Source organism: Plecotus auritus (assembly GCF_963455305.1).
Source record: "Plecotus auritus genome assembly, chromosome: 4".
Taxonomy (NCBI): domain Eukaryota; kingdom Metazoa; phylum Chordata; class Mammalia; order Chiroptera; family Vespertilionidae; genus Plecotus; species Plecotus auritus.
The window spans coordinates 86,544,095-86,665,990 of NC_137775.1; the positions used below are offsets into that span (position 1 = coordinate 86,544,095).

The 121,896-nt window shown below is 39.6% G+C and overlaps 2 protein-coding genes across 3 annotated transcripts; one reads left to right on the plus strand and one right to left on the minus strand.

The window, feature by feature from the left end:
- Positions 1-59,889: 59,889 nt before the first annotated feature.
- MMUT (methylmalonyl-CoA mutase) lies at positions 59,890-101,553 on the minus strand. The gene is made up of 13 exons (XM_080666390.1): positions 101,363-101,553; positions 94,320-94,744; positions 92,936-93,303; positions 88,808-88,965; positions 85,045-85,216; positions 83,444-83,692; positions 81,955-82,066; positions 80,752-80,867; positions 76,203-76,318; positions 71,297-71,428; positions 69,994-70,141; positions 64,913-65,080; positions 59,890-60,151 (listed from the first exon to the last, which is right to left on the minus strand). Exons 2-13 carry the CDS (start codon positions 94,702-94,704, stop codon positions 60,023-60,025), a joined length of 2,253 nt encoding a protein of 750 aa, XP_080522516.1. The 5' UTR covers positions 94,705-94,744; positions 101,363-101,553; the 3' UTR covers positions 59,890-60,022.
- A 33-nt stretch (positions 101,554-101,586) lies between these two features.
- Positions 101,587-120,101, plus strand: CENPQ (centromere protein Q). Of its 2 annotated transcripts, XM_080664664.1 has the most exons (10): positions 101,598-101,684; positions 102,182-102,269; positions 105,564-105,708; positions 106,492-106,546; positions 107,567-107,687; positions 108,199-108,267; positions 109,770-109,899; positions 116,937-117,056; positions 117,191-117,268; positions 118,490-120,101. In XM_080664664.1, the coding sequence occupies exons 3-10, from the start codon at positions 105,607-105,609 to the stop codon at positions 118,619-118,621; spliced, it is 807 nt and encodes a 268-aa protein (XP_080520790.1). In that variant the 5' UTR covers positions 101,598-101,684; positions 102,182-102,269; positions 105,564-105,606; the 3' UTR covers positions 118,622-120,101. The 2 variants fall into 2 exon arrangements, with proteins under 2 accessions (XP_080520791.1, XP_080520790.1); XM_080664665.1 differs by lacking the exon at positions 102,182-102,269 and having other exon boundaries at positions 101,587-101,684; positions 118,490-119,359.
- The last annotated feature ends 1,795 nt before the right edge of the window (positions 120,102-121,896 follow it).

Consider the following 121,896-nt stretch of genomic DNA (forward strand, 5'->3'; position numbering starts at 1 on the left):
AAGGAGTCGCCTAACACACAGAGAAACTTGGGTGGGGGTCTCCCTTTTTTTCTTTGTTCTCTCACCCAGCCCCGGGCCATCCCACTGCAGTGCTAGAAGCAAGAGCACCACTGGCACAGCCAGGGCCCAGAGGGGCCTCCACTGTGAGAAGAGGGAACTTTCTCTTCAGTCAGGGCAGAGATGATCAGAAGAGGGTAGGGCTAGCGAGCCTCCTTTCTCTCTCCTCCATCACTTGACCCCAGACACAGGCACGGCCACGGGAAGAGGTCAGCAGAGCAGGATATGGGAAACCCCAGCTCCAGGTCAAAAGACTGAAAAGACAAGTACCAGAGAACCTCTTAGGGAACTAAGGAATGAAGGGAACTTCCTTAACGTGAGAAAAGGAATCTATGTTTAGAAAAGGGTAGTTACAGTCAACATCACAGAAAACTGTGAATGGTAAAAGCATGACATTTAAGTTTAAAAAGTCAAGTATGTAGCTATTGGCACTTGCCTTTTTTACACTTAATAGTAGGTACATTGGTATTTGTTTTATTATTATTGCTATATAAAATGTATATTGTATTTTAGCCCTAGCCGGTTTTGCTCAGCAGATAGAGCATCTGCCTGTAGACTGAAGGGTACCAGGTTCGATTCCGGTCAAGGGCACATGCCTGGGTTTTGGGCTTAATCCCCAGTAAGGGGCGTGCAGGAGGCAGCCAATCAATGATTCTCTCTCACATTGATGTTTCTATCTCTCTTCCTCTCCCTTCCTCTCTGAAATCAATAAAAATTTATTTAAAAAAAAATAATAATAACAGATTTGTAAAAAATAAAAAAAAATGTATATCGTGTTTAGACACTTTTATGCCTATATTTTAGGGGGGGAAAGTATGAAAAATTATAAAACAAAAAAGAATGTCTTCATTGCTATACATATAAAGTCCATGTTGTACCTCAGGAATGCGCTGCACAGGAAATTTGAAATCAAAATGTCTAGCCTCCACTGTCACTCACTGTCTGCATGACTTGTACTAACTAATCACTGAACACTTCAGAGCCTCAATTTATTTTCTGATAAATTAACTGAGTTGGACTCAATATCTTTAATATGTAGTCACACATTCTATAATTCTTTTCAATTAACTGATGGCCAGGCTCTGGGTTTTCATTGCTGTATTTGCATACTTTCGTGTATTTGGAGTACAGTTTTGCATTCTTGACAAAGAATGACTAAACAAAATTACATAAAATTCAAATGTCAATGTCCACAAATAAAGTTTTATGGGAACACAGCCATGCTCATTATTTATGCAAAGTCTATGGCTGCCAGTGTGTTTTAACAGCAATGCCGAGTGTGTGCAACAGAGACCATATGTGGTACTCATTAGTTGCACTGCTGCTCAGCGCACAAGTCACAGTAATAGAGTTATAATTTGGCAACTCTTCAAATGCCATACGTGTCACCATGTGGGACTTTATATTTTCAATTACCACTGCATACCCACCATGCAAAAACAAGAAAAGAAAAGTGGACTTGGTGCTTCTAAGGCACAGTGAAGGGCTTTGTTATTGGATTAGGTCACGAAGCATTGTATTTATCATGCAAACACTATAGATGTTCTCAAAGATTACAATATGTGTTGATGTTACCAGATCAAGCACTGATTATAATATTGACTGCAGCAGAAGAAATGCATCAAGAGAAAACAAACTTGTTTACAAGTAGGAGGCATTGGGAAAAAATTTAAATCGGGTTATTCGTTTTAGTGGCAGCATCTTCCTCCAAGTCCAAGACAGCCACTCAGAATTCTTCAAGGAAGGTGCTGTCCTCCTCAACAATGTAGCCCTTGTTATTTATGTAAAATGGAAAGTCTCCTGGGCCTTTTCTTCCTAAACATTTGAATTCCTTCCTCTTCTTTGCTATAGGAATTTCTGGCATCTCAAACTTCTTCCAGTATAGGCTCCCCTTAGTCTAGTTCCAGTTAACAAACCACACTTACCTCAGCTGCTCAAGCTACAGCAGAGCCACTTCTTAGAGCCTCTTCTAAAACCATGCTCCCCTCTCCTGGGTCTAGTGCTCTCAGACTCTGTTGGTACATAACTTTTTAAAGTCTTACAAATCTTTCCATGGGTAAACCTTTCTTCTAAGGTTTGAATTTACAATCAGCCTGTTCACCATAGGGCACTGTTGGAGGAGGTCATTGAGAGGACACTGGAACCAGTTGACAGCCCCGTCCCCAGCTGGACCCAGGCAATGGGAGGTTACCCACCTCCTCCTCGGTGCTTGCAGTGTATATTCTGCCCACCTTTCCCACAGCTGAGCCATTTTCAAAGATGCAGACTTGAAGGAGCAATGTGTACTGAAACCATCTGGATGGTATACATGACTGAACCCAGTTAAGGCCTCTGTATAAACTTTCAAGATTCTGGTGGGCAGGTGAGGAGGTCTACTCGTTTTGCTGCCACCAAGACAAGCCTCATATGAAAGTTCTCTTGCTTATTAAAACTGCCACCTACCAGCCTGGAATGCCCTGCCTCTCTCTTCCACCTCTCCTTGCTCTCTGGGGCAGTTTGCTAACAAAAAGGCATTCTGACTCTAGTTATAGGAGAAGGCAATGAGAATTGGCATCTACCTGCCACATAACAAGCTCATGCGAGTTTAATTAAGGGTCTTCAAGCAATGTAGACCAGGTCCTCAGACAAACGTAAGAGGACAGCCTCTCCTGATGTGAAAAGTTCTGTGAAATTTTGGACTTGAAATATATATATATCTCCTCCAAAGTACTCCTTCCATATCTCCATGTCCCACCCTTCCAATAAATCCTAACTTCCACAAAAGATATGTTGAGACAATAAAATTAATATATGTTTAAATTTAAGAAATGACAAAATCATATTCTGCACCTGGAAATTACTTACAGAAACCTCATGGCTATCCTATATAATAAAACCCTAATATGCAAATTGACCTACAGTGGAATGACTGGTCGCTATGAAGTGCACTGACCACCAGGGGGCAGATGCACAACGCAGGAGCTGCCCCCTGGTGGTCAGGGCGCTCCACAGGGGGAGCACCACTCAGCCAGAAGCCAGGCTCACAGCTGGCGAGCACAGCGGCGGTGGCAGGAGCCTCTCCTGCCTCCGCTGCAGGCGGGTGGGAAGGAGTGAGGGGTCCCAGACTGCGAGAGCCCCAGACTGCGAGAGGGATGTCTGACTGCCAGGTTAGGCCCAATCAGGCAGACATCTCCTGAGGAGTCCCAGACTGCGAGAGGGTGCAGGCCAGGCTAAGAGACACCCCTGCCCCCGAGTGCATGAATTTTATGCACCAGGCCTCTAGTAAGAAATAAAAATGTTTAGTGTCTTCATAGAAAGCCTTTGGTTCTCTTTTTTAATTAAATTTATTGGGGTACATTGGTTAATAAAATTATATAGGTCTCAAGTGTACAATTCTATAATATATCATGTCTATATTGTATTGTGTGTTTACAACCCAAAGTCAAATCTCCTTCCATCACATATAGCCTTGAGTGTAGAATTTAAAGCCCTGATTCATTTTCTCTATAGCAGAGTCTGCAGAAACTATCTCACTCCATAGTCCTTGGATAACTCATACCCATCATAATATGCCATGACAACCACCACTTGGTCTGTCCTTGATATTTTAAAGAAATTGATGTCACTCTAATAGTATCCTGCTCTTCACTGCCTTCAAATCCAACCAGGTCACATAATAAATTCCTAATTACCAACCTTGAAGTCTGTTGCCTATAATGTTCTCTGGTACCTGATTCTAACAGAAAATACTCTGGGCATTTTAAACAGCAAGAAGTTTAATACGAGGAATTGGGTGTTTGTATAATTTTTGTGAGGTTTAGAAAAATTCTCTGTGGTCCATTTTCAAAAATTCCTTCCAGGAAAATACCACAGAACCAGCCCCGTGAGGAGTCTCCTTTTCTGCCACAATCAGGCAGCCTCTGTTCCAGCTTCTGGCTTCCAGGTTCCAACCTTGCTACAATGGAGGTCAGAAAGCTCCCACAACCAGGGAATATTTATTCAGTGAATATTTATCAAGTGTCTACAGAGGAAAGAGGTTTCTGTGGGGGTGCTGAGTAGTCAGAAGGCAGAAGATACGCAATTATGGAGTTATGGACCTAAAAAGAATTTGGGATTGTTATTTAGGCAGTAAATGAATGAGGGAAGCACTGATCACAAACTTTATAAAATATTCAGTTTTGTGAAGAAAAATTCTTATTCTAAGTATCTGTTTCACATGGTAGAAAATTGAGCAATAAACCATTAGGTGGGACTGTTTATACCTCTTAAATGAAAATAATCACAGCAATTTATTTCATTGTGTCATTTTACTTCTTCATAGATATTGCTAGATATTCTTATATTTGATTAAAAAACAACAACACAGAGAATAATGAAGATTATTTCACCTTGTTTGGAATCTTCATAGGCATTTACCCAAGCTCTCAATTTTTTTCACAGAGTAGAAAATATATAAACAAATACCACACTTAAAAACTGGGACTCTAACACCAAAACAAAAAAATTAACATAACTATGTAATTCCAGTAAAAAATAATAATAATAATAATAAGCAGGGCAGTCAGAAAGAAGTTTAAAAACTCACAATAGTTTTTTTCTATAAAAGTCAAGTAATTGAAATCAAACAGGATAATATGCTTTCAGTGGAGAAGACCCTGTGACCAGAATTGGAGGGTAAGTAGTTTATCTGGGAGGTGATCTGAAGAAGCACCAGTGGGAAGAGGGAACGGGAAACCACAAGTGAAGGAATCTAATCAAAGGGCTTCGATTCACTGGGAAAAGGTGTAAACTCACCTCAGGATTATCCCACCCGGGGAAGCCAGGGTGTTTGTCCTCCAACTCCCATCATCACTGATGGAAGCTGCTTCTTAAGGCATCACTGCCAGAAGCACCCAGCCTGGGCCTGCTGAGCAACAGGAGAGAAAACTCCTGCTCCAAATAGTTACAGGTGCTCTCAGTAGGAGGCCATGAACTTGCCCAGTGTCTGTTACTGTGTGTGTGTGTGTGTGTGTGTGTGTGTGTGTGTGTGTGTGTGTGTGAATTATCCCAACAGCTATTTCAATCTCTTATTTTCTTTTGTGTAGGTATTTTCTTTTGCTGCAAATACAAATATAGAAGCAAATATATACCAAATCAATATACCAGCTAGCAAAGGGTATTAATAAATGCAGAATAAATAACAGCTTTATACTTTTTTCTTTTTTAAAACAATTTCCAACTACAAAAATGTAGGTATTCAAAATGGATTTTCATATACCTATATATATAACTCTGCTGCAAACAATGAATCAAAAAGCAAAAATGTCCTCAGCATGTACCTCCAATTTAAAGTCTTAATTGACAAGTTACTTTGATGTCCTTAAGTAAAAACCACAAATGTTAAATAGCTATTGAAGGAGAGAGTAGCTAAGTGGTTAATTTTATGTAATTCTCTGTTCCCTTTTATTTTCTAAGTCATTACTTTTGGAAAAATTTTCCAGTGTAAAAAAAGGCTATCCCCAAGTATCCGTCTTTCCACTCCGTTAAATACACTGCTATTCAATATTGAGAAATGACTGTGGGGGAAAAAGCTGTGAATTTAGATTGCTTATTAAGCACAAAGTAAATCAAACTTCACCTAAGATGTCTTTTTCCTTCTGCCTTTCTTTATCTCCTGCTGCATTTTATGTCTACTACTCCTCTGTACTTTTAAATACAACTTTACTTAACAACAGCAAAACACCAACAATTCTCATGACTTACTTTAAAAATGACTCTCAACATTGTAATCTTCTACTGCTAAAATGTCCATCAGGACACATACAAAACGTTTCCACTTAATTGATAATAACAAACCAATTTTAAATTATTTCAGTTGCACAATCTTTTGCCCCTAGATTTTTAAATTTTTGGTAAATAAGAAATTGGATTTGAAATGGCATGAAAAAAGCTCCCAATTGACTTTTTGTTACATTTCCATCTGTGACAGGAGGAGCTGATGATAACAGCAAATGTATATTGAACTTCTTTTCAAGTTGTCTTCTTTCCAGAATAATCTTTTTTAATGAAATTGATCAATCTGAGAAGTTTGTCCTTCAGAGCTTTTCTCCAGGAAGAGCATGCCAGTGAAATTCAGCAAGGAATTAAGTCACACAAAAAATGCAAGTCATTCTATTGCTATTGAAGCCAAAGATATCACTTTTGTGATTGAACTATAAGGGAATTAAAATTGCCCTTACCAATCTGAATATTATGCGGTACAAAAAATACATTTCATCTATTTTTTAAAATAGACATATATGGCAAAAAATGATTTCTCTGGCCCAAGAAATTTTTTCATTTACAAGGCATTGATCAAAAGGTGAGTTTTCAAAGTTAGTTAACTAGGAATCATGCTAAATACAATAATATTTTAGTAGTGAAATATTATTACACATTTGGAAGTACTATTAAAGGACATAATTTGGCAACCTTGTCACTAAACTTGGCTCCTCTCATAAAAATGAATACCCAGAGAGATTTTTATAATTTCATTTAAATGCAAAGAATTACCCTAGAGAAATATAGTGCTTACTTTTTAGTGTTTAAGTAGACAATGGTATACATCAACAAAATCTAGCAATGGTAGGCATAGTTTGGGGAAGAAAGGTAAAACAGCAGTGGAAACCCATTTTGTTAGAACCACTGTTCGCCTACCTATTATCCATTCTCCCCTTTCTTTGTACTCACAGACTTTGTATATATGGGCAATCTGACAACTAAAATCAGCATTTTTCAGCCTCCCTTGTAGCAATGATGGCCATGTGACACATTTCTGGTCAATGAGATATAAGCCATATTTTCCTAGGGGTTTCTAGAAATGCTTTGTATTACTGGAATAAGCAATTTTCTTATTTCCTGTTCCTTTCTTTTTTTATGCCTGAAACGTGATCTAGAACTGAAGCTGCAATCATTAACCCATAAGTATTAGAGCCACATGCCAAGGATGATGGGGCATAAAGCTCTAGGAAGACAGACTTTAAATACAACTTAGCAACAGCAAAACAACAACTCTAATGACTTTCTTTTAAAATGACTATCAACATTGTAATCATCTACTGCTAAACTGTCCATCAAAGTTCTCATGGAGCTGCTACCTCAGACTAAGACTACTTGAGTCAATAATCCTTCTATTATGCAAAAAAAAAAAAAATCCTTTTTGGCTAAACCAGTGGTCGGCAAACTCATTAGTCAACAGAATCAAATATCAATAGTACAACGATTGAAATTTCTTTTGAGAGCCAAATTTTTTAAACTTAAACTTCTTCTAATGCCACTTCAAATTAGACTCACCCAGGCCGTGGTATTTTGTGGAAGAACCACACTCAAGGGGCCAAAGAGCCTCATGTGGCTAGCGAGCCACAGTTTGCCAACCACGGGGCTAAACCATTGTCGTTAGGTTTCTGTTACATCATGCCAAGCAACCCCTATTGATAACTACCCTCAGTGTAACTACTAAAAAAAAGTGTGCAGAGAACTTCTTGAATGTGGACAGCTATTCCTATGGGTGTTTATCATGTGTCTTTAGTCATATTGGTGGAAGAACACTCTCTACATAAGAAAATCATGACCTTCTGAAATGGGCTTCTCCTCTGATTTTTGTGCAGAATGTTGTAGAATCAATTATCCAATAAATAAAGTAGGATAAGTTCCTGTGAAATGGAAATGCCTCCCAGCCTAAGGTGCATTTGTTGCAGAGCCAAAGAAAAGAACCGACATTCTGATGGAGCATCTTAAATGGTCATGGCTTAGACTCCCTTCCATCTTTCTCCTTAAAATTCTTCTTCAACTAAATATGTTATTTTTTTTTTCATACACATGTGACTACCATCAGGATCTCAGAAGCTCTGGGTCTGTCCTAACATTCATAATACAAATGTTTCTCAGAAGTCCTGGGCATGTTGCTCATAGGCAATGATAGCTAAAGGGCAAGAAGCTTGAATTTCAGATGGGTTTGTTATTATCTCTATTTCTCAGGCAGTTTGCAATCAATGATTCATATTGCATTTGCAATAACTTCCTTTAAGTGTTGTTTAAAACTTCACTTTTTTATTTTGCCAACTTTGCAAAATGGATGTTTACAAACTGTTAAAATTCATAAGGGTAAAGCTAATCATTTATAGACAGGCACATTTCTTTTGAACCATTAGATCAGACTTGCCCAATTTCTGAGGCTCATATCCATAATCCATCAAATTACCAAATATACTTGCTATTTATTAACTTGAATGAAATAATTAATACAAATAATGAACCTCTTAGGAAATATTTAACAGTCATTTTAGTTGTGGGATCTTTGCTTTGATAATTCTAAAGGAAGAAACTGCTATACAGTTTAAGCAGAGGCCTCAGCCAATTCCACAGGGAAGTCTGTATTTGGAGACCTTCAAAGTTTCCCTAAATTGAAGTAAAGGGTGAGGCTTTACCACTACATCTACTAGTCACCGGATGGAGGCTGCCCCTGAAGAGGGGAACTGTCCTTGGCTGAGTCAGTTCCCATGAACTAGGGTCATGCTAAAAGAAGGAAGCAGCTGGGATCCATCAGCAGCCAATGCTCCCAGTAGGTGGAGGAATGAGTGTCTTGACCTGAAGGAGACCCTTCTCATCACCATCTATATGAGACATAGATCTGATCACGCTCTGTGCCCACACTATATCTCTGACCCAAACATCCTTGTTGTCAATTTTCTAAACTTCTTTCCATGTCCTTGACCAATGACCAACCTATTAATGTCTGCCCTTGAATCACTGTAGTTTGTACCTCAGGTTCTCTTCTGAAATAAATGACCAAAGGCACAACCCAAAGTGTTACCTATTTAAAGGATTTCTTTCGCTACTTTCAGGACTAACTGTGCTCTCAGACTATGCAGATACATACGAACACTAGTTGCTACTTGTCCACAGATATAGGTGGAGGGAGCAATGACAGAGCTGTAGAGAGTACTACAATGTGAGTCTGAATCACCTGCTTTTACTTCTCTACCTTCTGGATTTGCTGAGATCCAACCCCATTACAACATTTCCATTTTATACTGGAGTACTGCTGTGCATATTGAGCAGCATGTGCCTGTCAAACAGATAAGCTCAGTTCAATGTGGACATAATCACCTGACTATGCACGAAGTCAGGAGCTGCTTTTTAATTGGTTGGAGAGGATAAGAAAGAAAGAGAGGTTAAGAGTTACTCGAAACTTGTGGGGGATGATGGTAATGATTGGTATCAAACAATATGAAGAGTGAAAGAAGACATTGGTTAAATGAGGCAAATATTGAATTGCAAGTATGGGGGATGAGGTGACTTTGAATGCAGTCTTCATGTATCTTTAACAGAAGTTCAGTTCTTTATGAGGTGTCCATACTTTCAAAAGGCTATACAGGAAATGGAGAAGGAGTGAGGGGCAGCTGTTTGGGGAGTCAGAACAACCACCCAACTGTGATTACCCAAAGAGCAGAGACAACAGGAAGAAAAGGGTTTTTTTTTTATTGCTTTTCTATGTCACTAGAGGCCTGGTGCATGAAATTCGTACACGGGAGGGGGGTTTTCCCTCAGTCAAGCCTGCACCCTCTCCAATCTGGGACGCCATGAGGAATGTCCGACTAAACGGGCAGTCGGACATCCCTCTCACAATCCAGGACTGCAGGCTCCCAACTGCTCGCCTACCTGCCTTCCTGATTGCCCCAACCACTTCTGCCTGCCAGCCTGATAACCCCCTAACCACTCCCCTGCCAGCCTGATTGATGCCTAACTGCTCCCGTGCCAGCCTGTTTGCCCCTAACTGCCTTCCCCTGCAGGCCTGGTCACCCCTAACTGCCCTCCCCTGCAGGCCTGGTCCCTCCCAACTGCCCTCCCCTGCTGGCCATCTTGTGGTGGCCATCTTTTGTCCACATGGGGGCAGGATCTTTGACCACATGGGAGTAGCCATCTTGTGTGTTGGAGTGATGGTCAATCTGCATATTACTCTTTTATTAGATAGGATAGAGGCCTGATGTATGGGTGGGGGCCAGCTGGTTTGCCCTGAAGGGTGTCCCGGATCAGGATGGGGGTTCCCTTGGGGTGTGGGGCGGCCTGGGCGAGGGGCCTGTGATGGTTTGCAGGCCAGCCACGCCCCCCAGCGACCCAAGCAGAGGCCCTGGTATCTGGGATTTATTTATCTTCTACAATTGAAACTTTGTAGCCTGGAGTGGAGCCAAGCCTTCTGCTCGCTCCATGGTGGCAGCCATTTCTGTTGGGATTTGTGTATCTTCTATAATTGAAACTTTGTAGCCTTAAGCAGAGGCAAAAGCAGGCCAGGGCTGCAGAAGCTTGGCTTCCTCCAATGCCATGGGCAACCCTAGCCTCCTGCTCTCTCCAGCTCCGTGGCTGCCGCCATTTCTGTTGGGATTTATCTTCTATAATTGAAACTTTGTAGCATTGAGTGGAGGCCTGGGCCAGCAAGGGCAGGCGGGAAGCTTGGCTTCCTCCATTGCCAGGGAAACCCAAGCCTACCTTCTGCTCTCTGTGGCTGCAGCCATCTTGGTTGGGTTTATTTGCATATTCCCTCCTGATTGGCTAGTGGGCGTGGCTTGTGGGTGTAGCAGAGGTATGGTCAATTTTCATATCATTCTTTTATTAGATAGGATAGTATTTACTGAGTTATGTGCTGGCTCAATGTTGGGTCCCTACACACTCTCTATCCCCTCTAATGCAAAAAACAAACCAGTTTTAATTAATTGTCCAGCAATCACTGGCAAATGCCTGAGATGAACTTGAAACACAGACCTACTAGCTCTGAAGGCCACACTGCTCCACCAGGTAGCTCTCTTTCAATTTTTCTGATTTCACAACTTCATCTGGGTGAAAATGCATTTCAATCATGAAAGACACTCTGTGTAAAAATTATTGTCATTATGCAGTTATCTAGGCAAACATGGAATGTTTTCATTCTAAGAGAGGCCTGGAGAGCTCATTAAAGTAGATATATGCTTAGTTAGAGAAAATTAAATTTATTCCTTGCTTCCTCTAGCTAAGGGAATTTTCAAGGCTTCTTGACAAGAAAAGCATTGGGTTACAATGTTCTTCACACTCACGGCCTTCAGGTATGTTAACATATGACAACTATATATAGTTTGGATTAGATTTGGGAACAGCAGAGAGGAACTCTTCCAGGCTGAGAAAACATTTGTGAATTGAAAATATTTTCTTCCTAATTGATCTTCAAAAACTGTTCTAATTTTTAGTGCTATGATTTCAATCAATTCATAAGGTAAGGCATTGTCATTTGAGACTTATCAAATTACATTTCTGCAAAAACAAAAAAAAAGATTAGAATTCTTTTTTTTAATTCATAATTTTTGGAGAGTTTTAATGAAATGATAATTAATTCCTTTTCATAGTTAATGTGTTGGATCTTATACAGAGCACATAGTAAGTGTTATCAAAGAATTTGTTTCATTGTTGTGTGTGAAACTTAATGAAAATATAAGAAATTCCTTGACATATATTCTAATTTTCTTCTATTATATTGGCAGACTCTAATGCATAGCTGGTTTTTGGGAGCATGAAAAAATTCACCATATCATAAGGTGTCAGAGAGTGAAATCTCACCATCTCAATTTTTAACAAGGGATTTTCATATTTGTGAGTCTAGCAATGTATTCAGAGACCAGACCTACCTTCTGGATATGAGGTATTAGATAGCCAGCCAATTGGAATGATTTGGAGAACCAAGAACACTGGGGATAAATATCTTCTTGCTGGAGATCTTTTACATTGGTGAGCTCAGACTGGTGGGCTCCAGCTCAGATCTGTTTTATTTGGCTATCAGAGTGTTTTGATTTGAATGCCTTTATGCTGGCCACACCTTCTCCATTTTGACACAATACCTACCACTTCTTAATGTCTTATATCCTGATCCAAACATTGATAGTACCTACTGGACTCAGAGCAATTAATTTGGGGCAGAAGATACTTCATATTTTAGGAATGCTGTGTCCAGTCCTTACAGATTAATGATACCTAGTTTTGGCAAGTGTGCAGAAAAAGTCATCTTTCTACATTTTAGATAAGGGAAAGCCTTTTTGAGAAGAAATGCAGGTTGGTTATTAATAACTATCAGCATTTTTAAAGTTTGTACCATGGATTTTATAATTCCAAATCCAATAATTTATTTTTCTAAATACTTACAAAAACTTTTATATACAAGAATGTGTTTAGCTGTGTTTTTCAAAGTAGAAAAATCTTAAAAGCAATCTAGATGTGCATTTATAGAAGAGCAGTTATAGAAATTATGCTATAGCCCTGGATGGTTTGGCTCAGTGGATAGAGCATTGACCTGCAGACTGAAGAGTCCTGGGTTTGATTCTGATCAAGGGCACATGCCCAGGTTGTGGGCTCGATCCCCACAGGGGGTGTGCAGGAGGCAGCTGATCAGTGATTCTCATCATTGATGTTCCTATTGCTCTCTCCCTCTCCCTTCCTCTCTGAAATCAATAAAAATATATTTTTAAAAAAGATAATAAAATTTATAGCCCCTCTGGCTTGAAATGAGAAATAAGAGAGACAGCACAACTTATCAATATTACTAACAAAACAGGAAACACTAATATATATATATGTGTGTATATATATATATATATATATATATATATATATATATATTACAGTATATATCCTAGAAAGCTAAAAATAACAAGGAATTATTATTTAAAATGTATGCCAAATTTAACAAATTACCAGTAACATTTATTTATTAAAAGACCCAAATTAACTAAATTTATACAAGAAAAAATAGAAAAATTCTAGCAATCCTATATCAGTTAAAGAAATTGAATATGTAAATAAAAACTTTTCCACAGAAATACTTCCAGTCCAGATGCTTTCACTGGTGAATTCTATCAAACATTTAGGAAAAAAATAATTTCAATCTTAAGTGCTTGCAGAAAATAGGGGAGAGCCTGGCTGGCGTAGCTCAGTGTTTGAGCATCAACCTATGAACCAGGAGTTTGAGGTTCAATTCCCAGTCAGGGCACATGCCCAGGTTGCCGGCTGGATCCCCAGTGTGGGGCGTGCAGAAGGCAGCCAATCAATGATGTCTCTATCTCATAATTGATGTTTCTATCTCTCTCTCCCTCTCTCTTCCTCTCTGAAATCAATAAAATATATATTTTTAAAAAGAAAATAGGGAGAAAAAAATGTTTCCAAACTTATTTTGTGAACCAGAATAATCCTGATAACACTTAAAATGGGTATTACAAAAAAAAAAAAAAAAAGGAAATGAACAGCTATACTCCTCATAAGAAAATATTAGTAGCAAATTCCAGCAATATTTATTTCAATAATGACTAAATAGGGCCAATCCCAAGATGGGAAAATTGGTTTTAACATTTGAAATCAATCTATGTATTTCACCATATTAATAGTACCAAGGATAAGAACACTACCTCTGTCTTAATAGATGTGAAAAAAAGGCTTTTGATTGTATTCAAAGTCCATTCATGATTTTAAAAAATTTCAAATAACTAGAAACAGGGGATTCCTCAGTCTGACAAAAAAAAAATCATCAAAAAAACCTAATGCCATACTAAATGTAAAAATATTGAAATAATTCTCCCTAGAATCAGAGATAAGACAAGGATGTCTATTTTCATCAGTTTTATTCAACAAGGTATTAGAGATCAAACTTATTTGTGGTTCAGACTTTTGGTGTTTGGAATCATTCCTTAATGTATGGCCACAACTTTTTTGTGTGGGCTTTCTTCTACAAGTTTGCTAGTTTGGAATTTTACATTTAGGTCTATGATCTATTTGGGGTAAGAAGTTTTTATATAGTGTGAGATATGGATTGAGTTTTCATTTTTGTTTGTTCAAATCTTAAAAGCAATCTAGATATGCATTTATAAAAGAATAGTTATAGAAATAATGCTATAGTTTTGTTTTGTTTTGGGGGTTTTGTTTTTACATATGGATATCCAATTGTTCCAGCACCATTTGTGTAAAGGATTATTCTTTCTCCATTGAATTGCCTTGCCACTTCTGTCAACAGTTAATTGAGCCTCTATGTATAGGCCTATTCCTGGATTCTCCATCCTGTTTTATTACTGTATGGACAAGATAGATGATTTTGGTAATACCATTGATTTATAAAATTGTTTTGCTAAAACCACACTCTATTGAATACTATAACATTATATTAAATCTTGAAATGCAGAAATATGAGTCCTTCAAGAGTTTTTCTCCCCAAAATTGTTTTGAATATTCTATGTCCTGTGCTACTTATAATAATTTTTACAATCAACTTGAAGATTTCTAGTAAAAATCCTCCTGGGATTTTAATTTCCAGTTATATGCATTTAATATATCTCTCTCTCCTCTCTCTCTCTCTTTCTCTCTCTGTCTCTCTCTCTCTCCCTCTCACCTTACTGAATTAAGACCTCCAACACAGTACTGAATAAAAGTGGTAGAAGTAGACATCCTTATCTTATTCCTGACCCTAGGAAGAATTATTTCAATATTTCTACATAGAGTATAACATTAGCTGTAGGCTATTTGTAGACTTTTTTATCAGACTGAGAAATTTCCTTCTTCTTTAATTAAAGCTATGGTAAATGTCAAGCATAATGCCCCAGAGGTATTACTAACGGCATGACTTTTAATTATTAAAAAAATTCCATGAGACCTGTGGGCTGCGTTTGCATCCATGGTGTTTGTTGATGCAGTGCAACAAGGGCCTCTCTAGTGATTCATTAGTTACTTCATGCTGCTGAATCTCCTCTTACTGCTGTTTCATTCACGTGCCACTGGGGTGCATGACTGCCAGAAAAAAAAAGAGGATGTCAAAGGAAAGAAGCAAGGCTCTGTCCCTAAAAGTCATCTTCATTGAAAAATCAGGAGACTGGTCCTAATGAAATGGTGTAGGGCAGTGGTCGGCAAACTCATTAGTCAACAGAGCCAAATATCAACAGTACAATGAATGAAATTTCTTTTGAGAGCCCAATTTTTTAAACTTAAACTTCTTCTAACGCCACTTCTTCAAAATAGACTCGCCCAGGCCGTGGTATTTTGTGGAAGAGCCACACTCAAGGGGCCAAAGAGCCGCATGTGGCTCGCGAGCCACAGTTTGCCGACCACTGGTGTAGAAGAACCAAATTGGAGAGCATCTATATCACCTAAGAGCATCTCCCCCAAGACAGAAATCTCTCCTACAACTTTCTCAAGTGCTAATTACTCAGCTCTCACCTGGATACATCAGCGAGGGAGAACATACTTGCTCATGATTTGCATGTTTCCTATACATATTTTAAACAGTTGCTTATTGTATATCTTATACTCTATCCATTTGCTTCACCTGTATGGGAATCAAAGAGACTTCAGTAACTTTCCTTGTTTTCTATTTCTGGTCTTCAAAGGCCTTTAGAGTTGTGTACTATACAACAGAATATTCTCTTTAACATTGAAAACTTCAGTCTGTCAATCCACTTTTTCAACCAAAATATGTTAAACCACAGCCCCCCACATCCCAAGTACAAAGCAGTCAGAGAAACAAACGAAAGAAAAAATATCAAAGGATCAGACTCTGGCTTTCAAAGAGGCTCCTAATCCAAATGTAGACAGGCCTGGAAGGTCCTTCATTACTAATGGAAGCAAAGAGAATCCTGGAAGAAGAGAGATGGAGACAAAGAAGGGAAGATCCTCTTTCATCTCCCCCTGCTAGACAGACAGAAAGAACAGTTGCATTTGCCAATAAAAGTGACCTGACAATAAGGTTACTTAAGGAAAGAGAGACAATTTGAAACAACAGTTTGTCAATTACTTGAACAGTTCTGTAAAATAATCTATATATATATATAAAAGGCTAAGCGACCATCTGACTGTCCAACCAGTAGCTATGACGTGCACTGACCACCAGGGGACAGATGCTCAACGCAGGAGCTGCTGAACTGTGATGACTTGGCAGCAGCGGTTCTCAGGTGACAGAACCAGAGAGGAGGGAGCCTGATTCTGGGGTGCGTCACCCGAGAACTGCTCTCTCACAATCCAGGACCCCTTGGAGGATGTTGGAGAGCTGGATTCAGCTTGATCCCTGCAGGCCAGGCCGAGGGACCCCCTCCTGCCAGAGGGACCCTGCTCACTCCACAGACGCCCTTTGAGCTGCGGTGCCATCCCAGGTGCGGCTGGCCAGGGAGGGACCTTGGGAGGTTTGTTCCAGGGCACATACGATCCATCTCACCCAGTCCTACCCCGCTGGCCACCTTCTAATTAATTTCCTTTCAATGTGCATGAATCCATGCACCAGGGCACTAGTTGGAAAAATAAAAGATTAGAAAACAAGCTTCTCAAATTTAGTGTCTGAAATATCCCTGTTAATCAAAGCCAGAAAGTCCCTAAATCCCACTTTCCCCCTTCTTTCCTTCTTTTCTTTCTTCTTTCCCTCCTTCCTTCCTTCTTTTCATCCTTCCTTCCTTCCTTCCTTCCTTCCTTCTTCCATCCTTTCTACCTTCCTTCTTTTTTTCATTGTAGTAAGAACACTTAATATGAAATCTCCCACCCAACAAATACAGTACTATTGACTGCAGGCACTACATAGTTTAGAAGATCACTAGAATTTATTCATCTTGCATAACTGAACCTTTTTTGATCCATTCTGAGTCTTATAAATGAACATAGCATCTCAGATCTTGCTAGTATGTCATGTTTAGCAGAATGTAAGCTGAACAGCAAGGAGAGAAGAGCCCTAAAGCAAAGGAGAACCTAATCCCTTGTTCCCATGGAATCCGTCTGCTTTGACCTTCAAAGAGAAGCCATCCCTGAAGCATCTAGAAAAGCAGCGTTGGGAACATGCCCGCTCCATCAAAGCCCTTTGCACTGCACACCCTCTCTCCAGCTCCTCCAAATGGGAATCAGAGTGGATGTATTGAAAGTACACACATAAGGTGAGAGACTGGAGTGCCCAAAATATATGTATATAAATGATGTTTGCAACTAAATACTGTACCCAAAAGACAGGAAAATAATTTTCTTTACAAGAATCTAAACTATCACTCCCTGGGCATGTTTATGTTATTAATTTTCTCTGTAAAAACCCTTTTTGTGGCCCTGACTGGTTTGGCTCAGTGGATAGAGCGTCAGCCTGCGGACTGAAAGGTCCCAGGTTTGATTCCAGTCCAGGGCATGTACCTTGGTTGCGGGTATATCCCCAGTAGGGGGTGTGCAAGAGGCAGCTGATGGATGTTTCCCTCTCATCAGTGTTTCTAACTCTCTATCCCTCTCCCTTTCTCTCTGTAAAAAAATCAATAAAATATATTTTTTAAAAAAAACAACACTTTTTGTGGACTATGAAAAAGAAAACTTCAGGCCTGTTTCTGTCTAAATTAGTTTAGAATATAACCCAGTGAAATCAGTAAATGAGACTTTTTTAAAAGGTAGATCAAAGAGGTCACATATTCTTTTCACTGTGTTCTAAGTGCTTTAGTGTTAAAGAGAGTTGGGGAGTAGGAGAATAAAGAACAACTGTGGTCCTATATTTAGTTATTTTCCAGCAAGTGACACAGCAGAAGTTACAAGTAACATTTAGAGTTCTGGGAACCAAACCGGATGGTACGCTGCTGCCACAATGCTCCACAGCCAAATCCTGGCAAGCATTACCTCTGCAGAGAGAACAGTGAATTTCCCCTGGATGTCTTGAAAAAGAAAACAGAAACACGTTGGGGATGAAAATATCCAAAATGCAGGGTGTTTAAACACCCAAAAAACTGTGGCTCTGGAAAGCACGTCATGGTCCATTGTGAAGGAAAAGAGCAGGTTACAAAATGCAGGATTTAATGTGAGCCCCTTTACTTATAAATATTTGATATATAGGCACAGATATGATATACATATGCAATATATGTATATAAGAAAAATATCTGGGAGTAAATCCCACAAGATGCCAACAGAGCTTAGCGTGGAGTGTGCTTTTCTCTTGCCTCTTTTTGATGATTAAGGATGGTCTGATGATCCTCTACATGTACATAGAGGTTTGCTCTGTGTATAGCACACTTACCATTATACTAGTCAATGCCTATCATCTTGCTTCTTCAGTAAACAGAGCAACGTGAGGTCAGGAACAGGATCTTGTATTTCTGGATACCCAATACGAAAGAAAGAGAGAGAGAGAGAGAGAGAGAGAGAGAGAGAGAGAGAGAGAGAGAGAGAGAGAGAGAGAAAGAAAGAAAGAAAGAAAGAAAGAAAGAAAGAAAGAAAGAAAGAAAGAAAGAAAGAAAGAAAGAAAGAAAGAAAGAAAGGGAAAGGAGGGAAGGAAGGAAGGAGGGAAGGAAGGAAGGAAGGAAGGAAGGAAGGAAGGAAGGAAGGAAGGAAGGAAGGAAGGAAGAAAAGATATATCATTAATGTGTTTGTACTTACCAAACTTAATTATTATAACAGCTCTGTAGTCATTATCGTCCCCAATTTTACGGATGAGAAACTGAAGCTTAGACATATTAAGTAACAGGTAACACAGCCAATGACCTTCAGTTAAGAAGTGCTAGTGCTAACATTCAGGGGCACATGTCTCACAACTAATGTTGGTGTTAAAACTTGAAGTCAAATGGAAGAGAGGAAGGAAAAGAGCAAGCCATGTAGACTTGGGAAAAGTTTAAAGCTATAGTGTACATCAAATGAATAGAATATAAAATGAAATCTATAATGAGCAATTACTTTTAAAATGTTTAGAAAATATGCATGCCACAGCAAATAGGTTCTCCCTCTCTGATGTATCTAGGTGAGAGCTGAGTAACTAGTGTTTGAGAAAGATGTAAGAGATATTTCTGTCCTGGGGGAGATGTTGATAGGTGATATCCAGGCCCATCCAACTGTGTTTCCTATAATATTTTATTAGGGCCTGTCTCCAAATTTTCTAATGAAGGCCCAGGTGATTTTTAGGGACAGAGCCTTGCTTCTTTCCTTTGACATCCTCTTTTTTCTGGCAGCCATGCACCCCAGTGGCATGTGAATGAAACAGCAGTGAGAGGAGATTCCGCAGCGTGAAAGAACTGGTGAATCACTAGAGAGGCCCTTGTTGCACTGCATCAGCAAACACCATGGATGCAAACGCAGCCCACAGGTCTCATGGAATTTTTTTAATAATTAAAAGTCATGCCATTAGTAATACCTCTGGGGCATTATGCTTGACATTTATGACAGCTTTAATTAAAGAAGATATACCCATAGGTAAACGCTGGGTATACTAAGAAAGGCTCAGGTTATCCAAAATGTAGATGAAGAAGTTGATTTCTCCTCTGGGACTTGTATTTAGAATAAGTTGGTTAAAACCAGCTACCAAGTAATTGGTGAATGTGAATATGAATTAGAGCGATCTAACAAATAATGCAATTTAGAGCTACCTATTGTCTAAGTCGGCGATTTTCAGCCTTTTTCATCTCATGGCACACATAAACTAATGACCAAAATTCTATGGTACACCAAAAAATATACCTTTTGCTGGTCTGACAAAAAAAATAGGTATAATTTTGATTTATATACATTCCATGGCTATTGTGCTGGCTGGTGTCATTTTATTTGACATTCTAAGGGAAAATAGGTCAGTGCCTTTGGCTAAATAGTCAGATACTGCATGTTTTAAAAATTCAGGTGGCTCACTGGTTGAAAATGGCTGGTCTAAGTATACAGTCGTCTTTGCCCCAACTTTGAATTAAGTCCTAAGGTATGAAGGTTGGAATGAGAAGTGAGAGGATCCAGCTTTTCATTCTTTGAATATTTGAATATTTCTCAGGCATGTAGCTAAAGAAAACTGTTTCATTCAAAGAATGGAACTTGGTCCTAGCCAGTTTGGCTCAGTGGATAAAGCATCGGCCTGTGGACCGAAGGGTCCCAGGTTTGATTCTGGTCAAGGGCATGTACCTCGGTTGCAGGCTCCTCCTGAACAGGGCCCTGGTCAGGGTGCATGCAGGAGGCAACCAATTGATGTGTTTTTCTCACATTGATATTACTCTCTGTCTTTCTCTTTCTCTTCCACTCTCTCTAAAAATCAACGGAAAAATATCCTCGGGTAAGCATAAAAGAAAAGAATGGAACTTGATCTTTTTCCTGTATCATGAGTCACATGGGCATTAATATTAGTAATACTACCTACAGTATTTAATAAAGAGAAATATCATTATTTGATGACTGTTAGTATGTTTCAGCATTTCAGAGTAAAAACAAATATCTTGGATTTTCATAATATAAATCTATAAAGATAGTAATTCTTTTCACCTATTTTATTTTTAACCTACTCTCTCATTTCTTATCTAGATCCTTAAAGCCTTTAACCCTACAACTAGCACACACAAAAATAAATATTTCTGACAGAATTTAACAGTTATCAAATTCAAAAAGTTCTGCCAAAATGAGATAGAGGCACTTGTCTCCTGAGAAATCTTTTGGGAGACAGTAAAAAAGGATTAAATTGACATTCCAATCACTCTGTACACACACACAAAAATGAATAAATAGCTCTGATCACATGGAACTTATCATTTATGGAGAAGATAGACCCATAAGTAAATAAGTTTTATACCCACAAATAGGTATACTGAAGGAGACACCCACAGGTGTCATAGGTGCACTGGGAAGTGACCCCTAACTCAGGCCATTGTGGAAATGGAAGGGCTTCCTGGATAGCCACTTGAGCTGAGATCAAGATATGTAGGTGTTAACCAGGCAAAAGGGTGGGGGCTGCTCAAAGCAGAGTAGGGAAGGACATGCCAGGCAGAAGTGGTAACATGAAGAAGGGCGAAACAAAAAAGTACAGTGGGGAACTCTGAAGCAGTGTCATGGGTTGTGGTGTGAATGGGGGGTGAGGAAGAACTGGTGATAGAGGGTGAATAAGATTTGGAAAAGTCTGTGTAAGAAGGGAAGAACTATTGGGTGACGACAATGTTAGCAAACGCAGGGACACAGGCCAAGTGAAACAAGCCAAAGGAGAGGGAAAGGTTGACGATATAGAAAAGAGAAGAGATGTCTTCAAAGGTAATGCCCCAGGGGAGATGTGAGAAGATGAGATCTTAAAAGATAGAAGAGATGACACAAATGAAAGGACTGATCTGATGCCAAAGACAACTCTGGCTTGTCTCTGTATTGTTTATCTTTTTGTTGTTGTTGTTCATTCTTTATAGAACAAAATACTAGGCTGGCGCAAAAAAAAAAAAAGTTGTTAACAATTCTAAAGAGCATTGACTTCTTACCACTATCATAACATACCTTTATCTGGAAGGTCTGAATGTGTACCTTCTCTAGGGAATGTACTCACCAAATTGAATACAAATACCTGCCCTGCATGACTGGATCTTTGAGAACGTGCAGAACACCTGTGTAGTCATCGCCTGAATTAAGTCTTGACACCCTGTCAGTACATCTTGTGACAAAGAGGAATGAATGTCAGGTTTTCCTTCCTCAAGAGTACTGTTAGGAGGAATAGTCTGTTCTTGTTTAATTAGCATTGATTTTATTCAAACTGGCTATTACTCTCGGGTCATAATATTTGTAATTGCTTGAGATGAAACAAACATTTCATTTGGTGAGTTTTGTAAAAGGATCACTCTTTGTAATACCTTCTGTTAATTGATGATTTTACTACTTGTTTATATCTCATTCATTTTATATTTAGATCTGAATATTTTTCTCATTAACAGAAAACGTTGATGAGGGATATCCAATTCATAATAGGGATGAAAGGATAGTGTTGTTGTTAAAATCTGAAATCTCTCAAACTGCTGGATCCATATATCATGTTACAACCTGGGCATGTTCCCTGACCAGGAATCAAATGCATGACCTTCAACCAACTGAGCCACACTGACCAGTGCATATAATGTTACTCTTGATATGATGTGATAAAAATGGTACTTTACTTCTGTAGTGTTCCTCTCAAGAACATAGAACCCCAGTGCAATCCTGAGAAAAACACTGGACAAACCCCAAATGAGGGACATTCTTCAAAATACCTGAAGTGTAAGCTTCAAAAGTGTCAAGCATATGAAAAAATAGGGAAAGCCTAAGAAACTGTCACAGTCAAGAGGAACCTAAGGAGCCCTGATAACGAATGTGATGCGGTATCCTGGATGGGATCCCAGAAAAGAAACAAGGCATTCAGTAAAAACTAATGAAATATGAATCAAATATGGATTTTACTTAATAATTGTGTACCCATTTTGGTTCATCAATGGTAGCAAATGTACCATAGAAGGTAAGGTGTTAATAATAGCAGAAATGTGGGAAAGCTTTGTATTTATCATCTCAATGTGTCTATAAATCTAAAACTGTTCTAAAGTTTAAAATTTTTACTTAAAAGATACATTTAAATAAAACACCTGCAATTTTGAAACAGATGTTAAGCAATTTCTCTGAAATAACCATTCTCTATCTGTCTCTTTATTCCTTCTTCCTTTCTCTCTCTCCCTCCAAATTTACTTGCTGGGATTATTGCCCCTTAGAAGCCATAAGGCTAGGATGAGAGTTTCCTGAGGTCCATTGAGAAGGATCCATGAAGGAAGGGCATGCCAAGTTCACACACAAGAAGAAGCATGGTATCCAATTCCTGGCAAAGCTGTAAACAGCTATCATACAGGGTGCTGGGTACTGTGTTAGGTACCACTTACATCATCTTTTCATATCTGTTCTCATAGTAGCTATATTGATATAGATACTCATCTCTATTTGCAGATGAGGCTTAGTTGATACAGAATCCTACAGCTCACAGGAACCAGAGTTAAGTTCCACCCCCTAGTTGGAACCACTGCACATACTCCCAAGGCCATGGTCAGATGATCAACTTGACTTTCAGGATCTCCCACTTCCATTTTTGTGTACTACCTTCTCTCTAGGAGTCCAGCAACATTTAGTGCCCACTAAGCCATTTTGTACCTCTTCCTTTCTCCAGAAATAAAAATGAGAGCAAGGGAGTATGGAAGGGTGTGAGGAAAATGAGAAGGGAGAAACAGAGCTAAGATTAGTTGAGCAGCTGTTATCCACCAAGACACTTGGTAGATACTTTACCCACTTTAATAACATAAGCCTGCATGAAATCCTCATAAGAGCATAATTTCCATTTTTAGGCTCATGGTCACTCAGTGCTTTTACTTCAGCTGCTTTAAAAGGCAAAGTTCTTCCTTTTCTGTTATCACTCCCCACAATATTCCTTTATGTACTGTTCACCCCATTCATACTTGCCTCCCCGGTGTCCTCCCTGTCCTTGCTGGCCCCCTACTTCATCTTGTTCTAATCTCCTTGATTTTTCTGTTCCACTGGCCAGCTTTCAAGTTTTCCAATGTGAGTTTTGCTTGGCTCTATATATTTCTCCTCTACTCTAAGCTTTAACAAGTACTGTCACCTCTGTCTTCTGGTCTTCATACAGCTAACTCCTCCTCAATATTGGATTTTCATTTACATGTCAGTTGACCGAGGTCTGTCCCAACATCCCAGACTAAATAAGGCCACCCTATTACCCTATTAATAGCTGTCCGTTTTCTTTAGCTGGGGTTGACACATGCATTGTAACTGTGTATGCAGCGATGGTCTTATGCATTTACTTTCTGTCCCCGATCTGGACTGTCAGCTCCATGAAGAAATAGACTATACCTATTTTTTTCATATATGCATAGCACAGTGCCTGGCATATAATATGGCTCAATAAATATTTATTAAATGTAGTTTTAAAATTAATAGATATAATAAAGAATTTTTTCCTTTTCAAGGAATGTGTCACTGTGTGCCTTATATTAAAGTTATTTATGCACATGATTTCTTTTCTTAGCTAGACTTAAAGCTCTAAAGTGATTTTCCTATGTAGCCTCTATTCTCTCTCTCTCTCTCTCTCTCTCTCTCTCTCTCTCTCTCTCTCTCTCTCACACACACACACACACACACACACACATACACACACACACCAAGAAAATCCTATGTGGTAGAAAACCAACCATATAAGTACTTTGAAAGAGCAATACCGACAAGCTATGTCTGAAACCCACTAAATGGCTCTGGATGGCGTATTAGAATCATTACTGATAAACTAATGGGGCTTCACGGAGTTCAGAAACCATCTTTCTTTTTTTTTCAAATCCCTTCCATAAATACGCTCCTCCTGTCCTCAAAGTCAACGGGCTCTGTTTGCAAAAAAACTGTCAATGATCCTTAAAGGGTTTTCACAGTCTCCCTCCTCCCTCTTCTTCACTTCAGAATGCAATGATGCCCATAAATCCCCCCACCCACCCACCCACCCCCGTTTGTCCCCAGAGGGTAAGTGTCTTGATCAACATCTCTCAGCTGCCCGAGCAGCTTCCTGGCTCAGTCATGACCCCCTGTCCTCTGTTCCATCTTGATGATGAAATCCTTGTCTGATGTCCCTCCAGCAAGGCTCAGAAGCATTTCCTCTGTCACATAAACAATTATCTGATCATTTTAAGTTCATTTCCAAGGGGGGCGGGGAATGCAAGATTTCATTTAAAATGAAGAGCATGTTTATCTCGAATGCCTCCGTCATCAGAGAATGAGCTCATTCACTCTGAATAGCACTCGAGGAGATGGGCTGGATGGTAAACAGCATCATGCTGTCACCAAAAGATTAATGTGTCCAATTATCAGTGATGCCTTGCCCTCGGTTGAGTTAAACTGAAGGGTAACAGAGGAGAGCTCTTCAGCACCGGGGCTGGTGGATTTGTGACCTAAACTCAAAAGCAAATCCTGGTCAGCACAGTGTGAACATCCTGCTCTTTTCCTAGTGTTCGGGGAGCTTGGAGCTGAAGATAATCGTGGAGCTTACCATAAACAACTCACAAGCATTCATTAAGCAACTCAGTGGGGGGTTTCTCGCTGTGCTCAGGCTTGGCGCTTCCCCTCTCTGACTCATCCTCCAGGCCATGCCGGCTGGTGAGTGTGCACACTTGCTTTGCCAGCACACTCGGGTATGTGTGTTGAGAGTGGAAGGATGCTGTGAAGAGGAAGAATTAATACGGAACCATGGGAACTGAGTGGGGATATAGGAGGACCACTGACACTCTTGAGTGTTACTATGTTCACCCAGAAGCCAGCAATGGTTTTGAGAATTAAAGTAGAGAGAAGGGCTCTTTAGTACTCGAAATATATTCATTTTACCAAAAATCACCCCACATGCTGCCATTGGCATCTGCACTTTAGGTAGTAAACCTCTCCCCATGCCGACATCGTGAGCCCAGAGGCACCAAAGAGGCTACAAATCAAAGTGAAAATGCAAAGCAGGATCTGATTCACTCACCTTACGATATAAAATAAACCTGCCCTTTCATGGTGTTAGACTGCATGTTTATAACTATGAATACAAATATATAACACAAAATAATGACTTCCAAAATGTGGATATTTGTATGGAATGTTATAATGAACACTGCCATTTTTAATATCTAGTATGCAACCATTTTTCTCTTTGAGGGATTAGCTAGAAGGGTTCAGGAATCTGGAGAAGGCTCCGCGTGTAAATTAATAAGGAGACTAGAAATATAATATAAATTTGTAATCCATGGGGGAGCCAGAGGAGGGCTTAGCTTCAGTAACCAAGTTCTCTGAATCTCTGGACCCCTCGTTCTTTATTAACACAAATTGTCCTAAAGCAAAGCAGATACACATATCAAAGGTTAAGGTTTAGTATACAGTAGGCATTGTCAGTTTTGGGGGAACTGCCTTCCAGTGTTCAGGTGTTTGGCCAGCGGGAGGCAATAACATGTAGATTAAAATGCCCTCAGCTGTCTGGCAGCAAGCAATCATTTATGTAAATTCAAGTTTGGGGAAATGCTTTTCGGCCATTCCAGTAGGCAATAATATGTATTCAGCCCTGCTGAATATAGAACCTTTTGAGGACTTCTTGCATTTATTATGACATGCTGGAATTAGCCTCCAGCAAGGGATATCTTAAAGTACAAGTGGGGTTCCATCTCTTAAAATATAAAGAAAAAAAGATTGTCTTCCGAAGACTTCTGGCAGCTGGGCATGGCTGTCACATATGGTATCAGCCAATTGATATCCCAATTGAGAATTTGACCCTTTGAACCTTGAAAGACTAATACCAAAGAATTAAAGAAAAAATTAAGACATCAATAAAATACTAGCAAACAGAATCCACAAAATATAAAAAGAATTGTAAACCATGACCAAGTACACTAGCATCTGAAAATCAATGTAATATACTATAGCAATAGAATAAAGACCCAAAACCACAAAATCCAATAGAATAGAAGGAAACTTTCTCAAGCTGATCAATGGCATATATAAAAAAACTAAACTAATATCGTACTTCATGGTGCAAGACTTAACACTTTTCCCCTAAGCTCAGGAAAAAGATGAATATGTCCACTCTTGTCACTTCTATTTAACATTGTATTAGAGGTTCCAGTAAGGGCAATTAGGCAAGAAAATGGAATAGAAATAAACCAGATTGGAAAAGAACAAGTAAAACTTTCTCCATTTTCAGATAACAAGATCTTGCATATAGAAAATCTAATAAATGCATTCAGCAGAATTGCAAGGTACAAAAGATTAATATACAAAACCGACTACATTTCCATACACTAGCAATGAACAATGAAATTAAGAAAACAAAGCATTTACAATAGCGTCATAAAAATAAAATACTTAAGAATAAATTTAACGTAAGTGTAAAATGTAACCTTTAAAATCTATAAAACACCATTGAAAGAAATTAAAGGATTAGTATTTTCTCAGAGCAGCTATAGTAAAGTTGAGAGCTAGGCAATAACAGATGACTAAGGATGAAGATGCTGCTGAGAATAGGGACTGATGCTTCCAATAAGGAAGGAGCAAGAGACATCACCAGCACACTCTTTGTAGGACGGAATTTTGGCCGTGGCATAGCTCTAAATGTTGGTCCACTCACTGAGTCTATTTCCTCAGCCCTCCCTTAAGCCCAGATCTATGTATTGTCCTATTAATAATTTTCATTTAGTCAGAGTTGGTTTCTATTTCTTGTAGCCAAGAACCCTGACTGAGGCAGGTATTATTACTTAGTTTCCCTTCCAATTCTATTGATTTTGGTTTAAAAAGAAAAATTCCTTTTAATTCCTATTACACATTGTTTTAGAACTTTCTAAGTGTCATTGCTTTCCCAGTGTTTAATTCATTTCCTCGGTAGCCTTATAACTTAATAATAATAACCTTATGAAGTATATATTGTTAATCTTATTTTTACATGTGAGAAAACTAAAATTGAAGGAGGTGGCACAATTGCCTAGGATAGAATGGATTACAGATGGAAATCCAGATAAGCTTGGTACAGACTCTAGGCAGCTTCGGCTACACTAAGCTACTTCCTTGATTTTCTGTCCTCAAAACACAGAGTACAGGTGAGCTTGCCTACGGAGGAGGGGCTTGAGGTCAAGTAGACACCACTCTAAACAGTATAAAACCTCAAATTACTCATGAATTGCTCATATCCAGTCAGTGAAACAGGAACAGTTATTAACAGTTCTGTTTTCCAAACATATTTAATGACATAACTAAATGCACAATATTAGTTGGAAATTTTAGGATAAACATGGTCAGAAACAAATCCAATCATGTTATGTGCATACCTGTATATGTATGTGTCTGTGTATGAGACAGACACACACAAATTTATGTAAATTGATAACCATTAATAACAAAAAGGGAGCATCCCAATACGTTGAGATTTTGCTTCCTGGCAATTGTCAACAGTTTGGCCCTAATAAACACACACACACACACACACACACACACACACACACACACACACACACACACACACGGAAGGAAAATAGTTTAAATTTTAAGGAGAAATAGGGGTATAGGAGATAGGCAGTGATAGAGAAAATATGTCGCTCTATTCTTGGCCATTAAGGAAAAGTCAGGGCCCATGGAAATCCTACCAAATTATACTCACCAAAATCCTATTTCAGTCCCTAGTCCTTAAAATAAAACCACCTTTCCTTTCTGTGTCAGAGATTCCTATCGCTTTTTTTTTTTTTTTTTTTTAGTTTAGTTTAGTTTATTGGGTTGACATTGGTTTGCAAAAGCATGCAGGCTTCAAGTATACAACTCAACAAAACATTCTCTGTACACTGCATCATATGCCCATCACCCAGAGCAGTCTTTTCCATCCCCATTCATGCCTTTTTTGCCCACTTCCACCTGCTCCCACCCTAGTTCCCAAATATCCAAGGAATACTGCCATATCTTCTGGAATGCTGCTCTCTCCTGGCCACTTCTGGTATTACAACTCTTCCAACTGGAGCACACTTAGCACTAAGGTGGCTATCAACCTGTTCTCTTCACTGTTTACTGTTCCAAGATGAACTGAAATGACCACAGGTGCCTAAGAGGCTAACACCGCTTGGGACTCACTGCCAACAATCCTGAATCCCATTTATGTCAGTCTGGCCACTATCGAAATCCAAGTTCACAATGGTGGGCACTCTTAAAGCTCCTCCCCACCCAACCCTGGGCACTGGCAATTTCTTTTTTGATTAAGGCAGTTTTTGCAGGCTGGGTTTCCGTCACGAATTTGAATGTTATCAGCGGTGATCCCTGGTTTCATACCCATCTACTCACATCTGTGTCTTTCTTCTGCCTAATTGACGGTATGACTCACTTTAATAATTTTGAGTCTCCACACTAGATGATAAAACTGCTGAATTTGGTGGCATTATTAATATGGGAGAAGGAAAGCTGGGCCCTTGGACATCTGAAATTCCATCTGTCATTTTGGGGAACTTTCAATGTTAGAGGCTCTGTACTAATATCTGAAAGGAGGACCCAGAGGTCTCCTGCTATGGTTGAAAACAGAGCCTTCACTTGGGGTAGCTCCTGTGGACAATCACTACACTACGTAGCAATTTCATCGGTCATAAAATTGTTGTAGCCACAAATGACCAGCTAGGTCTCCTGCCAGCAATGCAACAAGCCCAGTACTATCACCGATAAAGGCATTTGTCAATCATTGAAACAACATTATCTCTTCATGCTGAGAGTTGATTGCTGGCTAGGATAGAATCAGAAAGTAAAGTTTTAACAATGAAGCTTATTCAACCAGTAAAATGTATTTGCTGCAATTTATATTATAGTTGTAGCCTGATAAAAAATTATAGATGGATTCTTTTAGGCCAAAGGCTTTTGATAATATACTCTATTTTGAGTGTTTCTGAGCATGTGTGTAGTAAGTCTTTCTGAATTTAAATTATTATGTAGCCCATTAAATTACATAAATTTGATACACTGACCCCAGGAATGAGAAAGCGGAGAAGAAAGAAGTAGAGAAGAATCGAACAGTTAACACAATGAAGCTACTGTGGGGGGCATTCAAGCAAGAGGCTATCATTAAATCTTTGTATTTTTTCTACAGCATGTCTGCTTTCAAGTTAAGTCTAGTTTCTCCTTGTTTTCCTTGGGTGCAATTTCTTTGCTTTTTCAAGGAGTCTAGGAACATGTGTACCCATTTAAAAAAATATGTGATGGGAGGAGGAACCAAGATGGCGGCATAAGTAAACACCTGAACTTGCTGCCTCACACAACCACATCAAAACTACAACTAAAAGACAAAACGGATATCATCCAGAACCACGGGAAGGCTGGCTGAGTGGAATTTATACAACTAGAAGGGAAGAGAAAAGCACACTGAGACTGGGAGGAGGTGCGGAAGTGAAGTGCGGAGGTACGGAGGCGCATACGGAAAAGGGCTGGCAACTGGGTACGCTGTTGTCTTTTTCAATCGGGAAGGAGATACAAGCTCCCAACTGCTCCGAACTCCAGTTCCGCGCGAGATTCTGGGGACCCAGACTCATACGGGGAGAAACTGAACTCTCTGGCATTGGGCTGGAACGTGAGGGCAGCTTTCTCTCAGCGGTGCTTACAGTGATCATTGTTCCTACATGGTGCTATGGGACACAGAGACCAGGGACCTCTTTGGGGCAGGGCTGATGGTCAGCCATTGTTGTTTGCTCCACCCTGGTAATTCCCTGAGACCCCGCCCCTCCCAATTTACAACCCCACCCAAGCTGTGTGCAGAGGCTTTTGCATATGAATGGCCTGGCCTTTTGCAATCTAACACCTAACAAACTGCATCTGGGTCAGAGAGCCCCAGAACTTCCAAAAGAAGGCCCAAGCCTGGACAGCAGCTTGCATTGCTTCACAGCTGGGCCTCATCTGGGCACCTCCAAACCCCAAACAAAGAGGAGGAATCTGCAGATCTCTCTGTAGCTCCTGCTGGGTGGCCTCAGGAAGTGGCTGACTTTGCACCTCCTTGGAGATCCAAGAGCCAGTATACCCAGTGGTCAGAGTTGGGACCATCCAGCTTACAACTCTTCACATCCATAAGAGACACACTCAGGGGGCAGACTCAGTGAGTGCCAAAGCCCCACTGAAGTAAGTCCTGCCCCATAAGGGTGTCTCCAGCACAGAAGTTCTCCCATTGTAGACACAACTGATCTTCACAGCCAGTTGGCCTGGAGGTCAATTCCTCCCACTGATATCAACAGCAATTAAGGCTTAACTACAACAGACTGTTCACACAGCCCACAAAGGGGTGCACCAAGATTGTCTACCTCAGGTAATTAGGGAGGCTGAGCCACTGGGCCCTATAGGACACCTAGCACACAAAGTCACTCTATAAACACAGGGAAACAGCAAAAATCTGGAGACAAAGAAACAGAGCACAAATGTAAAAAATGGAGGAAAGCATACTACTGGATATAGAGTTCAAAACCATGGTTACAAGGTTACTCAATAATCTTCTAGAAACCTCCAAGAAATTTAGTGAGACCCTCAAGGATATGAAAAAGGACCAACTAAAAATTAAGCATACACTGACTGAAATAAAGAATAAAATACAGAGATCCAACAGCAGACTAGAGGATCCCAAGAATCAAGTCAAAGATTTGAAATACAAAGAAGCAAAAAACACACAACCGGAAAAGCAAAAAGAAAAAAGAATCCAAAAATATGAAGATAGTGTAAGGAGCCTCTAGGACAACTTCAAGTGTACCAACATCTGAATTATGGGAATGCCAGAAGAAGAGAGAGAGCACGATACTGAAAACCTATTTGAAAAAATAATGACAGAACACTTGCCCTACCTGGCGAAAAAAATAGACTTACAAGTCCGGGAAGTGCAGAGAACCCCAAACAAAAGGAATCCAAAGAGGACCACACCAAGACACATCATAATTAAAATGCCAAGGGCAGAGCACAGAGGACAAAAAAAATGGCAGCGGAATAGACAGATGTGTCCCCAGCCTTGTCCTGGAGCAGATAGAAAGAACAGCTGAGGTTCGCACAGGGACTGTTTGTTGGTGAGTTGAGGGATAGATATACTCCAGGAGACAGTGGGGGACTGCTGGAAGGGGCTCCCCTGATCGGGCAGCCCCCACTGCTGCTGGGTTCCCTCCTGGAGTGACCAGCTCAGGTGCGGAGAACACGCCATCTTGAAGGGGAAAGTGAATGTTATCAGAAGCCTGAAAATCTACAACTACGGCACCCACCGAACAGCTGCGAACCCCAGAACACCGGTCCCCAATTGGCACAAACACACGGATTCAGAGGAGCTCTGCACTCCACCAGGGAAAGGTCATATTTCGCCTGGGATAAGGTGAGGTCTCTGGTCCCGGCAGGAGAGAGAAACACGTGCACTGTGGGAGCTGGAGGACCGGGGGAAGTCTGCGCCTAGAAAAATCCGTGGCTGTTGGGGCTGGCGTGATCCGTGAATGGGGAAGGGGGTCCTCAGAGCTGCTAACAAGAAGGGATCTCTAAAAAGCAACCCATTTTGGTCTGACGCAAAAGGACAGCCTAAAAATTTTAAAAGTGTGCCGGCTGCTTAGACCCAAGGGGGAAAAAAGACTGCACAGACTTGAGCGCAGCCCTGGAGTTCACACACTTACTCTGGCTCTTTTTTTTTTTTTTTCCTTTTTTCCTTTTCCTCTTTATATCCTTGCTTCTGATTACTAATCCCAATACACACGATCACCCATTTGGGGACACCCTAAGAGACTGCAGGAGAAAGTTGTTTTTCTGGAACCTGGGGATCAGAGCGGGGAATAACCATCAGAGAACCAGCTCTGTGGCAACCCACTCCCACAAACCAGTATTGAGTGCCACAGGGAAAGCAGGATCTAAGCACTGGCTAGAGAGGAACTATAGACCCGGAAGTCAATCCAGAAACACTGCCACCCAGTGGTTGAATCACAAATTGACTCTTGTGTAATCACAAATAAAGGAATACAAGAGATTAAGACACATTGCCTGCTTAAAAATCAGGACTGGCTTACAACACTGAGGAGCAGTGGAATGCAGGGAACTGCAATACTGTCCTGACTAGGAAACAGGTGTGCCAAACAGAACAGTAGAGGAAGTGAATGACCTTCACTACGGAACATTTTTATTTTTATTTTTTTTCTCATCTTTTACTTAAGAATCTAATTTTTTTTCCTCACTTGATTTTACCTTTTTAATTATTACATTTTTATTTTCAATCAGTATTATTACTACTACTATTTTACCTTTTTTATAAAAAAGTGTCATTTTATTTTCTCTTTATTTTACTCTGGGATTAGTGTTCTACATTCTATTTTCATCTTTCCTTTAGCATCATTTTACTCTACCTCAACTTTACCTTTATGCCATTACTCTTTTCTGAACTTTTCCCCATTCATTGTCCTGTTTCTCTTACCCTTTTCCTGCATTAGATTTTCCCTATTCTTTCTTTTTTACCTCTGTTAAATTTTCACCCTACTTATATATCTAATTTCCAATCCCCTGCTCCAAGTCCATACACACCTCTCTCTTCTCTGTCTTTACTATCCAAAAAATTGTTTTTCTCTCTGTCCTTTTGTTATTTGCTTGAATGTTGATTATATCGATTTTTTATGCTTGTTTGTGAAATTGTTTTGCTTATTCTTTTTTTGTTTTTTTGTCTGTTTTGTTTTTGTTTGTTTTTTGCTTCTGTTTTCCCTCACCTCACTTGATATTAGTTGTTGTTTGTAGTTTGTAGTCATCTCCAGGTACTTGTTGCTGGCATTTGTTGGGAATAGTGGCTGTTCTATTGGAGTTTTCTCCCCATATATATAGTTTGTCCCCTCTTCTTTTTTATTCTCTTTCGTTTCTCTCTTACATATTTTTTCCCTTTTCCCAATGTCATTGTTGCACTCCATTTTTTTTTCTCTCTCTCTTCTTCTTTCTCTCCTATCCTCTAATTTGCCTTTCTCTGGTGGTCACCTTTATTTGGGGTTGTTAATATTGTGAATACATTTCTGTTCAGTGCCTTGTGCATTGTATCTGGTTGTGTTGTATTTTGTGCCTTTAAATCAACGCAAGAGAGAGAACTACATAACCAGACACCTAGAGAAGAGAGACCATGGGGAGACAAAGAAACAGCCCACATATGAAAAAAAAGCAGGCATCACCAGAAAAGGAAGTAAACGAAATGGAAGCAAGCAATCTGTCAGAGAAAGAATTCAGAGAAATTATCATAAGGTGGCTGAAAAGAATAGAAGACAAATTTGACAATATGAGTAAGAACCAAGAGGAAATGAAGAAGAACCAAGAAGAAATGAAAAATGACATCACTGCTGTAAAGAACTCAATAGAAAGCATCAAGAGTAGACTAGAAGAAGCAGAGGACTGCATCAGTGAGCTAGAAGACAAGGTAGGAAAAAATACCCTATTTTTTTTTTAGAAAAAAAAATTAAAAAGCAGGAGGAGAGCCTAAGGGAACTTTGGGACAACACGAAACAAAACAACATCCGCATAATAGGGGTTCCAGAAGGAAAGGAAGCTGAGCAAGGAATAGAAAACCTGTTTGAAGAAATAATGACAGAAAACTTCCCTGATATAGGGAAGAAAAAACACACAAAACTTTAATAAGATCACAGAGTCCCAAGCAAAATGAACCCCAAAAGACCGACGCCAAGGCACAGTATAATTAAATTGGCAAACACCAACGACAAAGTAAGAATCTTAAAAGCAGCCTGAGAGAGACAGAAAGTTACCTACAAAGGAACCCCTGTCAGACTAGCGACTGATTTCTCAACAGAAACTCATCAGGCCAGAAGGAAATGGAATGAAATATACAAAGTCATGCAAAGGAAGGGTCTGAATCCAAGAATACTGTACCCAGCAAGGCTGTCAATCAAAATTGAAGGTGAAATCAGGAGCTTCACAGACAAAAAAGGACTAAGGGAATTTATTACCACCAAACCAGCAATGCAAGAAATGCTGAAGGGTCTGCTGTAAAAAAAAAAAAAAGAAAGAAATAGGAAGTGAAGAAGGAACACAGAGGTAAAAAATAAAAATGGTGACAAATAAGTACCTATCAATAATAACTTCAAATGTAAATGCATTAAATGCCCCAATCAAAAGACACAGGGTAACGGATTGGATAAGAAAACACGACCCATATATCTGCTGTCTACAAGAAACCCACCTCAGAAAAAAAGACACACCCACACTGAAGATGAAGGGATGGAAAAAGGTTTTTCAGGCAAATGGAAATGGAAAAAAAAGCTGGGGTAGAAAAAAAGCTGACAAATTAGATATCAAAGTGAAGGACATAACAAGAGATAAGGAAGGCCACTTCATAATACTAAAGGGAGCAATCCAACAAGAAGAAATAACTCTGGTAAACATATACGCACCCAATACAGGAGCACCCCAATACATTAAAAAAAATCCTGGAGGATATCAAGGGAGAGATTGACAGCAATACAATCATAGTAGAAGACTTTAATACCCCACTATCACCACTGGACAAATCCTCTAAACAAAAAATCAGCAAAGAAACATCAATCCTAAATGACTCACTAGACCAGATGGAATTAATTGACATCTTCAGAACATTTCACCCCAAAGCCACAGAATATACATTCTTCTCAAGTGCACATGGGTCATTTTCAAAGATAGACCATATGTTGGGTCATAGGCAAAGTCTCTTCAAATTCAAGAAGATAGAAATCATATCATGCATCTTCTCAGATAACAGTGGCATAAAACTGGAAATCAAATACAATAAAAACAATCCAAAAAAATCAAACACATGGAACTAAACAGTATGCTATTAAACAATGACTGGGTTATGAGAGAGATCAAGGAAGAAATAAAAAACATTATGGCAACAAATGACAATGAAAACACAACAATCCAAAATCTATGGGACACAGCGAAAGCAGTCTTGACAGGGAAGTTCATAGCTCTACAAGTCTATTGCAAAAAACAAGAAACAAGGGTAATAAATTACCTATCCTTACAACTCAAAGAATTAGAAAGAGAGCAACAAGAAAAGCCCAGTGTAAGCAGAAGGAAGAAAATAATGAAGATCAGAGCAGAGATAAACAACATTGAGACCAAAAAAAAAAAAACAATACAAAAGATCAACGAAATCAAGAGCTGGTTCTTTGAAAGAATAAACAAGATGAACTTCTAGCCAGGCTCATCAAGAAGCAAAGAGAGAGGACCCAAATAAACAAAATCAGAAATGAAAGAGGTGAAATAACAGAAATACAAAGAGTTGTTAGAAAATACTATGAACAACTCTATTCCAACAAACTGGACATCCTGGAGAAAATGGACATATTCCTAGAAAAATATAACCTTCCAAAACTCAATCAGGAAGAATCTAAACATCTCAATAGGCCAATAACTATGGAAGAAATTGAAGCAGTCATCAAAAAGCTTCCAGCAAACAAAAGCCTGGGGCCAGATGGCTTCACAGGGGAGTTTTACCAAAAATTCAAGAGGAAGGAACACTTCCAAGCTCCTTCTATGAAGCCAGCATCACCCTAATACCAAAACCAGATAAAGACAACACAATGAAAGAGAATTACAGGCAAATATCCCTCATGAACATAGATGCCAAAATCCTCAACAAAATTCTAGCAAATCAGATCCAGCAGTACATCAGAAAGATCATATACCATGACCAAGTAGGATTTATCCCAGGTATGCAAGGATGGTACAATATCTGCAAATCAATAAACGAGATACATCACATAAACAAATTGAGAGATAAAAATCACATAGTCATATCAATTGATGCAGAAAAAGCATTTGACAAAATCCAACACCCTTTCTTGATAAAAACTCTCAACAAGGTGGGAATAGAAGGATCATACCTCAACATAATAAAAGCCATATATGATAAACCCACAGCTAAGATCATACTCAATGGGCAAAAACTAAAACCATTTCCCCTAAGAACAGGAACAAGACAGGGATGCCCACTCTCACCACTCCTGTTCGACATAGTACTGGAAGTATTAGCCATTGCAATTAGACAAGAAGAAGAAATAAAAGGCATCCAAATTGGAAAAGAAGAAGTAAATCTGTCCTTATTTGCAGATGACATGATATTGTAAAAATCAATAAAACAATAAAAAACCCGAAAGACTCCATCAAAAAACTATTAGACTTAATAAATGAATTCGGCAATGTAGGAGAATACAAAATTAACGCCAAGAAATCTATGGCATTTCTATACACCAATAGTGAACTTACAGAAAGAGAGACTAAAAAAGCAATCCCATTTACCATCGCACCAAAAAATTAAGTTACCTAGGAATAAACTTAACTAAGGAGGTAAAAGACCTATACGCGGAAAACTACAGGACACTGAAAAAAGAGATAGAGGAAGATGTAAACAGATGGAAGAACATATCATGTTCATGGATTGGGAGAATCAACATCATTAAAATGTCCATACTACCCAAAGCAATCTATAGATTCAATGCACTCCCCATAAAAATACCAACGGCATATTTCACAGACCTAGAAAGAACTCTCCAAAAATTAATCTGGAATAAAAAAAGACCCCAAATAGCCACAGCAATCCTGAGAAAGAAGAACAAAAGTAGGTGGGATCTCAATACCAGATTTCAAGCTGTATTACAAAGCCACTGTCCTCAAAACTGCCTGGTACTGGCACAAGAACAGACATATAGACCAATGGAATAGAATAGAGAATCCAGATATCGACCCAAACCACTATGCTCAATTAATATTTGACAAAGGAGGCATGAACATACAATGGAGTCAAGACAGTCTCTTCAATAAATGGTGTTGGGAAAATTGGACAGATACATGCAAAAAAATGAAACTAGACCACCAACTTACACCATACACAAAAATAAACTCAAAATGGATCAAGGACTTAAACATAAGACGGGAAACCATAAAAATACCAGAGGAATCCACAGGCAGAGAAATCTCAGACATATGCTGAAGCAGTTTCTTCACTGATACTGCTCCTAGGGCAATGGAAGCCAAAGAGAAAATAAACAAATGGGACTACATCAAAATAAAAAGCTTTTGCTCAGCAAAAGAAACCATCAACAAAACAACAAGAAAGCCCACTGCATGGGAGAACATATTTGCAAATGTTATCACTGATAAAGCTTTAATTTCCAACATCTACAGGGAACTTATACAACTTAATAAAAGGAAGATAAATGATCCAATAAAGAAATGGGCAACAGACCTAAATAGAATCTTTTCAAAAGAAGACAGAAGGAAGGCCAAGAGACACATGAAAACATGCTCAAAGTCACTAATTACCCGAGAGATGCAAATCAAAACGACAATGTGATACCATCTCACACCTGTCAGAATGGCTATCATCAACAAATCAACCAACGACAAGTGTTGGCGAGGATGTGGAGAAAAAGGAACCCTCGTGCAGTGCTGGTGAGAATGCAGACTGGTGCAGCCACTGTGGAGAACAGTATGGAGTTTCCTCAAAAAACTAAAAATGGAGCTCCCATTTGACCCAGTAATCCCACCTCTAGGAATATATCCCAAGAAACTAGAAACACCAATCAGAAAGGATATATGAACCCCTATGTTCATAGTAGCACAATTCACCATAGCTAAGGTTGGAAACAACCTAAATGCCATCAGCAGATGAGTGGATTAGGAAACTATGGTATATCTACACAATGGAATACTATGCTGCTATAAAAAAGAAGGAATTCTTGCCATTTGCAGCAGCATGGATGGACCTGGAGAGCATTATGTTAAGTGAAATAAGCCAGGCAATGAAAGAAAAATACCACATGATCTCACTCATTTATGGAAAATAAAGAACATTATAACCTGATGAATAAAAAGATAGATACAGAGGCAGTAAAGCACCCAACAGACTGTCAAATTACAGCGGGAAGGCTGGGAAGTGTTGGGGAGGGAGGGAAATAGATCAACCAAAGGACTTGTATGCATGCATATAAGCACACCATTGGACACAGACACTGGGGGTTGGGATGAGGGCATGCGACAGGGGGTAGGGAGGCTGGGGGAAGGTCAATGGGGGGAAAAAAAGGAGATATATGTACTAATATATGTAATACTTTAAACAATAAAAAAAATAAAAAATAAAAATAAATGACAAAATGTTGGCACTGAAAAAAAATAAAAAATAAAATAAAATGCCAAGGGCAAAAGACAAAGAGAGAATATTAAAAGCAGCAAGAGAAAAACGGTTAGTTACCTACAAGGGAGTACCCATATGATTGTCAGCTGATTTCTCAGCAGAAACTATGCAGGCCAGAAGGGAGTGGCAAGAAATATTCAAAGTGATGAATAGTAAGAACCTGCAACCAAGATTACTCTACCCAGCAAAGCTATCATTTACAATTGAAGGTCAGGTAAAGAGCTTTACAGATAAGAAAATGCTAAAGGAGTTCATCACTGCCAAACCAGTATTATATGAAATGCTGAAGGGTATTCTTTAAGAGGAGGAAGAAGAAGAAAAAGGTAAAGATAAAAATTATGAACAACAAATACATATCTATCAACAATTGAATCTAAAAATCAAGTGAATAAAAAATCTGATGAACAGAATAAACTGGTGAATATAATAGAATCAGGGGCATAGAAAGGGAGTGGACTGACAATTCTCATGGGGAAGGGGTTTGGGGGGTGCGGGAAGAGACTGGACAAAAATCGTACGCCTATGGATGAGGACAGTGGGTGGGGGTGGGGGTTAAGGGCAGAGGGTGGGGTGGAAACTGGGTGGAGGGAAGCTATGGGGGGAAAAAAAAGGAACAACTGTAATAATCTAAACAATAAAGATTTATTTAAAAAATAAAAATAAAAAATAAATAAAATAATATGTGATGAAGTTAAATATAACTGTAATCAAACAAAGTATTTTAAGAACCTAAACTTGGTTTTGACACTGTGAAAGATACAATAGGAGTATATGCAGGGTGGGGCAAATGTTGGTTTTCAGTTATTTGTATGGAAAATAATACCAGAATCCTATCTAATAAAAGAGTAATATGCAAATTGACCACTCCAACACACAAGATGGCTGCCACCATGTGGTCAAAGATGGCTGCCCCCATGTGGACACAAGATGGCTGCAACAAGATGGACAGCAGGGGAGGGCACTTGGGAGGGACCGGGCCTCCAAGGGAGGGAGGTTGTGGGGGGACCAGACCAGCAGGGGAGAGCAGTTAGGGGTGATGAGACTGGCAGGGGAGGGCAGTTAGGGGTGACCAGGTTGGCATGGGAGGGCAGTTGGGGGGGACTAGGTCAGCAGGAGAGGGCAGTTAGGGGCAATCAGGCTGTCAGGGGAGCAGTTAGGCATCAATCAGGCTGGCAGGGGAGCAGTTAGGCATCCATCAGGCTGGCAGGGGAGTAGTTAGAGGGTAATCAGGCTGGCAGGCAGAAGCAGTTAGGGGCAATCAGGAAGGCAGGCAGGTGAGCAGTTGGGAGCCAGCAGTCCTGGATTGCGAGAGGGATGTCTGACTGCCCGTTTAGGGCCGATCCTAGCGGGATCGCGCCTAAACGGGCTTTTGGATATCCCTCGAGGGGTCCCAGATTGAAGAGTGTGCAGGCTGGGCTAACGGACACACATCCCCATGCACAAATTTCATGCACCGGGCCTCTAGTTAATAAATAATAGTACAAGAATAAACTCTGTGTTTCACATACTCACAACTGTAAACCTACTTTTGCCCCACCCTGTATTAGTTAGAATTCATTGGGTGCAAGGAACATATCATATGCAGCTAAAACTGGTTTAATTGGCAAGAACATTTGTTTTCCCCCATAACAAAAGCTCTAGAGGTGAGGCAGTTACATGATTTCTGTAGTCATGCAGCAATAGAATCAGAGATCCATGTTCCATACATGGACCCGTGTTTCCACTCTGCCACCTTAGATTACTGGCTCTCATTTTTGGCTTTTCTCCTTTGGGTGGCAAGATTGCCATCAGAGCTCCCAGCAACCACCACAAGGCACAAAACAGGAGATTTTATTTTATTTTCAGGCATTTTTTAAATCAGGAAGTTAAATATTTCCCAGAAACAATAGCGCCTGCTTCCTTTCATTCAAGTCTCCTTGGCCAGAAATGGGCTCACTACCCAAGTCCTAGCTGCCAGAGATATGGCAGTGTTTTTAGGCACTTGAGGCCAAGAAAGCACGAAGGAGTTTGTAGGGTGCAGATAGCTGGTATGTGAGCAAACAACATAATCTGTTGCATAAAGGTAAATTCACAAAGAGCTTTTTTTATTAAAATGTATTTTATTGATTTTTTACAGAGAGGAAGGGAGAAGGATAGAGAGTTAGAAACATTGATGAGAGAGAAACATCGATCAGCTGCCTCCTAAACACCCTCTACTGGGGATGTGCCCACAACCAAGGTACATGCCCTTGACCAGAATCAAACCTGGGACTCCCCAGTCCACAGGCTGGTGCTCTATTCACTGAGCCAAACCAGTCAAGGCTCACAAATAGCTTTTGTGACTATTAATTGACTATTAATAATATCATTTTGTATGGCAACTGACAGTTCACAAAGTACTTTCTAATGAATTACTTCACTTAACCTTCATATTACCTTGCAGAATAGATTAAATCATTCCATATTTTTAATAAGAAAAGCAAACCTCAGTATGGAAAAAGACTAGTAATGTTGTACCTATTAAGCCTTCTTCAACTTCGTAAGTCTAGTAGTATACAAACCTAGAAATCATAGACATCAGTTATAACTGGCATGGAGACTTTAAGACCAGAAACAGTCAGGGGAACCAGGCACTACATAGCCAGATCACTACCAAAATTTAACTCATGGCCTAGGAAAAGAGGAAATTAGCAAACAATAAAAAATGAGCAGCCAATAAATGGGTAAATTCTAAGATAGGGGCCATGAATGCAAAATCAACTGAGAATTTTAATTCCACACTACTTATTGGGCACCTACTAATTCTTTGTTTAGACTGTAGAGGAAATCAATGTGAATTAGACTTAGTCTTTACCTTCTAAGAGGAGTCATATAATACCAATTAGTAAATGCTCTAATAGAATATAAAACTCAATAGTCCATAAATACATAGGGAAAGATCAAGCAAATAGACAGATTTTAGAGAGGAGGCAGCATCTTCACTTAACCTTAAAGAAAAAATAGTGATCAAGAAAATGTGTGCCACAGGTGGAGATTTATATATATATAATATATAATATTAGCAGAGATATAATAATAGAAACCGGAGTGTATGGAAGAATAGAATGGGGGAGCTAACAGAACAGGGAGAGTGTTTGGCTAGGTAGGAATTGATGGAGGAGAGAGGATGGAGAATGGCATCTTCTGTGTGTCATCATAATCATCAGTTAATAGTGTTCTTGAAATTAAGTGACCTTTGGCCAGAGAGCAATTCCATGTAACAAGACATACAAAAGGGGCAGCCAAACAGGAATGGGGCAGCTAAGTATGCCTGACGCTGTGGCCCCTGAGAGCTGGCACCAGGGAGTTGGACCCTACAGTATTGTCGTCAATCTACTGAAACCGTGAGCCCCTCCCCTTGCATTTACCCTCTGAATGATGCCTCTGATTTTAGAGCTCTGATCTTTCTTAAGAAATATAAACTCCAGGACAAGCTCCAAATATCATGAGTAAGTCATCTTTGTGTTTGGGAAATTCTTGACCAAATGTCAGGGAAACTAGACTCTCTTATTTTTGTCAATCTTGACGCTTTACTGATTTTCTCAATGAGGCAGGAAGTGCAAGTGGCAGAACTCCAAAAGGCAAATAGCCAACCAAAATGCATTTCCAAAATAATCTCGTTTTGTTTCCAACTCAAGGTAACATTAAGGAATAATCATGTTTTACTTGCACTGGTTTGGGGGGCCTCCCTAAGTGAGATTTCTCTTGTACTTCAAAGTTCTGGGCAGTAGACATTCCACCCATCTTCGGAGAGGTGGACACAGATGAAGCCACCTGCGGGAAAGCTCCAAGAATACCACCTGGTTACTGCTCACCTGGAGCAGGCCTCCTCACTCACTCTTTTATGACTGAGGTGAGTGACCATGCTGGCGTAGCATCACATTTTAGTGCTGAGAGGAGGCTTCTGTTATTTAATAGAACAATGAGTATTAATGCTAAAAAGCATTGGACTAAAAATTCCAATCCTGGGAGCCCATTTGAAATAAACAAGAAGATAGGTGCACACACTGAAGCAACCCACATATTCATCATTAGAAGGGTTGTCCTATAGCCATAGTTCTGAAATGCCATGGAGAATAAAAAAGAATAGGATACATCCATACATACTGACACAACACATTAAATGTTTATAAAAGGCAATTGGAAGAATTGTCCCATTCATATAAAAACATACAGAATTCTCCATTTATATAAAAACATACAGAATTGCCCCATTTATATAAAAGCAATGTAAAAACATATGTAAATTATACACATATTTTATAGTGAATGTATCTGGAGGCTGGGGTGAAGAAGGGTTTTTCACATTTTTAATAAACATTTCCATATTGTTATGTGTATATGCATTTTATATGATGTGTCTGTCACCTGTGTGACTTGAAAGGTTTTGTATCTGTACAGAGTTGTGACATGGCAGGACTGACCCAGAAGAGCCATGCCCAGGAGCCGCTGATCTGAAAACAGGTAGGACAGCCAGAACTGGAAGCCTAGGGGGAGATGGAAGAGAAATAACAGAGAATATCCCAGGATAAACAAAAGATGCAGGTGAGTTCTGACCCCAGAGCAGAGCAGACGCCCGACTATTTGTCCTGCTCCACAGTGTCAGCTTAATACAGGCAGCTGAGGGCTTAATCGCTGCTCACCACAACTTGCCTGTGCAGCTTTCAGGAAGTTACTTTTAAGTGTCTGTTTCCTCATCTGTTAGAAAAGGAGAGGGAAGAGGGTCAACTATGGGAAATGTCGCCTACCTTGGTAAAGCTGGACGTGAGGGAGCTGTGCTTGTCCATTTCAGCTCCTCAGCTCCATCTGTCGCTGTAGCATCCAGTCCACAGCTCCCTGAATAAGCAACTAGATTTTCCTGTATTCTAAGGTTACTCAGAGTATCCCGGGCCTTCTTCACTGTGTTCCAGTCAATTCCTGGTATCTCCTGGACTATCCCCCTGTTGGAGGGGGTCATCGAGAAGACGTGACCACCAGTTGACCCTGGAACCAGACCCAGGCAATGGGAGGCTCTCCTCCTGTCCTTGGAAAGCATGTTCTGCCCAATGTTCCGCAGCTGGAACTGTTTCAAGGGCTCAGCCTTCAGGGAGTAAGACGTTGTTGAGACCACCGAATGGGATAGTGACTGAGCCCAGTTAAACTATATACAAGTTTAAGATTCTAGTGGGCAGGTGTGAAGATGTGACTGTCCTATGGCTGCCCAAGAAAAGCAAGTTTCCTTGCTTATTACAACTGCCACCTACCAATTTGGACTGGCTCGCCTCTTCCATCTCTCCCTGCCCTCTGTGCACGGGGATAATTACAGATTTCACCTGTGAAGCTCCCGAGGCAATTCCAGATTTCACCTGCGAAATTCCCGAGGTAGTTTTCAAACCAACATTGTCTGACCTTCAGGTAAACAGAGCAAATCCAGATTTATGGTCACGGCATTTCAGCAAATATTTCAAGGAACTGTCCTCCAGGTGTCCTTTAGTATCTCATGCAACACTGAGAGCCTGTTGCATATAAAGGTGGTCACTGTTGCTGTAATGTGTGCAGTTGATGGAGAATAGAAGCAGCCTCCTCAGTAGCTAATAAAAGGCCATCTGGGGACACCCTTCAACGCTGATGTTACATTTCATTTTTTTAATGCACTAGAGATTGCGTGGGAAATTAGGTTTTGTGAAAGCCAGCAAAGGGGATGTCTGTTGCCTTTCCTTGGGACTTTGTCATTTATATTGATGATATTGTTTTTAAACTGACAAGGTGACTCAAATCAAATCCATTTGCAAAACTTACTTTAGATGGGCTGCTGTGGATTTCTATATATCACAAGTCCACACCTTGGAAAAAGCTAAATAAATATCACACCTTATGTATAGTGTCCTTTGATATCTTAGTAGTTAACAATCCTTTTTTTTACTTTGTCTTAACTGAGTGAAAAATTGTATTCACTGTCTCACTGGATAGCCCCCACTATTTGTTTCTCTCTCCCTCAGGGAAGTAAAACTAATATTCTTCAGTGTTTCCTCTGACACGCACATTCTAATAAAAAACATTCAAGGAGAGTATTAAAGTATTAAGAAATCTGAGGCCCAGCCAGTGTAGCTCAGTGGTTGAGCATCGACCTATGAACCAGGAGGTCAATTCCCATCTGGGCACATACCCGGGTTGCGGGCTCAATCCCCAGTGGGGAACGCGTAGGAGGCAGTCAATCAATGATTTACTCTCATCATTAATGTTTCTATCTCTCCCTCTCCCTTCCTCTCTGAAATCAATAAAAAAATATTTTTTTAAAGAAAGAGGCTCAGCAGGACAAATAGGTAACTTGCCCAGAATCCAACATCTGGTAAGAGGCCAAGACAGAACTAGAACTTGGAACTAGAACTTGGATCGGTCTCATGTGCACGTCCTTGCTCTTTGCACGGCTCAGTATGGTTCACAGGGACTGAGATTAGATGCTACGTCCTGGTTGCAACATAAAAGCCTAGAGCGGAGCTTGATCAAGTGTACAGAGAGCAGGAAAGAAAATGCGTTTCCAAATTGGAATCAGAATCATGGAAACAGAAAGCTTTATATCCATCAGTACCCATAATTGGGTTACTTCCACATCACTTGCATAGCTTCACTACCATTTACCTCAGCAAAGATATAAAGTAAAAACTGTTTTGTATGTACATGCACATACATGCAGACACACACACATGCACACGTTAAAATACTATTTAAGGGAAATGAAGAATTTGACAGTGGAAATATGTCTATACAGAGGAGGCGCATATGCAGCAGTCCTTAGCATACTACTTCCTTCCACTCGTGGTTCCCTGTGGAGAGCACAGTTCCTGTGGACATCCTCTTCAGGAAGTGTCCTATGATGCATAGGTTGGGCTTTCCTTGTTGTTGAACCAGTTTGGGCTCAGTAAAGCCATACTAGGGCAAATGGAAGCATAGCTGTACACAGGTGACTTTTAAAAACTTTGCTGCCAATTTCACATTCCTCAGAAAAAAAACACATTTTTCTGTGCCTTAATCTTCTCTTTTTCACTGATCCTCCCCTAATTCTATTATTCACACCCTTAGCTCCTTTATAATCTCTCCCAGATCAAAATGTGAGTGTGTAAAAAGGACTAGTAAGGATTGTCAATATCTCTTTCCATTATTTACATTTTACTCTCAGTTCTCCCTGGAATTAAAGATGCTGTCTACTGTTAAAGGAATTTCCAGCACAGCTAAGCATTCAGGAAAGTATATTTTGAAACAACATCTTTGAAATCATACTAATGCATTATTTCTCCTTTTGGTCTACCAATTTATTGTCCAACTGAATAGAGACTTTGATGAGTCAGAAAATTTGACTGAATAAAATGCTGTTTTTTATCATGATAATTCTGATTAGCCGCATCCTCATAAAAACGATGGAGGAAAGGTATTTCACAGAACCATTTTTACTCCACTGAAGAGGGATTCATATCCACGGGTTGGCTAACAATTAGATGTTTAAAGAACCCTTAGCTAAATTCTTAGCAAATGGAAGTCTAGAATTATCTCAAATGTCTTCTATAAAAAGGATTGGCATTTTGGAGAACAGAAAGGTAACTTTGAATCTTGAAACAAACAAAAATTCCTTTCCGCTCCTGGCTCTTTGCTTGATGATCATACTAAATCATCTAATCCTCTCATCAAAAAGCCTCATTTTGGGGAAGAAATGTCTCTTGGTTTTGTTAAGCCAAAATAGCAAGTGATTGAATTTTCTCACCTGAAAAGCCAGTGAACAGAGCTGGTCTTAATTTTTTGGCTTATTGCAGACACCATCTCTGAATCATTTTATATGAATGATGCTGCCAATTCAAGGGCAGTAGGTCCTCAAATAACATCCTTCCATTCAATGTTGTTTCATTATAATGCTGATGGGGTGGGGGGGGGATTGATTCCCAACTATAGCCACTGTCCATGTAGAGCTTGCACATGTCTTTTCTCCAGGTAGTCTGACTTCCTACCACATTCCAAAGATGTGCATGTGAGGTGAAATGGGGTGTCCTAATTGCCCCAGTCTCAGTGAGTGTGTGATTTACCCTGCAATGGCAGGACCTCCTATGTCCAGTCTTGCACCCTGAGCTGCCAGGATGGGCTCTGCCACCAACCCTGCACTGGAATAGCAGGTTGGAAAATGTATGTATACCTCACATTTATTTCAATGTTTAATATTAAGAGCATTTGGGGTCTTTATTAGAAGTTTGGTAATGGTTTAGTGACCAGAAATATGCTGTAGGAACTTAACTCTTGTTTATATCAATTAACCTGTGCTAAAATTGGTTTCATTTAACATCGTTTTGCTTACGTCACAGTTTCCAAGAATTTTTTGACAATGTTAAGTGAGGTCTTACTATATATGTAAGGCACATATCTAAAAATTTTGTTTTTCCCCCAACAATGGAATGATTTGCCAGTGATCCAGTTAAGATATTCCTATGTGACCAAACATAGTTAGTACAATGGCCCTGGGTTTGAGTGTGGGGTTTACAAAATGGATTGAAAGTAAGGGGTGTATTCTGAGTTAATCTGCATTTTTGATAAGCAGTCATAAAGGGTTGCACAGCTAGAGGCCCATCAGCCACAACTTGAGAAATACCTCCCTAATCGCAGAAGCCTTGGCCAACCTCAGGCAAAAAAGAAATGCAAAATTCTGCCCCTGATTTCATGGGCATTTGAGAAAGCTATTATCTATCACAAAGGCCTTAGATATAGGAAGCATGTGAGAAGAAAAAAAAAAAAGTCTTATAACTCAAAAATTTTAAAAAGGGAGATAATATAGATTTTTCTACTTCAATAATATACAAGTATCTTCTACTTGAAGTCAGCAAGCTACCTAAAGGAAATAGATTTTTTAGAAAGAATTCACAATAAGATGCTAATAAATGATAAAATCTTCATCTTGCATCTTAACCTTATCATGAATTTTATGCTTCAACCTACGCAACCACTCCCATTTCCCAGATTCTCTGTTTCCTCATACCTCTGTTATGTATACTCATACCTCTGCCCACTAAACTCTCCCATTGTCTTAGGCTCCAGATGTCGTCTCCTCCTTGTAGCTTTCATTTCTCCCCTGGGAGAAATGAGCAACTCCTTGTGTCTCGCAGCACTATGTGGATGTCTACACATGTAGTCAGTCTTCCTATGAGTTAATCTTAGTTCATGCAAACTGGCTACCAGCTCCTTGAGAAGAACCATGTCATGTGCACATATTATTTTTATTTCCAAGGGCTAGCAGTGAGGCTAGCATATACCATAATAATAAATACTATAGAAAACATTTATTGGCCTTCCACTGCATGTTGCATAGTTCAAAGCAGGTCACATGCATGATTTCATTTAATCCTTAAAATGAACATTTTATGTGGGCTCTATCATTACCCTCTCCTAAGATGGAAAATTGCAACACAGAACAAGCAGAGCTAGGATGGTGTATGACTACAGAAGAGATGGCACTCCATGAGCTGGGCAGTGCACAGCCTGTGCACAATTAGCAATGGCCCTCTCAGTTGATGCTCTCAGAGTAAATTTAAATGTCCGATTTAACATTAGGCTTTTAGCAGATATATTTGCAATTTTAAAGACTATTTTTACAAGTCTTGATGCCTTAAACCTAAGAAGATGTTAGGGGCCAAAGGGCCATCTGCCTATTGTCCTTTAAAATGTAATGTCTAGACAAGCATTTATACTGACAGAAAATTGTCATTAACTTTGGTCTGATAATCATGTGGTCTAATGAGAAGGACACCATTAAAGGAGACAATAGGACAGACTGAAGTCTAGTAAAGACGGTCTAGAAAACCATCAAATGTCATCACTGTTACTATACTCTCTACCCCCTAAGAAAGCTCTGGTCTAGGCTTTCCATTCACAGAAAGAATTGAACAGGAAAATGTCTCTTTGCTATTAGGTATATGTAATGCTTATTGGCCATGTGAAGCCCTCTGAAACAATAAAATCTTGTATGTTTTTATTTTCCAAAAAGTATAGCATATTAGAATTTAACATATGATATTCAACCAATAAAAATATATTTCCCATGATCTCATGGCATTTATCTAAATTAATATTTTGTCCATGATCTCAGAATCAAATTATTGGAATAATCCTGAAAGAAGGTATTAAATTCTGCATTTCTCTTTTTTAAAGGACTTTGGGGGAATATGTGTATCCTGTTGGGTGTAAATTACTTTTATGGTGCCCGAATTCATGGTAAATGGAAGAGAAGGTCACTATAACAATAAAAGGCTTGAGTGCAAGAGGGAGGAAATAGGCCATGAAGAATTAGTATCTTAAAATGAGTCAGTGTGAATTATGGATGTATTTACTGAATAAAATGCAATAATAATCTCATGTCCAAGGTCATATTCTAGCTTCATTGCTAATCAACTAACCATTTTAATACAAATGCAACACAGTTCAAGAGCAATGATCAACAGCAAGTGTTACTGACCACAGATCACAATCACAAAGGATGACAATAGGTGCATCTAAGCAGATTATTTAAAGAGATGTGCTTTTTCTGAGTGTGTTTGTAGCACCTATGAGTCTCTGGGATGGACATCATTTCAAACAGTGTTTCAAGGATATATAATAAATCCTGGACTTAGGGAGACACCTACAGGTACAATAGAAAAAATTAAAATGAGAAACAGAACCAGAAAACCATAGCATTATGTTTAACCAGGAAAAGCAAAGTGATTTTTCTTCAAAAGTATTTTTAAATGCTCAGAGCATTTTTCATAATGATCAGAACAAATGAGATAATACCTTAATAACAACTATATAGATTTTTAAATCTTACCTCTCACATGTAGGCTACTTAAAAAAATCAAGCTTTGTCTAATGGCCTACAGGATGGTCCATAATTCTTTTAAAATGAGCCAGAATTTACCTATTAGAAATAACATTAGCTTTTATCATAATCATCATCATCATCGTCATTTTTTTACTAACTACCAAATAGCACAAGTATATTTAGATATTCATTACTTCAATAAATATTTTTCTTCATATAAAATAAAATATTACTGGGAAAATGAACATAGTCTACATTAGCAGACATTTATGCCTTAACATAAATGGTTTTATTAAATCCCTTATTTGTGTTTTTTTTTAAAGATGTTTTTAGTACTATGAGGTGGATAGGAATTTAAAGGCATTAGTGGAGAGTGGTGATAACATCTGGCATAATTTCATCTGTGGCTAGATCTGGAGATCTTTAACAACCCCCGTCTCTCCTTTCCTTTACTTGCATCTCCCTCCCTGATGGAAATCAGAGCAAGGAGAATTCATCCTGGTTTCTTTTGCTTGGTTACTCTCTCTCCCTTACTTCCGTGCAGGTTTCGCTCAGAAATAATGCCTCCTAAACCTCTCCTCCACTTCCTATATTGCTATTATAATACTGTATAACACTTAAATTTACAATAAGTTTCAGGGAAAGGATTTTGATGTCTTCCAATACCCCTAAAGATATCATTCCAGTGTGCTTCTAAAGCCAGAACAGCTTCCCAAGCTCTAGTACTGACAAAAAGATCGCTGTTAAGAGATCAACCGAAGGACTTGTACGCATGCATATAAGCATAACCAATGGATACAAGACACTGGTGGGGGAGGGGGGAGAGCAGGTAAAGGCATGTACTGGGGGATAGGGGAGGCCGGGGGGAGGTCAATGGGGAAAAAAAAAAGGAGACATATGTACTACTATTTGTAATACTTTAAACAATAAAAAAAAAAAAAAAGATCTTTGGAAAACAAATCTCAAAATTTTACCTTTCCTGCTTTTGACATTATTCCTGTGTATCCAGTCATCAAATAACCGCACATCCAAAAAGGTCCATAGGTTGCCACTGCCACCACCACCGCCGCCACCGTCAACCAGGGGTCCTCAAACTTTTTAAACAGGGGGCCAGTTCACTGTCCCTCAGATTGTTGGAGGGCCGGACTATAGTTTAAAAAAAAAACTATGAACAAATTCATTTGAGGACCCCTGGACCATGATGGGGAGACTCACTGCTTTCCTCAAGAATGTGTGTCTTTCACAAATTAAGGCCACGCTAGAATTCTGCCCCCTCAGTCCCTACACCCCCAGGGCCCAAGCTTGGAGTGGCTGAAAAAACTGAATACCTCCAATGACAGAGAGGAGGTCCCCTCCAGTGTGGCCCCCAATAAAAATGTGAAAACAAAAACAAAAAGTCCACAAAAGAACAACCAAAATAGGTGAGGAAACGGCAGATTCCACACAGCAATTTTCCAAAATAAGATCACATCCTCTCCACCTTTGCCATCTCTGAGCAGTACCTAAGCAGACAAGTGTAATACTTAGACTTTCTCTATTCCATTACTGTAACAGTCTCATAACTCTTATCTCCATCTTGCCCCTTAAAAGGCATTTGCCACACAGCTGCTGTGCTAAAAACACAAGTCTTATCAGATTACTTCTGTGGTTAAAACCCTTATATGATTCTGTCTTTATCTACAGGATAAAGTCCAAATCCCTTAACTGTACAAGCTTCTATATGTGACCTTCTTAGTGTTATGCCTTACCATTCATTCTTTTAAAATAATAACAATAATAATTAACATTTATAAAACATGTACCATGTCAAGACTATCCGAAATACTTTTTATTGTAGTAAAATACACATAACATAAAACTGACCTTATTAAACATTTTTAAGTGTACGGTTCTGTGGCTTTACGTACAGTCACGTTGTTATGCAAGTGACACCACCATCCGTCTCTGATTCTGTTTCATCTTCCCCAACTGAAACTCTACACCCATTAAACACTAATGCCTCGTTCCCTCCTCTCCCCAGGTCCTGGCAACCGCCATTCTTTCTGTCTCTGCAGATTTGACTATCCTAGTTACCTCATAATTGAAATCATATATTTGTCCTTTTGTGACTGGTTTATTTCACTTGAATATCATCAAGGTTCATCTAGGGTATTGTTGCATGTATCAGAATTCTCTTCCTTTTTAAGGCTGAATAGTATTCTTATGTAAGTATGTATGTACTACATTTTATTTATCCATTCACCTGTCAATGGATCTTGGGTTGCTTCAATCCTTTGGCTAGTGTGAATAATGCTGCTATAAATATAGGTGTACAAATATCTGTTTGAATCCCTGCTTTCAATTCTTTTGGATATATACCCAGAAGTGGAATTGTTGGGCCATTTGGTAATTGTTTTTTTTTTTAATCATATCATTTCCTATAGTAGCAGCATTACCATACATTCCCACCAGCAATGTACAGGGGCTCTGTGATAGATAATTTTACATGTCAATTAGATGCCATGAGGTGCCCAGATTAAATATTCTTTCTGGTTGTGTCTATTAGGCTGTTCCTGGATGAGCTTAACATTGAATTAGTGGGCTTAGTCAAGTCCCACTGTGGACAGGTGTCATCCAATCTGCTAAGGGCCTGGATAGAACAAAGGCAGAGGATGGAGGGATCACCCCCTTTTCCCGCCTATCTAGGATTTACATCATGGGCTCCTTTCATTCTCAGGCGTTCGGATGGGCTGAATTATATCACTGACTTTTCTAGATGTATAGACCATGGTCCTTCTACACTCTCAGTTCACATTGCCATTCTGAGGAAGCCATACTCACAACCAAAGCACTTTCATGTTAGGGAATATTCATAAATATCTATCCACTCTCCCGGGTCTTGAGCCAAGTCCAGCAATAACAAGGTCACATGAGAGAGGGAATAATGGTGGCGGAATAGACAGACGTGTTCCGAGCCTTGTCCCGGAGCAGAAAGAAAGAACAGCTGAGGGTCGCACAAGGAGTGTTTATTGGCAAGTTGGGAGACAGCTGAACTCCAGAAGAAGGTGGGGGACTGCTAGACGGGGTTCCCCTGACCTGGCAGCACCAACTGCAGCTGGGTCCCCTCCCGGAGCTGCAGGCTTGGACGCAGAGTCTGCACCATCTTGATCCGGAAAGTGGAGCTTATCAGAAGCCTAAGAATCCACAACTGCGGCACCCACAGAACAGCTGCAAGCCCCAGAATAACGCTCCCCAATTGGCGCAAACACACGGGTTGAGAGGAGCTCTATACTCCACCACGGAAAGGTCAGATTTCGCCTGGGATAAGGTGAGGTCTCTGGTCCTGGCGTGAGAGAGGAATGCGCGTTTTGCGGGAGCTGGAGGACCAGGGAAGTCTGTGCCTAGAAAAATCCGTGGCTGTAGGGGTTGGCGTGATCTGTGAATGTGGAAAGGGGTCCTCAGAGCTGCTAACAGAAGGGCTCTCTAAAAAGCAACCCATTTTGATCTGAAGTGCAGGAACACCCTAAGAATTTCAGGCTGCCCAGACTTACGCGCAGCCCCGAGTTCCCCCGGGTGCCTAGGCTTACACGCAGCCCCGGAGTTCGCACACTTGGGCTTTTTCCTCTTGAAACTCTTGCTTCTGATTACTAAGCCCAATACATAGGATCACCCAGTTGGGGACACCCTGGGAGACTGCAGGGGAAAGTTGTTTTTCTGGAACCTGGGGATCGGAGCGGGGAGTGACCATCGGAGAGTCAGCTCTGAGGCAGCCCACTCCCACAAACCGGTAGTGAGTGCCACAGGGAAAGAAGGCTCTAACACTGCCTAGAGAGGCCATAGATAGACCCGGAAGTCAATCCAGAAACACTGCCACCCAGGGGCTGAATCACAAGTTGACTCTTGTGTAATCAAAAATAAAGGAATACGAGAAATTAAGACACACCGCCTGCTTAAAATCAGGACTGGCTTACAACACTGAAGAGCAGTGGAACGCAGGGAACTGCAATACTGTCCGGACTGAGAAACAGGCGTGCCAAACAGAACAACAGAGGAAGTGAATGACCTTCACTACTCCACATTTTACTTTTATTTATTTTTATTTTTTTTATTTTTTTTATTTTCATTTTTTGCATCTTTTACTCAAGAAACTAACTTTTTTTTTCTTTTTCCTCACTTGATTTTACCTTTTTAATTATTACATTTTTATTTTCAATCCATATTATTACTACTGCTATTTTATCTTTTTTTTTTTTTTAAAGTGTCATTTTATTTTCTCTTCATTTTATTTTGGGATTAGGGTTCTACATTCTATTTTTATTTTTCCTTTAGCATCGTTATACTCTATCTCAACTCTACCTTTATGCCATCACTCTCTTCCTAACCTGCCCCTTTTCGGTGTCCTGTTTATCTTACCCCTTTCCTGCTTTAGATTTTCCCTATTCTTTCTGTTTACCCCTTGTTAAAATTTCACCCTACTTACATATCTAATCTCCAATCCCCTGCTCCAAGTCCATACACACCTCTCTCTTCGCTGTCTTAACTATCCAAAAACTTGTTTTTCTCTCTGTCTTTTTGTTGATGTTTGCTTGAATGTAGATTATATCGAATTTTTATGCTTTTTTGTGAGATTGTTTTGCTTATTCTTCTTTTGTTTATTTTTTTGTTTGTTTTGTGCTTCAGCTTTCCCTTGCCTCATTCCATATTAGTTGGTGTTCTAGTTTGTACTAATCCCCAGGCACTTGTTGCTGGCATTTGCTGGGATTAGTGATTGTTCTATTGGAGTTTTATCCCCAATATATATAGTCTGTTCCCCTTTCTCTCTTAGTCTCTTTCTTGTCTCTCTTACTTTTTTTTTTTTTCTTTCCCTTTTCCCAATTTCATTTTGACACTCCTTTTTTTTTTCTTTCTTTCTTTCTTTTTCCTCTTCTTCTTTTGCTCCTATCACCTAATTTGCCTTTCTCTGGTGGTCACCTTTATTGGAGGTTATTAATATCGTGAATACATTTCTGTTCAGTGCCTTGTGAGTTGTACCTGGTAGTGCTGTATTTTGTGCCTTTCAATCAACGCAGGAGAGAGAGAACTACATAACCAGACACCCAGAGAAGAGAGACCATGGGGAGACAAAGAAACAGCCCACATATGAAAGAAAAGCAGGCATCACCAGAAAAGGAAGTAAACGAAATGGAGGCAAGCAACCTTCCAGAAAAAGAATTCAGAGAAATGGTCATAAGGTGGCTGAAAAGAATGGAAGACAAATTCAACAATATGAGCAAGAACCAAGAGGAAATGAAGAAGAACCAAGAAGAAATGAAAAATGACATCGCTGCTGTAAAGAACTCAATAGAAAGCATCAAGAGTAGACTAGAAGAAGCAGAGGACCGCATCAGTGAGCTAGAAGACAAGATGGGAAAAAATACCCAAGTAGAGCAACTTCTAGAAAAAAAAATTAAAAGGCAGGAGGAGAGCCTAAGGGAACTTTGGGACAACACGAAACAAAATAACATCTGCATAATAGGGGTTCCAGAAGGAAAGGAAGCTGAGCAAGGAATAGAAAACCTGTTTGAAGAAATAATGACAGAAAATTTCCCGGATATAGGGAAGAAAAAACCCACACAAATCCAAGAAGCTCACAGAGTCCCAAGCAAAAGGAACCCCAAAAGACCAATGCCAAGGCACATTATAATTAAATTGGCAAACACCAACGACAAAGTAAGAATCTTAAAAGCGGCCAGAGAGAGACAGAAAGTTACCTACAAAAGAACCCCCATCAGACTAGCAACTGATTTCTCAACAGAAACTCATCAGGCCAGAAGGGAATGGAATGAAATATACAAAGTCATGCAAAGGAAGGGTCTGAATCCAAGAATACTGTACCCAGCAAGGCTGTCAATCAAAATTGAAGGTGAAATCAGGAGCTTCACAGACAAAAAAGGACTAAGGGAATTTATTACCACCAAACCAGCAATGCAAGAAATGCTAAAGGGTCTGCTGTAAAAAAAAAGAAAAAAGAAAAAAAAAGAAATAGGAAGTGAAGAAGTAACACAGGGGTAAAGAATAGGAATGGCGACAAATAAGTACCTATCAATAATAACTTTAAATGTAAATGGATTAAATGCCCCAATCAAAAGACATAGGGTAACGGATTGGATAAGAAAACACAACCCATATATCTGCTGTCTACAAGAAACCCACCTCAGAAAAAAAGACGCACACAGACTGAGGGTGAAGGGATGGAAAAAGGTTTTCCAGGCAAATGGAACTGAAAAAAAAGCGGGGTAGCAATACTTATATCTGACAAATTAGATCTCAAAGTGAAGGACATAACAAGAGATAAGGAAGGACACTTCATAATACTAAAGGGAGCAATTCAACAAGAAGAAATAACTCTGGTAAACATATATGCACCCAATACAGGAGCACCCAAATACATAAAAAAAACTCCTGGAGGATATCAAGGGAGAGATTGACAGCAATACAATCACAGTAGTTGACTTTAATACCCCACTATCACCATTGGACAAATCCTCTAAACAAAAAATCAGCAAAGAAACATCAATCCTAAATGACTCACTAGACCAGATGGAATTAATTGACATCTTCAGAACATTTCACCCCAAAGCCACAGAATATACATTCTTCTCAAGTGCACATGGGTCATTTTCAAAGATAGACCATATATTGGGACATAGGCAAAGTCTCTTCAAATTCAAGAAGATAGAAATCATATCAAGCATCTTCTCAGACCACAGTGGCATAAAACTGGAAATCAACTACAATAAAAACAACCCAAAGAAATCAAACACATGGAGACTAAACAGCATGCTATTAAACCATGACTGGGTTACCAGAGAGATCAAAGAAGAAATAAAAAACATCATGGCAACAAATGACAATGAAAACACTACAATCCAAAATCTATGGGACACAGCGAAAGCAGTCTTGAGAGGGAAGTTCATAGCTCTACAAGCCTACTGCAAAAAACAAGAAACAATGGTAATAAATTACCTAACCCAACAACTCAAAGAGTTAGAAAAAGAGCAACAAGAAAGGCCAGTGTAAGCAGAAGGAAGGAAATAATAAAGATCAGAGCACAGATAAACGACATAGAGACCAAAGAAACAATACAAAAGATCAACAAAACCAAGAGCTGGTTCTTTGAAAGGATAAACAAGATTGATGAACCTCTAGCCAGGCTCACCAAGAAGCAAAGAGAGAGGACCCAATAAACAAAATCAGAAATGAAAGAGGTGAAATAACAACAGATCCCGCCGAAATACAAAGGATTGTTAAAAAATACTATGAACAACTCTATTCCAACAAACTGGACAACCTGGAGCAAATGGACATATTCCTAGAAAAATATAACCTTCCAAAACTCAATCAGGAAGAATCTAAACAGCTCAACATGACAGTAACTATGGAAGAAATTGAAGCAGTCATCAAAGAGCTTCCGGCAAACAAAAGCCCGGGGCCAGACGGCTTCACAGGAGAGTTCTACCAAACATTCAAGGAAGAACTAAAACCTATCCTCCTCAGACTATTCCAAAAAATTCAAGAGGAAGGAACACTTCCAAGCTCCTTCTATGAAGCCAGCATCACCGTAATACCAAAACCAGATAAAGACAACACAATGAAGGAGAATTACATGCCAATATCCCTCATGAACATAGATGCGAAAATCCTCAACAAAATTCTAGCAAATCGGATCCAGCAGTACATCAGAAAGATCATACACCATGACCAAGTAGGGTTTATTCCAGGAATGCAAGGATGGTACAATATCTGCAAATCAATAAATGTGATACATCACATAAACAAATTGAGAGATAAAAATCACATAGTCATATCAATTGATGCAGAAAAAGCATTTGACAAAAATCCAACACACTTTCTTGATAAAAACTCTCAACAAGGTGAGAATAGAAGGATCATACCTCAACATAATAAAAGCCATATATGATAAACCCACAGCTAAGATCATACCCAATGGGCAAAAACTAAAACCATTTCCCCTAAGAACAGGAACAAGACAGGGATGCCCACTCTCACCACTCCTGTTCGACATAGTACTGGAAGTATTAGCCATTGCAATTAGACAAGAAGAAGAAATAAAAAGCATCCAAATTGGAAAAGAAGAAGTAAAGCTGTCCTTATTTGCAGATGACATGATATTGTACATAAAAAACCCGAAAGACTCCATCAAAAAACTAACAGACTTAATAAATGAATTCGGCAATGTAGCAGGATACAAAATTAACACCAAGAAATCTATGGCATTTCTATACGCCAACAGTGAACTTACAGAAAGAGAGACTAAAAAAGCAATCCCATTTTCCATCGCACCAAAAAAATTAAGATACTTAGGAATAAACCTAACCAAGGAGGTAAAAGACCTATATGCGGAAAACTACAGGACACTGAAAAAAGAGATAGAGGAAGATGTAAACAGATGGAAGAACATACCATGTTCATGGATTGGGAGAATCAACATCATTAAAATGTCCATACTATCCAAAGCAATCTATAGATTCAATGCACTCCCCATTAAAATACCAACGGCATATTTCAAAGACCTAGAAAGAACTCTCCAAAAATTAATCTGGAATAAAAAAAGACCCCAAATAGCCACAGCAATCCTGAGAAAGAAGAATAAAGTAGGAGGGATCTCAATACCAGATTTCAAGCTGTATTACAAAGCCACTGTCCTCAAAACAGCCTGGTACTGGCACAAGAACAGACATATAGATCAATGGAACAGAATAGAGAATCCAGATATCGACCCAAACCAATATGCGCAATTAATATTTGACAAAGGAGGCATGAACATACAATGGAGTCAAGACAGTCTCTTCAGTAAATGGTGTTGGGAAAATTGGACAGATACATGCAAAAAAATGAAACTAGATCACCAACTTACACCATACACAAAAATAAACTCAAAATGGGTACAGGACTTAAATATAAGACGGGAAACCATAAAAATACTGGAGGAATCCACAGGCAGCAAAATCTCAGACATATGCCAAAAGAACTTTTTCACTGATACTGCCCGTAGGGCAATGGAAGCCAAAGAGAAAATAAACAAATGGGACTACATCAAAATAAAAAGCTTTTGCATAGCAAAAGAAACCATCAACAAAACAACAAGAAACCCCACTGTATGGGAGAACATATTTGCAAATGTTAGCACTGATAAAGGTTTAATCTCCAACATCTACAGGCAGCTTATACAACTTAATCAAAGGAAGATAAATGATCCAATAAAAAAACGGGCAACAGACCTAAATAGAATCTTTTCGAAAGAAGACAGAAGGAAGGCCAAGAGACACATGAAAACATGCTCAAAGTCACTAATTATCCGAGAGAAGCAAATCAAAACGACAATGCGATACCATCTCACACCTGTCAGAATGGCTATCATCAACAAATCAACCAACGACAAGTGTTGGCGAGGATGCGGAGAAAAAGGAACCCTCGTGCAGTGCTGGTGGGAATGCAGACTGGTGCAGCCACTGTGGAGACCAGTATGGAGTTTCCTCAAAAAACTGAAAATGGAACTCCCATTTGACCCAGTAATCCCACTCCTGGGAATATATCCTAAGAAACTAGAAACACCAATCAGAAAGGATATATGCACCCCTATGTTCATAGCAGCACAATTTACAATAGCTAAGATTTAGAAACAGCCTAAGTGCCCGTCAGCAGATGACTGGATCAGAAAACTAGGGTACATCTACACAATGGAATACTATGCTGCCATAAAAAAGAAGGAATTACTACCATTTGTAGGCACCTGGATGGAATTAGAGAACATTATGCTAAGTGAAATAAGCCAGTCAATGAAAGAAAAATACCACATGATCTCACTCATTTGGGGATAATGAAAAACATTATAAACTGATGAACAAAAAGATAGATACAGAGGCAGTAAAGCATCAAACAGACTGTCAAATTACAGTGGTAAGGTTAGGGAGAGGTGGGGGAAATAAGAGATCAACTGAAGGACTTGTATGCATGTATATAAGAGTAACCAACGGATGCAAAACATTGGGGGGTGAGGGCATGTATGGGAGTGGGGTGGGGGGGGGCAATGGTAAGATATGTACACATATAATACCTTAATAAAAAAAGAGATAAAAAAAAATAATTAACAAGGTCACATGTTCGTGCCCAGGAAGAAAGTAGTCAGACCAGAAATATTCAGCCATTTCCTGACCATTACAACCTTCTGAGTTAATACTCTTACTGAGGTAATCCTATTAGAATTTGGCTGAGAACCATAACCACAATCTATTTCCCTACATAAATACTCACCCACTATATTTTCCAAGATAGATATATTTTTTTACTCACATATGGATTTTATTTTCTGATGTTCAAGTCAATATAATGCTAAATTGAAAATGGGACTAGTCAGATTTTTTAAGGTACAATTTAATTCTTAAAATAGAAAGTAAATGGATTTACAAGTAATGTTTCAAAAAAAACATGATTTTTTAAAAGAACACCTTTGTCTAGAGTTTCTGGTAAAGCAGTGAGCATGTGTTATTGAGAGTTTTTTAGGATAATTTTTTAAGTGAAATGGTACATACACACTTATAACATGGCGACATTCTTATAAGTCAGGTATTTTAATGTCAAGCTTTCAGGAAAGCATATATACGGTGTTGAATTAAATTGAAAATATCTTCTTTAATCATCATTGAAAGAATGTTTTAGAAAAAAGCTAAAACAGAAAGAGAATGTTACATAGATTGCTGCTTCTTTTCCAAACACTTCTCAATATCATCAAGCACTTGAACAGCAGCCTTTGGAATTCGTGTCCCAGGACCAAATACATTGGAAACACCAACTTCATACAGAAATTCATAATCCTGTTGAAAGAATTTGTTTAATTAATAGAAACAATAATATTTTTAATTTCAAGCAAATGAAACAAAAGAACAATACTTGCTTTCTTTTTTCTTTGTCCCCAGTGCCCCAAAGTTTCTCCACTAATACACTACTGGCATTTGGGGGTGAAAATTCTTCCTTGATTGGGACTGCTCAACACCACTAGCACACCCTTATATTCCAAGTCATTAAAAGAACAAAACACATTCTGCCCATTTCCCAAACACCCTGCTGTTGTTCATTAGTTTATTTTAAACAAAGTCAAAGTTTGAGTGAAAATATTCACAGTACAGAAATACTCCTCCAGGCTTTAGGCTGTTTCAATATTGGAATATTTATTGCTATAATAATATCAAGTTTAGGACATGCTTTAAAGCCCTGATCCTCAATCACTAGGGCAATTATATATTTCAGGACATTCTGGTTTGTGCTATTGCAGCACAAACCTTTTTCTTTTCTTGTGAGGCTTTTTTTTCATTGAAGTATAACTGACATATAACATTATATTAGTTTCAGGTACATAACATAATGATTTGATATTTGTATATACTGCAAAGTTATCACCACAATATGTCCAACTAGCATTCATCACCACAGAGTTACAAAATTGTGTGTATGTGTAAGTTGAGAATTTTTAAGATTTATTCTCTTCTCCTGGCTGGTGTGGCTCAGTTAATTACAGCATCATCCTGTGCACCAAAGGGTCTTGGGTTGGATTCCCAGTCAGGGCAAATACTGATGTTTTGGTTGGATCCCCAGTTAGATTGCGTATGGGAGGCAACCAATTGATGTTTCGTTCTTTCTCTTTCTCTCTCCCACTCTTCTTTTCTGTCTCTCTAGAATCAATGAAAAACATATCCTCGGGTAATAATTTTTTTTTAAAGATTTATTCTTAGTAACCTTCACATATGCAATACAGTATTATTAACTACTAGAGGCCCAGTGCACAAAATTCGTGCACTCAGTGGGGGGGGGGGGGGGGGTCCCTTAGCCTGGACTGTGCCCTCTCGCAGTCAGGGGGCCCTCAGGGGATGTCCAGAAGCCAGCAGTCAGTCATCCTTAGCGCTGCTGTGGAGGCGGGGGAGGCTCCCGCCACCACTGCTTCGCTCGCCAGCTGTCAGCCCAGCTTCTGGCTGAGCGGCGCTTCCTCTGAGGGAGCGCACTAACCACCAGGGGGCAGCTCCTGCATTGAGCGTCTGCCCCCTGGTGGTCAGTGCGCATCATAGCGACCGGTCATTCTTCCTTTCAGTCAATTTGCATATTAACCTTTCATTATATAGGATTGTCACTATGCCATACATTACATCTCCATGAAAGTTTGTACTTTGTGACTCCCTTCGCCCATTTTCACCCACCCTCTGTCTCTGGCAATCATCAATCTGTTCTTCCACATGTAAGTGAGATCATATGGTACTGTTTTTCTCTGTTTGACTTATTTCACTGAGCATAACACCCTCTAATATTCTCACAAATAGCAACATTTCATTCTTTGTATGGCCGAATAATATTCCATTGTGTATGCAGACCACATTTTCATGGAGGTGCATGTTTTCCTTTTCTTCAGATAAATGCCCAGAAGTAGAATTACTAGCACACATGGTAGTTCTATTTTTAATTTTTTGAAAAACTTCCATACTATTTTCTATAGTGCCTGTACCAATTTACTTCCCACCAACATGGTACAAGAGTTGCCTTTTCTCTACATCCATGCCAACACTTGTTATTTTTGTCTTTTTGATAACAGCTATTTTAACAGGTGTGAGGTAACACCTCATTGTGGTTTTGATTTGCATTTCATTGATGATTAGTGATGCTGAGCACCTTTTCACATACCTGTTGGCCATCTGTATGTTTTCTTTGGAAGCATGTCTATTCAGATACTCAAGTCATTTTTAAATCACTCTTTAGTTATTGCAGCACCCATTTTCATTATCAAGTGATCAAATTTGGATGATAAATTATATGGTCATGCTAATTATCCCCCAACTATTTCTTTTCTGTCTCTATTATTTCCTTATAATATTCTTGCAATACTATAATCCTGCAATAGCACTTAACTCATCTCACTGAACTTTACTCCTAGTCTATAGGACAGAGATCACATCTAAGCATCTTTATATCCTCAGTTCGTGGCACATAAAGGTGCTGAAAATATGCCATCATTCTTGGGCAGATGCTATAGATTTAAAAGTTCATAAGAAAACTTGATAAAACATGTAATAACAATTATCTCCAAATTGGGGATGGTTAAATTTCTAGGTTATATTCTATCTTTTCTAACAATGCTATATACCATTTGTTCTGACATCCAAGTTATGGATTTGGAATGAAGGACTCAACTAGAAGAGGACTATGAAATGTTGCCACTGGAGAAAGGGTCCTTGACTTATCTAAGCCTAACATAAGCCTTGTAAATGTATTTTAATGAGAGGATAAAAATGTTAGAAACAAGTCAATCTGAGTAAATGGCATACCAGTGCTCTTTGTACTATTTTCAATTTGTACCCTATCTATTAGTTTGAAATTATTTCTAAATAAAAAGTTATTATTATAAAATGTCTTCCACTGAGCTGGCCAGGCATATCACATTGTCTGCTTCATGATGGAAGTAGGCAGCATGAGGCTGCTAATTTTACCTACAGTACTTGGAAGCCACTGTTGTTAAAGGGGTTAGAAGATCCTAAAGGTAGTTACACATACTGGTGAGGGCAAACCACATTTATTTAATCAGGCAGCAGAAACTATAAGCTCCACAATGGCAGTTGCTAAATCTGTTTAATTAACCACCATATATTAGTGCTATCTAATTTAAAATCTATGCATCTTTCAATCAAGTAATAACATTTTATATATTTACTACAAACAAATAAAAAAATGCATGGGTACTGACTGCTATAATTATAACAGATACCCATATTAACACTTTCAAGTGTGTCATTACAGAAAATGATACTTAGTCTTTAAACTCAGAGGAAAAAAGTACAAGAAACACCTACAGATATTCCAAGTGATTCAAATATCCAGAGTTAATACAACTTGTGAAATATATTCCTTGAAAATGTCTGCTTACTCATATAACAAGCCTGTGTGTGTTTTTTCAGCTTGTATTTCAATTCCATTATTTCATGCTGCCTAATTATTTTGGTTCTTAAATTTTAATATCATGCCCAAGAGCTTAGATATTAGTCTCTAAAACTGCATTATAGATAGAAGTATTCCAGTGATAAATAGCAATAAAGAATAAAAGCCCTTTATATTTCCAAATAGTAAGCTATAGCTATGAAAAAATAGGCAAGTACGTTAATAAAAGCAATTTTGTGTTGACTATATTACCTTTAAGTATTGTGTTGGTTGTCAGAATAAAATACCTATATATATAGTTTGTTGGGCTAGTCCCATATTATTACCAATCTCATAACCTCATACATATGTAATCTCTCATTTCATAAGTAGTATCTAAAGCCACTATTTTATATTCGGAGCTGTAATGGAGAAAAAAATTTATAGACTGGGACACAAGCTCCCATTTCAATGATAGATTCCTGCTATAGTGGTGGGGGTTTTGTAGCATCTATAAATCATTTCCTTAGAGCAATCTCATATACAGTTCTTCTATCTTGATTTTTTTCCATTCTCAGTAAAAAAAAAAAAAAAAAAAAAAGGAGAACTTGATATAATTAAAAATTGGATTGGAAATAGACCCAATTTATATTTTTGTTGTTGTTAATCCTCACCTGAAGATAGTTTTCCATTGATTTTTAAAGAGTAGAAGGGAGGGGGGGAGACAAAGAGAGAAAAACATCGATGTGAGAGAGACACATCAATTGGTTACCTCCCACATGTACCTCGACCAGGGCCAGGGATCGAGCCTGCAACCCAGGTACATGCCCTTGTCCAGAATTGAACCTGGTACCCAATTTATATCTTTACTAATATCTTTTAACTGATAGGTAAAGGTAATATGTGGAAGAAGTCCCCCACTCCATTAATAAATTAATTGACATCACTGATTGTTACCTAGTGTCCATTTCTCCTTTCCTAAGATGATCTACATTTTTGTTCAAGAATCCACCTCTACTCCATTTGGCCAATAATTTTTAGAACAGGCTGATTCCATTTACATCTGAAATGATATTTTGGGCTCAAAGAAAACTATACCCAATCAAATTAGCTTTAATAAAAAAGGGGTTTTATTGGACCATGTAACTGTTACAGCTCTGAGTTAGAGAAGCATTTAGGGATTGGAGCATGGGGGAAATGAACAAGGTAGCTACTCTAAAACAACATAAGCAAACGCTGCCGACTGGCTAAGGACTCACTTTACTACCAGGGGAGGAGTGCTCACCTTATCTCTGGTTACTATATGCACAGTGTGTTTGCTATTCTTCTCTATTCCAGCTGTGAGATTTTTATTACCTTATCCTGTTCCTTCTCAGCACTGTTTATTGAATATAAAGAAAGTAGATCTCTATTTAAGTTATTAGTTTGCAAGGGGATAATTCTCTCTAAGAAGCTCTGTAAATTGTTAAATGATACATATGAATTACATATAGCTTAAAGAGAAAACAACATTGCCCACTTTTGGACTTCGTCGAACTTAGTAAAATCACCAGAAAATAATTTGGCTCAAAATCTACCACACATTGATCTTCAAGAAAGGTGTGCAGTAAATTAAAGAGCTACACATTGTTTACTCAGGATTCCCATCATAGCACTAGAAAAATATAGGCGATGAAAAATACCTGTGGTGGTATCACCCCTCCACACATGACAAGAATATCTGGTCGTCCAAGGGAGCTGAGCTGTTTGATGAGCTCAGGAACGAGGGTTTTGTGACCAGCAGCAAGTGTGCTCACACCCACAGCGTGCACATCTGCGTCCACAGCCTGCTGGGCCACCTCAAGAGGAGTCTAAACAATTAGAAAAAAAAGGGACAAATCTCATTTATTCCAAAAAGTATTATCTACTTAATCGACATTCTAAGATTTTACTCATTAAAAATCTTGAAGTGAATATAACTTTCTATTTCATCATTCTCAAATCATAAATACCAACTCATCCAATGGATGCAATAACACCAGTGCTATATTTGCTTCTAGCACTAGAATTTATCAGATTTAAGCTATACCAAAACCTATTTCCTCTTCATTATCATTTTTTAAGAATGTATCTGTTATCTTCATTATCAACGTTTATTGAGTAGTTGTGCAGTATAAGGCAACTTGTTATAGTATATATGAAGAAGTAAAAGGCCAAATATAAAATGCAATGTTAAAAGTGAATCTTAGATTTTAAAACAGAATGGGAAAGAGTGATGTTAGCAAGATAGCAGGCGAGGAAACTCCATGACATGGTTCTCCCACAGAGACACTGAATTAACAGCAATATGTGGACCAAAATAACATTGTAAGAACTCTACTTTTAACAGTTTGGAATACAAAAGTTATAAAGGATATTTCCCGTATTCCAATATTAATTGGGTTACCCAAGATCATATCCACTTTCTGTAATGAGTCTGTGACATTGCTTTGATAATTTACATGTATTTAAGTCATTCATATAAAAATGCCTAAGAGTTTCTCATTGAGAATATAATGTAAATTGAGAAATTTCAGAAGAATAAGGCCATCTCAGAAACCACTGCACAATTATAAGTTCAAAAAAATTATCAAAATCTATGAATTTTCACCGAAACCGGTTTGGCTCAGTGGATAGAGCGTCGGCCTGCGGACTGAAGGGTCCCGGGTTCGATTCCGGTCAAGGGCATGTACCTAGGTTGCGGGCACATCCTCAGTGGGAGGTGTGCAGGAGGCAGCTGATCGATGTTTCTCTCTCATCAATGTTTCTAGCTTTCTATCCCTCTCCCTTCCTCTCTGTAAAATATCAATAAAATATATTTAAAAAAAAAAAATCTATGAATTTTCTAAGTTTGGCAAGATTTTAAGGTTCATAATTTCAGTGTGGAAACAAGAGACTCTATACTCTCAGTAATGGAGCCACATTCAAGAAGATCTCTAGGTAAGTCATGCAGCATATAGATCAAATTTTAAATATGAAATATATTAACACATAAAATTAAATATATTAATACATAAAATTAAAACCTTTTAAAAATTATGCATACTTTTGCCATTGATTTCTTAAAGGTGAAAAATTTAATTAATTTAAGCATGATTTGTCATCCATTTCATCCATGCTACCACAATTTATAAGATAAAATTCCATCTAAACAGTTCAGTTTCGTACTTTATGCTTATATAAACTATATTTTGCATTACCAAAGGCTGAAAATTTTGAAACCTCACATATAATTTTGATTAAATCAGTCATCAAAGAACTATAGAATTGTACCTTCAGCCACAGATAAGTTTTTATTTAAATGACACAGTATTCTGTTAACAAAGTTGATGGTACTAAAAGGCCAATTACATTTTTATAGATGGGATTTAAGAGGGAATGAACTTACAGTTCTTCAAAAATTCTTTTAGGTGCCAAAGACTTTTATTTACTTTTATTTTATGAAAGACATATTTCCCAATTACTAAATATTGGATGGAAATGCATTACATTTGATCCCTTTAAAACAAACAAAAAACAAACTAAAGTAAAATGGTAGATGATAACTTTAAAAATAGAAAAGTATTCAACTTAAAGAATGAAAACAACCTAAATATATATATTTATTTATAAAATACTAGAGGCCCGGTGCACGAAATTCGTGCACGGGTGTGTGTGTCCCTCAGCCCAGCCTGCACCCTCTCCAATCTGGGACCCCAGGGGGATTGGGCCTAAACGGGCAGTCGGACATCCCTCTCACAATCCAGGACTGCTGGCTTCCAACTGCTCGCCTGCCTGCCTTCCTGATTGCCCCTAACCGCTTCTGCCTGCCAGCTGGATCACCCCGTAACCACTCCCCAGCCAGCCTGATTGATGCCTAACTGCTCCCCTGCCAGCCTGTTTGCCCCCCAACTTCCTTCCTCTGCCAGCCTGGTCACCCCTAACTGCCCTCCCCTGCAGGCCTGGTACCCCCCAACTGCTCTCCATACAGGCCTGGGTCCCCCCCAACTGCCCTTCCCTGCAGGCCCGGTCACCCCCAATTTTCCTCCTCTGCTGGCCTGATCACCCCTAACTGCCCTCCCCTGCAGGCTTGATCTCCCCCAAATGCCCTCCCTTGCAGGCCTGGTCCCTCCCAACTGCCCTCCCCTGCTGGCCTTATTGCCCACAACTGCCCTCCCTTGCAGGCCTGGTCCCTCCCAACTGCCCTCCCCTGCTGGCCATCTTGTGCTGGCCATCTTGTGTCCACATGGGGGCAGCCATCTTTGACCACATGGGGGCAGCCATCTTGTGTGTTGGAGTGATGGTCAATTTGCATATTACTCTTTTATTAGATAGGATATTTGAGGAGCATTTGAAATCTTACTTCCTGGTATATTTCATCAGTTTGGTTCAAATAAACACATAAAAATTCTCAAAAAATAGTAAAATTAAATATACTTGAGATTCTTAATAAAATCTACCTTAAATGCATAAGACTCTAAACCAGTGGTTCTCAACCTTTCTAATGTCGTGACCCTTTAATACAGTTCCTCATGTTGTAGTGACCCCAACCATAAAATTATTTTCGTTGCTACTTCATAACTGTAATTTTGCTACTGTTATGAATCGTAATGTAAATATCTGTGTTTTCCGATGGTCTTAAGTTCTACAGCAGCGGTTCTCAACCTGTGGGTCGCGACCCACAGGTTGAGAACCGCTAGCAGGGTCACCTAACATGAGGAACTGTATTAAAGGGTTGAGGCATTAGAAAGGTTGAGAACCACTAAACACATTAATAAATTCACCTACCAACACAGTTCAAGGACATATCTCCAGAAATTTGGGCTCTTTATAGTAACAATTTCTCCTAGACTCTCTTGAGTAATATTCCAAAATTCAAAAAGGGAAAACTCTTATGGGAGATTCTACAAAGGCTAGACTTCTAAAGGAAGGTTTACTTCTTTACTGTAAAAATGCAATGAGTACTCTTTTAGTCTCTATCTTAGTTTAGTTGATGTATCTGCATTTGTAATAACAGTACTTCCCTCTCCTTGAAACTCTTCTCTTAGTTTTTATCCCCCTATTTATCCCATTTCTTTTCATTTCTTTGCTGTTTCCTTCTCTTCTATTTCCTTTTAATGTTCAAGTTTTCTCGTCTTGCTATATAAACTCTTTACGGAAAATGACATCCATGTCATGGTTTTAAGTAATATTTATAGAGTGACAAGTCACAACGTCTTGTCTATAACTGAGGCCTCTCTGCTGTTTCAGACATGTATATCCAACTTATGTGGTCATCTTCATTTGAATGTCCCACAGCTGGTTCTCTTAAGCCTACCAACCTATCTGTAAATAGCCCCTTCATTAAATTTTCTTCAAAACCCTAGCTGACTCTTTGTTTCTGCGGAGACCCTGATCCTGCCTTGGTTAAGGCCTTTGTTGTTTCTCACTCAGATTACTAAACATTTTAGCTGGACACCTTGCAATCTAGTCACAGCTCCTCTCAATCCATTTCAGTAAGGGACTTTAGTACAAAGTGACCTTTCTAAAGTATAAATTTGATTGTGTCACTCTACCCAAACACATTTGGGATAAAGTTCAAACTCCTTAGAATGGCATACAAGGCCATTCATCATAATCTGCACACCATCCCAATTTTCCTAAACCTCCTGAAGGCATCATGCTCCATAGTTCTGCACCTCTGCTCAAGCCAACCCTTCTTCTTAGCATGCTCTTCCCTGCTTTGTTCTCAGGCTTCTGAAAGGCACACCACAGCTCAAATGCAACTTCCTAGGATTCTTGGACAAGTTCCTCATCCCTAGTTTATTACATGGATATTACTATGCTGTGATTGGTAGTAAGTAAATCTCTGTTAGAAGCTTGTAACCTCCCTGAAGACAAAATAAAATCGTATCTTATAGAACTCAGAAGCTAACACCTGGTAGATGATCAGTAAATATGTAATGGATAAAGCCTTTCATATAAAAGTTATTACAATTTACTCCTCAACCAAAGATTTTAGGGGAGTGAATGATTAATGCCTCATCATCCTATGGAGAATTTCAGCTTCATTTACTTGCAACAAATTATTTTTCTGCTAATTCTAATATTCTGTGATCAAATAAAATACTACTAGAGAGTAAAAAAGAGAAAATCTAATTTTAAATTGAGCTTACTCTGATGCTTGATTTCCCTTTAAAAACACTTTCCACCAATCCAATGTGGGCTATCTTTCCCACAAAATATTAGTCACATCTTAATAAGTAGCACAATAAGATACTTGAAAGTAATCTTCGCAGCCTCAGAAGCCTAATAAAAGTTATAGTTCAGAACTGACAATGATTTTTACAAAGTCTGATTCACAAGTACATTAGCATGAGTTATATTTCATTCCTACTTCTGTCCTAATTAATTAGATTACATGCATTCAAAAATAAATTAGGAAATTTGTTGAATTCAAGTTCTTCTTTTAAAACTTTAAAATACCATCATGCTCTATTACAGTGGTCGGCAAACTCATTAGTCAACAGAGCCAAATATCAATAGTACAACGATTGAAATTTCTTTTGAGAGCCAAATTTTTTAAACTTAAACTTCGCCACTTCTTCGAAATAGACTCGCCCAGGCCGTGGTATTTTGTGGAAGAGCCATACTCAAGAGGCCAAAGAGCCGCATGTGGCTCACGAGCCGCAGTTTGCCGACCACAGGTCTATTATGTTTTTATGATGTTTTCCTACATGTGATTTATGATATACTTTTTGAAATTCTCCCCAACAATTTTCAGTACCTGAAAAAGAGGACCAATGTCCACATCAAAACCCAGATCAGCAAATCCTGTAGCTATAACTTTTGCTCCTCTGTCATGTCCATCTTGTCCCATTTTTGCCACAAGAAGACGAGGTCTGCGACCTTCACGTTCCATGAATTTATGAACCCTAAGCAACATTTTAAAATACAATAATTATATATTAGTTGTCCAAAGGTAGGATATAAAAACTACAATTTATTTGCAGCAAATCTTTCAAGTTTATTTACAAATCTATTCATTAAAATATTTTTAACATCTCTGTTTTACAAATTACTCCATTAAAGCCTGAATGTTTACCATCTCCCCCTTAGAGGAAAGTTTGAAAGATGGCACAGCCTGTAAGCTCATATCCCTGAGAGCATCACAGTGAACCAAGATGAGAAAATGACTACTTTTCACCTTCTTAAGCACCTCCAGAGTATTGAATATTAAATATTAGAGATATTTAAATGTAAACTAAAAAGTGCCTTTCAGAGTTATTTATATATATGTGCTACTCACTAGCTGTTGTAAACTATCCATATACCTCCCTTCACAAGTGTGAACTCCCCCAAGCTGACTGCAGCATGTCATGGGGACATTGAGGACACATGTAATCAAAATACTTGCTTAATTAAATCAATAACTATATACCCCATATGAAAAAGCACTACATTTATTTCTGACAAAAGGAAAAAAGATTCCATTTTGATGACTTTCACCTTGGCTGTTTTGGTATTTATCTCATATATAGGTAGTCACATAAAAATTTTAGTGGGAACTTTTATTACAAAGTTTGAGAAAACTAATCACCAGGAAGCTACTTCTTACACTTGAGAAGCATGATCCTTTTATATTGATATACATTTCCAAATCATGTTTGACAGTTATTACTGTTAGTTCACTGAAGACTGATTTTAATTAATGCATAGAGATGGCAACCAAATATGTACTTTCATATAGGAAAATTAAGATTTTATAATTATTTTCAGCAATTAATGTAAATAAACTTGAGAAAATATGAAAGCACTTTAGTACTTTAGTAAGGAGATGAAATTGAAGTACCTGGAGGATATGAAGCAATATCACATTAGTTAAATAAACATCTGTTTAAAATGAGAAACTACTAACGGGGACTACAGTAAAAGTTCAGAATATTGTTTTAGTAAAACTACAGACTAACAGGAAAGACAATTTACATATTTTCCAAGGGATATGTGAAAAAATTAAGCCTGCAGTAGATTCATGGGGGCTGTGTTAACTGAAAAGAAGATATGCTGCTATAAGAAATCTCACATATTACCTCGTGATAGCATATGTTATCTCTTTACTTTCTCCAAATTCTTGGCGATAGGCTCCACTCACCATCCGATCATTAGCTTTGTGTTCACCAAATACCTTTTTCATGGCATCTGTGATTTCTCCAACTGTACATCTAAAATATTACAGTTAATATTCTATTAACATCATTTCATGAGATTAAAATATTTAGTTACTGACTAGCCAATGTGGCTCAGTTGTTGAGTGGTGGCCCATGAACCAGGAAGTCATGGTTCGATTCCCAATCAGGTCAGGGTACATGCCCAGGTTGCAGGCTCATGCCCCACTAGGGGGGGCATGCAGGAGGCAGCAGATCGATGTTTCTCTTTCATTGATGTTTCTATCTCTCTATTCCTCTCCCTTCCTCTCTCTAAATATCAATAAAACATATTTTAAAAATATTTAGTTACCTTAATATCAATATAATTAGATATGTTTTATTACCTAAGTAAAAAATAGGCTGTCAAAAATCTAAATAAGAATTTTTTATTGCATCATGAAAGTATCTTCCTCAGATACTTACAAAGAGTGATTTTAGAGACATAGAAGCATGTAAAGGACTGATGAATCTCAGAGGGAAGGCTGGGGTGGGGGATGGGTGGGGAGAGATTAACCAGGGAATTTATATGCATACTAGAGGCCTGGTGCACGAAATACATGTACGGGTGGGGGGGATGTCCCTCAGCCCCGCCTGCAACCTCTCCAATCTGGGACCCTATGAAGGATGTCTGGTGGGATCGGGCCTAAACGGGCAGTCAGACATCCCTCTCACATCCAGGACTGCTGGCTCCCAACTGCTCGCCTGCCTGCCTTCCTGATTGCCCCTAACTGCTTTTGCCTGCCAGCCTGATCACCCCCTAACCACTCCCCTGCCAACCTGATTGATGCCTAACTGCTCCCCTGCCAGCCTGACTGCCCCTAACTGACTTCCCCTGCAGGCCTGGTCACCCCTAATTGCCCTCCCCTGCAGGCCTGGTAACCCCCAACTGCTCTCCCCTGCAGGCCCGGGTCCCCCCCAACTGCCCTTCCCTGCAGGCCTGGTACCCCCAACTTCCCTCCTCTGCCGGCCGGGTCACCCCTAACTGCCCTCCCCAGCAGGCTTGATCGCCCCTAACTGCCCTCCCTTGCAGGCCTGGTCCCTCCCAACTGCCCTCCCCTGCTGGCCTGATCGCCCACAACTGCCTTCCCTTGAAGGCCTGGTTCCTCCCAACTGCCCTCCCCTGCTGGCCATCTTGTGGTGGCCATCTTATGTCCACATGGGGGCAGACATCTTGTGTGTTGGAGTGATGGTCAATCTGCATATTACTCTTTTATTAGATAGGATAGAGGCCTGGTTCATGGGTGGGGGCCAGCTGGTTTGCCCGGAAGGGTGTCCCGGATCAGGGTGGGGGTTCCTTGGGGCGTGGGGAGGCCTGGGCGAGGGGCCTGTGGTGGTTTACAGGCTGACCACACCCCCGGGTGACCCAAGCAGAGGCCCTGGGATCTGGGATTTATTTATCTTCTACAATTGAAACTTTGTAGCCTGGAACGGAGCCAAGCCTTCTGCTCGCTCTATGGTGGCAGACATTTCTGTTGGGATTTATGTATCTTCTATAATTGAAACTTTGTAGCCTTAAGCAGAGGCAAAAGCAGGCCAGGGCTGCAGAAGCTTAGCTTCCTCCATCGCAGCGGGCAACCCTAGCGTCCTGCTCTTTCCAGCTCCGTGGCTGCCGCCATTTCTGTTGGGATTTATCTTCTATAATTGAAACTTTGTAGCATTGAGTGGAGGCCTGGGCCGGCAAGGGCAGGCGGAAAGCTTGGCTTCCTCCATTGCCAGGGAAACCCAAGCCTACCTCCTGCTCTCTGTGGCTGCAGCCATCTTGGTTGGGTTTATTTGCATATTACATCCTGATTGGCTGGTGGGCGTGGCTGGTGGGTGTAGCAGAGGTATGGTCAATTTGCATATTACTCTTTTATTAGATAGGATATGCATAGCCCCTGGGTCCACAGACACAGACAATAGTGTGGTGAAGGCCTGGGAGGGGCAGGTGCCGGGTGGAGGGGATCAATGGGGGGAAAAAATAGGGGAGAACATCTGTAATACTTTCAACAATAAATATAAATTAAAAAAAGAAAAAGTGATTTTAGATGCCTTTATATATAGTAAACTCTTTTCAACATTTTCAACCAAAAAAATGACTGACCTAAAAACTATCCTATCTAATAAAAGAGTAATATGCAAATTGACCGTACCTCTGCTACACCCACAAAGCCACACCAACCAGCCAATCAGGAGGGAGTATGCAAATTAACCCAAACAAGATGGCTGCGGCCTCAGAGCCAGCAGGAGGCCTGGGTTTCCCCGGCAATGGAGGAAGCCAAGCTTCCTGCACACCCTGGCCGGCCCAGGCCTCCACTCAAGGCTACAAAGTTTCAATTATAGAAGATAAATAAATCCCAACAAAAATGGCTGTGGCCACGGAGCGAATAGGAGGCTTGGGTTTCCCCCGCGATGGAGGAAGCCAACCTTCCTGCACACCCTGGCTGGCCCAGGCCTCCACTCAAGGCTACAAAGTTTCAATTATAGAAGATAAATAAATCTCAGATCCCAGGGCCTCTGCTTGGGTCACCCGGGGGCGTGGCCAGCCTGCACACCACCACAGGCCCCTCACCCAGGCTGCCCCACACCCAAAGGGAACCCTCACCCTGATCCGGGACACCCTTCAGGGCAAACCAGCTGGCCCCCACTCGTGCACCAGGCCTCTATCCTATCTAATAAAAGAGTAATATGCAAATTGACTGTTACTCCAACACACAAGATAGCTTCCCCCATGTGGACACAAGATGGCCGCCACTAGATGGCCAGCAGGGGAGGGCAGTTGGAAGGGATCAGGCCAGCAGGGGAGGGCAGTTGGGAGGGATCAGGCCATCAGGGGAGGGCAGTTGTGGGCGATCAGGCCAGCAGGGGAGGGCAGATGGGAGGGACCAGGCCTGCAAGGGAGGGCAGTTAGGAGTGACAAGGCCAGCAGAGGAGGGAAGTTGGGGGTGACCGGGCCTGCAGGGAAGGGCACTTGAGGGAGACCCAGGACTGCAGGGGAGGGCAGTTGTGAACGATCAGGCCAGCAGGGAAGGGCAGTTGGGAGGGACCAGGCCTGCAGGGGAGGGCAGTTAGGGGTGACTAGGCCAGCAGAGGAGGGAAGTTAGGGGCGACCGGGCCTGCAGGGAAGGGCAGTTGGGGGGGACCCAGGACTGCAGGGGAGAGCAGTTGGGGGGTACCAGGCCTGCAGGGGAGAGCAGTTAGGGGTGACCAGGCCTGCAGGGGAGGGCAGTTAGGGGCAATCAGGCTGACAGGGGAGCAGTTAGGCATCAATCAGGCTGGCAGGGGAGTGGTTAGGGAGTGATCAGGCTGGCAGGCAGAAGCAGTTAGGGGCAATCAGGAAGGCAGGCAGGCAAGCAGTTGGGAGCCAGCAGTCCTGGATTGTAAGAGGGATGTCCGACTGCCCATTTAGGCCCGATCCTACCGGGATCGGGCCTAAATGGGCAGTCGGACATCCCTGGAGGGGTCCCATATTGAAGAGGGTGCAGGCTGGGCTGTGGGTCACCCCCCCACCATGCACGAATTTCATGCACCGGGCCTCTAGTATATAGATAAGCCTCTAAAGGTTACTGAATAATTCACCACAATATAAATGTGCAAAGAGCAATATATTTTCATAAAAAGACAATCTTTTATGAAGGATTTGTTTATTCTATTTGTTTATTAATTCATTCAACATGCACTAAGTACCTAATATGGGCCAAGCACTGGTAAGTGCTAGAAATTCATTGATATATAAGACTAAAAAAACACGTACCTGTTCTTATAGAGCTTATCATCCAGTCAGGGGATACAGACAATACATAGTAAACAAATACTAAGATAATAATGTGGAAATAAGTACTACAAAGACACTAAAGTAGGGCAAATGGAATGGGGTGGCTGGGAAAGCAGTTTTAAAGATACTGAAGATATGAAGACTTTTGAACTAGGATATAAATAATAAGAAATAGAAGATAAGGGGAAGAGTATTTGAAAAAGGAAACACTACATACAAAGGCTCTGAGAAGTAGAAAAACTTTTTTGTATTCTAAAAATAGAAAGGGGGACATTGAGGACACAGCATAGTGAAGGAAGCAGGATAAGGTCAGAGAGGTAGGCAAGAGTCATATTCAGCGCGGCATTGCAGGCCTTGGTAAGATTAGATTTTAATTTAAAAGTACTAGAAGTCCATTGGAGGGATTTTAAGAAATTAAAACTGAAGTAAATAAAATAAAAAACAACCCACACACTATTTACTCTACCCCTTAAGCACTTAAAACATGTTTTTTAAAAGTTCATTATCTTCAGCAATAAATAATAAAAGCAAAAATGATTTATTTAGTGACATTATCATACATTGGGAGAAAAGTTTCTGTGAGTCACTCACTTTTTTCCATGTCCTAGGAGGCAAGGCACTGATTGCCCCTTATTCTGGACTATCTTTTCAAAGATATCTACATAGTGAATAGCCCTGTAAGACAGACATATAGTCCACCTCTGGACAAAGGGTAAGTCTTCTTATTGTCCAATGTATTAATGTCTCCCTATATGTGAAAGTACATTAAACTTCAACTTGCAAATGGATTCATTACAATGTCAAATGTCCTGAGTTGAAGGGAAATACACAGATATTAATACACTGCATTCAAAATATATTAATGTTTTAAATGCACAGATGTTTAAGAAAAACAAGAATTAACTTTATTTTGTTCTCCAATATTTTCTTTTAGGCTCACATGGTTTATGGAATCAACCTTTTATTTTAGTACACTCTGAAAAGCTAACTGGCCAATTTTTACGGTTTGGAAATCTCCAAAGGTAATATCCTTACCTTGCACGAGCAGCATCCACTGCAAGAGCCAGAATATTCCCATCTCCACTGGCAGCACACGCAGTCAGCGCAGCAAGACACTGGTCCGCCAAAGCAGGATCCCTAGTAGATTTGATCTTATAGGAAAGGTCAAGGAAAGGGAGGAGTTAAGTGAATAGAGAATAAAGCAGAGGTTAACAGGGGTGGGCAAACTTTTTGATTTGAGGGCCACAATGGGTTCTTAAATTGGACCGGAGGGCCAGAACAAAAGCATGGATGGAGTGTTTGTGTGAACTAATATAAATTCAAAGTAAAGGAGCAGAGGGGAGAGCAAGAGAACCGGATAGAACAGCCGAATCCGGCCCGCGGGTCGTAGTTTGCCCAAGGCTGGGTTAGGAGATTAGAACCTGTTATACATCACACAGAAACTGTTCCATAGTCCTAAACTCAAAAAAAGAAGGGGGGAAAAAGAGAATAATATGTATCCTAAGTCTGATATTCCTTTAATTTATTCATTTACTCATTCAATAAACATTTAAGAACTTCCTAAATAATACTAAATTCTGTATAACCCTGATAAATTAGAAACAAGCAGGGAAGTAATAAATAACAGTGCTGACCATCCCAAGTAGTACATGCTTCTAGGCTTTTCCCCTTATCTTCTATTTCTTATTATTTATGTCCTAGTTCATAAGTCTTCATATCTTTAATATCTTCAAAACTGCTTTCCCAGCCACCCCATTCCGTTTGTCCTACTTTAGTGTCTTTGTAGTATTATCCCATGAATATCTTAGTATTTGTTTACTATATATTGTCTGTATCCCCTGACTGTATGATAAGCTCTATAAGACACTGAAAACAAGTGGCTCTTTTATATGAGGAATTTCAAAGGCACTAAAGATGAATAGTGACAAGGAAGAAAAAAAATAGCAGATTACAACTTAAATAATATTTTAGTTACATTTTGTTTCCTTAACTAATTAACAATATATCAATATATATGTATATTGTTTTTCCTTTTGTATTTAAGAGTAATAAGCCAGAGAAAGACAAACACCATATGATCTCACTTATATTTGGAATCTAATGAACAAAATAAACTGACAACCAAAAGAGAAACAGAGACATTGGATACATGGAACAGACTGACAGCTGTCAGAGGGGAGGCAGGTGGGGTGGACAGGATGAAAGAAGGTGAAGAGAATAGCCAAAAAACATATTTGCATAGTCCATAGACACAGATAACAGTGTGGTGAGGACCAGAGGGAGGGGAGAGTGGGGTCTGGGCAGAGGGTAGGCAAAGAGGGGGAAATGGGGGCATTTGCAATAATGTCAACTATAAAAAATATATATTTTAAAAAATTCCAAGCAGACAAAAAGAGACAGAGACCATCTACCTAATAAAAGAGTAACATGCTAATTGACCATACCTTCGCGACACCCACCAGCCAATCAGGAGTGAGTATGCAGATTAACCCAACAAAGATGGCAGGGTAATTTGCATATGCAGGCACTGAGCTGCCGGGGGCGGGGCGGGATGCTTGCATCGTCGCCATGGCGACAATGCAGGCGTTCTGCACCATCCCAGCCACTCAGGGCTTCTGGGCAGCGTGGGAAGGTGGAAAGGTGGCTCCGGCCAGAGCGAAGGCAGTGCTGGCAGCCAGGGGAAGGAAGGCCCATTCTTGCACGAATCTTCGTGCATTGGGCCTCTAGTGAGAAATACTGAGATGAAGAAAGACAATGAAAGGCATGGTCAAAACTTTTTCTTTCAAATCCTAGGTCTACTGTGCTCTGTCAACAACCTATCTAAAAAAAGTTACTTAAAATCCAACATTTTACAGGTTTTCATCACTTGTAAAACAGTCTAAAATACTATTCTGCTCACTATGTCACTAAAATTCCATGGTATCTATAAGCAGAGGTGGGCCAGAAAAGTGTATATTAAGGGCAAGGAAAAAACCAACTCCATTATTAAATTTCTCTCTCTTGCCCAAAATAAGGTCTATCATCGTTTATTATAAATGGAACCCCCAAGCTTGAGGGTATAGAATTAATAAAAGCCTAAAGTATAACAGAAGAAAAAGGGGTTTCCCAAATATAATAAATATTGAGACTTATATGGTCACTGGAAATAAAATGCTACACCCTAAAAGGGCCTTTTAAAATGACAAAATGTAAAAGAGGAGTCACTATCCCCTGATTAAATAGGAGGAAATATCATTAAACATCTACCATTAACTCTATCATTATGCAGTCAATCTACCTGAACAAAGTTTATTAGATTGTTACAGATCATTTGAACCGAGAAGTGGGAAGAGTTATATCTTAAACCAGGGATGGGGAACCCTTTTCTGCCAAGGACCATTTGGATAGTTATAACATCACTAGAGGCATCTCTGGGTGGCCTGCAGGGATTGGGCCAGAACCCGCAGTCCAACACTGCCTGTAGCTCCTACCTGCTGCTCCTGCTTATCCCGGCCCCACTGAGCTTGCTGCAAGCTCACACTCAATTAGTGCTGATCGGCAGAGGCTTGCACTGCCACAATAGCACTTGCCAGCCATGAGCCCTGCATCTGGCGCCCTCCCGAGAGGAGTGGCCTATGGGATCGGGCTGAAACCGGCTCTCTGACATCCCCCAAGTGGTCCCGGATTATGAGAGGGCATAGTCCAGGCCGATGGACCCCACTGGTGCATGATCAGGCTGGGGAGGGACCGCGGGAGGGCTCCAGGGTGTGTCTGGCCCTGTCTTGCCCAGTCCCGATCGGCCGGACCCCAGCAGCAAGCTAACCTACCAGTCGGAGCGTATGCCCCCTGGTGGTCAGTGCACATCATAGCGACTGGTTGACCAGTCAACTGTCTGCCCCTTGGTGGTCGGTGCATGTCATAGCAAGCGGTTGAGCAACTTTAGCATATCATTAGCATACTAGAGGCCCAGTGCATAAAATTCGTGCATGGGGGGGGCAGTTCCCTCAGCCTGGCCTGCACCCTCTCACAATCTGGGACCGCTAGCTCCTAACCACTCGCCTGCCTGCCTCATCGCCCCTAACCACTCTGCCTTCCTGCCTCATCGCCCCTAACCACTCGCCTGCCTGCCTGATCACTACTAACCGCCTCTGCCTGCCTGCCTGATTGCCCCTAACCACTCTCCTGCCTGCCTGATTGCCCCTAACCACTCGCCTGCCTGCCTGATCACCCCTAACCACTCACCTGCCTGCCTGATCGCCCCTAACCACCTCTGCCTCAGCCTCTACTGTGGTGGTTTTGTCCAGAAGGCTGTCGGAATGATGTTCAGAAGGTCGTTCGGCTGTCCGGTCTAATTAGCATATTACGCTTTTATTATTATAGATTATGCTTTAATTGGTTGAACAGTCGACCAGTCACCGGACGACCGGACACTCAGCATATTAGGCTTTTATTATATAGGATTCGCAAGCCATACAAAATTATCAACTTATTAGTCTGCTATGTTTGGTCAAACATTTAATAACTCACCCCTACTGGCCTTGGCAGGGCCAGACCAAATGATTTCTGGGGTCTTATATAGCCTGAGGGCCAGTCGTTCCCCACCCTTGTCTTAAACAATCACAGGGAAAGTGAACAGGGAAAAGCCATTAAGGAATTTCAAGTTTCCTGCCTTAGACATAAATACAACAGTCAGAGATTAAGAGACCAAGGTAGCGCCAAAACCGGTTTGGCTCAGTGGATAGAGCGTCAGCCTGCGGACTGAAAGGTCCCAGGTTCGATTCCGGTCAAGGGCATGTAACTTGGTTGCGGGCACATCCCCAGTAGGAGGTGTGCAAGAGGCAGCTGATCGATGTTTCTCTCTCATCGATGTTTCTGACTATCACTCTTCCTTCCTCTCTGTAAAAAATCAATAAAATATATTTAAAAAAAAAAAAAAAGAGACCAAGGTAGCTTCATAGAAATATATAGGTTACAACAGTGAAAATTAGTATGTTTTATCTAGTTTAGTATTTCATATTCTTTAGATCATCTCAATGAGAAAGTAGAAATAAGAAGGAAAGAGAGTACTTCCGTTTCAATCAAAATAAATACAGTTCATTATAAAGTGTAGCTTACTAAAGCACTACCAAATATATTTTACTTAAAAATACAAAAACAGAAGATAAATGATTCATAATAGTATCAGGAACCATGGTCTAGTGGAAATAAATTACAGTGAGAAGCCCTGGGTTCCAATACTGATTCTGAAATTTATTGTGAGTTACATAATCACCTATGCCTTATTCTAGGAAATATTAGGAAATTATAGGAAATATTATTATGATATGGTTTTTAATACAGACATATAATTTTCTCAGAGGCCAATATCATGATTTAAAGCACTGAGTTTTTGGCACTAAGTCAACATACTTAGATTTGAGTCCTGGCTGTACAATTATTTATCCAAGTTTCTCAATCTCCCTTATCTTTAGTTTTCCTTATCTTTAAAATATTGGGAAATAATATGCACCTCATGAGGTTGTTGTAAGGAATTAACAGGATAATGTAAGAGCTTAGCCAGTGCCCAGAACACAGAAAGCACTCAAAACATGATAGCTATTATTACCTTCTTAAGTTTTTCAATCTGCTTGTTACGCACTGAAGTATTATCAATCGCCATAACATCCACAGGTTCTTCTTTCTCCAGCTGGTACTTATTTACTCCAACAATTACTTCAGAACCTATTATTTCCCAGAGGAAAATAATATGTAGATTCTACTCACAAATAAATGCCTAATAGTAACAGTCTGATCATCACGTATTTCTCTTGTAAGTTTAATTTTATTAAGTAGTCTTCTTAATACTTAGTGAAAAACTTAAATATAAGTTAGCAAAATCTAATCTGGGATGAAGGTGGGAGGGGAAAAAACTGGTATATATCAGAAACTCTGTAAAGGACCATTTTTTATTATTCTCCCAAACAATATGCTTTCCCAGAGTTTCTGACAAACCATCTTCTAACACTTTTATAAAATCAAAACAGTCATAGCAGCAATCATCTAAGATTTATAGAGAATTAACACCCAACAGGTTTTCTAATATTTTCTTGAATTCTCTTATGGCCAATCACATGAAAACAAAAAATATTTTTAAAACTATAAATGATAAACTAGAATTACAAAGACACTTCCTTAACATGATAAAGAATATACTTTGCCTCAAACTACCAGATTATTAGTATACCAAAAGACAACCTGCTACCCCAACCCCAGGTTATATATCCCTTCTTAATTCCTTCATAGAATTTACCACAATCTAGAATTGCTTTATTTATTTACTTGTTTACTTGTTAATTTTCTCTCTCTTACTAAAATGTTAAGTCTGTGGGTGCACAGACCATGCCTGTCCTATTTACAGTTGTACACTCAGACACAGCACAGCGTCTCAAAGACTTAAAACTAAAAAGTCTTGACTGATTTAATGAATAAATGGAACTCCAATGCAGAGCCCAATGACCAATTATCATGTCACCTTCCAAATGCTGAAGATACCCACCCACACACATGTGCATGGACACAATGGGCATGCCTCCATTCATACTTGCATACTTTGTACATATGCTTGTTCATGTGCATCCATACATACTAAAATACAGATAAAGACAGACAGACAGCTAGATGGATAGATTTAGATGAGAAACACTTTATCCACATTTCCATTTTTCTGTTACTTTTGTTTTATTGACTACATATGTTATCTTCAAACAGAAATTAATATTTCATTTTTAAATACTGGATTTTACATATGAACATTTCTACTTTATCTTACCAGAATCAATTCTAGCTTGTCTTCGGGCAGCACATTCTTCAATTCGAAGTTTCGGTATTCCCTCTGCTACGGCTTTGGCCATTCCACCCATTTCTTCAATTTCATTAATGAGCTAATAAGAATAATAGATTAACAAAATAAGAAGAGAATATAAAACTATTTTCATAAACTGTTCAGATTTATGTTACATAATTACTAATATTGAATTATTTCAGTGGTAAATTTAATGATTTATAAGAATTAAGTTAACATCAAGGGAATTAGAAATTCTGCAGAGTTAATAATACTATAGTTATATTTGAAAGTTGCTAAGAAAGTAGACTTTAAAATTTATCCTCACACACAAAAAGTTGTAACCCTGTGTAACTAAACTTATTCTGGTAATCATTTCACAATATACACAAATATCAAATCATTATTTTATACACCTAAAACTAACACGTTATATGTCAATTATATCTCAATTTTTAAAAAATTTAAAGTTTCTTAAAAGTCAACAGAAAAACTAACAAGTATATTCTGGAAAATAAAAACTCTCAGGTCATAGGAAGAAATTAAAGATAACATCAATTCTCTAATCTTTATTTTTAGTTACATAAATAAAGTTTTCATAGTTACTTAAATACTCTTTAAAATATTTCAAAATGCAATTCTACTTTTTTTAAAAATATATTTTTATTGATTTCAGAGAGGAAGGGAAAGGGAGAGAGAGATAGAAACATCAATGAAAAGAGAGAATCATCGGTCAGCTGCCTCCCACTTGCCCCACACTGGGGATCGAACCCACAACACGGGCATGTGCCTTAGACCGGAATCAAACCCGAGATCCTTCAGTCAGCAGGCCGACACGCTATCCACTGAGCCAAACCGGCCAGGGCCAATTCTACTTTTTATTAGAGCAGCAGGGTAATGGTATAACTCCATCTTTATTGACACCAGGAACCATGTAAACCTTCAATCACAGCCTCAGATATAAATGAAATGGTGGGAAAGGGGTGGTGGAATAGTACCTGACAGCAGAAAGGAGCAAGGTCAATCGTACTTTCTTTTTTTTTTTACAAGTATGCATTTCTTTTCTTTTTTTAAAATATATTTTTATTGATTTCAGAGAGGAAGGGAGAAGGAGAGAAAGATAGAAACATCAATGATGAGAGAGAATCATTGATCGGCTGCCTCCTGCACAACCCCTATGGGGGATCAAGCTGGCAACCTGCGTATGTGCCCTTGACCGGAACTGAACCTGGAAACCTTCAGTGCACAGACTGACACTCTATCCACTGAGCAAAACTGGCTAGGGCAAATACACATATATTTTTAAATTACATTTCAATTTCAAATATTAGAAAGTCAGATCTAAAATTCTTTTCCATCAAACATTTTAGTGATCTTAAAATAATCTATAAATGATTTGATTTATAAATCAAAACATCTATAAATCTGTATAAACCTGTAAATCTTGAAAACAAAGTTTCAAAGAGACTAAACTGACCTTCAAAGCAGCATCATACACATCATTTGTGAGAGATTCCATCATATATGAACCTCCCCAAGGATCAGCTACTTTGGGAATCCCAGATTCTTCTTGAATGATGATTTGTGTGTTCCTGGCAATTCGGGCACTTTTCACGGTGGGCAAACCCAAGGCTTCATCAAAAGAATTTGTGTGCAAAGATTGAGTCCCTCCAAAGACCGCTGCCATTGCTTCCACTGTGGTACGAATAATGTTATTGTAAGGATCCTAAAATATTTAATGAAAAAAAAGGCATATGTCTGCATTAGGCTTCAGAATATCAAATAAATTTAGACAAATTAGTAAATGAGCCAGACTTAGAATTAAGAGTCAAAGTGTCTAGTCTGTGCGTAGGCACTAAAAATATTACCTCTTATAATCCCTGAAATATTAAATATTTATTGTTTTTACTTTTGTATTCCTCACTCTTCTGTAAGTGTATCATAACTGTACACCTTGTCTACTTAGATTATAACATCCTTCATTTCATAATTCACTATCTCCTAATTATTCTGTATACCTTGAGTATCTACCACAAGATGTACCCAAAACAGGCCCTCAATAAATGAGTTATTGTGCTCCTACTTGTGATTTGGGTAAGTCATTGAACCTTTCTGGACTTCAATTTCCTTTGCTGTAAAAATGAGGAGTTCAAGACAAAAACAATTATTAAAGTTCCTTCCAATCCTGAAGTCTGTATTTCTCCATTTATAAGGACATGAAATTATATTTAATATGGAGCATATTCGTTTTATTTACTTTTAAGTATATAAAAACAATCTAACTCTAAAGCTATAAATTATTTTAAAATTTATCCAAAAAAACCTTAATATATAAAGAAAAATGCATGTAAAAAAGATCACCATAAAAATTTTAATAGAATGAAATTAAATTACCCAAGTGATGATAGTTTTTAAATGCTCTGTCTGCATGCATGCTTATTTAAACATACAACTATAATAAATAAATATATATATAATCAATTTAATTAGGCAGTTTTATGTTATGAATTTGCACCCTTAAAATTATTTAAAACAATAGCATTAAGTTATGATTTCTACTTCTTCCTCACCACATTTTTTCCCCTTAAAAGGTAAAACATGTGCCCTGGCTGGTTTGGCTCAGTGGATGGGGCATCGACTTGCAGGCTGAAGGGTCCTGGGTTCGATTCCAGTCAAGGGCACATGCCCAGGTTGTGGGCTCGATCCCCAGTAGTGGGTGTGCAGGAGGCAACCGATCAGTGATTCTCATCATTGATGTTTCTATCTCACTCTCCCTCTCCCTTTCTCTCTGAAATCAATAAAAATATTTTAAAAAATAAAAATAAATAAAAGTAAAACATGTAAGCTGATTTAAGTAATTTTATATTGTTAACCACTAGAGGGAGACAATTTTATTTATTTTAATACATGTAAAAACAAATAAGTATGAATGTGTTAAATATGAATTATGCTTCAGATTAATAATTATTTTCAAATATTAGTAGATAGGTTCTTAAATCTATTTCCTGATTGGGTCATGTTGCTTACAAGAAAATATATGGCTTTGTTAAAATTCTACACTTTAAATTATATGCATACCTGCTCAGTAAGTGACCATCCTGATGTCTGACAATGTGCCCTTAGAAGAAGGGATTTAGAGTTCTTAGGCTGAAAGATTTTCTCAATTAAGTGAGCCCAGAGTCTTCTCCCAGCTCTCATTTTTGCTATTTCCATATAGAAGTTCATCCCAATTCCCCAGAAGAAAGACAACCTAAAATAGTAATGTTAAGTCCAGAATTTGATTATAGTTAACAATATAAAATGGAAAATAAAACTAATTGTATCACACACTAAAAACAATGTCAGATTTCAATTTCACAACTTAATTTAAATTAAAATCAAGCATATATACTTTAGTAACTTTAAACCTAACATATAAAAGTACAGTTTTATGCATGCAGAAGAAATGGCTGTGATTATTTGCTTCAGGTAAGAATTGTATTGTTGATTTTTTAGAAGAAAAAAAAAAAAGTCCTCTTGTGTCCTTAAAGAATTATTCACTACACTACACACACACACACATAGATATTTTTTAAGAATACCCAAAGACAGGGGTCACTTACAAAGGGAATAAAACTACAAGCTTGACTGTTTGAATAGCAATTTAAGTTTTTTTTTTTAAAGAATGACTATCTAGGCATATACTTGGTTTAGGCATATATTTTTCCAATTATTCCCGACCCACTACTCCCTTTTACATTATGAGCTTTACACATTTAAGTTACTTGCCTGAGTCTAAAAGCAAAAAGGTTGTGAAGCCCTATATAAAACAAGGTGAGCCTTAAGTAAAGAAACTAAAACACAGTAAAAATTCTTGATATACATTTGGAAGTTTTTGTTTTTATTTTTTGTTTTATTTTTATGGGGGTGACACTGGTTAATAAAATTATATGGGGTTCAGATGTATATTTCTATAACACGTTATCTATCCTATCTAATAAAAGAGTAATATGCAAATTAACCATCACTCTGCTACACCCACAAGCCACGCCCACAAGGCACGCCCACCAGGCAATCAGGAGCAAATATGCAAATAAACCCAACCAAGATGGCTACAGCCACAGAGAGCAGGAGGGAGGCTTGGGTTTCCCCGGCAATGGAGGAAGCCAAGCTTTCCGCCTGCCCTTGCTGGCTTAGGCCTCCACTCAAGGCTACAAAGTTTCAATGCTAGAAGATACATAAACCCAAACAGAAATGGCAGCAGCCATGGAGCTGAAGAGAGCAGGAGGCTAGAGTTGCCCACGGCGATGGAGGAAGCCAAGCTTTCCGCACACCCTGGCTGGCTCAGGCCTCACTTAAGGCTACAAAGTTTCAATTACAGAAGATACATAAATCCCAATAGAAATGGCTGCCTCCACGGAGCAAGCAGAAGACTTGGCTCCACTCCAGGCTACAAAGTTTCAATTGTAGAAGATAAATAAACCCCAGATACCAGGGCCTCCGCTTGGATCGCCAGAGGGCGTGGCCGGCCTGCAAACCACCACAGGCCCCTCACCCAGGCCATCCCACACCCCAAGGGAACCCCCACCCTGGTCTAGGACACCCTTCAGGGCAAACCAGCTGGCCCCCACCCGTGCACCAGGCCTCTATCCTATCTAATAAAAGAGTAATATGAGGATTGACCATCACTCCAACACACAAGATGGCTGCCCCCATGTGGTCAAAGATCCTGCCCCCATGTGGACACGAGATGGCCACCACAAGATGGCCAGCAAGGGAGGGCAGTTGGGAGGGACCAGGCCTGCAAGGGAGGGCAGTTGGGGGCGATCAAGCCTGCAGGGGAGGGCAGTTAGGGGTGACCAAGCCGGCAGAGGAGGGAAGTTGGGGGTAACCAGGCCCGCAGGGAAAGGCAGTTGGGTGGGACCCAGGCCTGCAGGGGAGAGCAGTTGTGGGGGACCAGGCCTTCAGGGAAGGGCAGTTAGGGGTGACTAGGCCTGCAGGGGAGGGCAGTTGGGGGGGACCCAGGCCTGCAGTGGAGGGCAGTTAGGGGTGATGAGGCCTGCAGGGGAGGGCAGTTAGGGGCAATCAGGCTGGCAGAGGAGCAGTTAGGCATCCATCAGGCTGGCAGGGGAGTGGTTAGGGGGTGATCAAGCTGGCAGGCAGAAGTGGTTAGGGGCAATCAGGAAGGCAGGCAGGCAAGCAGTTGGGACCCAGCAGTCCTGGATTGTGAGAGGGATGTCCGACTGCCCGTTTAGGCCCGATCCCACTGGGATCGGGCCTAAACGGGCAGTCAGACATCCCTGGAGGGGTCCCAGATTGGAGAGGGTGCAGGCTGGGCTGAAGGACACACACCCCCCGTGCACGAATTTCGTGCACCGGGCCTCTAGTATATTGTGTGATCACCACCCCAAGCCAAGTCTACTTCCAACACCATTTATCCCTCCTATATCCTCTTCTACCTCTCCCCACCCCCCTTTTCTTCTGGTAATCACCATACTGTTGTCTGTGTCTATGAATTGTTTGTTTTTTTGTTTGTTTGTGTTTTTTATTTCACTTAGCTGGAAGTTCTTAACACAGCAGTTCTCAAATATTTTGGTCTCAGGCTTCCTTTAACTCTTGAAAATTACTAAAGAAAAGTTATTTGGATAATATCTATTAATATTTTATATATTAATTCATTTAGAAATAACAAACCCAACATATTAACATAAGTACCATTTTCATTAAAAATAATACTTTCCTAAAACAAAAAATTATAGGAGTCACTGATCTACATTTTTTCAAATCTCTGTAATAGCTGGAGTCACATATCTGCTTCTGCATTTAACCTGTTACATCACATATCATGTAGACTTTGAAAACCACTGCATACTCTTGAGAGAATCAAAGTGAAAGTAGCAAATTCTTAATATAATCATGAAATCCCTTTTGACCTCTAAAATTCAGGAAAGTGTTTTAATGACTCCCAGGAGTTTTTGGACCACACTTTGAGAACTGCTGTCATAATAAGTATGCAACAATCCCTCATATGAGCATTCACTAGTCTATAAACTCTCTGAGGGCAGAAGCCATATTTTCCACATGCTACATTACTAGTGCTTTGCCCAGAGCAAAGCTTAGCACATTATTGCTCATCAGACTGATTTTGATCTCCATATTTAAATGCTTCATAAACTTCATTTAAGTTTGTTCATGTTTTCATACAATTTTATTAACAAGGTGTTTGAAAGAAAATTTTTAATAGCACTGTGCATTCCAAATTTATGTGCAACAGATGAAAAACTAAAATGTAATAGGTGACTTCCGTATTTTAAACTTTCATTAAAAAAATAAAAACAGCTCTAGCTGGTTTGGCTCAGTGAATAGAACGTCGGCTTGTGGACTGAATGGTCCTGGGTTCAATTCCGGGTAAAGGCACATGCCTGGGTTGCGGGCTCGATCCCCAGTGGAGGGTGTGCGGGAGGCAGCCGATCAATGATTCTCTCTCATCATTGATGTTTCTATATCTTTCTCTCTAAAATCAATAAAAATATATTAAAAACAAATAAATAAATAATCTATCTTAAGCATTATATTCACATTTTGATATTATTTATCAAAACGTGCCAGTTATTTGTATCCTCTGAATATCCCAGGAGACAAGATTCTTCTTATTTACCAAGAAGTATAGTCAAACTTTATTCTGATTTTTAATTATGAACAGTATTGACTTATTCTCTCATTAACACCCTAATAAAATAATAGAATATAGTATAACACATATACAAATTCATTTTATAAGTATATTTTGCTGTGTGTGCTCATAAAATAATCCTATGCATTTTCTTAATATTGAGGCAATATCCGAGTTTAATTTACTCACCTTGGTGCAAATTCATCAATTGTCAGGCCAGCTTGGATTCCAGTTCTACAGTACTCCAACCCATCTGCTATGGTATAGGCCAGTTCCAAGATGGCATCAGCTCCTGCTTCCTGCATATGGTATCCACTGATTGAAATTGAATTAAATTTTGGCATGTGCTACATAAAATAAAATAAAAACACAACACTGAATAAAAATATTAAAAGCTTCTATTAAATCTATTTTATAAGATAATATTATTTTTAAATGATGTCCAACTCAGATATACTAATAGCTTATAATATTAACTGAAAATATTTAATGCTTACTTTGTTACATTTAATTCACTTGCCAATTTAAATGACTGATCCAATGAACCTTTAATACCAAAAATTTAAACTTCAAAATTAGCTGGCTGAGGTCAGGAATGTAACCTTTGCCCTAAGAACTGAATAAAGACATCTTTAATTCAAGACCAATGACTTCAACCTCATAAGAGGTCCTAAGACCTCATAACTTTGGGCTAATCTGCTGAAGATGTATAAATTTAATTGTTATTTATTTGTTATTAATTATCTTATTTGAATGAAGTCATTGAACATGAGTAAGTACACAATGTAGGAACAAATAAGAAAATTATTCAATCCCAAGTACTACATATTGAAACAAAACAGGATAAAATGAGTGGCAAAAATCAAAGATTTCAGTTTAAATTACTGAGATATTTAATGCTATGCATATCTCAGACAGATTCTTTCTACTATAAACACTAAGAAAACAGCATTTCCACTATTCTCCTAAAATTTCATGTTAGATAGGATGAAATATCACATATCACACATATTCTCAAGAGCCAAAAAATTATTATCCTTCCCAAAAATTAACCAAACATAAAATAATAAAAACTAAATGACCAGGAAGATAACTGGAAGTCACAGTGGTTAAGAACATGGGCTCTGGAATCAGAGTGCTCAAATTCTAGCTGTCACTTAACTAGCCATGAGACTGACGGTAGGCAAGTTTCTCGACCTTGTTATTCCTGCATTTCCTAAAGTATAAACTACAGATAATGATTGTACCTTCCTCATGAAGTTGTAGGATTAAATGAAATGATTCATCTAAACCACTTAGTATTATGTCACTGCACAGTAAGGAAACAAAAAATTAGTTGGCTTAGCCAGTTTTCTCAGTGGTTAGAACGTCAGCCTGAGGACTAAAAAGTCTCAGGCATGTGTGATAGGCAACCAATCGATGTGTGTCTCTCTCTCTGTCTCTCCCCCTCCCTTCCACTTTCTCTAAAAATCAATGGAAGAAATATCTTCGAGTGAGAATTAACAACAAAAAATCAGTTGTTCTAGCATATCATGTGAATTATCTGCATTTTACTTTGCAAATACTTTATTTATAACTAACTAAAAGCTCTTTAAAATTTTCCATCACAAAAGCAATAAGGGACTTGAATTACATGGAAGATACTACTTGAGTATATTGGGAGTTTACAAATAAGCAGCAAGGAAACAAACAGGTGCTTCTCTACCAAGAGTTTAGTAGTAGGATTTCCTTAAGAATAAAAAAAATACTGGACTATTGAAATATTATTCAGCCTTAAAAAGGGAGGATAGTCTAACACATGGTACAACATGGATGCACCATGAGGACATTATGCTAAGTGAAATAAGCCAGTTGTACAAAGACAAATACTATATGGTTCCCTTTATATGTGGTACTTAGTCAAATTCAAAAAGATTAAAAAGTAGAATGGTCGTTGTGGGGGAAGGTGAGGAAGGAGGGGATAATGGAAAGTTAGTACTTATATAAAGAATTTCAGTTTTGCAAGATGAAGAGTTCTGGAGATGAATGGTGGTGATGGCTGCACAACAATGTAAATGTACTTAATGCCACTGACTAAACACTTAAAAATTATTAAGATGGTAAATTTTATGTTATGTGTATTTTGCCACGATTAGAAATTTTTTAAGGAATACTACAAAAGTTTACAGTTTACAAGCACTTTAATACAACATTATTTTTTTTTAAATATATATTTTATTGATTTTTTACAGAGAGGAAGGGAGAGGGATAGAGAGTGAGAAACATCGATGAGAGAGAGACATCGATCAGCTGCCTCCTGCACACCCCCTACTGGGGATGTGCCCGCAACCAAGGTACATGCCCTTGACCGGAATCGAACCTGGGACCCTTCAGTCCGCAGGCCGACGCTCTATCCACTGAGCCAAACCAGCTAGGGCAATACAACATTATTTGATCAATATCCGAAACTGGCACTTTTATCATTTATATGAAGGACTATATATAAAGCAATTTTGAGCTTGTAGATGACATTAGGATCTTTTACAAGGTGAAATGTACAAGTATGGTAGCACAGACTGCTATATTCTCCACTCTCCTATAATACCTGCACTATAAATTCAGAGTGCCAATGTCCAGAACTGCACTTCCAATCTTCTCTCACTAGTGGTGTGTCTCCATTGAGACATACAAGTAGAAATTTGGTTTGTTCCTTCTGGAAGTTTACCTTTTATCATACAAACACACCTGGCCCATGAGCTGGCACACTAACAACAGAGGAGAAGCCAGATGAAAGGAGACTGGAACCCTATAACTGTGGTGGTTTCTGACAGCCCACCTTACTTCTTCTACATGAAAGAGAACTGCCTCCTATTTAGTTTAAACCACTACTTTTTGTATATCTGGGTTTGTCATATGCTATCCTCATGGGCATGTGTTCCTGACATTGAAAAGGGTGATGAAAATGTACAATTCTATACAATATCATTTTCATGGACAGATGAAATCTATGAAAATAAATAGAATTGCAAAGTGTAAAGGCTAAATCTCAAAAGAGGAGAGTATACAATACTTGTAAGAGTTCTGAGATAATAGCAAATATAAGAGGTGAAAGAGATAAAGATTTGATGGTGGAAGTGAGATTTGCCCTTTATGAAACAGTGGTCTAACTTTAAGGTTGTTAAGGAAAAGGAGAGTATTGCCATCAAGAAACAAAGAGAGACCGGCCAGTGTTGCTCATCAACCCAGGAACCAAGAGGTCACAGTTTGATTCCTGGTCAGGGCACATGCCCAGGTTTTGGACTCGATTCCCAGTACAAGGTGTGCAGGAGGCAGCTGATTGATGATGTTTCTCTCATCAATGTTTCTATCTCTCTATCCCTCTCCCTTCTTCTCTCTCTAAAAATCAATAAAAATAATAAAGCATTTTTAAAATGCTTAAATTATATATATTTTTTTAAAAGCAAAGTGAGAATGATGGGGGGAAATATATATATGAATTACCCAAAGGGAAATTAAGAAACCAGGTTTCCTGTGGAAGGACTGCTGTTAATATAAGAACATTATAAAGGCCTTATTTTCCCACCACTCTGATTAAGAAAGATGAACCTAATGCAGGGGTGAAATATTAGGAGCCTCATTGTAAGTTGCAGATATAAGTGATATCTTCTAATCCAGCAATTTCCAATCTTTTTCATCTCATGGCACACATAAACTACTAAAATACTGCAGCACCCCCCAAAAATATATATTTTGCTGACATAACAAGAAAATAGCTATATTTTTTTATTCATTCACACCAGATGGCCATTGTTGTATTGGCTGTTGTCATTTTTTTATTTGATAATCTAAGGTAAAAGAGGTCAATGCCTGTGACTAAATAGTCAGGTATTGCATGTTTTAAAAATTCTTGCAGCACACCAGTGTATCACGGACACAGTGGTTGAAAATTGCTGTTCTAATCCAATTTTTAGCAGAAATAAAGCTGATACTTTGATCCCCATCTGTATGAAGCCAGTGTCTATTCACAACTGAAGAAATGAAGAAGTGTAAATTATGGGCCCTCTCTGATTATAAAAATCTTAATAATAAAGAAAATACAGTAAATGTCTAGTGTCCAGATTTCTACAGCTAATGACAGACCATAACATTAGTACATGAGAGACCAAAAAAAACAACACACATACACAAAAACAAGACAAAAAAGGCCCACAACTGACTTTATACTACAATAAGTATTACTCAGAGTCAGTTACTGAATTCAAATTAGGTTATGGTATTTTATAAAAATTCCTACATTCACAGAACTACAGAAAAACCTATAATAAACACAAAGGATACCTGTGCTGTATATTGGAAGATGTCAGCAATAATTTTCATGGATGGTTCTGGAGGAAAAATATAAGTATTTCTGACCATAAACTCCTTTAGTATATCATTTTGGATCGTACCAGTAAGTTTTTCTTTAGGTACACCTTGCTCTTCTCCAGTTACTATAAAATTTGCAAGAACTGGAATAACTGCTCCATTCATGGTCATGGAAACTGACATTTTTTCTAAAGGAATTCCGTCAAAAAGAATTTTGGTATCTTCCACACTGTCAATTGCAACTCCAGCCATTCCAACATCACCACGAACTCGAGGGTTGTCTGAATCATAGCCACGATGTGTTGCCAGATCAAAGGCAACTGATAATCCCTGTTGGCCAGCTAAATATATAAAGAAAAAATAATGTAAGATGAAAGTGTGGCATATAAGTTAACTGATTTGCCTACCACAACTAAGTGTTGATTCATCTCATCATAGTATACTTTTATAACAAACATTTTTATATTTGTAAATGTCAAAACAAATTTAAATATTTTATTTCCTAAGACAGTCAGTTGTTTCCCATGTGCTAAAATGCACAAATTGAGCTCTAGACCTCACTATCAGAATGAAAGAAACAAAACACCTCATTTATGTCACATCCATTTGTAGATTTTTTGTATCTTATCCATTTTTGATAGAAATATGTTGATGATTCATGTCAAGATTTGGCTGTTTATATATAGTTAACAGTATTTAGTATTTCAATGTTCACTTACTTATTTTTGTTCATTTAATATGGTCATTACAGGATGTCTTGGCTATTCAAATATTCTGGGAAACTATGAAAATCATGCGAAAAACTGAAATATTCTACACTAAATATAAGTTCAGTCCTCTATGGCCAATACAAACTTATAGACTCTCAAGTCCAGCATTCAAACAATATGACTTTATAGTAGATCAGAAAGAAGAAATAGTAAATATGAATTTTCAGAGAATGAATGCCAGATTACACTGAATATATTTATACCACATTATTATTTATTACTTTCTTTGGACATCACTTAATCTAATCCATTTTGTCCTCCAATTCCTACCCTAAAATAATGTTTATTAAAACTTTTCAAAGGCAAAGCCAATGTCTCTTTTCTTCTTACAATTTCATTTCACCTAATTTCTTTTACACGATGTGCATGGAAGTGTTTTTTGCTTTCAAGAACTGAGTATTTTATTCTGGCTCACCTATCTTTTGACCATGGAAGTTGAAAACCATTTGCTGTTTTCATAATACAATCTAAACTACAAAATTATAAAATATTATCTTTACAGAGATTAACCAACCTCCCCTCAAAAAGAAGCCAAGATGAGAAAGTGTATGTTTGATCATAAATATTATATCTCATTAAAATCTCACCCTTAATATTGTCCTTATAGAACTTATTGCTCTCTTCCACAGTACTAAATCCAGCATACTGGCGGATGGTCCAGGGCCTAAAGGTGTACATGGTGGGATATGGTCCACGTGTGAATGGTTTCACTCCTGGAAGTTCTTCAGGTGAGTCCTTGGTATCCCTGCTGGAATATAAGGGCTTTATGGAGATCCCTTCTGGGGTGCGCCATATTAGGTCTTCTGGATTTTTGCCTTTCAGCTGCTTTTTAGCCAGGACAGCCCATTCTGGGTGAAGGGGTTGTTTTTGATGTAGAAGTCGCTGCCATATAAGTCTGGAGCCTGATGACTCTTTTAGTTGCTTCAGATGATGAGGTGAAAGCAAAACAAGCCGAGTCTTAGCCCTCAACATGATGGAGCATGGAAAACACCCAACAGAATCAAAAACTGATCTAGAAAAAGAGCACAGTGTATATTTATTTACAAGAGAAAGGCAAAATGGGTGCTATTAGTGAGAAAAGAGAAGGAAGAAGGTATATTAGTATGATTTTATCTCTTCTTCTTTTCTGCTTCCTGTATCTGATATTTTGTAACTGGCCTGTCTTCTCACAACTACTGTTATTGTTCTAGTCTTTTTCCTCAATAGCCTCTTAGCTGATTTTACTAACCATTCTTGGCCCATCTAATTTATTCTACACACTGACAGCAGAGTAAATCTGATATTACACTGCTCTTATAGACTTTTCAAAGGCTCTGCACTGTATATAGGATATAGTATATAGCATCTTAATTGATCCTTTTCATTCAAAAGGTTTTCATTTAACATTTAACGACAGGCATTGTGTTGGCTGCTGGATAAAAAGAGGTAAGGAAGACAAACAGGCATTTAAGGCCTTCATGACCTGCTTGCCTCTCCCTCATCTCTACCTTTGTCCTCTAGACAATCTGTGTTCTATAGATACTGGATTACCGACAGTTTCCTGCATATGTCAAAGTTCTTTGATTTGTTCTTGCTCTCCCACCTGCCTAGAATGTTCTTATTTGGCTAATTCAGCTAAGGCATCATCTCAAATATACAGGGCTTTCTATGGGCCCAGCACTGCTCTAAGAACTTTATACATAAAGTACCAATTTTAATTTTCACAACACTAAGAAACAGGTACTAATATTATAGAGAAGGAAACTGAGGCACAAAAGAGCCAGCATTGGAATCTGGGCAGTCCCATTTCAAAGGCCTTGAATTGAACTAATATACTCACAGCCTCTACTTGAATCCACAAGCTGGGCTAAATGGCCTCTTCAGTAATCTACAGAACTCTGTTTCTCTATTTATACATCTACTAGTGGCCCAGTGCACGAATTTGTGCACACTGAAAGGAAATCAATTAGAAGAAATATTTTAATGTCGCTATTCGCCCTTTCTCTATAATAGAAGTGTCAACCAAATTCACGATCGACAATGACAGATCGAAACACACGCGTGCGATTGGCGCCAGCAAGAGCTTTATACTAGTATGTATCGTGAATGCACGAGTCAACTTAGCCTTTTATAGATATAGAACAAACTTGCTTAATTAGACCTGCTTTCTGATTTAGCTAAACTTTTTCCAGCCCAGTGAAACACCCCAACTTCTCTTTCAGGTAATTGTCAGCAACACAGCAGTAAATATCAACATGAAGTAGATTATTATTGTAGATCAAGCAGGGAGAACAAAGGGTAAAATATTTAACTGCAGCAGTGTTTGACTATATTCTGCGCAGTGAGAAAACCTGAAGTTATTTTCAAGGTCCACCACTTCTTACTTCTTTTCAGTTGGGTCAAGTTTCTAAGCTTTCTAAATCTCCATTTTCTGGCTAATGAAAAGAAAATAGGATTCCACCAAGCCTCCTATCTACCTACTCCAGGACTTTTGTGAGGATTAAATGAGGCACAGGAAAACGCTTCACAGACATTTGGTTACAGTGTAAAGTGTTTCCACCTGGCTAAAGTGTTCCTGGGCTGAAGAAACTGCAAGGAGGCTAGGGAGAGGAAGCCGGGTATTGCTACATGATGTCATGACCCAGACAGAGGGAAGGACACTTAGCATATTAGCCTTTTATATAGATAGATCATCTCCCATGTGACAACATATCAGAACACTATCTTTTATGCTTCTATAAAATGCATTTATTTATGTAAGATACATTTGATATCTACATAAAATACATGTATATAAAATCATATATACATCTCTCTATGTATAGGGGTTAGTCTATACACTGCTAGTCTATACACTGGTCTGACATTAGAGCTACATATTCCTTATAACTAGCACAGAGTCTTACACTAGGTATATAAGTCCCATTAAGTCCAATTTCACCATTTTACATATGTAGAAATTTAGGTCCACAGAAATAAAAAAATAAAATAGCTTGATCAAAATTCCACAAAACAGTAAACTGTTTAACTGAATTGCTAATTCTTAGAACCTAGTATTTTAAAATATTCTGATATGCAAATTTTATAATATATCCATCATGCCATATTGTTTTATAATAGACTAGAGGCCCAGTGCATGAAATTCGTGCACAAGGGAGGAGGGTGTCCCTCAGCCCAGCCTGCACCCACTCCAATCTGGGACCCCTCAAGGGATGTCCGACTGCCCGTTTAGGCCCGATCCCACTAAACAGGCAGTCGGACATCCCTCTCACAATCTAGGACTGCTGGCTCCCAACTGCTCGCCTGCCTGCCTTCCTGATTGCCCCTAACCGCTTCTGCCTGCCAGCTGGATCACCCCCTAACCACTCCCCTGCCAGCCTGATTGATGCCTAACTGCTCCCCTGCCAGCATGTTTGCCCCTAACTGCCCTCCCCTGCAGGCTTGGTCACCCCTAACTGCCCTCCCCTGCAGGCCTCATCACCTCTAACTGCCCTCCCCTGAAGGCCTGGTCCCCCCCAACTGCTCTCCCCTGCAGGCCTGGGTTCCCCCCAACTGCCCTCCCCTGCAGGCCTGGTCACCCCTAACTGCCCTCCCCTGCAGGCCTGGTCCCCCCCAACTGCTCTCCCCTGCAGGCCTGGGTCCCTCCCAACTGCCTTTCCCTGCAGGCCCGGTTGCCCCCAACTTCCCTCCTCTGCCGGCTTGGTCACCCCTAACTGCCCTCCCTTGCAGGCCTGGTCCCTCCCAACTGCTCTCCCCTGCTGGCCATCTTGTGGTGGCCATCTTGTGTCCACATGGGGGCAGCCATCTTTGACCACATGGGGGCAGCCATCTTGTGTCTTGGAGTGATGGTCAATCTGCATATTACTCTTTTATTAGATAGGATAGAGGCCTGGTGCACGGGTGGGTGCCAGCTGGTTTGCCCTGAAGGGTGTCCCGGATCAGGGTGGGGGTTCCCTTGGGGTGTGGGGCGGACTGGGCGAGGGGCCTGTGGTGGTTTGCAGGCCGGCCAAGCCCCCTGGCAACCCAAGCGGAGGCCCTGGTATCTGGGATTTATTTATCTTCTACAATTGAAACTTTGTAGCCTGGAGTGGAGCCAAGCCTTCTGCTTGCTCTGTGGCGGCAGCGATTTTTGGGGGGATTTATATATCTTCTATAATTGAAAATTTGTAGCCTTAAGCACAGGCCTGGGTCAGCCAGAGTGTGCGGAAAGCTTGGCTTCCTCCATCACCGTGGGCAACCCTAGCCTCCTGCTCTTTCCAGCTCCCTGGCTACGGCCATTTCTTTTGGATTTATGTATCTTCTATCACTAAAACTTTGTAGCCTTGAGTGGAGGCCTAGGCCAGCAAGGGCAGGCGGAAAGCTTGGCTTCCTCCATTGCCGGGGAAACCCAAGCCTCCCTCCTGCTCTCTGTGGCTGTAGCCATCTTGGTTGGGTTTATTTGCATATTCGCTCCTGATTGGCTGGTGGGAGTGGCTTGTGGGTGTAGCGGAGTGATGGTTAATTTGCATATTACTCTTTTATTATATAGGATAAGTCAAGAAGTAATGTGAGCTTAAAATTCTTGTTTCCATACCATTTCTCACCTATATTAAAGCTTAAAAGTAAATAAAAATACCCAACTTTTATTAGAGGGTTGTGAAATAAAACACATAAACCACTTATGGGAGTATTAATTGCTTTCACCACTTCAGAAAACAAATTGAAAACATGTACAAGAAATCTCGGAAATGATTTTGCCATTCCACTGAGGAACATCACTCCTAGGAAAGTTACTACATAAAATACGTGTTCCCTCTAGTTTTACTTGTAATAAAGAAGACTTAGAAAGATAATCAACAACATAGGAATGAATAATTATAGCAAGATACAAATGATGGAATTTTATGTAGCCATTAAAATGTATTTAAAAAATAGCCAAAACTAATCTTTGATGTTAGAAGGGAGGAGAATAGTTACTCATGGTGGCTAGTACAGAAAGAAAGCAAGAGAGGAATTTTTGAGGTGGTCATGATTTGAATGCTGATTATATAGATGTATTCAGTTTGTGGAAATTTGTCAAACTGTACAATTACTGCATGTGCACTTACATGTAAATATATTACACTTAGGTCAAAATTTTAAATATGTTATACATAGTTTCTTTAAAAGGAAACAGGCTCAAAAGGTATCAAGTGAAAGAATCAGTTTAAAAAATTGTAAGTATAATATGTTCAACTAGCTAAAAATACATAAAATCTAATGGAAATACAACAAAAACAATTCCCATTTTTAAATTTTTTTAATATACTTTTATTGATTTCAGAGTGGAAGGAAGAGGCGGGGAGAGAGAGAGAGAGAGAGAGAGAGAGAGAGAGAGAAACATCAATGCTGAGAGATAATCATTGATTGGCTGCCTTGTGCACACCCCTAACTGGGGATGGAGGCCCAACCCGACATGTGTCCCTACCGGGAACCAAAACGTGACCTCCTGGTTCCTATGCAACACTCAACCACTGAGCCACACGGGCCAAGCCCATTTTAAAAGCTATTATGATTTTTAATTTATGAAATCCATGGGATCTTTGTCATCTACCTAACAAGCCACACACTACATGTATTAGCTTCAAAGGTGGATGAGAAAAATAATTAAGTTATAACTGAACCATTAGTGTAATCTCTCTCTATATATTCTATATATAAGCCTAAGCGGCCAGATGACCAGCCAGTAGCTATGACATGCACTGACCACCAGGGGGCAGATGCTCAACGCAGGAGCTGCCCCCTGGTGGTCAGTGCGCTCCCACCGCTCAGCTGACCCATGGTTGCCAGACACTGAGCTCATGGCTAGCAAAAGCAGCTGTGGTGGTGCGAGCCTCTCCCGCCTCTGCGGCAGCACTACTGATCAGGGGCAAGTGCAGCAGGCCGGAATGAGTGGGAGTGGCGCCCGGTCAGGCTTGGGCTCCTCCCCAGCCGCCTGCCGCTTCGCGCACTACTACGGGGGATGTCGGACTGCCGGTTTCAGCCCAATCCCCACAGGCCAGGCTGAGGGACCCCACCAGTGCATGAATCCGTGCATCGGGCCTCTAGTCTATAATAATAAATGTGTAATATGCTAATTAACCAGACTGCCGAACGACCTTCCGGACATCATTCCGGATGAAGCCACCGTGGCGGGGGCCAAGGCAGAAGCGGTTAGGGGTGATCAGGCAGGCAGGTGAGAGGTTAGGGGTGATCAGGCAGGCAGACAGAGTGGTTAGGGGCATCAGGCAGGCAGGCGAGCGGTTAGGAGCCAGTGGTCCCAGATTGCAAGAGGGATGTCCAACTGCCAGTTTAGATCCCTGCGGATCAGGCATAAACACTGGCAGTCAGACGTCCCCCCAGGGGTCCCAGATTGCGAGAGGGTGCAGGCCGGGCTGAGGGACCCCCCCCCCCCCCCAGCCACCCCAGCCATCAGTGACTACTGCTGATGGCAACAGGACTTCTAAATTTTCTCAGACCCATCAAGAGAGGCTTCGAATCCAGCCCGTATTGTGGTCGAGTGAGGACCCATGAACCAGCAGGTCATGGTTGGATTCCCAGTCAGGGCACATGACGGGTTGCCACTTGGATCTCCAATAGGGGGCGTGCAGGAGGCAGCCGATAAATGATTCTCTTTCATCACTGATGTTTCTATCTCTCTCCCTCTCTCTTCCTCTCTGAAATCAATAAAAACATTTTTTAAAGAGAAGCTTCAAGCATTCAAAGCAGCAACTTGCAAAGCAAATAACTTCAAGTTTTGGCTGTTTACATGTAGCTCCACATTAATATTTTAATAACTAGTCACCTCTACCCTGCCAACATGGCTCAGTGGTTGAGCGTGGACCTATGGACCAGCGGGTCACGGTTGCTGGCTCCATCCCCAGTAAGGGGCATGCAGAAGGCAGCTGATGATTCTCTCTCATCATTGATGTTTCTCTCTCTCCTCCTCCTTTCCTCTCTGAAATCAATAAAAATATTTTTTTAAAAAAAGAACTAACCAATTTCCAATGTTCAGCAAATTTGGATCGAAGAAGACAACATAGAACATGCATATTAAACACTAGCATAAATAAATCATTAAACATAACATATGGGGGGGAATCATCAAGTGATCTAAAACCACACGTACACTATCCACGTTTTCGACCTTCTGATATAATGCTCTCTTTCTAGATAGAACGGAGAACAAGCTAGTAATTTACAATTTTACGTCAATTTAGATCTGTCTGTCCGTTACCTGTATACCGAGAGTCACCTTGAGTACCGCCACCTCTAACAAACACACACACAAACTCACAGTAACATGCGGAGCCAACACACCCTTATGGAACCATACAAGTGACCACTGCCTAGGAACCTCGGGGTGCTTGGGTGGCCAGGGAAAATGGCGACATGGCCCCCGACCGGTTAAAAACACCTTCCCAGCAGCACCTCTGAACTCCCAACGGCCTCACTGAGTGTGAGAGGTCAGTGGCGAACCTAAACCTAAGGATAAGGTAGAGGAGAGCGGGATCCCGTCAGAGCAGGACGTAAAGGAAGAAGTTGGGAGGGTGGAGAGGTCAGAGGCTCAGAGGACGGGGGTAAGAGGGAGAAAGCAAGAAGAGTGGAGGGATTGTAAAGGCTGACGTGCCCCAAGGTGCACAGTCCTACTCACTGGCCGCTCGGTCTCGGACCTGGGCTTGGGAGAGTGCGGTTGAAGCTGGGCGCCCCCCCGCCCCACCAGCCAGAGGTCCACACAGCTGTGCCCCCGCGAGCAAGCCAGTCGGGGGGCGTAGGTCGACAACGCCCTCCTTCCAGCCAATCACCTCGAGCACTCAGGGCGCGCTCCTGATGACGTCAGGGTGTGGCTAGCAGCCTACCTCTCGCTAGAGGCGTTTCCGGTCTCTACCAGCCCACTTCCGGGTTTCCCCGGTTTGATTGTTTGGGCGCGAATTGCGGTGGGCCCGGCTCGCTGAATGGTTCCAGAGGGGCGGTCGGTGAGTAGTGAAAGCCTTTCTTTGCCCGTGGGTGCGGTGGTAGAGTGAGTTTTGTGACCGACCTCTTCGTGGCAAACTCCGCGGTTTGCATTTGAGAAGCGTGAGGTGACTTTTCCAAAGGGGGGGAAATGCGAGCAGGTCTGCCCTGCCGGGCCACGGATTGAATTATTTTTTTTTTAAATATATTTTATTGATTTTTTACCGAGAGGAAGGAAGAGGGATTGATAGTCAGAAACATCGATGAGAGAGAAACATCGATCAGTTGCCTCTTGCACACCTCCTACTGGGGATGTGCCCGCAACCAAGTTACATGCCCTTGACCGGAATCGAACCCGGGACCTTTCAGTCCGCAGGCTGATGCTCTATCCACTGAGCCAAACCGGTTTTGGCCGGATTGAATTATTTGACTCGCGAGGAGGAAGTGGAGCCACGCTGGTTCGCCCCTCCTTTCCCCGAATCATCCTCACCCTCCTCCTCCTTCCTTAATCTCCCCGCAGCCCGTCGCGGGACCCAGTGCAGCCTCAGAGATTAGTGTCTGGCCTTGAGGCTGCTGTGGTCGGCGGCCGCTGGCGTCATTGTCAAGAGGTAAACTGTGTTTGTGTTTTGCCACACGTCCTGCTCACGTCTTCTGCCCGAGGTCAAGATTGAGATCTTGGTTTCCACGAGTTTCAGCAAGCTAGAAAGGAAACAAGGAAACAAGGCAACCGCGGGTGCCTCCCTGTTTCCTACACCGTAAAGCATACATTCTTACTGCAAAATAAAGTCTGCCCAAGCCACCTTTCCAGTTATTTCTGTCCAGACCTCCCATGCACGTTCAAGTGTCGTTGAACGCACCAATCTCTTTCAAGCTGTCCTGTCATCAGGTGTTCGCTCTTTTTTCTCGAATACATCATTCTCCTTCTGGCTCAGTATTTCAAACTGTAACTTAAATATTAATTTTTTATCTGAATACTGTATATTCTCTCTCGCACACCATCTTGAGATAGTCATTCACTCATTTGTCTTATAACATTTGTCACATTGTATATAACTGTAAATAATAATTGCTTTTTTGTATCTGTCTGTACCCACTACCACTAAGCTGTGGTTTCCTGTGGATCTAAAATTTCTGTTCCTTTTTTTTTTTGGAGCTATATCCCAGATATTGTTCGGGGCTTAATCACAAGGAACAACAACAGCCTGTAATTATTGGAATCGAGAGTCTGGGACAAGGCAGTTGATGTATTCTGTACAAAATTTTAGCTTTTACACAAGCCTTTGGTGTTCGTACTTTTATTAACCCATTTTACCAGTGGGAAAGTGAGCAAATTTATTTGGCCAAGGCTCTGCAGCTAGTTAAATGGCAGAGCCAGGATTTGGAACCTGGGCAACGTATTCTCACTCCTGGCTGACTCTTGGCAATAGTTCCCAACCGGGGGGCGATTTCACTGCAGGGGCATTTGATAATGTCTGGAGATAATTTTGGCTGTCACAACTGGGGAAGGTGCTACTTACATCTTGTGGGTGGAAGCCAGGGATGGTGCTAAACATCCTACGGTGCACTGATCAGCACCCACAACAGAGAATTATCCCATTCCCACTGTTAATACAGAGTAGAGCCAAGGTTGAGAAACTTTTTGCATTATGGCTTATTGCTTCAAGTAGGTTTCAGTGAAAATGGTGCTTCTCAAACTGTGGTAGAGGACCAATTTTTGTTTTTTAATTTTTAATCAGTCACATCTGACACTTGTAAAATGCAATTTAAAATGAATTGCTAGTCAAACCCATAGCATATTAAACACCAAGAAGGAATCTTAATGTCTACTATAGACCAAGCATGTCAATCTCAAAGACTAACACGGGCCAAATAAATAAGGTTTAAGTTTGTGTGAGCCTCAAAAAACAAAAGCTTCAATTTTCATAGAAACATAGGTTTGTTTCCATAGAGACATGCTGAATACAAAGGGCTGAAATAAATGAGTAACTGTTAACAAAAAAATAGAACATTTTAATAAAAATTAATATTTTTTCTTAAACATTAACTTACCAGACACTGAATAACTGCACAAATTAATAAGGGTAACCACAAATAAACCTATTTTTCTTATTCTCCAAAAGCGAAATATTTCCTGTTACACACACCAAACAAGTCAGTCCAAGACTAATGACGTGGCAATCAGCTGCTAAAATATTCGCTGCTAGTATTAATGGAGAAATGGTGCACCTGCTCAAACGGCACGTAAGGGAAATGAATGCAACATGATTATAGTAATCAGTCATTAGTGAACGTTGTAGTTCGTTATTAATAACCCTATATAATAAAAAGCTAATATGCAAATTGACCAAACGGTGGAAGGACTGGTCGCTATGAGGTGCACTGACCACCCAGGGGCAGACACTCAACACAGGAGCTGGCCCCTGGTGGTCAGTGCACTCCCACAGCGGGGAGTGCCTCTCAGCCAGAAGCCAGGCTCACGGCTAGTGGGCACAGCATTAGTGGCGGGAGCCTCTCCCGCCTCCGTGGCAGCACTAAGGATGTCCACAGTCGGACATCCCCCGAGGGCTCCCAGACTGCGAGAGGGCGCAGGCCGGGCTGAGGGCCCCCCCACCAAGTGCACGAATTTTGTGCACTGAGTCTCTAGTTATGTATAACAGGATATTGTAAAAATTAAGTTACAAAATGTTTATTAAAACGTTTCTTACATACCATTATATTGGCTAGTCCACAAAAATATTCGTTGTGGGCCGCACGCAGGCCGCAAGTTTGACATGCTTGCTACAGACTTTGCATGGTGTCATGTATCAATGTAGGTTCATAAATTGGTGTGGGATGTTGATAGTGGGGGAGGGTAGTGGTGGGAGGAGGTATACAAGTATATTGGAACTCTGTACTTTCTGCTCAATTTTGCTGTAAACCTCAAAATGCTCTAAAAACAGTATTTTTTAGGAAAAAATAAATTACTAGAAATATGAAATCTAGTAAAAAGAAAAAAACAAAGCCAATTATTTATGATCAGATTCAATATAGACAAAATTGTCAAATTGTTTTAAAAGTTTCTAAATCAATACTCTCAATTTCTATACTTAAAAGGACTATAAGAATTTATGTATGGATGTATATGTGTTTATATATCTCCATGTATACTGTACCTAATTTCTGGCTATCTACTCCATATAACCTAATGCAAGAATAAATATCCTATTCCTCTGTTCCTTTTAGCAGAAATGAGTTTGGTGATTAAAAACTATTAGATGGAGAAAGGGGGTTATTCTAAATTTTGTCATTGATGTTCTCACTCCACTCTTGTGCCTGTTTTTTAATTTGTGGGAGGGACAGAGGAATCAGTATACTTCTGTGCTCTTGTTAAAATGCACATAACCCAGACAGTTACATAGCTTAAATCCTTATGAGTGAATTTACCACATGAATCTGCACAAGTTAGATTCATGGTATAATTCTAAAAATTACCTTCTTCCATTTTTGGCATAAGTTGAATGATAAATCCATTAAGTTTAAAGCAAGAAGACCTGAGTGATACCTGTTTGAGATAATAGATATGAAAGTTATCCGTGACCAGAGTAAGACAATTCAGCAGTTTATATTCCCATATTCTTGGATTTAAATATGGAGATAATGTTATTGTAAGGAGGAGTATAAAGTTATAGATGCAAAAGCATTTTAAAATGGTTTTTTAAAGCCATGCAAATGGAAGAAATTTCTAGGAATGAAATTAAATTGGATAGTCTAACTCTTAAAGAACCAATGTTATTTGTTTTTAAATATGTTTAAATGTTTAAAATATTTAAAAGGCCATTTTGGAATATTTATAGATATAGGTATATTTTGAACAAAATATTATGCAAGTCTTAGGCATTTTTCTGTCCTTTTCATTTTTACAGATTTTTGTTGGAACACTGTTAGAATTGTCCTATTTAGATCAAGATGTCTAGCAAAGTAAATGCTTCCAAGAAAAGGTCTCAACAGTTAAAAAGAAAACTAAAAAGAAAAATTGATGATAAGGAAGTGGAGTTATCACAGAAAGAGGTAATGAAAATAATCTAGTTTATCATCCAGAACTCATTAGAAATATCATCTTTTCTCTGTAAAGGAGTATATGAAGACTAAAGGCCACTTTTACTGCAAATTATAGTAATTCATATTATGTGAGAGCTTGTACAACAGCATGATTTGTAAAAGATCTCAGACAAAAATTGTTTACTTCAATTCTGAAGATATTAATCAGAATTCTTTGGGGAGGAGTGGGTCATAGGGCATTGCTAAAGTATTTAAATGGGAAGACTAGGAATAAAGGATACAAATTCTATGGCATTCATATGTTAAAAGAAAAGAGAATAGGACAGTTGGTGGAGGAGATTTTTATTAAGATAGAGAAAAATTAGATCGGTGGGAATTAGCTTTTTCCTACCATGACTTTACCATCTCTTCTAAAAGAATAAATTACTAAATAATCACATTTTTTTTCCTCCGTTTTACCCTGTATTCGGCAGTGCCTCTATTTGTTTTGCAGATTAAGTATGTAACACTATTTCACTGGCAAAATGCAAAATGATTTCTTTAAAACATTGTTTGAGATCCTAGAACATTCTATTATACATTATCACATTGTCCAGGAGTTGCTTTAGTTGTATTTTTTGCCTGAGACAAGTACATACCCTTTTTCTGTAAAAGTGGCAATATACTTTTTTCTACCTAGCCAAAAGGTATATGAATACTCTTCCAAATAAATGACAAATCTGTTGCCAAAGCAAAAATTTTTTACCTGATGTTTAATTCTTTCTGTGTATGTGCACCTGTTTTCCCCTCTAGGTTAAAAACACAGTGAAAAAAAATAAAAATCATCCAAAGCATCTGTCTTGTGAAGGTATTTCCTTTCTATATCTTGTTGAACTGGCCTTTCTCAAGCTATGTTTATTCATGAAAAAATTATCAGTATCTTGTTTATGAGTTCTGCAAAAGCAAAGGATAGTAACAAACTGCAGCATTCTCATTTTTGCAAGAATAAGTAGCACTGGTTAGTCAGTTACTTTGGTCAACTGAAATTGTATTTACCATTGCTAACAAAATATTGTGTAGGGTTCTAAAATTGATAGGAACTAGAGAAAAAGTGTCCCACAGTCTGAATTATTACTGATGTGTTACACATAGAAGCACCTAGTGATTTCTCAAGACAAATATGCTTCTGTTCTGCCGCCACTATACAGATTAGTTTGGAACCACTACCTGATTTTATTTGGAGTAAATTAGTTTAATTAAATATCACCTCTTCCTTGAAGAATAGCCTGCCTTTCCTCACCCAAGACCAGGTTATGTCGTCTGGTTTTATACTTCCAGAGCGCACAGTACTTCTGCTTTTATGATGCTTGGCGTTCTTTTAATTATTTAATCTCTCTTTCTCCAAAGTAAATCTTCATGTGAGCCAATAGTATATCTCCTTTGTTTATCCCTTCTCAGTAGAACAGTTAACAATCTACTAAACACTGTCTGTGGTTTGGTTAATCTCTTGTTCCAGTTGCCATCCAACATTTAGTAGAAAAAGTACCCAAGTCTTAATGAACTCTTTAATTAAGATCATTTCTGAGAACCATACTTTTATGTTGAATCCTAATAATTGTAGCTTGGTTCTTCATTTAAAATCGTCTTGGTTTTGTATCTGCAGTGTCGGTTAATATTATTTTAGTTAACATAACAATAGATAGCATGTTCATATTTAACACCTGGCATTTGAGGGCTGTGCAATAAAGAGGAAATTAAACAGATTATATAGCTTTATAATATTTGGTTCTCTTAATTCCATTAGCTATTTTAGATAAATTTATACTTTAATCACTTTTTAAGTAAAATCATACAAACTTCTAGACTGACTAGTCTCTTCTTTCACCAGGACAAACAGAACAAACTAGTTTAAAACAGGTAAAGATCGCATACAGCAGGAGAAAAACCTGGCAGCCTCTTTCGGAGAGTAGCAGAAAGCATTTGCAAACTATGATGGAAACAGTCATCATGTGAGTATGAAATTTTTTCACTTAACTTTATTTCTACTTACGTTTTCTATAGGTAGTATTCTTTTAAATGTTATTTTCTGTTTTATGATGATAGGATATTTTTCTCTTTCAGAAGATATTTTTAATGGCATTAGCCTAAACAGATAAGTTTTGGTTAATTTCAGAAACTTAGAATTCCATCAGGGAAATAAAAATGAAGTCTATGTGGCCTGATCCGTACAATATGGACATTTTAGGAAGAAGTTGAGTTCAAAATGACACTATATGGAAGTTACCACGCTAGATGGGATATGAAGAAAATAAGGATTCTGCCCCCAAGGAGCTGAAATCCATCAGAAGAGTCAGGCATATAAATTAATCACATCAACATAATATAATAAAAAGCACTTTGATTATTCCTCCACTTAAAATGTATGCAAAAGAAAAAGTGATTGGTTCTGCCTGGCTAGGAAAGAGGCAAACTAATATTTACTCAATCCTTTTTCTTTTTCTTTTTCTTTTTCTTTTCTAGAGCAATTTTGAGTAACAAAGGTAGAGAAAATGAACAAATTCAATATCATCTCAACTGCCTGAAGAAAAGGTAATATAGTTATGCAATAGGAAACGATTAAAACATTTAGGAAAAGTTTAATCTGTCTCTATGTTGCAGAACAGACATTTGTGGAATAGAAAAGTTTTTCATTTGGGATTTTTGTTATTTTAAAAAGAGGAACAATTTGGGAATATACATTCCATCCTAAATTGCTGCTATATGCAAGTCTGCGTTCTTTAAGAGAGTTTATTAGGAAGAATCTGAAGGTGACAAAACGCCTCCTCCTATAATTCACTTTTCTGTATTGGGATTTGAACAATATTTTGTCAACTTTAACTCCCTTCAACTGCATTTTGAACAATTTGAAGTTAACAGTTCACATCTCTTATTTATTCTATCACTGTGTTTTCGTGTAATTTTCCAGAATATTACTGCTCTTCCTGTTGTGGCAAGTCACAAATGGAGGTTTCTTTTCATGTGTTCTTAAAAAGTCACACCACTATGAGTGATTTTCACTGATTACTTTTTTCTAGTATTTGCACAACGTTGTCTTTTCATAGAAGAATGTTCTGCATCTTAGTTACTGGTGTACCCAGAAATATTTATAACCTAGTACTTTATTCTTCAGAAGACTGAACACAAATTCTGCTTACTTAAAGTGTAAAGTAGCAAAATAGAAAGGTTGGGGTGGGGTAGATGGGGGTGGGAGTTGGTGGAGAGAAGTTGAAGAGATTAAAGAAAGACTTCTATAAGCAGACCTGTAAATGGCTTATAGGAGTAACAGCCTAATATTGAAGGAGTGCCCTAAAAAAGCTACTAAATAAGGTAATTTTGCTACCGTTATAAATCATAATGTAAATATCTGTGTTTTCCGATAGTCTTAGGCGACCCTGCTAGCGGTTGAGAACCCATGGGTTGAGAACCACTGCTGTAGAGCCTAAGACCATTGGAAAACACAGATATTTACATTACGATTCATTAACAGTAGCAAAATTACAGTTACAAGTAGCAACGAAAATAATTTTATGGTTGGGGGTCACCACAACATGAGGAACTGTATTAAAGGGTCGCGGCATTAGAAAGGTTGAGAACCACTGCTCTAAAACAACTGAGATTTAGAATCCAGGCTCATTGTTAAGATTTATAGAACAGTGCTCCATCTCTTACTCAATAATTCACAATAAATAATACACTTATGTGCTGGAATAGCCTAGAAAACACATTTAAATAAACACAAGAAAATTTTTACCTTAAAATGCATATAAGTAATTGTTAAATGTATAAAAGAGAAAATTTTCCTTTTATGAAGAAGTTTAAGTGCCCCCATGATTTGAAGTAAATCTTAAAAAAATTAAATGTTAAATGATGATTTGTCAGGGCTTTTTTGGGGAGACTTACTGCTAAGGTGAGTCACTTTTAATAAAGATGAAGCCCTTGGGAGCAAGACGGCAAGTAAAAAAGATAATAACAGTATTTCAAAACAAAACAAAGGTAATATTAATGGTACTCAAAAAATAAACTAATAATTGTGTTTTAATTCTATTCCTAAGATTGCTACAAATGTTTGAAACCCTGCAAGTCCCTCCCCCAAAACTGAAAGATTTAACTAACATGTCAAGTCTACTGAAAATGGAAAGGGCCCGTCACAGAGCCAATGAAGAAGGCCTGGCGTCATTGCAGGTATGAGATTGAACAAGGAGTCCGTACCTAGGGACACGGGAAAGAGACCAAAAGGTTTTTTAAATAATTACGATATTCTCCTGGCAATAAATACTAGATCTTGGACCAGGTTTGTTCATTAAATTCTTTTTTTTACTCTAACCAAAAACTTCACCTAAACTTGGGGCCTCTAAAGTTAAGTATTTCTAATAAATTAGTGATTAAGTAACTGTCTTGTTTTTGTTTTGTTTTTTTTACCAGACTTTATAACTGAACTATCTTAGTGATTTTTTAAAATATTTTTATTTATTTCAGAGAGGAGAGTTAGAGAGAGAGAAACATTAATGATGAGAGAGTATCATTGATCTCTGCCTCCTCCACAACCCTCACTGGGGATCAAGTCCACAACCCGTGCATGTGCCCTGACTGGGAATCGAACTGTGACCTCCTGCTTCATAGAGCGACACTCAACCACTAAGTCACACTGGCCAGGCTATTTTAGTATTTTTTATTATCAAATTATTGGAACTCATCACTAAATGCTGTAGAATTTGAAAACATTCGTTTTTCCATCCTGTACTTCATTGTCAGGAACACAGTCATCATCATCATCATTGCTATTATAGCTAACATGTAATGAAGGCTTTCTTTATTCTAAGCACTTATAGTTATACTAGAGGACCGGGGCATGAAATTCGTGAATGGGGGCGGGGGTGTCCCTCAGCTCAGCCTGCACCCTCTCCAATCTGGGATCCCTCTCACAATCCAGGATTGCTGGCTCCCAACCGCTCACCTGCCTGATTACCACTAACCGCTTCTGCCTGCTAGCCTGATAACCCCCTAACCACTCCCCTGCCAGCCTGATCTATGCCTAACTGCTCCCCTGCCAGCCCAATTGCCCCTAACTGCCCTCCCTTGCCAGCCTGGTCGCCCCTAACTGTCCTCCCCTGCAGGCCTGGTCGCTCCCAACTGCCGTCCCCTGCAGGCCTAGCCGCCCCTAACTGCCCTCCCTGCTGAACCAGTCACCCCTAACTGCCCTCTCCTGCCAGCCCACTTGCCCCTAACTGCCCTCCCCTGCCAGCCTGGTCACCCCCAACTGACCTCCCCTGTAGGCCTGGTTCCCCCCGCCCAACTGCCCTCCCTTGCAGGCCTGGTCCCTCCCAATTGCCCTCCCCTGCTGGCCTGATCGCCCACAACTGCCCTCCCCTGCTGGCCATCTTGTGTGTTGGAATGACGGTCAATTTGCATATTACCTCTTTATTATATAGGATCCCTTAATCCTCACAAGGACTTAGAGAGGTCTATGCTATATTATCCTCATGCTACAAATGTGAAAAAGACATACTGACATTTCTGGCTGAACCTTAGACAAACTGCTTAAAGTTGTAGTGCAGAGCTAGCCAGTCCAATGTCACAGCATTATTCTTAATCATTATGCTGTAGAAGCTACTGAGAAATAACATTAGTTGTTATCATTAACTCTAGCCTTGTACTTAGTGGATACTTGAACAATTAAGGAAAGCCCCTTATTGGAAGATCACTTCATAAATTACATAACTGTTTAATCACTATGCTATACACATGAAACTAATATAAATAATATTGCATGTCAACTGTAATTTAAAAATATTTTAAAGAGTGCAGGCAAATCAAATAGATATATATAGAGAGAGAAAGAAGTAACCTTAAGGGGCTTATTGAATAATTCTAAAAAGTAGAGCAGATTGGACCATATATCCCTTAGTCATTTTGATGTTGTTTGTAGATGTGGTGCTTAGATCTTTGTTAGTAATTCAGTAAGTACAAGGTGGTAGTAGTTTATGTAAGGAATGCCAATGATTTCTAATATTTCAAAATTCACAAATAATTTATTCTAGTTTATCCATATAATTTAGATAATGTTGGAAGAATTCGTTTCTGAGCAACAAATCCACATATATTGTAAATTAATAGGGTGGTATTTTTTAGTGATTGCCTGGCTTTCTTCATAGGGTGAGATTACGTTTAATTTTCTCCCAATCTTACTACTTTTCAAGGATTATTTTCAGTACTGGCACTAGTTCTAACAGTTAGATGACATTATTATGGGTTATTTTTTTTATTTTCAGATTGATTAAGGTATAATTAACAAATTCTAAGATTTAAAGTGTGCATCATGGTGATTTTATATAGGTATGCACTGTGTGTGAAAGATTCTCATCTAGTTAATTACCACATCCATTTCTCACATATCCTTTAGGTAGAGGTGTAGATAATATCATTTAAATTCTACTCTTCTAGCAAATTTCAATTATACAATACTAGAGGCCTGGTGCACGAATTCACGCGTGGGTAGAGTTCCTCAGGCTGGTCAGCAATTGGGGCCGATCAGGGCCAACTCGTCCAGTCCTGACTGGGGCCGATGGGGGCTGGCCAGTGGGGAGAAATAGCGGGAGGTTGGCTGGCGGGGGAGGGACCGCGGGAGGCTTCCAGGGCATGTCTGGCCCTCTTGCCCAGTCCCAATTGGCCGGACCCCAGCAGCAAGCTAACCTACCGTTCAGAATATCTGCCCCTTGGTGGTCAGTGCGTGTCATAATGACTGGTTGAGCAGTTGACTGAACAATCAGACACTTAGCATATTATGCTTTTATTATATAGGATTATATAGGATTAGGGGCCCAGTGCACAAATTCATGCACCTTGAAAGGAACTGTGGGCCGTGAGGCTGCAGTGGACACAGGGGTTGGACTTGGCCCATCCTCCACACCCCCGCCCAGCCCCTCCCGCCGCAGCCCCTGTCCCCTGTCTGCCAGCAGCCCGGTTCCCATCGCCGCCGCTCCCACGCACTGACCACACCAGCCCCACTCACACCCGCTGACGGCACGGAGCAAATAGGGCTGGCACCAGCAGTGGGTGCAAGCAGCGGTTGCTGCCCCAATTGCCCTTCAGGAGCAGGGGGGCGTGGAGAAGCCCTGAGGGGCTATTGGGGCCAGCAGCTGCTGCTCGCAACCGCTGACAGCACTGAGTGATTGGGGCTAGCGCTGGGCACCGGCAGCGGGTGCAAGCGGCAGCTTTGGCGCTGGCAGTGGGTGCAAGCAGGGCTGGCGCCGGCAGCAGGTGCAAGTGCTGGGCAGGACCACAGCACGTGGGAGCAAAGAATTTTCAGTAACCACCAGAGGCTCACCCCAATGACAGCGACTGGCGCCCCACCTTGGTCTGACGCCCCCGCTCACCTGCTCCACCATCCCGACCGCGGCCGATGCCTGCCATGTTCCTCACTCTGCCACCTGCTGCTGACACCCGCCATGTTCTGCATGCGCCCCCTGGTGGTCAGCACATGTCATAGCAGTTGGTTGTTCAGTTCCGCCGTTCGGTCTATTTGCATATTAGCCTTTATTATATAGGATAGTGTTATCAGTTATAATCACCATGTTTTACATTGATTATTAGGCCGCATTATCTTGTAACTAAAACTTTGTACCCTTTTAAACATCCCTTCCCTATTTCTCCCACTCCCCAGCCCCTGACAATCACTTTCCTACTCTGTTTCTATGACTTTTGACTTTTTTGAGGTTATTTTAAATGGCTTTAAAGTGTAATAATAGAAAATGTTACTTTAACATTTAATATTTACATAAATCACTTGAAAGTGATTAGAGATAGTAGATGACAGTGTGATTTTTATAGTACTAGGAGGCATTTCTGTGTTACAGCTAAAATTGGACCTCCATGTGCCAAAAGCATAAATTCAATTAAAATAGAAAAAAAAAATTATGTCAACACTTCTAACACCAAATGTGTGGATGTTCCATACCCAGCAGTTCTCCAATTCTCACTGAGTGTCCTACATTTTAATTCAATGCTGACACTTACCTGGAGTAAGTACAGACCCCACAGGGTCAGTCCCATAAGACTGCTCCCTCCCATGCCCACTTTAGATCCCAGATCCCAGTTGCAAGCCCAAGCCTCTTGTACTTCTGAGCAACCAAGTATAAATCGGGGGTTCCTATCACCCCCCTCATCAGGTTCGATAATTTGCTAGAAGGGCTCATAGAACTTAGGAAAGCAATAGTTACTTACTATTACCAATCTATATATAAAAGGCTACTATGCTAAGTGTCCAGCCGGGTAATGACAACACCCGGCTTCCTCTCCCTAGCAATAACTAGCCTCCTTGCAGTTTCTTCAGCCCAGGAACACGACTTTCTTTATAGCCAGGTGGAAACATTTTATACTAACCAGGCCATTAGTTTATTATAAAGGACTCAACTTAGGAACAGCCAAAGGAAGAGTGCCTAAGGGCACGGTATATGGGAAGGGATGTGGAGCTTCCATGCCTCTTCAGGCACATCATCCTCCCAGTTCCTTCATGTGATCACCAACCTGGAAGCTCTCTGAACCCTGTTGTTGGGAGTTTTTATAAAAGTTTCATCACATAGGCATACTGATTGTTAACTAAGTCTCCAGCCCAGCTCCTTCTCACAGATCAGGGAGTAGGGCTGGAAGTTCCAAACCCCTGATCACATGGTTGCTTGTTCTGGCAACCAGCCTTCATCCTCTGTGTGTGCATTATCATAAACTGGTAAGGTTGAAAGGACTTATGAATAACGAGAGACGCTCCTCTCACCCCAATCACTCAGAAAATTACAACAAGGTTTTTTGGTAGCTGTGCCAGGAACCAGGACAAAAATCAAATATAACTAATCCCACCCTTCCCCACCCCCCATCACTTAGGAGTTACAAGGGTTTTAGAAACTCTGTGCCAGGAACCGAGGATGAAGTCTGAATAAATGTATATTTCTTGTATCACAGCAGTCTGTGGTTTGCTTGATAAGTCAGTTACTCAGCAGAAGCACTGTTGGCATTTTTGGGCATAAGAGTTCTTCGTTGGCATAAGAGAGTCTTTGAACTAGGAATTTGTAGAATTTGTATTCATTCGTTTTCTCCTATGTGCATTACTTAGAAAGCTTTCTCCTACTGCAGCCTAGAGTTACTGCTGGTGGTGACTTTCCAACTCCTGGAAAAAAAACCACGTAAGCATGGGAAGAATGTGCAATCTCCACACAGTGGTTGCCCTAGCAGGGAGTGTTTTTTTTCCCCTCATTATAACAAAACTAAAGGCCCAGTGCATGAAATTCATGCATGGGGCGGGGGGGGTTTCCCCTCAGCCCAGCCTGCACCCTCTCTAATCCGGGATCCCTCAGGGGATTTCCAACTGCCAGTTTAGGCCCGATCCCTCTCACAATCCGGGACTGCTAGCTCCTAACTGCTCACCTGCCTGCCTGCCTGATCACCCCAACTGCCCCCCTGCCAGCCTGATCACCCCTAACCACCTCTGCCTGCCGGCCTGATCACCCATAAACTTCCCCCCCCTCTGCCAGCCTGGTTGCCCCTAACTGCCCCCCTGCCAAGCCTGGTCACCCCTCACTCCCCCCCCTTCCAGCCTGGTTGCCCCTCACTGCCCCCCCCCACCAGCCTGGTCGCCCCTCACTGCCCCCTCTTCCAGCCTGGTCGCCCCCAACTGCCCTCCATACTGTCCTGGTCGCCCCCAACTACGCCCCTGCCTGCCTGGTTGCCCCCAACTCACCCCCCCCCCCGCTGGCCTGGTTGCCCCCCCTGCTGGCCTGGTCACCCCTCGCCCCCCCCCCCCCCACCGGCCTGGTCGCCCCACGCAGCCTGCTGTTCTGTTGTTGCAAGAGGACATCCGGATCAATTTGCATATTACCCTTTTATTAGTATAGATGAGGTTGAACGAAACAATGTTATTAGAGGAACTGCTATACCAAAAAGTGAAGTTATAGAACTCAGGAAAGAATTAGAAATAAAAGAAAAAGCCTTTCAGATTTGCAGACTAAGTTAAAAAGAGTACTAAAGCAAACAAATACAACTGATAATACCATACATAGAAGGTGAAATAAGGAGAAAATGTTAAGAATCAAAAAGAAAGATTATTTTTTAAAGGTATCGAGAAAAAAATGGAAAATACAAAAGTTGCAACATGGGTATGGTAGGAATACCCAAAGGAAATAACCAAAGCAATGGAACAAAATTAATTTTTTAAAATTCATAATGAAAAAATTTAGTCATTATTATTAACTCTTCCATTAGTGCTATTATTCATTTTCTTCTATATGAGTTGAATGGTGGGCCCCAAAAAATACGTTTAAATCTTAACTCCTGGAATGTGACCATATTTAGAAAGCAAATCTTCCCATGTGTAATTAAGTTAGGATCTCAAGGTGAGATCATCCTGGATTATCTTGGGTGGGCCCTAAATCCAATGACAAGTATCCTTCAAGTGATCGAAATGTCCTTATAAGGGATAGGCATACAGGAAAAGGCCTTGTACAAACATGCAAAAATTGGAGTGATGCAGCTACAAGGAATGCTGGCAGCCTCCGAAGCCGGAAGAGGGAAGAAAGGGATCTTCCAGAGCTTTCAGAAGGAGCCTTTGTAGCGGCATTCGTGATTCCCAAAACTTGGGAAAAAAACAAGATGTCCTTCAGTAAGTGAATGGATAAATAAACGGTGACACATGTAGACAATGGGATATTAAAATCAGCATTAAAAAGAAAGTAGCTATCAAGCCCAAAAAGGCGAGGAGGAAACTTAATGCATATTATTAAGTGAAATAAGCCAATCTGAGAAGGCTGTGTACTATATGACTGCAACTGTATGACATCTGGACAAGACAAAACTGTGGAGACAATAAAAGGATCAGTGATTGCCAGGATGTGTGATGGGGGTATAGATGAACAGGCCATCAGCCCTGGGGCTCTGCAGGATTTACACAGGGATTCCAGAATCTGATGCTAGCAGCTTCAGTAAGTTTTTGAGGAAATATTCTTGTACGTGAGGTGTATCTTTTTGCTTCAGGAAATTAACTTCTTTATAATGCACAATTACAGTGGTCAATTAGTTTCTAGCAAGTCTGGTTTTTGAAAGAAAAACAAATATATTTACCAGTTTCTTTTAGCAGTGTTGCAATATATAAGGTTTTTAAAAGATATGTAAATATCTTTGGGGTTTATTTAATGAAATATTTAATTTGAAACATTAACTTTCTCTTTCTGACTCAGGAAGAAGTAGATAAAATAGTAGAGACCACAGAGGCAGTGACTGGGAATATCCAGAGCCTAAAGAACAAAATTCAAATTCTGACAAGTGAGGTTGAAGAAGAAGAGGAGAAAGTTAAACAGGTAATTGTTTAATAATATATTGCTAGACTTGGTGTAATTTTTAATGCTTACATTTTACCAAGACAACTTTTCTGTGTAATAAGTTCAGATATTCGTGTTTTTAAAGAACCTATAGCTTTCTTTTTCTACTTTAGATGTTTCAAATAGATAGCAGTGGGGTACTCTCCCTTCCAGAACTTTCTCAAAAGAGTCTCAAAGCACCCACACTTCAGGTAAGTAACAATTGACTATATTGACTGTATCACCAGTTACTAATTTGATACTTAAAAGCATTATATATCCTGTTTCTTTTTTAAAAAATGTAATTCGTAGTATACATATACACACAATTATTTCTTATTTGACACTATAGTTTGAACATCTTTCTTTGTCAGTCTATGTAAATGTGTCTTGTCCCTGTTAATCCTATATAATATGAGAGGAATATGCTAATTATCTATTATGCCATAACATCATGACCAATCAGTAAGTGGTGGAGAGCTACAGGAGTGTGGGGCAGCGAGCTACAGTGGAGAGCTACCAGCAGTGGTGGGTGGGTGGCCAGCTGAGGCAAACAGCAGCAGTGAGCTACTCACACACGGATTCGTGCGCAGGGCTACTAGTAGCTGTATAATATTCCATTGTATGGATGTACCATAATATAAGTTGTGAGTTACTGATGGAAATAAGTAAGTTTTATCATTACAGATAATGCTGAGTATACCCTTGTACATATATTTTTACGCATTTGTGTGGTCATATAACTGTAGAATAGATTTAGGGAAGTAAATTTGAACAGTTGCTTTCACTTATGCTTCTAACAATGACATATAACTCTTCATAAAATAATATTATGTCTTATTTGTAGTAGGCGATACACTGCTAACTTGTCTTTCTTCAAAGGACCCTAGTAGATATTATAGTGTAAATGTTTATAGTGGTAGAAAGTCTTTATATTTTCTCAAAAAGTATTTTGAAGTTTTCCTATTTACAGTTCATCTAGGTGTAAGGAGCAAAATGGGCAGAGGAAAAAACAGAATAATATAGATTTGAGAGGAGAATGGAATGAGTTGATGGTTTTTGAAGTTGAATGATGGGAACATGAGATTTATTATACCATTCTCTGAATAACATACATTTTATATTTTTCATAAGATTAAAAAACAATTATATAGGTGAAGGTGGTCAAAAGGTACAAGCTTCTAGTTGTAAAATAAGTCACGAGGATGTAATATACAGTATAGTAATTAGTCAATAATACTGTATTGTGTTTTTGAAAGTTGTAAAAGTAAACCTTAAAAGTTCTCATCACACAAAAAAATTGTAACTGTGTGGTGATGGATGTTAACTAGATTCATTGCACAATATATACAAATATTGAATCATTATGTTATACACTAAAACTAATATAATGTTATATGTCAATTATATTTCAATAAACATTGTACCCACAGGAAGAAATTTTGGCACAAATTCCAAACCAGAATGCTCTTCTGAAGGACTTTGATGTTCTCCATAATTCGTCTCAGACAAAGAACATGCTAACTTTCATTGAAGAAGCCTATAAGAGATTGGATGCCTCTTGAAGAATGTTTTTAGGTTATTCCACATTAATTTATAGTGTTTATAAGTTGTAAAACTGTTAACCAGATGATATTTCAGAGGCTAAGGCTTCTTCAGGGTTTATTGTTTCCTAATATGGAGCTTAAAATGAGTCTCTGCAGATCTATCATTAGCATCTAGTGTAGTCCTGAAAACTGGTTTTTAGCAGTTGCTGCGTACAGGAGCTCACATTTTTGTTCCAGTTACTTACCTGACACTAAAATAAGAACAGTCACAGTCCACTGATTTATAGGCTAGATAAAGCTCATTTATTGATCAGTGCAGAGGAAATTTGATACTGACTTAATATATGTAACGTGTTTAAGGTACCTAGTTCATAAAAACATCTTTGCTGTCATTATTCTTTAGCTGATGACTTGCATTTTCTGCCTGGTCATCTGAAACTTGAGAAATCTCCAAATGCCTTTACTTTTTTACATAACTCTCTAGTCTTTGTGGTATAATTAAGATTTGCCATGTGTCTTTAACTTTGGAGATAGCATGAACATTTTATTTCTTTGGTTGGTTTAGTGAATAGATGTTGCATACTTATTTTCCCTTATCATCAAATCATACTTTCATTTCATAAAATTATTAAAATGGAACATAAACACATTTACTCCCTTAAAACAAAAACCAAGTAAAAATGAATTTTCTAAGCCTTTCCTCGTTGTGATTATAATATGTATATACATGTAAATAAATGATCAGTAAAACATATTAAAAATTATTTTTATTGTCTGGGTTGCTTTTATCTATTTGTAAGTAAAATAACTGAAATTTAATTATTTTTCTGTATCACCTAGAATACTTTGCCAGTTAATGTAGAAGGTGCCACAATTCTGTTAATATCCTCCAGGCAGAGACTACCAGGAACAAGCTCAGTGTAATGCTCCCTGCCATGAGGGAGGCCACACACCACAGGAAACCCTAGGCAGCTCAGTAAAAGGGTCAGAAGCAATATCCTCTTAGGAAGCAATGGTCCAAAAGGCCATTAATGGATTTTAGAGGGAAAGAAAGCCTTCAATAACAGAAACCTGTACTGCAGCATTTAAAGAAAGTATTTTTGTGTATTTTGGACTGCTACATCAGGCAAAGCAACTAAAAGATTTTACAAAATATCTTAAAAACTTCACTTGGAGACTTAGAGCTTCAGGGTTTTAGAGTGACTAATAGAGCCCCAACTCACTGATTTTTATCATTAATTATGATGTTTATAATAGCTTTTGGGAAAGGAGGTACATTAAAAGTCTTGTTTCTAACCTGGCTGGTGTGGTTCAGTGATTGAGCATCAACCTATGAACCAGGAGGTCACAGTTCAATTCCCGGTCAGGGCACATGCCCAGGTTGCAGGCTCGATCCCCAGTGTGGGACGTACAGAAGGCAGCTGATGAATTATTCTCTCTCATCATTGATGTTTCTATCTCTCCCTCTCCCTCTCTGAAATCAATAAAAATATTTTTTAAAAGTCTTGTTTCTCTCAGAACATCTGTTAAACAGATTATTGAACATCAACTGGAACTTGTACTTACTGAGTGACAGTTCTTCATGTATGAACTGGTCATACTACACTCTTGGAGCTTTGAGAAGTATGTGACCTAATTTTGAGAGATCTACAGTTCTTCTGCCAGGTATCAGGCAATTTAAAACATACACAATATTTTCTTTAAAGGATGCATTTAGTGTACTCTTTATGAATAATTTAAGTTAATTACAGACCCAAATAAAATTCAACTGTACTTGGTACCAATAATTCAAATGGCTGTAGTTCTATGTAATTTCCACTGAGTTCTCACATGCACAGTCCATGACAACTCTGACCCACCTCTCTAGCAAGGAGATGGTAAGTGCCAATATCAGAAACTTTATTTTTTTTTTATTTTTTTAATTGTTTGAAGTATTACAAATAGTAGTACATATGTCTCTTTTTTTTTCCCCCCATTGACCTCCCCCCGGCCTCCCCTTCCCGCCAGTACATGCCTTTACCTGCCCCCCCCCGCCCAGTGCCTTTTATCCATTGGTTATGCTTATATGCATGCATTCAAGTCCTTCAGTTGATCTCTTACAGCCCCCCCGCCCAAAACCTCCTCTGCCTTCCCGCTGTAGTTTGACAGTCTGTTCAATGCTTCTTTGCCTCTGTATCTATTCTTTCCCCATGTCTTTCCTTTAAAAAGTCTTGCCTCTGCAGACTAGAAATAAACGTATAATAACAAAAAATGTTTGAGTCCCAATTTCAATGTTCAACAGTTCTGAGTCCCCATTTCAATGTCAAACAGTTCCTTAAGTGTACATGTCAGCAATGATATCTGGATGGTGGGCACATGGTGGCAATGCAGGTCCGACCCTCTCAGGTTTGGTCCTAGGCAAGCTGCTGCGTCGCACAGCTTCTGACTGCTAGCGTGGCAAGGCGTCGTCAGCGTCTTCCATCTCTGGACTGTTTCTCCTCTTGCCTTCGTGGTTGGAGCAGACCTGTCAATTCCTCTCTGTTGCAGGAATCCACATGGTCTTGGAGTTGTTTTCTGAAAATATACAAACATATTCTCGACCAAAAGTTAATAAAGGAATCTTTGCTATATAATTGATTTGGGATCCTTTTTTTTTACTTTACAAAATTAATTTTCATTTGTAATGCTAACAGCAAGACACCCATGAAAAACACACATGGTGTCTAAAGACAAAGGAAAATCATTTGGGCAAAAATAATATCAGAAACTTTAAATACTAAAAATACATATTTTGAAGTGGAGGATATATAGTGTAAAGACATAACAGATGATAAAGATAGCATTTCAAGTAAAATGCAGAAAGATATTCAATAAATGGTCTTGAGTAAATCGCTAACCACACCAGAGATGGGGACAGAGAAACAGTGGTTAAAATTCCTACTTTATGCCAAAACTATTAGAGGCCCAGTGCACGAATTCGTACATGGGTGTGGTCTCTTGGCCTGGCCAGTGATCAGGGCCGGCTGGCCGGGGGGAGGGACAGTAGGAGGTTGGCCAGCCCCAGGAGGTTGGCTGTGGGAGCGCACTGACCACCAGGGGGCAGCTCCTGCATTGAGCGTCTGCGCCCTGGTGGTCACTGCGCGTCACAGCTACCGGCCGGTCGATCAGTCATAACTGCTGCTTAGGCTTTTATATTTATAGACTAGAGGCCCAGTGCCCGAAAATTCGTGCACTGGGGGGGGGGGGGGGCCCTCAACCCGGCCTGCCCCCTCTCACAGTCCAGGAGTCCTCAGGGGATGTCCTCTGTGGGGGGT

Coding starts and splice junctions, on each gene's coding strand:
- MMUT (XM_080666390.1), bottom strand. CDS start 94,704: ATGTTGAGGGCTAAGACTCGGCTTGTTTTGCTTTCACCTCATCATCTG. Junction 82,067..83,443: donor TGTATGATGCTGCTTTGAAG/GTCAGTTTAGTC, acceptor TATTCTTATTAG/CTCATTAATGAAATTGAAGA. Junction 71,429..76,202: donor GTGGATGCTGCTCGTGCAAG/GTAAGGATATTA, acceptor GTAATATTTTAG/ATGTACAGTTGGAGAAATCA.
- CENPQ (XM_080664665.1), top strand. CDS start 105,607: ATGTCTAGCAAAGTAAATGCTTCCAAGAAAAGGTCTCAACAGTTAAAA. Junction 106,547..107,566: donor AAAGCATCTGTCTTGTGAAG/GTATTTCCTTTC, acceptor TTCTTTCACCAG/GACAAACAGAACAAACTAGT. Junction 107,688..108,198: donor ATGATGGAAACAGTCATCAT/GTGAGTATGAAA, acceptor TTTCTTTTCTAG/AGCAATTTTGAGTAACAAAG.